General features: G+C 43.7%; 2 protein-coding genes and 1 long non-coding RNA gene across 5 annotated transcripts; all 3 read left to right on the forward strand.

Annotated features, from left to right (window-relative positions):
• The first annotated feature begins 16,362 nt into the window (after window positions 1–16,362).
• LOC135509967 (uncharacterized) lies at window positions 16,363–19,803 on the forward strand. Its single transcript, XR_010451032.1, has 3 exons — window positions 16,363–16,492; window positions 19,528–19,663; window positions 19,779–19,803. It is a non-coding gene; the product is annotated as an uncharacterized LOC135509967 (long non-coding RNA).
• An 11,761-nt stretch (window positions 19,804–31,564) lies between these two features.
• On the forward strand, window positions 31,565–86,835 carry ercc6 (excision repair cross-complementation group 6). Of its 3 annotated transcripts, none has more exons than XM_064932012.1 (24): window positions 31,565–31,600; window positions 32,562–32,779; window positions 37,715–37,943; window positions 38,124–38,244; window positions 38,472–38,586; window positions 42,874–43,043; window positions 43,119–43,226; window positions 43,375–43,817; window positions 52,529–52,660; window positions 53,222–53,380; window positions 60,474–60,609; window positions 64,181–64,354; window positions 65,563–65,739; window positions 66,888–67,004; window positions 72,530–72,625; window positions 73,867–74,085; window positions 74,226–74,336; window positions 74,740–74,859; window positions 75,050–75,144; window positions 81,405–81,550; window positions 81,659–82,354; window positions 82,711–82,879; window positions 82,996–83,074; window positions 85,289–86,835. In XM_064932012.1, the coding sequence occupies exons 2-24, from the start codon at window positions 32,572–32,574 to the stop codon at window positions 85,739–85,741; spliced, it is 4,473 nt and encodes a 1,490-aa protein (XP_064788084.1). In that variant the 5' UTR covers window positions 31,565–31,600; window positions 32,562–32,571; the 3' UTR covers window positions 85,742–86,835. The 3 variants fall into 3 exon arrangements, with proteins under 3 accessions (XP_064788084.1, XP_064788082.1, XP_064788083.1); XM_064932010.1 differs by lacking the exon at window positions 31,565–31,600 and adding an exon at window positions 31,619–31,925; XM_064932011.1 differs by lacking the exon at window positions 31,565–31,600 and adding an exon at window positions 31,619–31,897.
• Window positions 86,836–94,532: 7,697 nt separating this feature from the next.
• On the forward strand, window positions 94,533–99,408 carry drgx (dorsal root ganglia homeobox). The gene is made up of 6 exons (XM_064930785.1): window positions 94,533–94,590; window positions 95,565–95,668; window positions 96,129–96,230; window positions 98,076–98,251; window positions 98,745–98,857; window positions 99,005–99,408. Exons 1-6 carry the CDS (start codon window positions 94,533–94,535, stop codon window positions 99,406–99,408), a joined length of 957 nt encoding a protein of 318 aa, XP_064786857.1.
• The last annotated feature ends 44,771 nt before the right edge of the window (window positions 99,409–144,179 follow it).

A 144,179-nucleotide genomic window follows, 5' to 3' on the forward strand; every position in this document is an offset into this window, starting at 1 on the left:
AATAATTGTGCGAGCAAGCAACATAGAAAAACACGAGCTCTGGTAGACAGGACTTTTTCTTCTGGTCAATCGGGTAAGGTGTTGTCATTCTTGAATATGCTTTCATGTTTCACAGTGTTCCGGTCTGGCTAGTGGTTCTTACGTTGTGTAGCAGAGCGATAGGTCTAGCTATGTACTTGACATTTGGTGAAGACTAACATTAGTTTAGAAAATAAATGTTTACGCTGTGTATACTATATATGCTGTGTAGTTGGTTGGCTTTGCTAGTTAGCATGCTGGAATCTCAGCTCAAGTTGGCTAATGTTAGCTAGCTTGCTAATAATGTTTTGAGGAGAACAGGCTAGCTCCCTGTAGAATCGAGACGAGAGGGGATTGGGAAGTAGATTAGATGTGCAGTTGCCTCATCTGGCTGATGCAGTACCCATTTTATTGGCTTGCTATATGAGCTGTTTTTCCTGAAAATGTCTATCTGATATAGCTAGCTAGTTGTTGTTGTTCCGGTGTCCGGTAAATGTTACAGCCACAATATCATGATCATCTAGTCATGCATCTGCAGACCAGCAAAGTGGAGAAAAGCCTGTTTTGGTTGAGCTAGCCAGAACAACATCAACTAGCTAAATGTAATATCAGATAACCATTTTCAGGAAAAGAATGTAGAGTGCTAGCTATCTGTAGTAATTTTAATATTTGAAACCACCACATCTACATCATCTGAGCGATCTCACCTTATTGTCTCTGTAGCAGTCAGCTCTCTTCTTACCTGGTTAATGCATCAACCAGATGAAGCAACTGCACAACTAATCTTATTCCCCATCCACTCCTGTCTGATTTATACAGGGAACAATGTTCTTCTCAAAACATTATTAGCATGTTAGCTAACATTAGCCAACTTGAGCAGAGATCTCAGCTTGCTAACTAGCAAAGCAACCAACAAACCAAATATACATCGCAAGCAATTATTTTCTAAACAAATGTTAGTCTCAACCGAATGACAAGTACATAGCTAGACCTATTGTTCTGTTACATAACGTTAGAACCATTAGTCATAAATGTGACCAAATACTTATTTTCCACCATAATTTGCAAATAAATTAATTTTAAAAATCCTACAATATGATTTTCTGGATTTTTTTCCTTCTCATTTTGTCTGTCATAGTTGGAAGTGTACTTATGATGAAAATTACAGGCCTCTCATCTTTTTAAGTGGGAGAACTTGCACAATTGGTGGCTGACTAAATACTTTTTTGCCCCACTGTATATGCTATCTGACTAACTACCCAACTTTTATTGACTTGATTTTTCCCGTAATTCCTTGTTTAGCTAAGGGGTATAGTCATTGTGCATTCTCAATGGACATTCAGGTGCTTCGTAAATTCACTCTGGCTATCGGTCAGTAAATGTTGGGAAAAAAGTGTAATTAACCTTTTCATGCGTGAGTTCCAAATATCTCTAACGGTCGCTCCAGCATGAGTTTTTTTAATGCATGTGATGTTAGAACGTTCTCTCCATTCCAGAATGTGATTGTTACGCAACAGTACATTTAATCCGCGCTGCCCTCAAACCAAGGCACGCAGCCTGTTTTTATTTATAGGCTGTTTTCAACTTGTCAAATTATTTCCTAACAAGTTTGAATTGAGGTGTGTTCCGCCTCATCCATTCACATTAAAGCAGTCATTTTTACTTTTGCGGACCAATTAATTTTGTTGAGATTTCTGACCCAGACAAAATTCACCAAACACTTCCCAATTGTTTGTGCAGTTCATGTCTGCAGACATTTGTTCATCTCCCATCCTGCACACACGTGTTCACATTTTCCTTCTGTTGCCTGCATCGCAGTTGTAGTTGTTTTTTCGTTACCAACAATAACTTTGTGAAATGTGTGCGTTTCTATCAAAGTAAGTGCCTTATGTTATAAAAGTTTCTGCATGTCGTGTTATGTCTTGTCAACTGTAGCATAATATTTTAGTCTATATTCCTTATAACCGCAGACACACGAGGTTACATTACTCATTTCATAACCTTTATGGTGTTATACTCAATGCGTAGGTAGCTAGCTACATTCTTCTATTAGCTCTGGAAAACAATGCTAATTACATCAGAGAAGTATTAGCATGTGTTGTATTTTGAAGCTACCCTGGCCTTACGACTCCCAAGTGGCGCAGCTGTCTAAGGCACAGCGCCTTAATGCTAGAGGCTTCACTACAGACACCCAGGTTCAAATCCAGACTGCATTTCTATCAAAGTAAGTGCCTTATTACGTTATAATAGTTTTTGTATGTGATTTGCATGTGAACTTTATGTCCAATTACAAAAAATCCCTTGTTCAGTAATCATCTCACCTGCTAGTTGGTGGTGAACTATGTGGCCATTGAGTGAGGGCTGCGTTGATCAGATGGAAAACTTGGTCATTTTCTGAGTGCATTCCACAAAGCTGTTCATCATGTCCACCTTATCCACTGCCCCCATTTTGAGGTTATAGTCAAGCACGCAGTCTGGTTTGATTTTTCTCTCCCATCAGGTGGTCCACCTTCCCTGTGGCCGACATGGTTGCTGTATGGACAAAGGGGGAGGACATGGATGTCTCGTTTTTCATGCCACTTTACTGCCAGCTGTTGACATGTCTTATTTTGTATAACGGGTCATTTAGGATGGCAGTAGCATTGATGATGAAATGCTGTCACGTTCTGACCTTAGTTATTTTATTATGTCTTGTTTTAGTATGGTCAGGACGTGAGTTGGGTGGGTTGTCTATGTTCGTTTTTCTATGTTGTGTTTTACATTTGGCCTGGTATGGTTCTCAATCAGAGGCAGGTGTCGTTCGTTTTCTCTGATTGAGAATCATACTTAGGTAGCCTTTTTTCACCTGTGTTTCGTGGGTGATTATTTTCTGTTCTGTGTTTTGTATTTCACCGTTCAGGACTGTTTCATTTCGTTCTCGTTTGTTTTGTGTTCATATAATAAATACAATATGGACACTTACCACGCTGCGCATTGGTCCTCCGATCCTTCTTACTTCCTCAGATGAAGAGGACGAGAATCGTTACCGAATCACCCACCACCAAAGGACCAAGCAGCATGGTAACGGGCAGCAGCAGCAGCAGCAGTGATCTCAGGACTCCTGGACATGGGAGGAGATCCTGGACGGAAAGGACCCTGGGCACAGGCTGGGGAATATCGTCGCCACAAGGAAGAGCTGGAGGCAGCGAAAGCATAGCCCGGTGCGATACATAGCAGCGCCTCGCATCGGCCGGACTAGAGTGGGCATCGAGCCAGGTGCCATGAAGCCGGCTCAGCGCATCGCGTCTCCAGTGCATCTCCTCTGGCCGGGGTACATGGCACAAGCCTTACGCATGGTGTCCCCGGTTCGCCAGCACAGCCCAGTGCGGGCTATTCCACCTCGCCCCACTGGCCTGGCTACGGGGAGCATTCAACCAGGTAAGGTTGGGCAGGCTCGGTGCTCGAGAGCTCCCGTGCGCCTTCATTGTCCGGTCTATCTGGTGCCACCTCCACACCAGCCCTCCGGTGGCAGCCCCTCGCACCAGGCTGTCTTTCCGTCTCCTCCCCACAGGTGCTCCCGTCTGTCCTGAGCTGCCAGGGTCTCCCGTCCGTCCTGAGCTGCCAGGGTCTCCCGTCCGTCCTGAGCTGCCAGGGTCTCCCGTCCGTCCTGAGCTGCCAGGGTCTCCCGTCCGTCCTGAGCTGCCAGGGTCTCCCGTCCGTCCTGAGCTGCCAGGGTCTCCCGTCCGTCCTGAGCTGCCAGGGTCTCCCGTCCGTCCTGAGCTGCCAGGGTCTCCCGTCCGTCCTGAGCTGCCGGAATCTCCCGCCCGTCCTGAGCTGCCGGAATCTCCCGCCCGTCCGGCGCTGCCGGAATCTCCCGCCCGTCCGGCGCTGCCGGAATCTCCCGCCCGTCCGGTGCTGCGTTTGGTAAACAAATCCAAACTCATGAAGCGCGTTCACTAGGAGCAGAAGAAATGTCAAAAAGTTCTGTTACAGTCTGTAGAAACATGTCAAACAAAGTATAGAATCAATCTTTAGGATGTTTTTAACATAAATCGTCAATAATGTTCCAACCGGAGAATTCCTTTGTCTGTAGAATTGCAATGGAACAGAGCTTGCTCTCACGTGAACGAGCGTGGCCAGCTCGTGGCTCTCTGCCAGACCTCTGAATCATTCCCCTCTCATTCGGCCCCCCTTCACAGTAGAAGCATCAAACAAGATTCTAAAGACTGTTGACATCTAGTGGAAGCCTTAGGAAGTGCAACATGACCAATATCCCACTGTATCTTCAATAGGGAATGAGTTGAAAAACGACCAACCTCAGATGTACCACTTCCTGGTTGGATTTTATCTCAGGTTTTTGCCTGCCATATGAGTTCTGTTATACTCACAGACATCATTCAAACAGTTTTAGAAACTTCAGAGTGTTTTCTATCCAAATAATAATACGCATATATTAGCAACTGGGACTGAGTAGCAGGCAGTTTACTCTGGGCACCTTATTAATCCAAGCTACTCAATGCTGTCCCCAGCAATAACAAGTTAAAAAAATAAGTTACAAACAACACAAAAAACAAAACAAAATAGCACAATTGGTTATGGGCATGTAAAACGTCAGACATCCTCTTTGGCGCCATCTTATCATCGTATTATTATGTAGTATATACTCATTAAGTATGTAGTATACATATGTTAGTATGGGTATTCAACTACAGTTCAAGACAAATAGATGCACATGCTGCGTTAGCATTGCTACAAAATCTGAATGAAAATGACTCAGATGGTGGGGAAGAAAATCTGATTATTCTTCTGATTCCTAGCCTCAGCTTGAACCTACACCTCTGAGGCCTAAGGACAAAAAAGCCAGAACGGTGTGCACTGAGCAGGTCCTCTGTCTCGCCCTGATCGGTTTCACCTGTCCTTGTGCTTGTCTCCACCCCCCTCCAGGTGCCACTCATTTCCCCACTTATCCCCTGGGTATTTATACCTGTGTTTTCTGTCTGCCTGTGCCAGATCGTCTTGTTTGTTCAAGTACCTTGGCCCCACTACTCTGGATTATCGACCCCTGCCTGCCTTGACCTGTTGTTTGCGTGCCCCTGTTGTTGCAATGAACATTGTTACTGCAACACAGTTTGCGCTTGGGTCTTACCTGAAACCTGATAGTGTTAACCCCCCCCCTCCCCTGGAAATCAAATACCCATCCAACTGATTCGTTCTGGTGCTGGCCATGCTGTTGCCTATGTACATAAAGTCAATTAGCATACTGGGCACTTTAATAACTTTAACATGTTTATTGTTCTGAAGTCTTTCTGTAGTTAGAAACAGATAAGATTAGCATTCCTGCAACATTATTCTCTTGACATTTAATTTGATCTCTGAAAATTAAGCAAATGAATTACTCAATTTATATCTACTGTCAGGGGGTCTATGTATAGCTGGTGTATCGGAGTCAGGCGCAGGACAGCAGATATGAGTAAATAGACGTATTTTACTCAATATATAATAAATGCAATACAAAAACAGAGCCCACAATAACAGACCTTCCTACATAGAAACAATTACTCAAACAAATATGAGGGAACAGAGGGTTAAATAATTAACAAGTAATTGGGGAATTGAAACTGGGTGAGAAAGACAAAGAAAAAACAAATGGATAATGAAAAGTAAATTGGCGATGGCTAGAAGGCCGGCGACGTCAACCGCCGAACGCCGCCCAAACAAAGAGAGGGAACGACTTTGGCGGAAGTCGTGACATCTACACATACTGTATTCTCAATTTAGCTTAGCATATATAACAACTGCTGTACATACCTTTTTCTTAGTTATATATTGTCCATACTGTCTATACACACCACTTATTTATATTCCCGACTCTGACATTGCTCGTTCTGCTATTTCTTAATTTATTTTTTTCCTCTTCTTTTTTCCGTGGGGTTATTTGTGTATTAGTATGATACTGTTTGACATTGCTAGAGCTAGAAACAGAAGCAGAAACACAGGTAACACAATAGACTACACTATGCACAACCCACAGGCTCTTTTAAGAGCCATCCACATTGCAATAAGAGTATTATTCCATCTACTTAGCTATGTCAACTGCAGTTATTCAATTCCCAGTTTATCTCCCTTTGATTTTTACTTCTCAGGTAAGGGTGCTGTTTAGGTAAGGGTGTAATGTCTGTACAAAAACAAAACAGACTATTTTAATACTCCTCCCACCGGAGTCCATCCAGTAGCACTCAAAAAAAAGAGCTTGGAGCTCACCCACCCTCTTCATGGAAGTAATCAAGAAAGCCACCTTTCAGGGAGATACCAGCTCGCCATTGAGCGGGTCCTAGCTGAACGCGGGCCACAAACCCCCTTCATAAACCTGGAGACCAAGTGATGGCGCCCCACAGGCCTGTCCATCCACCCCACATGGCAGGCATGTGGGGTGGCCAAGCCCTCATCCAAGCGAGACTGCAGGTATTGGAGGACATACTGCACCTTGTATGACTCGGGTACAACCTCAATACCAGTGCAAGATCAGAACAACCGCTAGAGCAACTGGCATGCCACGTTTGTAGCCGGTGCCCTTGCACTCTGCATGGTATTCATTACGCCCTCCTGTCGTCCTAACATGGACCATTGGTGCCGTTCAGCAGCCAAGCCCACAGACTGAGGCGTGCGGTCTCGGATGCCACAGATTTTCCCCGGCCTGAGACAACAAGTCGGTTCTCAGGGGCAGTTGCCAAGGTGTCCCAGACAATAGGGACAGAAGGCTGAACCAGGGTCGAGGTAAAGCTCCAGCCCTGGCCAATCGTGAGCCAGAACATCCAAGCCCAGAGGCCCTGGTGGTTCCGACTTGGAGTACCACAGGGGGCAGTGTGCATTGTCCAGGGAGGCAAATAGGTCCACCTGCGCCCTCCCGAACCTGTCCCACTGGTGCGGCACCACCTGGGGATGTAGGCTCCAGTCCCAAGGTGGCGGGCCCTCCCTCGATAGCAGAGGGAGCCCAGAGAAAGAGCTCCCGTGTCATAAGATGGAGGTGGTGGGACCTCAGTCCACCCTGATGGTTGATGTAAGCCACCACTGTGGTGTTCTCACCAGGACATGTCTTCCCTTCTAATGTGGAAGGAAAGACCACAGAGCCAGCAGTACAGCTTGGAGCTCTAGTGAATTAATGTGTCTGCCGCTCCAAGGGGGTAGCCAACAGCCACTGGCCAATCTGCCCTTGGTCACTGCGCCACCTCAACAAAGCCTGGAGGCAATATGCAGTCACCCTCCGCAGCTGGCGGGTGTAACTCTGCAAAACAAACCGGGAAAAGCAGGCAGAAAAAAAAACAGCAAGCAGTTAATGGATTTTATTTTTTTTGTTTTTGTTTTACACCAACTGCAATATTGCCTCGCTGGTTTAATATCCAAGTAGTAAAAATAGCACCATATGATGGAGTAACTCGGTCAGGGAACTTCAAAGTTAATGTCTCAACATAGTGGAAAGCCCACCATGATACTCTTACTCTCTGCAGGGGAAAGAACAAGACAAAAACCCTGCAGGGTAATTAGCAGAGAACCCCCGCGAGGAGCAGAATGTTAAAGCAATTCACAACACACACATATAACAAGCCAGTGGTCAAGTTGTGTCAGGTAAATTACAGTTTGTGGCAGCAAGAGCCACCATACTAATGGATGCACACGAAGTTGTGGTGTAACTAATGAAACAAAAGTAGGACAAACCACCGGCAGAAGATACAGACCAATCACGCGCAGCAATTGGCACACTCAAGAGAAGGGGCTGGCCATATAGCCAGTGAGTATACTTCCACGCAAGATATTACACTTACCAGTGACTTACCAAACGAACTTCAGAACGTTTTTACCTCAAACCATACGGATGTCCGCCGAGAAATGAAAGAGAACGTGTTGTCGCGGCCATGGGGTGTATTTATAAGGGCGGACCCCAGCCGTGAAACAGGTGTACACGGGAGTAAATCTGTAAATCCTCACCTCGGATGTATCCCACTGCCGCGGAGTGATACTAATGTATTGAGTGATCCAAATAGTAAAACATAACACCATAGCTCTGTATGAAGGAAGTTGGATATTCAGTTTTTTTCAGAAAGTATTCAGAGGACTTGACTTTTTCCACATTTTGTTACGTTACAGCCTCATTCTAAAATTGATGAAATAAAACAAAATCCTCAGCAAATCTACACATAATACCCAATAATGACAAAGCGAAAAGTTTTTGGGAAATTTTTGCAAATGTATTAAAAATAATAAATATCTTAATGCACACACACACAGTCTCATGAGCAGAAATAGAGCCGTACTCCGGTGGTGTGTGTCTCGGTGCTATAAAACATCTTATTTCAAATAGGGATAATTCTCTGCTCTTATGAAAGTCTGGACCATTCTATAAACATAATGGCCCAGTCAGCAATGGCTCACTATTAAACTGGTGAGTGTGTGTTCCGTGTAGTTTTCCACTGCGGAACACATGGTTATGATTAAACCCAGATTAAACACACAAACAATAGAGCAGTACTATTAAATTGTGTTACTGGCAATTCTATTGGGCAGAGTAAATACCAAACATATCTACAACACCACACAGCTTCAACACACAAACCACCAGAGAAATGACTGGGACTGTTTCAAAGACTACAGATGACTCCCTTGAAAAGGCCACATTTATTAAGAAACAGAACTGGATGACTATAACAGCTATCTAATTTGACAGTCCAAATCATTGAGGAGATGACAGTTCATGTTATGAACTTGAGTGAAGACCCAAACGCGGTTTTAACAGAAAACAGAGTTCTTTAATAAAAAACAGGAATGGCATAAATCCTCTTCCAACGTAGTCAATGGAACAAAAGAACGTAGTATAATGCAGGTTGCACCTGCCATGCAGACTCCGACAGGACAGGACAAGGTGGAAGCAAACGAGACGACAGCTTGCTTCTGGCATCAAAAAACACAAACAAGAATCAGACACTGAAAGTAGCAGGAACAGAGAAAGAAATAGAGACCTAATCAGAGGGGGAAGAGAGAACAGGTGGGGAAAGAGAGAATGAGCTAGTTAGGGGAAATGTAGAACAGCTGAGGGATGAGAGACAGAGAAGGTAACCTAAAAAGACCAGCAGAGAGAGAGAATGAAGAGAAAGGACAGGAACAGACATAACAAGACATGACAGTACCCCCCACTCACCGAGCGCCTCCTGGCGCACTCGAGGAGGAAACCTGGCGGCAACGGAGGAAATCATCGATCAGCGAACGGTCCAGCACGTCCCGAGAGGGAACCCAACTCCTCTCCTCAGGACCGTACCCCTCCCAATCCACTAGGTACTGATGACCACGGCCCCGAGGGCGCATGTCCAAAATCTTACGAACCCTGTAGATGGGTGCGCCCTCGACAAGGATGGGGGGAGGGACGAGCGGGGCGCGAAGAACGGGCTTAACACAGGAGACATGGAAGACCGGGTGAACGCGACGAAGATAGCGCGGGAGAAGAAGTCGCACTGCGACAGGATTAATGACCTGGGAAATACGGAACGGACCAATGAACCGCGGGGCCAACTTGCGAGAAGCTGTCTTAAGGGGAAGGTTCTGAGTGGAGAGCCATACTCTCTGACCGCAACAATATCTAGGACTCTTGGTCCTACGCTTATTAGCGGCCCTCACAGTCTGCGCCCTATTACGGCAAAGTGCCGACCTGACCCCCTTCCAGGTGCGCTCGCAACGCTGGACAAAAGCCTGAGCGGAGGGGACGCAGGACTCGGCGAGCTGAGATGAGAACAGCGGAGGCTGGTACCCGAGGCTACACTGAAAAGGGGATAGACCGGTAGCAGACGAGGGAAGCGAGTTGTGGGCGTACTCTGCCCAGGGGAGCTGTTCTGACCAAGACGCAGGGTTACGAAAAGAAAGACTGCGTAAATGCGACCAACAGTCTGATTGGCCCGTTCGGCTTGACCGTTAGACTGGGGATGAAAGCCGGACGAGAGACTGACGGAAGCCCCAATCAAACGGCAAAACTCCCTCCAAAATTGAGACGTGAACTGCGGGCCTCTGTCGGAAACGACGTCAGACGGAAGGCCATGAATTCGGAAAACATTCTCGATAATGATCTGAGCCGTCTCCTTAGCAGAAGGAGCTTATCGAGAGGAATGAAATGAGCCGCCTTAGAGAATCTATCGACAACCGTAAGAATAACTGTCTTCCCCGCTGATGAAGGCAGTCCGGTGATAAAATCTAAAGCGATGTGAGACCACGGTCGAGAGGGAATGGGAAGCGGTCTGAGACGGCCGGCAGGAGGAGAGTTCCCAGATTTAGTCTGCGCGCAGACCGAACAAGCGGCGACAAATCGACGCGCGTCACGTTCCCGAGTGGGCCACCAGAAACGCTGGCGAATGGAATAGCGTACCCCGAACGCCGGGGTGGCCGGCTAACTTGGCAGAGTGGGCCCACTGAAGAACGGCCGGACGAGTAGGAACGGGAACGAACAGAAGGTTCCTAGGACAAGCTCGCGGCGACGGAGTGTGAGCGAGTGCTTGCTTTACCTGCCTCTCAATTCCCCAGACAGTCAACCCGACAACACGCCCCTCAGGGAGAATCCCATCGGGGTCGGTGAAGACCTCAGAAGAACTGAAGAGACGAGATAAAGCATCAGGTTTGGTGTTTTTTGAGCCCGGACGATAAGAAATAACAAACTCGAAACGAGCGAAAAACAGAGCCCAACGAGCCTGACGCGCATTAAGTCGTTTGGCTGAACGGATGTACTCAAGGTTCCTATGGTCAGTCCAAACGACAAAAGGAACAGTCGCCCCCTCCAACCACTGTCGCCATTCGCCTAGGGCTAAGCGGATGGCGAGCAGTTCGCGATTACCAACATCATAGTTACGTTCTGACGGCGATAAGCGATGAGAGAAAAACGCGCAAGGATGGACCTTGCCGTCAGAGAGAGAGCGCTGAGAAAGAATGGCTCCACGCCCACCTCTGACGCGTCAACCTCAACAACAAACTGTCTAGAGATGTCAGGTGTAACAAGAATAGGTGCGGATGTAAAACGATTCTTAAGAAGATCAAAAGCTCCCTGGGCGGAAACGGACCACTTAAAGCACGTCTTAACAGAAGTAAGGGCTGTGAGAGGAGCTGCCACCTGACCGAAATTACGGATGAAACGACGGTAGAAATTAGCGAAGCCCAGAAAGCGCTGCAGCTCGACGCGTGACTTAGGAACGGGCCAATCAATGACAGCCTGGACCTTAGCGGGATCCATCTTAATGCCCTCAGCGGAAATAACGGAACCGAGAAAAGGGACAGAGGCGGCATGAAAAGTGCACTTCTCAGCCTTCACATAAAGACAGTTCTCCAAAAGGCGCTGGAGGACGCGTCGCACGTGCTGAACATGAATCGAGAGAGACGGTGAAAAAAATCAGGATATCATCCATGTAAACGAAAACAAAAATGTTCAGCATGTCTCTCAGGACGTCGTTAACTAGTGCCTGAAAGACAGCTGGAGCGTTAACGAGGCCGAAAGGAAGAACCCGGTATTCAAAGTGCCCTAACGGAGTGTTAAACGCCGTCTTCCACTCGTCCCCCTCCCTGATGCGCACGAGATGGTAGGCGTTACGAAGGTCCAATTTGGTGAAAAACCTGGCTCCCTGCAGGATCTCGAAGGCTGAAGACATAAGAGGAAGCGGATAACGATTCTTAACTGTTATGTCATTCAGCCCTCGATAATCCACGCATGGGCGCAGGGACCCGTCCTTCTTCTGAACAAAAAAGAACCCCGCGCCGGCGGGGAGGAGGAGGAGACTATGGTACCGGCGTCGAGCGAAACCGACAAATAATCCTCGAGAGCCTTACGTTCGGGAGCCGACAGAGAGTATAATCTACCCCGGGGGAGTAGTTCCCGGAAGGAGATCAATACTACAGTCATACGACCGGTGTGGAGGGAGAGAAGTGGCCTTGGAACGACTGAACACCGTGCGCAGATCGTGATACTCCTCCGGCACCCCTGTCAAATCGCCAGGCTCCTCCTGTGAAGAAGAGACAGAGGAAACAGGAGGGATAGCAGACATTAAACAGGTTACATGACAAGAAACATTCCAGGATAGGATAGTATTACTAGACCAATTAATAGAAGGGTTATGGCGCACTAGCCAGGGATGACCCAAAACAACAGGTGTAAAAGGTGAACGAAAAATTAAAAAAGAAATGGTTTCGCTATGATTACCAGAGACAGTGAGGGTTAAAGGCAGCGTCTCACGCTGAATCTTGGGAGAGAACTACCATCTAAAGCGAACAAGGCCCTGGGCTCCCCTAACTGTCTGAGAGGAATGTCATGTTCCCGAGCCCAGGTCTCGTCCATAAAACAGCCCTCCGCCCCAGAGTCTATCAAGGCACTGCAGGAAGCAGATGAACCGGGCCAGCGGAGATGGACCGGAAAGGTAGTGCGTGATCCAGAAGGAGAGGCCTGAGTAGTTGCGCTCACCAGTAGCCCTCCTCTTACTGATGAGCTCTGGCTTTTACTGGACATGAGGTGACAAAATGACCAGCGGAGCCGCAGTAGAGACAGAGGCGATTGGTGATTCTGGGCTCCGGAGACTCGGAAACCCTGGAAGTGGGCGGTGGATCGAGGTGGAGTTGGTGAACCCGTCTTGTGAGGTCGGAGACTTGGACGGCCAGGGTCTCAACGGCATGTTGAGCAGCAGACAATTCCTCCTCGTGTCTGCCTAGCATCGCTCCCTGGATCTCGACGGCGGAGTGAAAAGGGTCCGGAGCCGCTGGGTCCATTCTTGGTCTGATTCTTCTGTTATGAACTTGAGTGAAGACCCAAACGGTTTTAACAGAAAACAGAGTTCTTTAATAAAAAACAGGAATGGCATAAATCCTCTTCCAACGTAGTCAATGGAACAAAGAACGTAGTATAATGCAGGTTGCACCTGCCATGCAGACTCCGACAGGACAGGACAAGGTGGAAGCAAACGAGACGACAGCTTGCTTCTGGCATCAAAAAACACAAACAAGAATCAGACACTGAAAGTAGCAGGAACAGAGAAAGAAATAGAGACCTAATCAGAGGGGAAGAGAGAACAGGTGGGGAAAAGAGAATGAGCTAGTTAGGGGAAATGTAGAACAGCTGAGGGATGAGAGACAGAGAAGGTAACCTAAAAAGACCAGCAGAGAGAGAGAATGAAGAGAAAGGACAGGAACAGACATAACAAGACATGACAGTTCATGCTTATGCACTATAGATCAAAGGTACCGGCCTCACATCGAGATCTCTTGTGTCACTGAGTGTGACTTGTGTGTCACTGAATAGTGATTGATGTTGATTGACAGAGAGAGCTCTGTTGGCAAGTGCCTCCATCTGTTTTGAAACATTAGAGGGGTCATATTAGTAGTTGGTAGCCCAAATCATTCAGAAGCTACAGACGTTTTTGTGAGAAGAATGATTTTTGGGATGTCTACTGTTTTGACAAAAAGCGCTGTAGCACTAGCACCTTCCACCACCGATGCGGAAGACCGACATCGGCGGATGAGGTGGATTGAGATGCTTAAACAGATGGATAGTGGTGGGGATAGTACTAATGTTACTGTCCCCACTATAACTGTCACACCCTGATTTCTTTCACCAGTCTTTGTGATTGTCTCCACCCACCTCCAGGTGTCACCCATTTTCCCCATTATTCCCAGGTTATATATTCCTGTGTTCTCTGTTTGTCTGTTGCCAGTTCATCTTGTCAAATCAACTCTGTGTTGTTCTAGTCCTCCCGGGTTCTAACCTTTCCCTGCCCTGACACTGAGCCTGCCTGCCTAACCATTCAGCCTACCCTGACCTCGAGCCTGCCTGCCACTCTGTACCTCCTGGTTTATGATCTTTTGCCTGTCCACGACCTGTCTCTTGCCTGCCCCTTGTTTTATAATAAATATCAGAGACTCAAACAATCTGCCTCCCGTATATGCATCGCCCTGTTTTGTTGCAATAACAACAAAATGCTTAAATACATGTCATCCTTTAAACATTTGATTGAAATACTGTAGAATTCCTTTCATCCCTATGAAGCAGGATTTCCCAAACCTCTCCTCAGACCCCCACTCCCAGACATTTCTCATTTTAGTTTTAACCCTAAACTGGCACACCTGATTCAATTAGTCAAAGGCTTAATGATTAGCTGACTAATTTAGTCAGATGTGGCAGTTTAGGATTAAAACAAAAATGAGGGGGGGTCAAGGAGAGGGTTGGGAAACCCTGGTATGGAGGACTGCTCCTACTGGGGAGTGCCAATATGGCTAACTGGGGGTTTCAAAGCCTCTCAGTGGCCAATACATAGCATTAGCAATCCAGGGTTTATATAAATCATTGGATCATCCCTGCTTCTGTGTCCATGGGGAATGATTCACGCATTCGCACGCCACTATCGGGTATGGTATGGTACACACGCACAGCACACACCCCTATCTGTATGGTATATAACTAATGGCTCTTCTAAGAGTTGTGCATCAAGGAGACAGGCAGAGGGCGCTACAACAAAAAGGCAAAACAACACCAGTTGTTTCTCTCCCTCTTCCTGACCCTCTCCCATCCTCTCTCATCCCCTTCTCCTCCCTCCTGTTACTGTAAACCTGCCACAGACAGCCTACGTTTCTCCTACAGGAACACACACACACTAAAACATGTTCCACAGGAGGACAGAACAATGCCGCTGTGTGACAAACAGGAGGTGAGTTAATCCAGGTCAGAGCTATAGAGAGCTACAGAAGGGGAAAGGTGAAACAAACAACAGGAATATGTAAGGATTCAAACAGGGCATTTTTGTGGTGGTAGATAACTACAGTAAAGTGTGTGTGTGTGTGTGTGTGTGTGTGTGTGTGTGTGTGTGTGTGTGTGTGTGTGTGTGTGTGTGTGTGTACACAGTTAGGTCCAAAATGATTTGCTCCCTTAAAAAAAGATGACCAAAAATGAATTAATACAAATACTGAGCTACAGTGTATATTGTATGCAAAAAAAGATTAAGGGAAATGATATTATTTTATACTAATACCATTGCTCAAAGACATTTTGTTTAACAAGTAATACATTTTTTCTCAAAATAATTTTGGTTCAACGCCTTTCAATACCTCACCTTGCGAGGACAATGGCACTGAGCCTTTTTCTAGCCGAGCGGTTAAGAGTGTTTGGCCAGTAACTGAAAGGTTGCTGGTTCCAATCCCAAAGCCGACTAGGTGATAAATCTGTCAATGTGCCCATGAGCAAGGCACTTAACCCTAATTGCTCCTATATACCACTCTGGATAATAGTGTTTGCTAAATTACTCAAATGTTAAATGTTTAGAGGGATCTTAAGCCATTCCTCTATACAAAATCTTTCCAGATTCTTCATCTGCGCTGGTGGACGGCCCTCTTCAATTCCAACCACAGGTTTTCAATGGGGTTCAAGTACAGAGACTGAGATGACCATTGTAAAATGTTGATTTCACGGTACGCATGTTTTCATTTATAAATAAGAGCCATACTATATTAGTGCAGTCGTGAACAGGCGTTACAACCCCACCAGGAAAACACCCTCCATTCACTTTTTATGGTTACACAAACTCCCTCATTTGCTGTATGATTTGGAGATGTTGGAACTGGGAAAATTTGATCACATTTTTGTAGAGGTGTGGGCAGAATCTTTTCATCTTTTTCAAACAGAAAATGCATCCCGCCGATAGCGAGTGTCAAACACTGGCAGCACATTCTGCAAGCACTATTCAAACCATTTCAAAGTAAATGTATAGAACAATTCTGTGGGAAATACGAGTTGTTGTTCAATAATTGTGTTTCTATCTCCTGCCTTGGTACAGGCTCTGATTAATGACATTCAGTATATTGAAAAAAGGCGCAATTTTTTCTCCCTGGCTGCAGACTACATTACTATTTGTTTCTGCTGGTACAGGAGTGATAAAGTCCAAGTGCACTCATTTTGTGGGAAATTTTTACAGCCTGGAATCAAACTAGGGTCTGCAGTGACACCTCTAGCACTAACATGCAGTGCCTTAGACTGCTGCGCCTTCCAGTAGCCCAAAAGGACAGCTCAAATATTTTTTTTCCTTCCACCTGACAGGGTTGTTAAATTACCAACTGAGTCGCCAGGGTTGGAATATAGCAGAGCTCTGGCTTTTACAAGTCAAACTTGTCAAAGAGGGTGCGTTTGACACTAGCGCTGCCAGCCAAAACTTAGAGCCCATAGACTGGTAATTCTTGACTGTAATGCTTCATCTGAAATAAAGTGGTGTAATCTCTCTGTTCTTGACAAAAAAAAGCTTTTTTGAAGGAAGGTGTCATCTAAGTACATTTGCATGTCTAAAGCAGAATGAGGCCATGCCATGGGCCCAAGGACTAGAGGTTGGGTTCCATAAGCTCGACGGGAGACTCAAGAATGAACTTTCATGTGATGCGTGTTAAGCGGAGTGGAACAGGGGAACCCAAGAGCAGACTCAGACGAGGAGACTGGGATGAAGCAACCAAGGTATTTATTGAAACACAGGGGGAGATGGAGTGCAAGGCAGGGGAAGCTCGGGCGGGTTGCTGGAAACCAGGTGCGGAGGCTGAGGCTGGAGTGAGAGGGGTTGAGACAGGGTAAGCAGGTCCGGAGGGGAATCCAAAGGAGTTGTAGAGTGGGGAATCCAGGACAGAGTAGCAGGATGACGAGATGTGGGAATGGAAACAGAGACTAGAGTCAGAGCAGGCAGAATGAGCAGAGATTACGATCTGGCAGTGTGGAAGTGGCAGGGCTGTGTATTAGTAGAGGTCTTGATTATGGAACAGGTTGCAGCTGGTGGGAATCTGCTCTGACTCCAGCACACCTGTCTCCGCCCACACACACACATAGAGGGAAAGAGCACTGGGAGCACAGGATGAGCAGTAGAGGGCATTGCAGGAGCAGATGTGACAGTGCGGGCCATCTCTTCCTGTTCTGGACAGAGACTGAATATTAATTTGTAGTATTTGTCAGGAAAGTGAGGATTTGTAGGCCCTGCCTCAAATACAGTATGTATGTTTATGTGCTGTCTGTCACCTGGGGCATGTAGGTGAATTGGTCAAAAATATAAAGGACAATGGTTTAAGGCCAAGTACTGTATGCCCTTCCTCCCTTTGAGGGGCCAAAATGTATCTCTACAGTAACCAGAGAACTGACTATTGGAATGTGTGAAAGAATAATACAACAGTATTCATGTTTGGTATATATCAGAAAAAAAATCACTGAGGAGAACTTTGATGCCATACATACAGTGCATTCGGAAAGTATTCAGACCACTTGACTTTTTTAAAATTTTACCTTAATCTAAAATAAATGTGTTTTGAATTCCTTGTCAATCTACACACAATATCCCATAATGACAAAGTAAGAACAGGTTTTTAAAAATGGATTACAAAATCATAATAAAATTAAAACAATTACATAAGTATTCAGACCCTTTACTCAGTACTGTGTTGAAGCACCTTTGGCAGCGATTAACGCCTTGAGATTATTGGGTATGACGCTACAAGCTTGACACACCTGTATTTGGGGAGTTTCTCCCATTCTTCTCTGCAGATCCTCTCAAGCTCTGTTAGATTGGATGTGGAGCATCGCTGCACAGCTATTCTCAGATCTCTCCAGAGATGTTCAATTTTGTTCAAGTCCGGGCTCTGGCTGGGCCAGTCAAGGACATTCAAATCAAACTTTACTTGTCACATCCTGAACGGTTGCATCACCACCTGGTATGGTAACTGCTCGGCATCTGACCATAAGGCGCTACAAAGGGTAGTGCGTATGGCCCAGTACATCATTGGGGCCAAGCTTCCTGCAATCCAGGACCTATCTACTAGGCGGTGTCAGAAGAAAGCCCCAAACATTGTCAAAGACTCCAGTCACCCAAGTCATAGACTGCCGTGCTGTAACAGAGAGAACAAGCGGTACCGGAGCGCCAATTCTAGGACCAAAAGGCTTCTTAACAGCTTCTAAATAATGTTTGATTTGATGTGACACCACCTCTCACAAAGACTTGGCGGTTGGAACCATAAATCTCCAATTTGGACTCCCTACCAGGCTTGTGTGCAGCTACTCCGCTATAGAAACCCATTTCCTGAAGCTCCCCACAAACAGTTTTTGTGTTGATGTTGCTTCCAAAGGCAGTTTGGAACTCGGTAGTGTTATGGTTTTCTTCCGTTGAAGGAGAGGAGGACCAAAATGCAGCGTGGTTAGAGTTCAACATGTTTAATAAAGACCATAAACGTGAACACTACAAAATACCGAAACAGTCCTATCTGGTGCATAGGCACAAAGACAGAAGACAAGAAACAACCACCCACAAAATACCCAAAGAACATGGCTACCTAAATATGGTTCCCAATCAGAGACAACGAGAAGCACCTGCCTCTAATTGAGAACCAATCTAGGCAACCATACATTTACATAAACACCTAGAAAGGAAAACAGCCCCATAAACATAAAAAACACCTAGACAAGACAAAACACATACATCACCCATGTCACACCCTGAAATACCCAAAATAATAAAGAAAACAAAGATAACTAAGACCAGGGCGTGACAGGTCGTGAGTGTTGCAACTGAGGCCAGAGGATTTTTATAAACTTCAGCACTCGGTGGTCCTGTTCTGTGAGCTTATGTGGCCTGCTACTGTGTGGCTGAGCCGTTGTTGCTACAAGACGTTTCCACTTCACAATAAAAGCACTTACAGTTGACCGGATCAGCTCTAGCAGGACAGAGATTTGAAGAACTGACTTGTTGGAAAGGTGGCATTCTACTACCAATGTTTGTCTATGGAGATTGTATGGCTCTGTGTTCGATTTTATACAGCTGTCAGCAACTTGTGTGGCTGAAATAGCTGAATCCACTAATTTCAACGGGTGTCCATATACACTTATACTATATATGCAAAAGTGTGTTTTCAAGTATAGACTTAAGACGAGACCTGGGTGCCTTCTGATGACCAGTAGGAGACAAGCAATGAGGATTGGGGACCAGAGGATGACTGTTCCATTTACATTACATTTAATGTTCCGAGGATAGCTCCGATGATAGCTTCGTTGATAGCTCTAATGATGGTTATGGAGTCTCCTGAACTGGATGTGTCGTCGTTTCCAGGGTAACTAAGTAATGTGTGAAGATGACATTGTTGGCCAGCATGTGTCTATCACCTACGATGATCATTTTTTGGCAGCTTTCTACTTTTCTTCAGCTTCCTACACACAAGTGCACATACAAAGACTATGTGACTGGTGTAGTGTGATGGCTTTCCACCATTCGAGCTCAAGATGAACTCATGGGGAACAGCAGTCATTTTGGAATGACTCAAGATGTTCCTACAGTCCAAATTTTCCCAACAGACTATATATTTGTCCTGTTTAGACTTTAGCCTAACATCTCAGTGGAATGCCTCTTGCAATGTGCTTGACTTGAATTGTGCAAATGGTTTCCATCATGACTACATTTGAGGTTTATTGAATATCTATTTCCTGTCCACTTTCTCCCCTGCTCTGTTATGTGGAACTCACAGCGCACCTTCAAGTACAGTATGCAGTCAGGTGACTTCATTTTGGCAACCAACATTCTGCTCTCTGGAAACAACTACGTTTTGGCAGGAGAAGAGGGCTGAAGTCAATGACCGCCATGTGTCATCCATATATGAAGTGGTACTATATTTTATGTCATCAACATAGTATTAGCTTTGTAATGTATTTTGTTCTCACATTACTTTTGGTGTTTCATTTTCTGATTACTAAACATCCTTTTTGTGTGTGTGTGTAGCTTATTCTAGCTGACGGCAGAACGGACTCCTCAGGTAAATTAGAAGAATATGTATATTGTGTTTCACTTTATATATGTGCCACTACTTTCCATAATAGTGCAAACACCCTATCCTAGTCTGTAATCCCCACATGCTTCAAGATGGCCACCATTGTCCCTGTACCTAAGAAAGCTAAGGTAATTGAACTAAATGACTATCGCCCCATAGCACTCACCTCTGTTATCATGAAGTGCTTTGAGAGACTAGTAAAGGATCATATCACCTCCACCTTACCTGCCACCCTAGACCCACTTCAATTTGCTTACCCCCCAATAGATCCACAGATGATGCAATCGCCATCACATTGCACACCGCCCTGTCCCATCTGGACAAGAGGCATACCTATGAAAGAATACTGTTCATTGACTACAGCTCAGCATTCAACACCATGATACCCTCCAAGCTCATCGTCAAGCTCGAGGACCTGGGTCTGAACCCCGCCCTGTACAACTGGGTCCTGGACTTCCTGATGGGTCGCCCCCAGGTGGTGAAGGTAGGAAACAACACCTCCTCTTCGCTGATCCTCAACACTGCCCACAAGGGTGCGTGCTCAGCCCCTTCCTGTACTCCCTGTTCACCTATGACTGCGTGGCCAAGCACGCCTTCAACTCAATCATCAAGTTTGCAGACATCACAATAGTAGTAGGCTTGATTACCAACAGCGATCAGGCAGTCTACAGGCAGGAGGTGAGGGCTCTGGGAGTGTGGTGCCAGGAAAATAACTTCTCACTCAACGTCAACAAAACTAAGGAGATAATCGTGGACTTCAGGAAACAGCAGAGGGAATAACCCCCTATCCACATCGATGGGACTACAGTTCATTGGCGTATACATCACTGACAAACTGAAATGTTCCACCCACACAGACAGTGTGGTGAAGAAGAAGCAGGAGAACCTCAGGAGGCTAAATAAATTTGGCTTAGCACCTAAAACCCTCACAAACTTTTACAGATGCACAATTGAGAGCATCCTGTTGGGCTGTATCATTGCCTGGTACGTCAACTGCACCGCCCACAACCGCAAAGCTCTCCAGAGGGTGGTGCGGTCTGCCCAATGCATTACCAGGGGCAAACTTCCCGCCCTCCTGGACGCTTACAGCACCCGGTGCCATAGTACGGCAAAAAAAAATAATCAAGGACATCAACCACCCAAGCCACTGCCTGTTCACCCCGCTATCATCCAGAAGGTGAGGTCAGTACAGGTGCATCAAAGCTTGGACCGAGAGACTGAAAAACAGATTCTATCTCAAGGCCATCAGACTGTTTAACACCCATCACTAGCACATCAGGGGCAGTTGCCTGTAGACATTGATTAGGAATCACTGGCCACTTTTAGAAATTGATCACTAGCTACTTTAATAATGTTCTGTATCTAGCATTACTCATTTCATATGTATAAACTACACTCCACACTATTCTACGGTATCTTAGTCACTTTTAAATTGTGTTTACATATTGCATCACCGATTTCATATGTATGCACTGTATTGTATTCTATATTACACCACTGACTGTTAAACAGGCATCTCCTGCACATCAGAGGCTGCTGCCTAAAGACATAGATTAGGAATCATTGGCCACTTTAAGGAAATTAAACACTAGCCACTAATATTGTCTCCATATCTTGCATTACTCATCTCATAGGTGTAAACTGTACTCTATACTATTCTACGGTATCTTAGTCACTTTGATTGTTTGTAAATATTGCATCACCCATCTCATATGTATATACTGTACTCTATGCTATGCCACTGTATCTTAGTCCAATGCCGCTCTGACATACATGTATATGTATATATTCATAATCTATTCCTTACTTAGATTTCCGTGTATTTTGGGTATATGTTGTGAAACTGTTAGATATTACTTGTTAGGTTATTACTGTACTGTCGGCGCTAGAAGCACAAGCATTTCGCTACACCCGCAATAACATCTGCTAAACACATGTATGTGACCAATAAAGTTTGATTTGAATTTGTTTATCTGTCAATACCTTTCATAGTTTATTGTGTACAGTTTTGCACGTATATCACCATGGAGAATTAGTCGTAGGATATCATCCACATTGTCACGGTGGATAAGCGGGAGACACAGAGGTGGAAAAGCAGGCTTTTATTAGGACAATTGATGAGCTCCTCTTGGAGGTCAAGTTGAAGGAGATCTACACTGACGCACATTATGCAGATTTCGTCACTAATGAGTAAGTGCATCTCTGTCTAGGTGTATGTAGGACCTATATTGACAAGTGACTGCACAACATTTTATCATTTTTACCTACATGTTCATAATTATCCAAGTGTGTTTTTGAGTTTGAACGTGATTATTCCAATCTGTATTGTCCTACTTCCATTACAAATCCAGAAAAGGACAGTACAGGGACTCTATATTCTTCATTCCCTTGACATGTGGCACGCAGCAAAAATCTGGGCAAGAAAGTAAATGCGGTAAGTGTAACTACAAATTACGTGCTCTACTGATAATAACAATTGTTGATATTGGTCCTTAAACACACAAGTGCATTTGAGATGTGTCATTTGTTTTTTACATATCCCAATTGCCAGAGAGCTTGCGTAGGCGATCCTGGAGCAATTGGGGGTTAAGTGCCTTGCTGGATAATACAACTTTTTCTAGGAAGTCCAGGATCCAGTTGCAGAGGGAGGTGTTTAGTCTCAAGGTCCTTAGTTTAGTGATGAGCTTTGTGGGCACTATGGTGTTGAACACTGAGCTGTAGTCAATGAACAGCATTCTCACATAGGTGTTCCTTTTGTCCAGGTGGGAAAGAGCAGTGTGGAGTGAGATTGAGATTGCGTTATCTGTGGATCTGTTGGGGCGGTATGCAAATTGGTGTGGGTCTAGGGTTTCCAGGATGATGGTGTTGATGTGAGCCATGACCAGCCTTTCAAGGCACTTCATGGCTACTGACGTGAGTGCGACGGGATGGTTGTCATTTAGGCAATTTACCTTCTCATTCTTGGGCACAGTGACTATGGTGGTCTGCTTGAAACGTGGGTATTACAGACTCAGTCAGGGAGATGTTGAAAATGTCAGTGAAGACACTTGCCAGTTGGTCCGCGCATGCTCTGTGTACATGCCCTGGTAATCCATCTCGCGGCCTTGTGAATGTTGACCTGTTAAAAGGTCTTGCTCACATCCGCTACGGAGAATGTGATCACACAATTGTCCGGAACAGCTGGTGCTCTCATGCATGCTTCAGTATTGCTTGCCTTGAAGTGAGCATGAAGGCATTTAGCTCATCTGGTAGGCTCGCGTCACTGGGAAGCTCGCAGCTATGTTTCCCTTTGTAGTCCGTAATAGTTTGCAAGACTTGCCACCTCCGACGAGCGTCAGAGCCAGTGCAGTAGGATTCAATCTTAGTCCTGTTTTGATGCTTTGCCTGTTTGAGGGCATAGCGGAATTTCTTATAAGTGTCCGGAATAGTTCCGCGCTTGGTGCGGATGTTGCCTGTAATCAATGGCTTCTGGTTGGGATATGTACGTACGGTCACTGTAGGGATGACGTCGTCAATGCACTTACTGATGAAGCCGGTGACTGAGGTTGTATACTACTTAATGCCATTGGATGAATCACGGAACATATTCTGGTCTGTGATAGCAAAACAGTCCTGTAGCGTAGCATCCGCGTCATCTGACCACTTCTGTATTGAGCGAGTCACTGGTACAGCCTGCTTTAGTTTTAACTTGTAAGCAGGAATGAATCAGGAGGATAGAATTATGGTCAGGTTTGCCAAATGGAGGACGAGGGAAAGCTTTGTATGAATCTCTGTGTGGAGTAAAGGTGGTCTAGAATTTTTGAATGAGCATTTTCTCGTTTGCTTATGGTCTTATAATGCTCGTTGAGTGCTGTCTTAGTGCCAGCATCGGTTCGTGGTGGTAAATTTACGGCTATGAATAATATAGATGAGAACGTTCTTGGTAGATATTGTGGTCTACAGCTTATCATGAGGTACTCTACCTCAGGCGAGCAATACCTTACTTCTTTAATATTAGTCTTGAGGTATTGCTCGCATTACAATCTCATCCAATAAAACTGATTGCTCTGTGGTCTCTGGAAGTGTCGCTGATTTTGGACACAACTACATTCGGAGATTGCACCAAAACAATTTAAATGAGATGACTGTTATGCTCTGATAGTAGACTCATCCTATTAGCACATCGGTCCTTTTCCTGTCATGTAAATTGCCTATGTTAATCATGAGGATTGTGGGCCAGTAGTCTTTTTAAGCACAAATTATATGCATACCAGGCACTTATTACCATTTCTTTAGTAATGCTGATTAATTAATTGAGGTGGTGTCTGGGTAGAAGTGCAGTCATGTGTAATGGATGGTCACTCTGACAGAGCTTCAGAGTTCCTCTGTGGCGATGAGAGAACCTTCCAGAAGGACAACCATTTCTGCCGCACTCCACCAATCAGGCTTTTATGGTAGAGTGGCCAAATGGAAGCCACTCCTCAGTAAAAGGCACATGACTGCCAGCTTTGAGTTTGCAAAAAGGCACCTAAAGGACTCACAGACCATGAAAAACAAGATTCTCTGGTCTGATGAAATCAAGATTGAACTCTTTGACCTGAATGCCAAACATCACGTCTGGAGGAATCCAGTCACCATCCCTACATTGAAGCATAGCGGTGGCAGCATAGTGCTGTAGGGATGATTTTCAGCGGCAGGGAATGGGAGACTAGTCAGGATCGAGGGAAAGATTAATGGTGCAAAGTACATAGAGATCCTTGATGAAAACCTGCTCCAGGGTGTTCAGGACCTCAGACTTGTTCACCTTCCAACAGGACAATGACCCTAAGCACACAGCCAAGACAACGCAGGAGTGGCTTCGGGACAAATCTCTGAATGTCCATAAGTGGCCAAGCCAGAGCCTGGACTTGAACCCAATCTAACGTCTCTGGAGTGACCTGAAAATAGCTTTGCAGCGATGCTCCCCATCCAACCTGAGAGAGCTTGAGAGGATCTGCAGAGAAGAATGGGAGAAACTCCCCAAATACAGGTGTGCCAAGCTTGTAGTGTCATACCCAAGAAGACTTGAGGCTGTAATGGCTGCCAAAGGTGCTTCAACAAAGTACTTAGTAAAGGTTCTGGATATTTCAGTTTTTTATTTGTAATAAATTAGCAAAGATTTCTAACAACCTGTTTTTGCTTTGTCATTATGGGGTATTGTGTGTAGATTGATGAGGGGAAAAAAACTATTTAATCCATTTTAGTATAAGGCTGTAACCTAACAAAGTGTGAAAAAAGTCAAAAGGTCTGAATACTTTCCGAGGGCACTGTATGTTCACTCACTGTTCAAATGTGGTGACATCACTGATCCCATCTGCTACCTGCGTTTATCCATTCTTTCCTGCCTCTTCAGATAATGAACACCCAGCTTACCCACTACCTGAGCCATAACCACATCCTCTCCAAGTTCCAGTCTGGTTTCTGAAAACGTCACAGCTGCATAACTGCCACAACCAAGGTTCTCAATTACATCTTCTCCTCCCTGGACAAAAAGCATACCTCTCATCAATAATCTCAGACATCAGCCTCTCTGACAGCCCCCTCTGCTGGTTATCCAACTGCTTCACAAACAAGTATGCTTAAATTGTTGTCTAAAAGAAAATACAATGTTAAATAATGTTAATAAAAACCTCTCTAGGTATTAATTTTATCTTACATAGGGTGTATTAAATACAATCAGAAGTCTCATCCCCAAACTGTGGCCTCTCTCTCTCTCCAAATAATCATTATTCATTGATGGCCTCTGTGAGTCCTTGGTTGCCGGAGTTGTTGTATGTTACGGGTGGGTGTTGTTATCGTGACCAGTGAGCTGAGATAAGGTGGAGCTTTACCTAACAAAGTGATGAATATGTAGCGAGGGCCAGCCGATTAGAGCATACAGGTCGCAGTGGTGGGTGGTGTATGGAGCTTTGGTGACAAAACGGATGGCACTGTGATAGACTGCATCCAGTTTGCTGAGTAGAGTGTTGGATGCTATTTTGTAAATGACCATGAGGTCAAAGGAATTGTCCATAGAGTTCCCGAGACAGGATTGTGTTGAGGCACTGATCTGGGGAAGGGTACCAACAAAAATTCTGCAGAATTGAAGGTCCCCAAGAACATGGCCTCCATCATTCTTAAATGGAAGAAGTTTGGAACCATCAAGACTCTTCCTAGAGCTGGCTGCCTTGCCAAACTGAACAATCGGGGGAGAAGGGCCTTGGTCAGGGAGGTGACCAAGAACTTGATGGTCACTCTGACAGACCTCCAGAGTTCCTCTTTGGAGATGCGAGAACCTTCCAGCACTCCACCAATCAGGCCTTTATAGTAGAGCAGCCAGAAGGAAGCCACTCCTCAGTAAAAGCAACATGACAGTCCGCTTGGAAAAAAGCACCGAAAGAACTCTCAGATCATGAGAGACAAGATTATCTGGTCTGATGAAACCAATATTGAACTCTTTGGCCTGAACGCCAAGCGTCACGTCTGGAGGAAACTTGGCACCATCCCTACGTTGAAGCATGGTGGTGGCAGCATCATGCTGTGGGGATTTTTTCAGCGGCAGGGACTGGGAGACTAGGGAAAGATGAACGGAGCAAAGTACAGGGAGATCCTTGATGAAAACCTGCCCCAGAGCACTCAGGACCTCAGACTGTGGTGAACAGGACAACAGGACATTGACCGTAAGCACACAGCCAAGACAACGCAAGAGTGGCTTCGGGACAAATCTCTGAATGTCCATGAGTGGCCAAGCCAGAGCCCAGAGCCAGAGCCCGGACTTGAACCTGACCGAACACCTCTGGAGAGACCTGAAAATAACTGTGCAGCAACGCTCAACATCCAACCTGACAGAGCTTTGGGGGATCTGCAGAGAAGCATGGGAGAAACTCCCCAAATACAAGTGTGCCAAGCTTGTAGCGTCATACCCAAGAAGTCTTGAGGCTGTAATCGCTGCCAAAGGTGCTTCAATGAAGTACTGAGTAAAGGGTCTGAATACTTATGTAAATGTAAAATTTGAGTTTTAATTTCTAATACATGTGCATAGATTTCTAGAAACCTGTTTTTTCTTTGTCATTAAGAGGTATTGTGGTATAGATTGATGAGGGGAAAAAACAATTTAATCCATTTTAAAATAAGGCTGTAACATAACAAAATGTGGGAAAAGTCAAGGCTCTACGGTTGTCACTAGTTACCACAACCACAAAGTAATAAACCCTGACGATTTCTAAAATGTCTCTTCCTCAGAGCGCGAGGCTTCCACCGAGGGTCAGGATAAAGATGAGTTTGTGACAGTAGGAGTACATTTATTTTATTTTAAAGTGGACCTTTGCCTTTTGGCTGATCCATCTGTGGTTTCAGGGTGGGTGAAAACCGAGATGGGTGCTGTGGAATCAGTGAAGGTAACCAGATGTGGTCTTGTGATAATTGTTTGTGTTTCTGCTGGTCAGACGGAGCAGGCACTCCGCGTTAAATGAATGGGGACAAGAGAGATGAATTGTTTTGCTCTCAAGGAAAGGGCGCCATTGAGAGGAGTGATTACTGGGGGAGGGATAAATATGAAAGATGACCAACTGAAGGGGAAGATTCCCGGTGTTTGTGATGCTGGTTGTTTGGTGCGACGGCAGACAGGGTGGCATGAGTGGTGTCTGTCATTTAGAGTTAGTTTTTTTGTCTTTGCCCGACAAAGCGATGTTAGGATATATAGGTTATCCCATATGAGCTTTGTGTTGAATACATTACGCTGTTGCAGGTGTCAAGCTTATGGGTATGTGGCAACAGTGTGTAGGAGGGAGGTTCCTAGGTGGGAGCAGTGTGCAGAAGAGCATGATACAAAGGAATGTGTAGTATTGGGGAAATTAGTGGTACAGTATGTGTTAATTGTAGGGGTGCCCATGGGGCTGGGGATCAGAAATGTCCAGCACCAGAGAGGCAGGATTGAGGTTTCCAGGGTTAGAATAGCGCAGAAGTTGTTGTATGCTGAAGCAGTGAAGAAAGTAGAGGAAGATGGATCAAGGGGGAGGGATCCTCAGAGGAGTGATGTGAGTAGTAGAGCTATACCAGCACAGAGGGATAGGCCAATAAGGGATATATGCTTCAGAAAGATTGGATTTTTAGCATTTATAGCAATGGCTATCAAACTGAACTGCAGGGATGGAACATAAGTCACAGAAAATTGAGGTGGTGGTGTGCAGAGAGGTATTTGGGTGTGCGAGACTTGACGTCAGGAGAGTTACAGGATGTGTTAAGTGGTGGTATCCTATCCTTTCAAACTGTTGTCCTGAGGTAACAGTAAATATATTTAAATAGTGGAGTATGGTGGTAGGTTTTAATTGAGTGTAGGGTTAATGGTAGGGTATTTGTTTTTTGTTTTTATTAATATTATTATTTTATTTGTTATTAGTCTTTTACTCTTATGTTCTAAACTCAACAAAACAAGAAACGTCCTCTCACTGTCAACTTCATTTATTTTCAGCAAACTTAACATGTGTAAATATTTGTATGAAAATAACAAGATTCAACAACTGAGACATAAACTGAACAAGTTCCACAGACATGTGACTAACAGAAATTGAATAATGTGTTCCTGAACAAAGGGGGATCAAAATCAAAAGTAACAGTCAGTATCTGGTGTGGCCACCAGCTGCATTAAGTACTGCAGTGCATCTCCTCCTCATGGACAGCACCAGATTTGCCAGTTCTTGCTGTGAGATGTTACCCCACTCTTCCACCAAGGCACCTGCAAGTTCCCGGACATTTCTGGGGGGAATGGCCCTAGCCCTCACCCTCAAATCCAATAGGTTCCAGACGTGCTCAATGGGATTGAGATCCGGGCTCTTCGCTGGCCATGGCAGAACACTGACATTCCTGTCTTGCAGGAAATCACACTCAGAACGAGCAGTATGGAGGGTGGCATTGTCATGCTGGAAGGTCATGTCAGGATGAGCCTGTAGGAAGGGTACCACATGAGGGAGGATGATGTCTTCCCTGTTACGCACAGCTTTGAGATTGCCCGCCAAGACATAAAGCTCAGTCCGATGATGTTGTGACACACTGCCCCAGACCATGACGGACTCTCCACCTCCAAATCGTTCCCGATCCAGAGTACAGGCCTCGGTGTAACGCTCATTCCTTTGACGATAAACGCAAATCCGACCATCACCCCTGGTGAGACAAAACCGAGTGAATGTGCCTTAGGCATGCGTCAGTGAAGAGCACTTTTTGCCAGGCCTGTCTGGTCCAGCGACCTTGGGTTTGTGCCCATAGGTGACGTTGTTGCCGGTGATGTCTGGTGAGGATCTGTCTTACAACAGGACTTCAAGCCCCCAGTCCAGCCTCTCTCAGCCTATTGCGGACAGTCTGTTCCTGGTGTAACTCGGGCAGTTGTTGTTGCCATCCTGTACCTGTCCTGCAGGTGTGATGTTCGGATGTACCAATCCTGTGCATGTGTTGCTACACGTGGTCTGCCACGGCTAGGACGATCAGCTGTCCGTCCTGTCTCCCTGTAGCGCTGTCTTAGGCATCTCACAGTACAGACATTGCAATGTAATGCCCTGGTCAAATCTGCAGTCCTCATGCCTCCTTGCAGCATGCCTAAGGCACATTCACACAGATAAGCAGGGAGCCTGGGCATCTTTCTTTTGGTGTTTTGGTGTTAAGCAGCACGTCAAGTAAATTTGACGAATGTTCTGAACAGACAACAGTAATATCAAAAACTGGAACAAAGAGGATAATTGTCTGAAATTGGAGTGGATGATGCGTGCTTAAATGATAATGAATCACTTCTTGTTGGGAAGCGGTTGTTGAGTAAGGATGCAGATGTGGGAATCCAGTTTGAGGTGTTGAAAATAAAGTTTTGTCTGTCAGAGTGACCAGGAGTGTTCTTATTTTGATTCATTGTATTTCTGACGAGCAGAGGCAGATTGCAGTTGGCCTCAAAAGAAATCCGGACAACAGAATATTGTATTTTGAACTTCGGAGTAGAGCACCCGTCAAAGGAGTCATCTCAGGAGTGAAGACAGATGTTTAGGTTGAATACCTGAAGAGAATTCCTGGTGTGGTTGGAGAAAAAGAAGAAGGTCTGTCGGTCCTGTTGTTTATTGATTAAGTGCAATTACCTAAGTATGTGAACCTTGGTTATGAAAGATTTGCCGTAAGAGCTTTCGTCCCCAAACTACCGCTGTGTAAAAATTGTAAAGGATTTGGCCGTGTATCAAGTGTGTGCAGACGAACAGAGGATACTGAAGAACGGCGTGTAGAAGAACGGCGGTGTGGCAGTTCTGGTGGGGATCCTGATCCTGGGTTCCTGGAGGGCCCTGTAAAGGCGAAGGAAATTGTGGTGGCAAAAGTCTGAGCGGTCAATCGAACTATAGCAAAAGTTTGCTGCCAGACAAAATATACCCTATGTGTTAAAAGTTTTTTTGGGTGGAATCCTTTGCAGATGTGAAGCGGAACTGAGGACGGGACGGAAGATGGAGGAAACAGAGGTTTTGTTTGCAACTGATAGTGAGTCAAGTGAAGCTAATAGTAAATAAAGTGAGAATGAGTGGGTTACATTGGCGATGAAAAATGAAATCAAGAGAAGTTAAGAAAGCTATGTTGGAAAATAGGAAACCACTAGACTCGTTTTTGGTCGGAGTCAGGGTTCTGGATCAATGCTACTTGGAAAATCTGTTTAACGTCTCCAGGAAAATCTGGAACGTGTTGGAGGAAGTGTGGATTTGGTGAGACGAACAAGAACGGGTCTTATTTTTTGTGTGAATGTTTTGGAACAGAAGAAGGGTGTTTTAAAGACTGAAAAAGACATTGGAGTGGAATGTTGCCTGCATGGATTTTTGTAGCAGAGTGCCTATCAAGGGGGTTATTTCTGGGGTGGCGCAACAAACAAAGGTAGAGGATGTAACTGAAGATATCGATGGAGTGGTTGGTGCACATCGATTGACCTGTATGGTGGATGGAGAAAGGAAGTTCACTTCATCCATCCTACTGTTCTTTGATGAAGAGTCTCTCCTTTCTCAAATCAAGTTAGGATTCATGAGATACCCTGTAAGAGCTTTTGTGCACAAGCCCCTTCAGTGTCATAAATGTAAAAGAGTTGGTCATATTTCAAGTGTGTGCAGAAGGGAAGAATATTGTATGCCAGTTGAAGGGAATTGCTGCAACTGTGGATGTGAGCAAGCGCCTGAATTCTTAGAGTGCCCATTTAGGGTGAAGGAGAATGAGCTGGTAAGGAGTGTCCAGCGTGTGTCCAATTTGGAGGCGGTGAGAAAATTGGAAGGTCTGAGTGGCAGGGAAGAAACAATAGTTGTAGAGCCACCACGACCAGTGAAGGTTTCTCATCAACCGAGGGACAGTGAAATGCTACCTGTTAAAAAGGTGGACTTTGTATTATTTATTGCAATGGTCATAAACTGTATAGCACAAGTGGAGAAGAAGTCTAAGACAATTGGAGTCACTGTGAATGCTGCTGAACGTTTTTTTGGGTCTTCATGATTTCACTGCTGAGGTGATGCAAGAAATCCTGTCGGTGAATGTAACATCATCACAGGCCCCTGAGCCTGTTTAGGGATGTATTTTGGAGTGGAATGTTATTGAAGAAGTGTGATGGGTTTTCTTAGTTGATGTGCTTTATTTTGTATGATGTCCTTTTCCCGAAATGTTTTTTTGTGTGTCTTATACAATACAGTGTCCAGCTGGTGGCGGTAGTGCACAATTACAATTGGATGACAACCGTCGTTAAACACCTATCGAAGAAGAAGAAACGCTGTTTCCACGCGGCATAGTAGGTGGTGGGATGTGTCATCGCCAATATACCATAGAAAATAAGTGTAGGTGGTGGTAATGCCACATTTATTGGATGTAAACCGCAGTTAACTTCATCGAAGAAGAAAAAAACAAATATTCTTAAAATTTTAAATTAAACCTATCTACAACGGTTAACCTTATGCCTAACCCCAAATTAAGACTAAAAAGCACATTTTTGTTTTCATACGTTTGTATAAAAAAAGTATACGATATAGCCCATTTTGACTTTGTGGCTGTGCTATCTAGTGGAAAGCATCACAATAGGAGTAGCCAGGTAGCTATGTTATGTAACTTGGCGATTTGTAAGTATCATAGCTAGGCTAAAGACATTAACATTACTTTTTGTATCTCGGTGTAATTGTAATGTAAGTGGTGAAATGGGCGAACTTTGAGACGTTATATCAGCCTCGTTTCATTGATCGAGACTAGACTATTTTCTGTCAACAATGCATTTGCTCTCGACAACGTTCCTTACACAACTGTCTAGCTAATTAGCTACTAGCTCGGGAATGTAACTAGTTAGTAAGGTTGCAACTTGTAGTTTCTAAATAAAACAAGAGTGAACTGCTAACGTTATTGATACTAGCTAGCAAACGTTACATAGCTAACTAACGTTAGTTAGCCAACTCTGCTAACGTTCAAATTATGAGTTTGTAATCTAGCTAACGTTAGCTATTGGACCTAATCTAGTAGAATAACTACAGCAGCAAAAGAGAGCTAAATTGATCATTTTCAAATCAAGTCATGACATATTCTATTTAGTTATCTAGCTGCTGGTAAGTGTGTAGTTTAGAGCTGAAATAGTCTCTGAACTGGATAGCCAGAGCTACAGATCAAAGAGCTATGTGTAATTTTGCGATCTGTTGACATCTCTTTCCCCGTGTGTATCTGTATTTGCACTGCAGTTGAATCAGATGGTTTTATCTTTCTGTCTCAAGATGCAACAGGATGCCAGTAGAAGATACCGAGAACCAGGTTCCTCTTATCCTCTCCAACCCGGCTAGTGCTGCTCTCACCCCGGGAGGAATGGAGGAGGATGGGGCCAACAGAGGAACTGCTGGATGCTCAATCTCCATCACTGGGACCAGCCAGGGGGACACTGAGCAGCCTGCAATGGCCTGCCCAGATAGCACTGGATCTGGGGAGGGCAGCAGTGGTAAGAAGATGGATAGTCTGGGTTCACAAACTCAAATCAAATGTTCCAGTGAAGCGCGTACTTACAAGCCCTTAACCAACAATGCCGTTTTAAGAAAAATAAGTGTTAAGTAAAAAAAAAAAAAAAAAAAAAGATAAGTGAAAAATAAATAAAGAACACAGTAAAATACCAAGCCCTTAACCAACAATGCCGTTTTTAAGAAAAATAAGTGTTAAGTAAAAAATAAAAAAAAAAAGATAAGTGAAAAATAAATAAAGAACAGCAGTAAAATACCAGTAGCGAGGCTATATACAAAACAGAGTCAAGTGAGGTAAAGGTAATATGTACATGTAGGTAAAGTGACTGCATAGATAATAACAGAGAGTAGTGAAGGTGTAAACTTGGCAGTAGAAAATCTTAACAGTATATTTGACCTCTCAGCTTCCCTATCAAATCTAAAAATCTCAAATAGAAAACCGAAGAAAATTAACAACAATGACAAATGGTTTGATGAAGAATGCAAAATTCTAAGAAAGAAATTGAGAAACCTGTCCAACCAAAAACATAGAGACCCGGAAAACCTGAGTCTACGCCTTCACTATGGTGACTAAAACAATACAGTACGGGAAGGAACAGCATGTCAGAAATCAGCTCAATGTAATTGAAGAATCCATAGACTCTAACCACTTCTGGGAAAATTGAGAAGAATTATCTATCCAAAATGGAGATATATGGGTAAACCACTTCTCCAATCTTTTTGGCTCTATAACAAAGAATAAAGAGACATGATCAAATACAGATCTTAGAATCAACTATTAAAGACTACCAGAACCCACTGGATTCTCCAATAACATTGAATGAGTTACAGGACAAAATAAAAACCCTCAAACCCAAAAAGGCCTGTGGTGTTGATGGTATCCTCAATGAAATGATCAAATATACAGACAACAAATTCCAATTGGCTATACTAAAACTCTTTAACATCATCCTTAGCTCTGGCATCTTCCCCAATATTTGGAACCAAGGACTGATCACCCCAATCCACAAAAATGGAGACAAATTTGACCCCAATAACTACCGTGGAATATGCGTCAACAGTAACCTTGGGAAAATCCTCTGCATTATCATTAACAGCAGACTCGTACACTTCCTCAATGAAAACAATGTACTGAGCAAATGTCAAATTGGCTTTACCAAATTACCGTACAACAGACCATGTATTCACCCTGCACACCTAATTGACAACCAAACAAACCAAAACAAAGGCAAAGTCTTCTCATGCTTTGTTGATTTCAAAAAAGCCTTCGACTCAATTTGGCATGAGGGTCTGCTATACAAACTGATGGAAAGTGGTGTTGGGGGTAAAACATACGACATCATAAAATCCATGTACACAAACAACAAGTGTGCGGTTAAAATTGGCAAAAAACACACACATTTCTTCACACAGGGTCGTGGGGTTAGACAGGGATGCAGCTTAAGCCCCACCCTCTTCAACATATATATCAACGAACTGGCGCGGGCACTAGAAAAGTCTGCAGCACCCGGCCTCACCCTACTAGAATCTGAAGTCAAATGTTTGCTGTTTGCTGATGATCTGGTGCTTCTGTCACCAACCAAGGAGGGCCTACAGCAGCACCTAGATCTTATGCACAGATTCTGTCAGACCTGGGCCCTGACAGTAAATCTCAGTAAGACCAAAATAATGGTGTTCCAAAAAAGGTCCAGTCACCAGGACCACAAATACAAATTCCATCTACATTCCACTGTTGCCCTAGAGCACACAAAAAACTATACATACCTTGGCCTAAACATCAGCTCCACAGGTAACTTCCACAAAGCTGTGAACGATCTGAGAGACAAGGCAAGAAGGGCATTCTATGCCATCAAAAGGAACATAAATTTCAACATACCAATTAGGATTTGGCTAAAAATACTTGAATCAGTCATAGAGCCCATTGCCCTTTATGGTTGTGAGGTCTGGGGTCCGCTCACCAACCAAGACTTCACAAAATGGGACAAACACCAAATTGAGACTCTGCACGCAGAATTCTGCAAAAATATCCTCAGTGTACAACGTAGAACACCAAATAATGCATGCAGAGCAGAATTAGGCCGATACCCACTAATTATCAAAATCCAGAAAAGAGCAGTTAAATTCTATAACCACCTAAAAGGAAGCGATTCCCAAACCTTCCACAACAAAGCCATCACCTACAGAGAGATGAACCTGGAGAAGAGTCCCTAAGCAAGCTGGTCCTGGGGCTCTGTTCACAAACACACCCTACAGAGCCCCATGACAGCAGCACAATTAGACCCAACCAAATCATGAGAAAACAAAAAGATAATTACTTGACACATTGGAAAGAATTAACAAAAAAACAGAGCAAACTAGAATGCTATTTGGCCCTACACAGAGAGTACACAGCGGCAGAATACCTGACCACTGTGACTGACCCAAAATTAAGGAAAGCTTTGACTATGTACAGACTCAGCGAGCATAGCCTTGCTATGAGAAAGGCCGCCGTAGGCAGACATGGCTCTCAAGGGAAGACAGGCTATGTGCTCACTGCCCACAAAATGAGGTGGAAACTGAGCTGCACTTCCTAACCTCCTGCCCAATGTATGACCATATTAGAGAGACATATTTCCCTCAGATTACACAGATCCACAAAGAATTCGAAAACAACAATTTTGAAAAACTCCCATATCTACTGGGTGAAATTCCACAGTGTGCCATCAGAGCAGCAAGATTTGTGACCTGTTGTTTGAAGAACACGCACCATTGTAAATACAACACATATCTATGCTTATTTATTTTATCTTGTGTCCTTTACCATTTGCACATTGTAAAAACACTGTATATATATATAATATGACATTTGTAATGTCTTTATTGTTTTGAAACTTCTGTATGTGTGATGTCTACTGTTAATTTTTATTGTTTATTTCACTTTATATATTATATACCTTACTTGCTTTGGCAATGTTAACATATGTTTCCCATGCCAATAAAGCCCCTTGAATTGAATTGAAATTGAGTAGTAGCAGCGTAAAAGGGGGGTACAAATAGTCTGGGTAGCCATTTGATCAGCTGTTAAGAGGCTTATGGCTTGATGGGATAAGCTGTTAAGAAGCCTTTTGGACCTAGACTTGGCGCTCCAGTACCGCTTGCCGTGTGGTAGCAGAGAGAACAGTCTATGACTAGGGTGGCTGGAGTCTTTGACAATTTTAGGGCCTTCCTCTGACACCTGTCCTGTATAGAGGTCCTGGATGGCAGGAAGCTTTTCCCCAGTGATGTACTGGGCTGTACGCACTACCCTCTAGTGCCTTGTGGTCGGAGGCAGAGCAGTTGGCATATCAGGCAGTGATGCAACCAGTCAGGATGCTCTTGATGGTGCAGCTATATAACTTTTTGAGGATCTGTGGACCAATGCCAAATCTTTTCAGTCTCCTGAGGGGAATAGGCATTATCGTGCCCTCTTCACGACTGTCTTGGTGTGTTTGGACCGTGTGTTTGGACCATGAGTTTGTTGGTGATGTGGACACCAATGAACTTGAAGCTCTCAACGTGCTCCACTATAACCCTGTCGACTAGAATGGGGGCGTACTTGATCTTCCTTTTCCTGTAGACCACAATCATCTCTTGTCTTGATCACATTGAGGGAGAGGTTGTTATCCTGGCACCACACGACCATGTCTCTGACCTCCTCCCTATATGCTGTCTCATCGGTGTCTGTGATCAGGCCTACCACTGTTGTGTCATCTGCAAACTTAATGATGGTGTTGGAGTCATACCTGGCCATGCAGTCATGAGTGAACAGAGAGTACACGAGGGGACTGAGCATGCACCCCTGAGGGGCCACTGTGCTGAGGATCAGTGTAGCAGATGTGTTGTAACCTACCCTTACCACCTGGGGCTGCCCATCAGGAAGTCCAGGATCCAGTTGCAGAGGGAGGTGTTTAAGTCCCAGGGTCCTTAGCTTAATGAGTTTTGAGGGCACTATGGTGTTGAATGTTGAGCTGCAGTCAACGAATAGCAATCTCACATAGGTGTTCCTTTTTTCCAGGTGGGAAAGTGCAGTGTGCAGTGCAATGGAGATTGCATCATCTGTGGATCTGTTGGGGTGGTATGCAAATTGAAGTTAGGTTAGTCTTCTTGGGTACATGGACTATGGTGGTCTGCTTGAAACATATTGGTATTACAGACTCCGTCAGGGTCGGTTTGAAAAGGTCAGTGAAGACACTTGCGAGTTGGTCAGCGCATGCTTGGAGTACACGTCCTGGTAATCTGTCTGGCCTTGTGAATGTTGACCTGTGTAAAGGTCTTACTCACGTCGGCTACGGAGAGCATGATCAAACAGTCTTCCGGAACAGCTGATGCTCTAATGCATGCTTCAGTGTTGCTTTTCTCGAAGCGAGCATAGAAGTAATTTAGCTCGTCTGGTAGGCTTGTGTCACTGGGCAGCTCGCCGCTGTGCTTCCCTTTGTAGTCTGTGAAACATAAGATATTACCATTTTTAATTGCCCGTTAGTAGGATATTTGTGATCGTAGCTCGTCTATTTTGTTATCCAAGTAAGTTGGCTAATAGGACTGATGGTAGAGACAGATTACATACTCGTCTGTCGGATCCTTATAAGGCACCCCGACCTACGTCCCCGATATCTGTCTCTTTCTCATGCGAATTATGGGGATTTGGGCCTTGTCGGGAGTCTGAAGTAAATCCTTCACGTCCGACTCGCTAGCACGAGGTGAGTAATCATTGTCCTGACATCTAGAAGCTATTTTCAGTTATTAGAGACGGTGGCAGAAACATGTACAAACAAGGGACAAGTTATAAAGTTATAAATAACAATTGGTTAGGAGAACGTGTGGAGACCTACGGTGCCATTCTATCATTACTCCTCTGTTGTTCTTAGTGACAGTGACTGTGTGTGTCTGTACTCTGTTCTTAGCCATTAAGAAGTCTGGAGCCCTGCTACACATTGACCGTCAGCTTATCCAGGCTGTGAGTGCCAGCTCCGGGGCTGCAGAGCTACAGGGTCTGGGTGTCGCCGTGTACGACCAGGATGTGTTGGAGCAGGGGGTCTTGCAGCAGGTGGACCAGGCCATACACGAAGCCAGCCAGGCTGCAGCCAAAGCCGAGGCAGAGAAGGAGTACCAGTCTGTACTAGACGATGTCAGGTATGGCCTTCGGCTAGGCTGGGTGACGGTTAATCTAGCTAAGTCTAAGGTTTAGAACTGGGTTGGTAGAGCAGTAGAGTACAGAAGAGGTGCTGGGGTATAATTGTAGTTGGAGCAGGTATCGGTCAGGCTGCACGTGTCAGTTCTGTACTAATGTATGTATGTGTGTGTGTGTTCCAGGTCATGTATGGCAGCTCTGAAGCATATTAATAAGATCATAGAGCAGCTGACTCCCTATGCTACTTCCAGTAAAGACATTAACAGGAAGATGGAGTCTGTCAGACGGCAGAAAGAGAACAAGGTGAGGAAAACTACTGTAAGGAATGCGGCTGTGCTATGCAAGCCGTGATCCACTGTTCTTCAATGGATTAGCTCTTGTTAAGTTTACTAGTGTCCGCTTGTTGCAGATCCTCTCGTGGACAGCACATTCTGTCTCCTGATTTGATGCTCCTCCTGTCCTTTTTAAATGATGATGGGGCTGGTTATGATGATGATGATGATATTGAAGATGAAGATGTCTCTCTGCAGGAGAAGCAATTGAAGAAGATCAGAGCAAAGCAGAGGAGACTACAGGCCATCCTGGGGGGAGAAGACACACTGAAGATAGAGGCTGAGCTACTGCTGGAGGACGATGTGGACGAAGGTGAGTTACTTCTCACTCGAGGGATCTTGATGGCCCTGTCCCATTCTTTGCACATTTGCTGTACTCTATGGTCTCTAAATTATTTTAAGAATGTGAAATGTTAGAATAATAGTAGAGAGAATGATTTATTTCAGCTTTTATTTATTTCATCACATTCCCAGTGAGTCAGGAGTTTACATGCACTCAATTAGTATTTGGTAGCATTGCCTTTAAATTGTTTATCTTGGGTCAAATGTTTCGGGTAGACTTCCACAAGCTTCCCACAATAAGTTGGGTGAATTTTGGCCCATTCATCCTGACAGAGCTGGTGTAACTGAGTCAGGTTTGTAAGGCCTCCTTTCTCTCACTCGCTTTTTTAGCTCTGCCTACACATTTTCTATAGGATTGAGGTTAGGGCTTTGTGATGCCCACTCCAGTACCTTGACTTTGTTGTCCTTAAGTCATTTTGCCACAACTTTGGAAGTATGCTTGAGGTCATTGTCCATTTGGAAGACCCATTTGTGGCCAAGCTTTAACTTCCTGACTGATATCTTGAGATGTTGCTTCAATATATCCACATAATTTTCCTCCCACATGATGCCATCTATTTTGAGAATTGCACCAGTCCCTTCTGCAGCAAAGCACCCCCACATCATGATGCTGCCACCCCCGTGCTTCACGGTTGGGATGGTGTCCTTCGGCTTGCAAGCCTCCCCCTTTTTCCTCGAAACATAACAATGGTCATTATGGTCAAACAGTTCTATTTTTGTTTCATCAGACCAGAGGACATTCCTCCAAAAAGTACAATCTTTGTCCCCATGTGCAGTTGCAAACCGTAGTCTGGCTTTTTTATTGCGGTTTTGGAGCAGTGGCTTCTTCCTTGCTGAGCGACCTTTCAGGTTGTGTCTATATATGACTCGTTTTACTGTGGATATAGATACTTTTGTACTTGTTTCCTCCAGCATCTTCACAAGGTCCTTTGCTGTTTGTTGTTCTGGGATTGATTTGCACTTTTCGCACCAAGTACATTCACCACTAGGAGACAGTCTCCTTCCTGGGCGGTATGACTGCTGCGTGGTCCCATGGTGTTTATACTTGCATCCTATTGTTTGTACAGATGAAGGTGGTACCTTCAGGAATTTGGAAATTGCTCCCAAGGATGAACCAGATTGGCTGCTTTCTTTTGATTATCCCATGATGTCGAGCAACGAGGCACTGAGTTGGAAGGGAAGGATGTATTTCAAGGTCTATCAGAAGCGTCTAAAGCTATGACACACTTTTCTGGATTTTTCCAAGCTGTTTAAAGGCACAGTCAATTTAGTGTATGTAAACTTCTGACTCACTAACAGACTTGCCAAAACTATAGTTTGTTAACAAGAAATGTGTGGAATGGTTGAAAACAAGTTTTAATGACTCCATCCTAAGTGTATGTAAACTTCCAACTTCAACTGTATGTGTATATATATTATTACCACAAGTTTGGACACCTACTCATTCATGGGTTTAGACATCAAAACTATGAAATAACACATATGGAATCATGTAACCAAAAAGTGTTCAATAAATCAAAACATATTTTATATTTGAGATTCTTCAAATTAGCAACCCTTTGCCTTGATGACACACTCTTGGCATTCTCTCAACCATTCTCTCAACAAGCTTCAGCTGGAATTCGTTTCCAACAGTCTTGAAGGAGTTCCCACATATGCTGAGCACTTGTTGGCTGCTTTTCCTTCACTCTGCGGTTCAACTCATCCCAAACCATGTCAATTGGGTTGAGGTCGGGTGATTGTGGAGGCCAGGTCATCTGATGCAGCACTCCATCACTCTCCTTGGTCAAATAGCCCTTACACTGCCTGGAGGTGTGTTGAGTCATTGTCCTGTTGAAAAACAAATGATAGTCCCACTAGGCGCAAACCAGATGGGATGGTGAATCACTGCAGAATGCTGTGGTACGCCATGCTGGTTAAGTGTACCTTGAATTCTAAATAAATCACACAGTGTCACCAGCAAAGCACCATCACACCACCTCCTCCATGCTTCACCGTTGGAACCACATGTGGAGGTCATCCATTCACCAACTCTGCGTCTCACAAAGACATGGCGGTTGGAACCAAAAATCGCAAATTTGGACTACAGATGAAAGGACAAATTTCCACCGGTCTAATGTCCATTGCTTGTGTTTCTTGGCCCAAGCAAGTGCCTTCTTCTTATTGGTGTCCTTTAGTAGTGGTTTCTTTGCAGCAATTTGACAATGAGTCGAGTGGCGCAGTGTTCTATTACACTGCTTCAGTGCAAGACGCGTCACTGCAGGACCTGGTTTGAATCCAGGCTGTGTCACATCCGGCCGTGATTGGGAGTCCCATAGGGCGGTGCACAATTGGTCCGGCATCGTTCGGCTTTCGCCGGGGTAGGCCGCCATTGTAAATACGAATTTGTTCTAAGCTGACTTGCCTAGTTAAATGAAATAAATAAATGTATGGCCTGATTCACGCAATCTCCTCTGAACAGTTGCTGTTGAGATGTTTGTTACTTGAACTCTGTGAAGCATTTTTTGGGGCTGCAATTTCTGAGGCTGGTAACTATTGAACTTAACTCTGGGTCTTCCTTTCCTGTGGCGGTCCTCATGAGAGCCAGTTTTATCATAGCGCTTGATGATGGTTTTTGCGACTGCATTTGAAGAAATTTTCTAAGTTATTGACATTTTCTGGATTTACTGACCTTCATGTCTTAAAGTAATGATGGACTGTCATTTCTCTTTGCTTATTTGAGTTGTTCTTGCCATAATGCCAAGAATGTGCAAAGCTGTCATCAATGCAAAGGGTGGCTACTTTAAAGAATCTCGTGTAAAATACATTTTGATTTGTTTACCACTTTTTGGTTACTACATGATTTCATGTGTTATTTCATTATTTCCCACAATTTAGAAAAAAAAATACAAATGAATGAAAAACCCTGAATAACTAGGTGTGTCCAAACGTTTGACTGCTACTCTATATATGGTGCATTTGGAAAGTTTTCAGACCGCTTCACTTTTCTCATATTTTATTATGTTATAGTCTTGTTCTAAAATGTATAAAATTAAGCAATAAAGTCGAAGGAATTGTCCGTTGAGGTTCCGAGACAGGATTTTGTCGAGGCACAGATCTGGGGAAGGGTACCAAAAATGTCAGCAGCATTTGAAGGTCCCCAAGAACACAGTGGCCACCATCATTCTTAAATGGAAGACGTTTGGAACCACCAAGACTCTTCCTAGTGCTGGCCGCCCGGCCAAACTGAGCAATTGGGGGAGAAGGGCCTTGGTCAGGGAGGTGACCAAGAACCCGTTGGTCACTCTGACAGAGCTCCAGAGTTCCTCTGTAGAGATGGGAGAACCTTCCAGAAGGACAACCATCTCTGCAACACTCCACCATTCAGGCCTTTATGGTTGAGTGGCCAGACGAAAGCCAGTTCTCAGTAAAAGGCACATTACAGCCCGCTTGGAGTTTGCCAAAAGACACCTAAGGACTCACAGCCATGAGAAACATGGGACTGGGAGACTAGTCAGGATCGAGGGACAGTTTAGCAGAGCAAAGTATAAGGAGATCCTTGATGAAAACCTGCTCCAGAGAGTTCAGGACCTCAGACTGGTGCAACGGTTCACCTTCCAACATGACAATGACTCTAAACACACAACCAAGACAAAGCAGGATGGCTGATAGTCCTTGAGTGGTCCAGCTAGAGTCTGGACTTGAACCCGATCAAACATCTCTGGAGAGACCTGAAAATCCCTGTGCAGTGACGCTCCCCAGCTTAAGAGGATCTGCAGAGAAGAATGGGAGAAAGACCAAAATACACAGTGCATTCAGAAAGTATTCAAACCCCTTGACTTTTTTCACATTTTGGTTCGTTACAGCTTTATTCTAAAATGGATTAAATTGCTATTTTCCCTCCCTGTGTAATGATCATGCTGTTTAATCAGCTTGTTGATATGTCACACCTTTTAGGTGGATGGATTATCTTGGCAATGGAGAAATGCTCACTAACAGGGATATAAACAAATTTGTGCACAACATTTGAGAGAAACAAGCTTTTTGTGCGTATGGAACATTTCTGGGATTTTTTTTATTTCAGGTCATGAAACATGGGACCATTTATATTTTTGTTCAGTGTATATATAATGGTGTGTATGGACAGTATATGAATAGAAAATGTGTGTACAGCAGTAGTTATAATAGGACGAGCCATGATTACAATACAGTATATACATATAATGTGGGTAAAACAGTATGTAAACATTAAAACATTTAACCTATTTTGTTTTAACAGAGCCCGGCCCATCTACTCTGGGCAGTATGCTGATGCCGGAACAGGAGACGGAGTGGGAGGAGCTAATCCGGACGGGTCACATGACACCGTTCGGAACAAGGGTCCCTCAGAAGGAGGATAAGAAGGAACCACGCAAGTTCATGCTGTCTGAAAACTCTGGCTTCGACGCTGTAGGTGGATAATTTTTTTTAATTGATTGGTTGATCGGTTGATAGGTTGATTGATTTGTTATTGTTATTGTTCAGTACTTGGCGGACCAAGCTAAGATGGCGGTGGACAGGAAGAGACCTGCACCCCTAAAGCAGAAGAAGAAGACTGCTGTGGGCAAGGAAGGGAAAAAGACCAATGAAGCGGTGGGTGATTGTGTGTGTGTGGAGATTTAGGTACCATTAATTCCTGAATCTGTGACTCTATGGCTACTTATGGTGAAAAGCATTATATCTTAATGCATTTCATGATTATTATTATGACTATGCTTATCATCATTCATACCATTACTAGGCTCTCCCCTCCTACTCTGTGGATAAGAAGCTCCAGAAGCGAATGCGTAAGCTGCAGAGGACCGCTCTGAAGGCCCACTCTAAGGCCCCGGCTAAGAGGGTCACGCCGATCCCCAAGCCCAGGACGAAGCTTCAAGCTGGGGGAGATGAGATGGACAGCGAGGGGTCTGAGTACCTCCCCAGTGATGAACTGATGGACCCCGAGAGAGAAGAGAGGGAGGACCGAGATGAGGGCTGGGGAGAGGAGGATGAGGTTGACTACTATGAGTTAAAGCCCTACAGGCAGAAGAGTGAAGAAAAGGGGGGGAAGAAGGGGAAAAGGAGAGAGCTTGACGAGGAGTATTACCCCGACAGCTCAGAGGAAGACAAGGGTTCAGGGAAAAAGGGAAAAGAGAAGATGAAGAAAGACGATGGAGATGTGGAGTTCTACAAACAGAGGATACGGTAAAAAAACATTCCTTCACAGAGCATATGATAAACACACACCTTCTATCTGTAAATTTACCTCATCAGCATCCAGGCTGCCAACACCAACTTTAGAACATTCCTATGAAAACGCATTCAAACATAGATGAGCAGGGCAGGGCAGTTTGTCCCATCTAAGTAACATAGGTAGTAGTGGAAAAACTGATGTTAAAGGTGTAGCCTAATCACTAGTAGGTTAGTCCTTACCTCTTAATTGCCCCCCCCCGTGGCATAGGTTAAATTAAATCAATTTAATTGAATTTCAAAGTAAATTCAAACTACAGGACTAACCTACCAGTGACTGGCTACACATTTAACATCAGTGTTATTGTAATGTAGGCCTAAGCATACCAAACATGCTCAATGAGTGACACTGGTGAGTATGCAGGCCATGGAAGAACTGGGACATTTTCACCTTCAGGAATTGTGTACAGATCCTTGTATCTCTGTGCATTCAAATTGCCAACGATAAAAAGCATTTGTGTTTGTGGTTCGTAGCTCATGCCTGCCCATACCATAACCCCACCACCACCATGGGGCACTCTGTTCACAACGTTGACATCCGCAAACCGCTCTCCCACATGATTCCATACACTTGGTCTGTGGTTGTGTGGCCAGTTGGACATACTGGCAAATTCTCTAAAACAACGTTGGGAGGTGGCGTATGGTAGAGAAATGAATATTACATTCTCTGGCAACAGCTCTGATGGACATTCCTGTAGTCAGTATGCCAATTTCACGCGCCCTCAACTTTAGTAATCTGTGGCGTTGTGTGACATACTGCACATTTTAGGGTGGCCTTTTATTGTCACTAGCACAAGGTGCACCTGTGTAATGACCATGCTGTTTAATCAGCTTCTTGATATGCCACCGCTGTCAGGTGGATGGATTATCTTGGCAAAGGAGAAATGCTCATCAACAAGGATGTAAACAAATTTGTTCTCAACATTTTTGAGAAATAAGCTTTCTGTGCGTATTGAACATTTTTGGGATGTTATTTCAGCTCATGAAACATGCGACCAACACTTTACATGTTACATTGATATTTTTGTTCAGTGTAGTTTCAAGATGTGGTTTGCAGTATTGCTTCTTCATCCCTTGTGATGTATTTCCTGTGATTCTGGTCATGTTTCCCACCCCCCACCCCCATTTCGAGAAATTAGCCATTGAAGTCACTTGCATTATTTACCATAATTTAGTGTTTAAGTACCAGGTTTTTCCCACTAGATGCCGCTTTTCCTGCTGCTGCCAGCACACCCTTTTATCAATGTTTCTGGTCTCTTGTGTTTATTAAATGGATCGCAACATTTTCTTTGTAACTTTGGGTAGAAAACCAAAAGCTTTTGCTCATGATGGAAAAATAAATTGTGTGGTCAAGCCAGTCCTCTATGAAAGCAATTCAGTTTGTCCTTTTCTTAGCAACCTAATGCTTCAACCCAACTCTCCTTAAATAGTCCAAATGGCAGTTCGTATGAAGGCTTTTTCTACAAGCCCAAAACTTTGATGGAGAAATGGGCTAGTGTCTCTAAACTGTTGTGAGAGTCCTAATAAAATAATACAATTATAAACCATTGCATGGCAGTTGTATGTTTTTCAATACAATTATTAGAAAACATTTCTATATGTAGTGTGATTTAGTGACATTTACCTTTACACCCAGCCAAACACAATTACCCTTGCAGAAAACTATACAGTGTATACAGTGTTTGGGACTTTAACTCTTTGAATACCATTATATATAACATTGAAACCATTAGAACTGCTGTTGGTCTAACTAATCCATACCCTTTTTTAAAGGGAATATACCACACACCTAGGGGGCGTTTTCCTGGACACAATTTAACCTAAGAGAAGTACAAACTGAATTGCTTTCATAGAGGACTGGGTTGAATTGTGAGGATGACAGCACTATTTATTTTCACCATGAGCAAAATATATAGTTTTTTTTAACTTAATGTTGCTAAGAAAATGTTATATCCACTTAATAAACACAGGAGACCAGCAAAATGGGTAAAATTATCAGGAACAGCAGCATCTAGTGGGAGAAACTTTGTACTTTCACACTAATTTCTGGTAAATAATGGAAGCACTGTTTTCCATTCATGCCGGCTGCGGCTAATCAACCGGTTACTTACTCGTTTTCAACCGGCTACTTTTTCCACTTATTATTAACTAGGCTACTTTTTTAAAATTTAAGTTTCAATTCGCTACTCAAGCCCTCTCCCGCTAGAATGAACAATATGCATCTTCTAGCGATGTATTGAAAGGATAGGCGCCTGTCGGTCACAAATCCAGCGATTACCGGTAAATGAAGTCTGCTGTCTGTTCAGCCTCCCGGTACAATTTGTGTGCGCTGTGGTTGATTGCCTGCAGTAAAATTTATTTACAGGGAGGAGGGAAAAAGCATGATGCTCGTGAATTTGCACGTCCCATGTAATGTCAGTGGTAACAATGAGTCGAAATCCACTTAGCCTTATTTGTATTATTGTTTTCTACAACATTTTTATTTTGCGTGTTACATGTAAGCCAGCCACGTAGTCTACTTGCCAGAAAGTGACGCTCAAGTCTGTGTTGTTTACTGAATCTCATCGGTGAGAGAGCCGCTCATTTGGCTCCCTAATTTGCATAGGCTACTGGTAGGCCTACCTTTTTGCGATTATCTTCAGATAAATTATGAACATATTCGGTGACGACAGTGAATCATCTCTGCACCAATACGTAGTGGAGAGACTCATTCTGGTCCATGATAATTAGGGCCCTTACTGAATCCAGGCATTAAAAAGGAATAAAACAAAAACATTTTTGTTTTATTGACCTTAGTTAGGGCTGGGCGGTATACCGGTATTGATGCACGGACAGGTTTGTGTTTTTTACTTTACCTCCTATACCGGTATTTGAATGTTTGGTTTGTTATATGTGATAGGCAGTGTGTAACGTCCATTTTTTTATATAGTTTACTTCGCTACTTGGGTCATCTCTATGCCGCTTTCCACTCAGACCTAGCCACGCCCCCTGTCACTCAAGGAGCGCATTTGATGTTCCTCAACCACGAGACTGGTGATGGGCATTCCGGCTCTGTTCAGTGAGCTGGCTCGTTCGGCTCAGCTCACCAAAAAGTGCCGGATCTTTTGGCTCCCAAACGGCTCTTGAAAAAATACAAAACATTTTTTTTTTTAAGTCAAACATTTTGCAATGATTTTAAAACAATTCTAATTATATTATTAAATTAAATCAAACTCTACCTTAACCACAATTTATTTAAAAATGCATTGGTTCGTTGTTAAAAATAATGCTATTAAACATTTGTATAATTTTTTTACTGTATATAAACAAAGTGCATATAAATCTAACCATTCAAAATGAATAGAATCTGAACAGCATAATAATAGAATATTGCACCATATCAAAGAAAAATAAATAAGGTGCAAAACTGCAGCATCCCACTTTAAACATTAAACTGGTCCCTCTTTCTCTCTCTCCTTTATTGCCATGTTATAACCAGCAGCACACAGCAATGCTGACCATATTTAGCTTTTGAGAGATTTGCATTCAGAAATGCAAGCTGCCTCACTTTCGAGGGGCTGATTCAGTTTCTTCTCTCAGTAATTATTTGTCCCGTTTTCGAGAAGGCCCTCTGAGGGAACGGATGTGGCCACTATGCAGAGTCACCCTGTCATGATTTTAGTAAGCCTTGGGCAGACAGAGGCCTAGTTCTTCCACCAGCTCAGAGGATCTGCAGTTCTTTGGAGTAGTGGCTCCTCCAAATAGTATCGCATCTGCTAAGGGATATCTGCAGTAGATAATTGGACTCTTTCCCGTACTGAAGCCTATGTGCTCTCGTACAGTTGTGGAATAATTGATTTCGATAGGGTTTCCTGCTTGGAATTGTGTACATTGGACTATTGCTATCATTTCTAAAAACCTCTGTCCTCCACGATCAAAAATGAAAGACTGCGTTGCTGTGGGTCGCGGAGTAGGCCTACTTGACTGAGTGGATACATCTCCACGTGTGGAGGTGCTGGCTCCACCACTATCACTAGCAGGCCCGCTAGTTTCTCGACGCTCCACTACAGCTAGCTTCACAGTTGGGTGCACAGTTCGCATCTGCCGGTGTAGGTTGTGCGTCGAACCGGCTTTATATGAGATCTTGTTTTGACAAATTCTACACTGTGTTCTAACATTGTCTACATTAATGAAATGCACCCAAATGCTACTTTGCTTCCAACTCATTTTCCAGCTGTTTTCACAGCTGTCCTTCCTCTCCTCAGCTGCTAAGTGTGTGACTGTGTATGAGTTGGCTCGGGCCTCCCTCACGCATCTTTGGTTCATTGGTTGACACTGCGTGTCTGATTGACAGGAACAACAGGTGAGGCTGTTAGTCTGAGCAGACAGAACAAGACAGTCAAAACGAATGTGTGTGCGCTTGAGCATTTAAGCCTATATTATTATTATTTATTTATTTATTTTTTATTTATTTTTTCGTTCTTTGAATTAGTTATTTCTATTCATTTAAATCTTTTGATTATTCATATCTTTATTTAAGTAAATTCGGCTCTTCTGATATACAAGCCGGCTCTTAGAGCCGACTCGTTCTCAAAAGACCCATCTCAAAAGACCCATCACTACACGAGACACTTGCATATGCTGCACTGACCACGCAGACTGAACGCAACACTGTTGATGACAACGATGCAGTTGTCACTTTCCTTCATAATATAAATCTACAAGCATTCTATAATTACACTGTTAGCTTGTTTCTTACATCTGCAAACAGCTTGTCTTTTCTTAGCAAGTTGTTCCTAAATCTTGTTAGCCGCTAATGCTAATCTCTAGTTAGCTAATACATGTACTGAGTAAGAACAAGCGTACTTAGCTATACTGCCTGATAATACCAATGATTGTGTAGACCTAAATCAGCATGTTTGTGCAACAGTGTCTTCTAAATTAAAGAGGTAAACGCAAAGAAAGAATATTTTAGCTACGTGAAGTTGCTAAGAGAGAACATTCAATGTAGCCAAAGATTATAGGGTTCCCTAAGAAACAGCTATCCTAACCTGTCACAATAACTCCTCCCTGGCATTTTCATTCATTGTAATTTCAAACAACACTGTATTAAAAGTGCCCACTATTATATTCTAACTATATAATTAGAATAGACATTCTATTCCCATGATTCCAAGTGTTTTGCTCTAAATTGCAAGACAAATTGCAACATTTGGTTAAAAATAAGGCCCAGATTACTTGCTCATATCGTGCAGCCCTATGTGGCAGTGTGGAAATTATCTCAAATGCAGGAATTGATGAAAATTATGACTTTTGTGGGTTGCAGTTGAATTGAACGCTATAAAACAATCAGAATGGAGAAAGACCCATTGATATCACTTAGAATGTATGTGTTGCCACCCTAGTCACGCACTACTCATAAAGCACATTTAGAACTTTTATTATAAAAATAAAAATAAACATAAAATACGTCATACTGTAAAAAAAATATATTTAAAAAATACGGTGATATAATATTTTGGCCATATCACCCAGCCCTAACCTTAGTAGGGAATCAGCTAAATGTATTAAATGAATTATCCCAAGTTTATCATAAAACATGAACAGAATGCATCAGTGATCTGTATTTCCTGCAACTTTCTGAAGAGGCAATGAGAGTGCCCCCATGTGTGTGTGTCTCAACAACTTTGTGGAGCTTTTAGTGTTGATGCTAATGAAAACATTATTCTGGTCAAAAAAATCTCAATGTGAACTACAAAGTAGCCTTTGCTTATCTGGCACAATTTAATGATTATTTTTGTTAATCCAGTGGGTATTTGGTTTGAAAACTTTACCATCACATGTGCGCTACAAAAACACATCTAAAAAAATGTTTCTTGTTAGGTGCACACTTCAATTAAAAGGTTTCTACACCCAAAAATCGAAATTGGAATTAGGCAAAAAATATAACTGATTTTATAGGGCCCTACTTAATGATAATTTTACATAATTTTACCTTAAAGATGCAGTCAAATGTGATTGGCCTGTGTTTGATATACATTTCGTCACTATGAAGGTGGAATAGTATTGTGAAAATTATGATAGCCCTTTTAGTGTAAGCTCTGTTTGAAAAGACTGCCTGAATTTTCAGCATGTTTTGGTGGGATGGACTTTTGGCCTGCCCAGTAAATGAGTTAATAGACCACTAAGAAATAATTCTAAACATCTCTGCCAACCTCTCTGCCAATAACAGCTAGATTTCAGTTTCCCCTCCCTGACTCTCGACAGTCCTAGCGAAATTCTTGCTTGAGAAATTGCTCTTTGCTAAGATTTTTTTATTTAACCTTTTATTTAACCATGCAAGTCAGCGAAGAACAAATTCTTATTTACAACGACGGCCTATCCCGGCCAAACCCTTGCCCGGACGACGCTGGGCCAATTGTGTGCCGCCCTATGGGACTCCCCATCACAGCCGGATTGTGGTACAGCCTGATATCGAACCAGGGTCTGTAGTGACGCCTCTAGCACTGAGATACAGTGCGTTAGAACGCTGCGCCACTTGGGAGCCCAGTCAGAAGCTAATTTTTTTCAACCATTTTAATTGAGAACAATCACAGTAAGGTACTTAATTGTTACCCATGAAATTATTTCATATTGAGATAAAAACAGCTGCATTTGGACCTTTTTTAAGATGTGTGTGTGTATAGCCCTTTTATTTTAAAATTGTACCTTGAATTTATTTTTTACTTCATTATTCTGTTTTAATAAAATCCATAATTTGAACAAACATTGGCATTTCATATCTTTAATAAGACTTTAATCTCAAGAGAAGACCGGTTAAAGGTGTAATATTCTCTTAATTAGAAAATAGTCCTGGTCATATAGACCTAGACGATATTCAAAATGACTAACGATTTGTATTTATTATGGATCCCCATTAGCTGCTGCCAAGGCAGCTTCCTGGGGTCCAGCAAAATTAAGGCAGTTTATACAATAGATTGAATTCATACATTCTCAGTAATTTAATTTGTAAAACCATGTCTTACACAATACCACAAATGTTTCCAATCTGGGAGATAAACTCGATAAAGTATTCAATAACTTTGCGGTGTATTTCAGATGGAATCAAAGCATTAGTATGTACCAGAGGCTGCTAAAAACATAGCTCCTTCCACAATTTTGTTTAAACCGAGTACTTACACACTGATGCAAGCGGCTTCATTGGCTCATTTCTCTAAACGGGAACAGCACCAAATTCACAGAGAATACGTTATAAAAGATGAAGAAGCAATACTCCAAGCAGCAGCGTGTCAAAGCTGATGGTATACTGGTTGATGGAGTGGGATTGGCGTAGGCTGTGGGTGGTTCGTAGGTGGCTCTTGACAATTTATTAGATTCCCCATGTCTTACTCATTGTTAAGAAGAATTATGGTCCAAATCAGATTCATTGACTATATGAATCCTATCAATTTAAATTGACAATTTGGGTGCAATCAAATAGCTTAATTTCTCAGATCAAATTATATTTCAACAAAATAATGTTTCAGGAATGCTTATCTTATCCGTTTCTAACTACAGAAACGATTTCAGTACAATCTAAATTGGTGGGTTTCGAAATCCTCTTTCTTGTGCTTTTTGAGGTGGAATGACTCAGGGGGCTGAGAGAGCGGTTAAGAAGAGCGAGAGGGACGGGAAGGGAGTGAAAAAGGACAAGAGAGGGACAGGGGGAGAGAAAGAAGGAAAGGAGAGAGAGGAAGGGAAGTGTGTAGAGAGAAAAGTGTAATAAACTGAGCCGATGCCTTGACTTAATTAGTGTGGCTGGTCTCAGCAGGCCAGCAAAGAGCAGCAGTCTCCCAGCCTTAGTGACAGGACCAGGACCAAATGAAGATGGATTCCGGTCCTCTCCCTCTCACACCTTTCCTAGGGAACCCACTCCACTAATTGTCTGTATCAATCTTCATTTGCTGTGTGACGACTCTGCCACTAACTGCCCTCTCGCTCTATGCAGCTAGTCTATTATAAATACACGTGTCCTGGCTGGTCTGTGGTAATCCTGTAGCCTCCGGCACACGTCTATGCCGGCATAGGTTTGAATCCGGCCTACTGCACTTTGACACAGCCTCTATCTTTCCTCACTATCACCTTTTCTCTCTATCTGTTCAAGAATGTCAGAAAAGACCATGTAAATATATATATATAAATTCAACTGCCTTAGATTGCCCTCCTTAAAACGGCTTAAGAATTCCCTATGCTAACTGATAGTGATTACACCAATTACTCACACATCCCTTTGGGTTTTAAAGAGCAAGGTTCGGGCCGCAAATGTTTAGTGGTCTTGTTTCAGCATGGGACATCTCTGCTGCTCAGATGCACATAAGGGTCTGGGCCCATATTCATAAAGTGTCTCATAGTAGGTGTGCTGATCTACGATCAGTGTAATGAAATTAGAGGTGGGACATGATCCTCGATCGGCAGTCCGACTCTGAGACACTTTGTGTTGTGGGCCTAAGTGTTGTAGGGGGAGAGATCCAGATGGGACTGTTGGGCCTTGGGGCGATTGCTGAGGGAGATTTTGCTGAGTCAATACAAGAGTGTGTAGAAGGGGGTGGCGGGGCTATAGTGACTTATGTGACGGTAGCACCTGCTCCCCTGTAGGAGGAGGAAAGGGAGAGGATGACAGTAGTGATGACTGTTTTCTCTTTTTACAGGCGGTGGAGGCGGCTGCGGCTGAGAGAGAGGGAGGAGAAGAGAGAGAGAGGAGAGGAGGAGAGTGACCAGAGTGATGCTGAGTTTGATGAAGGATTCAAAGTGCCTGGATTCCTCTGGAATAAACTCTTCAAGTAAGTAACAAACAAAGTAACAGCTTTTCCCAATTGTCACTGTATTTTGTAATGTTTATGACTAATGTTTATGTTGATACCTGTTGAATATGAACTCTGATAGTGGAAATGATCATATACATAAAGTATGTTTATAATAAGTTGTGTGTGTGGACCAGTTTATTTAAAAAAAAACACATTCAGTTTTAGATTGGTTTTATCATCACCACAGAACATCATTGTAAGTATAAGTGAAGCGTATTGAACTCAAAGCAGGCAGATTGTTTTGGACTGTATTCACTTGAGTAACTTGAGTCTGAGTTGAGTAAAAAAGTACTCAAGTAGAAAGTGAGCAAAGTGGCTCACAGCTGATCAGTTTCTACACTTCCGTTCTCTTTATCTGGAATCGTTACTGACAATGACCTAACGGTTAATTTACCACCACACACACTATGCTCTTTGTGTTTGGGCGGGGGTGAATTTTTGACAGACGGAGATGTTTGTGTGTGTGTGTATATTAACAGCTGTGTGCGCACGTATGTGTGTCTTTTGTCTCTTTCTGTGTGTGTGTGTGTGTTCCAGGTACCAGCAGACAGGTGTGAGGTGGCTGTGGGAGCTACACTGCCAGCAGGCAGGGGGAATCCTGGGGGATGAGATGGGTCTGGGTAAAACCATCCAAGTCATCGCATTCCTGGCTGGCCTCAGCTACAGCAAACTACGCACACGAGGGTCCAACTACAGGTACACGGGCATGCACACACGTACACCTGACCTGGGTTAAATTATTATTTGAAGTCTTTCAAATACTTTAAGCATTTGCTCTAGCCTGCCGAGTGGGCCAGGAGGGTGGGGTCTGCATTATTTGAGCTTTTATATTAGTTCCATTGCAACAGGCAAGCTCAATCAGGCACAGATCAAGTATTTGTATCCTAGAGATGGATTGAGATCACTCCTTGGAAATAACACATTTTTGCATGGACATTGCCATTGAGAACTTTTTAAAGTAGTCTTCTGGGTGGAACTTCCTATGGGTTAATGAAGGATCACACAATTCCATCCAGCTCGTCAGCAGGGATCAGCCAAAGAACATTACCGCAGGTGGTTTAAATCGCCAACCTTGGCTTTATACCTGTTCAAACAACAGACTCCAGGTGGCAGTATGCACCCTTTCACTTTGTTTACCAATTCGGTAGTAGTAGTAGTAGTAGTAGAAGAAGAAAATGAACTACTTTATAATGGGGATGGCTTCAATTGTGCTGCTCATGCCCACAGATGCCATAATGGGACAGTTACAAAGATTTGTCGTCTAACTAAGTCTATGATTTGGACCCAGGTCTGACGCTCGCACGAACACACACAAACTCTAGCCGTTATGGTGTGTTCAGACTGGGAGTCTGTAGTAATGAATATTTCATTAGGGTGATTTGTGCTGGAGAGTTTTAGTCTGAATTATTAAACATGTTTCAATTATTAGACTCCTCTCATTCTCTACTGCAGACACCAAAGGAAACATGGACATGACGTGTGTGTGTGTGTGTGTGTGTGTGTGTGTGTGTGTGTGTGTGTGTGTGTGTGTGTGTGTGTGTGTGTGTGTGTGTGTGTGTGTGTGTGTGATTCTTTGTGGACGTGGTCACAGGGGCAGAGGGGGCCAATTAAACGTGAACCACATTAAAGCATGTTGAAGGCGGGGCCCACTGGTTCCACACACACACTCCAGAGGGATTGAACCTCTCTGATGGTCAATACTCTGTCTGCTGTCAACGTCCACAAATTGATTGTTTGCAAACTCAATTATGCCTCTATCAATGGTTTCCACCAAGCAGAGGTTCATGGCAGTTAGGGCTGTGACGATAATTTAATAACCGTGTAAAACCGTTTCAATGGTTTTGACGGTTATTTTGTTATAACGTTCTTTATCCATAACCGTCGAAATAGGCCTACATTCATTTTTCGGATTTAAAAAAAATTATCGTATTAACTATTGTCGTGGGCCTCCCGGGTGGCGCAGTGGTTAAGGGCACTGTACTGCAGCGCCAGCTGTGCCACCAGAGACTCTGGGTTCGCGCCCAGGCTCTGTCGTAACCGGCCGCGACCGCGAGGTCCGTGGGGCGACGCACAATTGGCATAGCGTCGTCCGGGTTAGGGAGGGTTTGGCCAGTAGGGATATCCTTGTCTCATCGCGCACCAGCGACTCCTGTGGCGGACCGGGCTGGCTTCCGGGTTGGATGCGCGTTGTGTTAAGAAGCAGTGCGGCTTGGTTGGGTTTGTGTATCGTCTCTCCCGAGCCCGTACGGGAGTTGTAGCGATGAGACAAGATAGTAGCTACTAGCAATTGGATACCACGAAAAAGGGGGTAAAATTTTAAATAATATATAATAATAATTAGAAAAATCTATTGTCATGTAGCTAAACTTTGCCTAATAGTGGGGGTGTTTACTAATGACTATAATCAATTGTTTTGCTAACTTAGTCTATCCATTAAACATTCTACATCCCCCTCTTTTTAACTGTCCTTTTGATGCTCAAGCAGCTTTAGAACACTATAGGCTATGACACTTCAATAAAAAGTGTTTTGATTTGTCGACTTTCTTTAATACAATGCACGTTTTCATTGCTTGCTAGTAAATAAATATATACATCTTTTTTTTTAAGCAGTCGACAAGGTTGTTCTGGCTCTGAGGCCTGTAATGTTAGGTCAATGTGCCAATCTTTATATCTGCCCGGTCTTGGCCAATATACCGCCCTATGCGAGTAGCTGGGCTTCTGTCATTTTTTTTCTTCACGTCACACAGTAAGTCAACGAAGTCATTTTTTAAATTATTATTATTTTTACATCCATTCACACTGAACGAAAATATAAACGTGACATGCGAAGTGTTAGTCCCGTGTTTCATGAGCTAAAATAAAAGATCCCAGAAATTTTTCATACGCACAAAAAGCTTATTTCAATCAAATCTGGGGCACAAATTTGTTTATCCCTGTTAGTGAGCATTTCTCTTTTGCCAAGATAATCCATCCACCTGACAGGTGTGGCATATCAAGAAGCTGATTCAACAGTATAATCATTACACAGGTGCACCCTGTTCTGGAGAAATATGCAGTTTTGTTACTCAACATAATGCCACAGATGTCCAACAGAGCTGTTGCCAGATCATTTAATGTTAATTTCTCTACCATAAGCCGCCTCCGTTGTTTTAGAGAATTTGGCAGTACGTCCAACCGGCCTCACAACCGCAGACCAAGTATAACCATGCCAGCCCAGGACCTCCACATCTGGCTTCTTCACCTGCTCGATCATCTGAGACCAGCCACCCTGATGAAACTGTGTGTTTGCACAGCCGAATAATTTTTGCCCAAACTGTCAAAAACCATCTCAGAGAAGCTCATCTGCGTGCTCGTCATTTTGACCTGACTGCCGTTCGACTTCATAACTGAATTCAATTGGCAAATTCTCACTTTCGATGGCCACTGGCATGCTGGAGAAGTGTGCTCTTCACAAATGATTCCCGGTTTCAACTGTACAGACCATTCATCTGCTGCCATCACCTCATGTTTCAGCATGTTCATGCACGGGCCCATGTTGCAAGGATCTGTACACAATTACTGGAAGCTGAAAATGTCCCAGTTCTTCCATGGCCTGCATACTCGCCAGGCATGTCACCAGTTGAGCATGTTTGGGATGCTCTGGATTGATGTGTACGACAGCGTGTTCTAGGTCCCACCAATATCCAGCAACTTTGCACAGCCATTAAATAAGAGTGTGACAACATTCCACAGACCACAATCAACAGCCTGATCAACTCTATGCAAAGGAGATGTGTCGCGCTGCAGATACTGACTGGTTTTCTGATCCACATCCCTATGACTAACATGTGCATATGTTGGTATCTATGACCAACATATGCATATCTATATTCCCAATCATGTGAAATCCATAGATTTGGGCGTAATTATTTTTATTTCAATTGACTGATTTGCCTATGAACTGTAATTCAGTTTAAAAAAAAGTTTAAATAGTTGAATGTTGGGTTTTATATTTTTACTTAGTGTATATTCCTCACAGTATTTGAAAAATCTTTCCAACACTCTCCCCCTCGATAATCGGCATCGCTGATAAATAGGCAATGGGCATGTTGCATGTATTTCTTTCTATTTTAATCGTTGTCAGTTACATCTTCATACTCTAGCTTGTGGCATGAACGCATGTGGCATTGATTGACAGGTGCTTTTATGGGGGGGTTTCTTTAAGAATCAAACGCTCCTGTCATGATTTAATCTTGGCTTTTTCAGTAGCTTAGGCTACTTTGTCTCATTACTGCGTCCTCTCTTTGAAGAACATATTTCTATGCCACTGCCATCGAATGGCTGCAACAGCAGGGTTTGTGACATAATGTGAATATTTTGGGAAAAGTAGAAAACCCATCGGATTTCATTTAAATGGTTTTGTCTGTCAAAATAGGATCTGTGTTGCTTTAAAAGAAAAAAATTTGAACAGGAAAGTCACCTGATAGGCATACAGTACCGGTAGACACACACTACCGGGTCAAAAGTTTTGGAACACCTACTCATTCAAGTTTTTGTTTTTTTTTTTTTTTTTTTTACTCATGACAGCTTTGCACACTCTTGGCATTCTCTTAACCATCTTCATGAGGTAGTCACCTGGAATGCATTTCAATTAACATGTGTGCTTTAAAAGTAAATTTGTGTCATTTCTTTCCACAATGTGGTTGGCAGGTAGCATAGTGGTTAGAGCATTGGGACAGTAACCGAAAGGTTACTAGATGGAATCCCCGAGCTGACGAGGTAAAAATGTGTCGTTCTGCCCCTGAACAAGGCATTTAACCCACTGTTCCTAGGCCGTCATTGTCAATAAGAATTTGTTCTTAACTGTCTTGCCATGTTAAATAAAGATTAAATCAAATAAAATGTGTTTGAGCCAGTTAGTTGTGTTGTGACAAGGTACAGGAGGTATACAGAAGATAGCCGTATTTGGTAAAATGCCAAGTCCATATTATGGCAAGAACAGCTCAAATAAGCAAAGAGAAAATACAGTCTACCATTACTATAAGACACAAAAACCATGTGTAGCTCTGTGATGAAACAGGCTCTCATGACGACCGCCACAGGAATGGAAGATCCAGAGTTACCTCTGCTGCAGAGGATAAGTTTATGAGTTACCAGTCTCAGAAATTGCAGCCCAAATAAATGCTTCAGAGTTCAAGTAACAGACACAGCTCAACATCAACTGTTCAGAGGAGACAAAGAAACCACTACTAAAGGACACCAAGAAGAAGACGAGATTTGCTTTGGCCAAGAAACACAAGCAAAGGGCATTAGACCGGTAGAAATTTGGCCTTTGGTCTGGAGTGCAAATTTGAGATTTTTGGTTCCAACCGCCGTGTCTTTGTGAGTGAACGGGTGTGAGTGAACGGATGATCTGCATTTGAGTTTTTCCCACCATGAAGCATGGAGAAGGTGGTGTTATGGTGTGGCGGGTGCTTTGCTGGTGACACTGTCTGTGAATTATTTAGAAATCAAGGCACACTTAACCAGCATGTTTACAACAGCATTCTGCAGTGATACGCCATCCCATCTGGTTTGGGCTTAGTGGGACTATCATTTGTTTTTCAACAGGACAATGACCCAACACACCTCCAGGCTGTGTAAGGGCTATTTGACCAAGAAGGAGGGTGATGGAGTGCTGCATCAGATGACCTGGCCTCCACAATTCCCCGACATCAACCAAATTGAGATGAGTTGGACCGCAGAGTGACGTAAAAGCAGCCAACAAGTGCTCAGCATATGTGAGAACTCCTTCAAGACTCTTGGAAAAGCATTCCAGCTGAAGCTGGTTGAGAGAATGCCAAGAGTGTGCAAAGCTGTCAAGGCAAAGGATGGCTATTTGAAGAATCTCAAATATAAAATCAATTTTGATTTGTTTACCACTTTTTTGGGGGTGGGGGGGTTACTACATTATTGGATGTGTTATTTGATAGTTTTGGTGTCTTCACTAATATTCTACAATGTAGAAAATAATCAAATAAAGAAAAACCCTTGAATGAGTAGGTGTTTCAAAACTTTTGACCAGTAGTATACAGTTGACTTCGGAAGTTTACATACACTTAGGTTGGAGTCATTAAACCTTGTTTTTCAACCACTCCACAAATTTCTTGTTAACAAGCTATAGTTTTGGCAAGTCGGTTGGGAAATCTACTTTGTGCATGACACAACATTTTTCCAGCAATTGTTTACAGACAGATTATTTCATTATTTCCAGTGGGTCAGAAGTTTACATACACTAAGTTGACTGTGCCTTTAAACAGCTTGGAAAATTCCAGAAAATGTCATGGCTTTCGAAGCTTCTGATAGGCTAATGGACATAATTTGAGTCAATTGGAGGTGAACCTGTAGATGTATTTCAAGGCCTACCTTCAAACTCAGTGCCTCTTTGCTTGACGTCATGGGAAAATCAAAAGATATCAGCCAAGACCTCCACAAGCCTGGTTCATCCTTGGGAGCAATTTCCAAACGCCTGAAGGTACCACGTTCATCTGTACAAACAATAGCACACAAGTATAAACACCATTTTAAAAAAAAGCCAGACTACGGTTTGCAACTGCACATGGGGACAAAGATCGTACTTTTTGGAGAAATGTCCTCTGGTCTGATAAAACAAAAATAGAACGTTTTGGCCATAATGACCATCGTTAAGTTTGGAGGAAAAATGGGGAAGCTTGCAAGCTGAAGAACACCATCCCAACCGTGAATCACGGGGATGGCAGCATCATGTTGTGGGAGTGCTTTGGAGCAGGAAGGACTGGTGCACTTCACAAAATAGATGGCATCATGAGGAAGGAAAATGATGTGGATATATTGAAGCAACATCTCAAGACATCAGTCGGAAAGTTAAAGCTTGGTCGCAAATGGTTCTTCCAAATGGACAATGACTCCAAGCATTCTTCCAAAGTTGTGGCACAATGCAATGGCTTAAGGACAACAAAGTCAAAGTATTGGAGTGGCCATCACAAAGCCCTGACTTCAAACCTATAGAAAATTTGTGGGCAGAACTGAAAAAGCGTGTGCGTGCAAGAAGGCCTACAAACCTGACTCAGTTACACCAGGTCTGTCAGGAGGAATGGGCCAAAATTCACCCAACTTATTGTGGGAAGCTTGTGGAAGGCTACCTGAAACGTTTGACCCAAGTTAATCAATTTAAAGGCAATGCTACCAAATACTAATTGAGTGTATGTAAACTTCTGAACCACTGGGAATGTAATGAAAGAAATACAAGCTGAAATGAATCATTCTCTCTCCTTTTTATTCTGACATTTCCCATTCTTAAAATAAAGTGGTGATCCTAACTGACCTAAAACGGAATTATTACTTGGATTAAATGTCAGGAATTGTGAATCTGAGTTTAAATGTATTTAGCTAAGGTGTATGTAAACTTCTGACTTCAACTGTATATCTTTCTTTTGACTCTGTTTAATGTTGTCAATATGCAACAGATCCTCCATCCTGGCATTTCCATATTTGTAATAACCTGAATAATAAGAATAAAATGCCATGATAATAGGGAAGTGTTAATTGCTTGTTTCAAATGGGTTTTTTTAAGCTGCATGTCCATGTAACAAGTGTACGAACCTGAACGGTTATGGCCAACTACCGTAACCTCATTTTCCAAGTCTGTCACAGCCCTAATTTGGCTATTTATGTCGGTATAAACACGGTGTGAATGAACCATAACATGCCAGCAGCCTGACTGAAACACAAACCCTGAACTTTACCTGATCCTGTGTGTGTGTGTGTGTGTGTGTGTGTGTGTGTGTTCCAGGTACCAAGGACTAGGTCCTACAGTGATAGTGTGTCCAGCTACAGTCATGCACCAGTGGGTCAGTGAGTTTCACACCTGGTGGCCCCCATTCAGAGTGGCTGTCCTACATGACACGGGATCCTTCACCCAAACAAAGGTAGGGGGTGTGTATTCAGGTGTTTTTCTTGTGCTGTATCTTTTCTCCTGTCAGCATTTTGTGGAGGATTCCGCTCTGAGGGAGATGTAAATTAATTAGTGGTACACTGGTAGATATTAATTACTTTACACTGTAGATCGCACCCAGCAAGTTGTGTGGGTGTGACACAGTGATTAATGGGTGATGCAGGCTGGGCTGGGGGGGGGGGGGGGATACCTACTGTAGTCAGTTGTACAACTGAATGCATTCAACTGAAATGTGTCTTCCACATTTAACCCAACCCCTCTGGGGGCGCAAGTTTTTTTATTTATTTTTTTAGTGTTTTTTTTAAAAGGGGTTTCCTTTGGGGGTGCACCAAAGAACGGTTTATGCAGAGTTGGCTCATCATGCCTCCCCCTTCTTTAATAGTGAAGAGCTACAAACTCCACATGCACCTTTAATTAACCAGTCTCTATGGTACTGAGAAGTAATGCGTCACCATCAGCTGGCGGTGTGAGGCCTGGAGTTCAGTGAAGGTGACATGTTCTCAATGACAGAAATGTAATGAGTAGAGCTGACACAATTCCCTCTTCCTGAAAGACAAGCATATCTGTTCTACACAATACATACATTTCTATTTTTATTCTCTGTAATACCAATTTACCCCACCGAATACATTCTTTTTAAAGGGCAAATAAAAGTCACAGAATTAAGTAACCTTTTATATCTTCCTAACATGCTGACCACACTGCTCGCTTTGCAAAATAAATGGACACATGTTATTCAATCACTGCACCTACAATGCTCCCGCGAGACAGCGAGCGAAAATAGGTGGTTCTATTTGTGACACTCAAATCCAGCCTCTCAAATCTCCTCATTTGTTTTTAGGAGCCCACGTGGGTGATTGAAAGATGAACTGATGTCCACACTCCAGTCGGTTGTAGTAATGCTGTAAAGTTGGTTGCCAACCGCCATATCAAGTCCAACAAAGAAAAAGAAGCCTGTAGGATTGAGGAGCAATGATAAGAAACAAATTCGGTTTACCGTTTTATCTGAATTAATTGTCGGAGTAGAGTACCTTGTGTATTTCAGGTAAAATAACCCAATGTTTATATCCCAGCACAAATTAGCTATCAACAGCAAGCTAGATTGTCATAAATGTGTAATGCAAATTTGACCTGTCCACAAATTATTATAATTGGTTCAGAGTTTGAAATATCAAAACAATCTGCGTGTCCTAATCGCTTCTGGTGTGGCTGAACAAAGTCAACGTGTGCATGCAGACAGGCGCGTCTGGTTTGGCCAGCACGTAAATCTGAGGGTGGTTTTAACCTTCCAGACTTGGAATTGTATTAACACACCACCCAGGGCTTTTGCTTGCAACATGTACACTCAATAAAAAAAAGAAATGTCCCTTTTTTTAGGACCCTGTCTTTCAAAGATAATTCGTGAAATTCCACATAACTTCACAGATCTTCATTGTAAAGGGTTTAAACACTGTTTCCCATGCTTCAATGGTTCAATGAACCATAAACAATTAATGAACATGCACCTGTGGAACAGTCGTTAAGACACTAGACAATTAAGGTCACAGTTATGAAAAATTAGGACACTAAAAAGGCCTTTCTACTGACTGAAAAACACCAAAGGAAAGATGCCCAGGGTCCCTGCTCATCTGCATGAACGTGCCTTAGGCATGCTGCAAGGAGGCATGAGTACTGCAGATGTGGCCAGGGCAATAAATTGCCATGTCTGTACTGTGAGACGCCTAAGACAGCACGACAGGGAGGACAGCTGATCGTCCTCGCAGTGGCAGACCACATGTAACAACACCTGCACAGGGTCGGTACATCCGAACATCACACCTGCGGGACAGGTACAGGATGGCAACAACAACTGCCAGTGTTACACCAGGAACGCACAATCACTCCATCAGTGCTCAGACTGTCCGCAATAGGCTGAGAGAGGCTGGACTGAGGGCCTGTTGTAATGCAGGTCTTCACCAGACATCAGGCAACAACGTCGCTGAACCAGACTGGACTGGCAAAAAATGCTCTTCACTGACGAGTCGTGGTTTTGTCTCACCAGGGGTGATGGTCAGATTCGCGTTTATCGTTGAAGGAATGCGCTTTACACCGAGGCCTGTACTCTGGAGCTGGATCGATTTGGAGGTGGATGGTCCGTCATGATCTGGGTCGGTGTGTCACAGCGTCATCGGACTGAGCTTGTTGTCATTACAGGCAATCTCAACGCTGTGCGTTACAAGGAAGACATCCTCCTCCCCCATGTGGTACCCTTCCTGCAGGCTCATCCTGACATGACCCTCCAGCATGACAATGCCACCAGCCATACTGCTCGTTCTCGGCGTGAATTCCTGCAAGACAGGAATGTCAGTGTTCTGCCATGGCCAGCGAAGAGCCCGGATCCCATCGAGCACATCTGGGACCTGTTGGATTGGAGGGTGAGGGCTAAGGCCATTTTTATTTATTAGTTTATTTAAGTGCACTAAAGAGGAATCTGGGTACATGTAGAGGATGCTCATCCCCAGAATCGTTTTACGTGTTTATTTTCAAAGGATAAAGCTAAGCACATTAACAACTTCATAGTTAAGAACACTATAACAATATGGAAGAAACTGAAACGTGTTCTACAAGCACCAATATCACTCCCTAAAAACACCCCCATGGAACAACCTTGTATAGCTTTTCAGAATTCACAGATAAATTGGTCTACATGGAAAATTAAAAGGCATAGAAACCTTTTAATGACTTGATAATAGGAAATATATGTATTTCCATGACAGAATTAAAAAGCAATTTTGGACTGACCAATGTAAATATTTTCAAAAGTTTAATTCAAGAAATGTAAATGTTATCTTTTCAACATTGAAGGCAAAAACGTGAATGTCGATTTAAAGCACCACCCCCGCACCTCTCTGATTCAGAGGGGTTGGGTTAAATGCGGAAGACACATTTCAGTTGAATACATTGTTGGACAACTGACTAGGTATCCCCCTTTCCAGTCTTGTGGGATCCCTATTTGAGTCAGAATAGGATATTCATGTGATGGGTAAGATATACCAAACCTTATAGAGAGCCTATACTACTGACAATCTCCTAGGAAAAAATACTACTGGAACCAAGACTTCAAAAGAACTGACATTGGCACAAGATGGGAATGTTGGAACATAACACAATTACAGTTAATGAAAATGTATGCTTAATAAACTCAAATTTACACGTGACAATATTCTCATTCTACAGCACAACTAACAATGACTCAATAACCCATACCTTCTGGGAATGCTATAAAGTCCGAAAGTTAGTGAATGTCAGAAGTATTACATTGTAAATTTACTTTTAATCTGTCTGCATATTTCAAGACATGGCATATGAGGGTGCAGGGAGATACCTGATGGGTTGGATGATACTTTTCTGTACTTATCTGGAAATCAACCAATCCACCATCGTTAACTCAATGGAAAGGTGAAATGGTTTATTATCTAAATGTTGAAAGTGCGTGGGCACTCCGTGTGGCGGAGAGTCATTTGGGCGCTTGAGAGTGATGCGGGGGCTGATTTTTCTCGCTCTAGGAGAAGTTGATATCAGAGATGGCAGCATGTCATGGTGTCTTGATAACGTCGTATTCAGCCGTGAGGATCATGCAGGAGACCCTGCAGAGATACGACGGCTGGCACTACGTTATACTGGACGAGGGACACAAGATCCGCAACCCTCACGCTGGAGTTACCACCGCCTGCAAACAGGTACCCTCACACAGCTCAATAAACCGTTGGTCAGCAACCCTGGTCCTGGATAGCTACAGTATAAGTATGTGGTATAGTGTTTTGTTCCATCCAAGCTGCTAATCAAGATTTTTTTCTTCCCTTTTACCCACTTGCTCTCTCCTCTCACCCTCTTTTTCTCTCTCACACACACTCCTCTCTCTCTCTACCTCTCTCCTCTCTCACCCTCTTTTTCTCTCTCTCACACACACACTCCTCTTTCTCTCTACCTCTCTCCTCTCTCACCCTCTTTTTCTCTCACTCACACACACTCCTCTCTCTCTCTACCTCTCTCCTCTCTCTCTCTACTTCTCTCCTCATCTCACCCTCTTTTTCTCTCTCACACTCACCCCTCTCTCTACCTCTCTCCTCAACTCACCCTCTTTTTCTCTCTCACACACACTCCTCTCTCTCTCTACCTTTCTCCTCTCTCACCCTCTTTTTCTCTCATACACACCCCTCTCTCTCTACCTCTCTCACCCTCTTTTTCTCTCACTCACACACACCCCTCTCTCTCTACCTCTCTCCTCTCTCACCCTCTTTTTCTCTCACTCACACACACCCCTCTCTCTACCTCTCTCACCTTCTTTTTCTCTCACTCACACACACCCCTCTCTCTCTCTCTACCTCCTCTCTTACCCTCTTTTTCTCTCACTCACACACACCCCTCTCTCTCTACCTCTCTCACCCTCTTTTTCTCTCACACACACACTCCTTTCTCTCTCTACCTCTCTCCTCTCTCAACCACTTTTTCTCTCACTCACACACACCCCTCTCTCTCTCTACCTCCTCTCTTACCCTCTTTTTCTCTCACTCACACACACCCCTCTCTCTACCTCTCTCACCCTCTTTCTCTCACTCACACACACCCCTCTCTCTCTCTCTCTCCTCTCTTACCCTCTTTTTCTCTCATTCACACACACCCCTCTCTCTCTACCTCTCTCACCCTCTTTTTCTCTCACACACTCCTCTCTCTCTCTCTACCTCCTCTCTCAACCACTTTTTCTCTCTCTCACACACTCTACTCTTTCTCTCTACCTCTCTCCTCTCTCACCCTCTTTTTCTCTCACACACACACCCCTCTCTCTCTACCTCCTCTCTCACCCTCTTTTTCTCTCTCACACACACCCCTCTCTCTCTCTACCTCTCTCCTCATCTCTCGCTCTTTCACGCCCTTTCTCCGTCTCTAGTTTCGTACTCCTCATAGGTTCATTCTATCTGGCAGTCCTATGCAGAACAATCTGAAGGAGCTGTGGAGTCTATTTGACTTTGTCTTCCCTGGCAAACTGGGCACGCTGCCTATTTTTATGGAACAGTTCTCTGTACCGATCACCATGGGGGGCTACAGCAACGCTTCACCTGTACAGGTAACACACGGACACACAATTTGGCGTCAAAGACGCTCTCGTCATTTTTGGAAGAAGGGAGTTGATCTTACTATTGTTACAAAAGGTCATTTCTCAGGATTTGACATCAGGATTTGATTCACATGGAGGGGATGGAAGAGAGGTAGGGGATGGATAGAGGGAAAGGGAGGGAGGTAGAGGGTGGACAAAGGGGGGGGGGTGAGAAGGGATGGACAGAGAAAGAGGCGGTGAGCTGCTAAACGATGATTCTCAGTCATTAGTGTCCAGTCATTAATAACTCACCGACTGGATTTAATTATTTAACTGGCTCTAGAGGTAACACACACACATTGACTGGATTTAATTATTTAGCTGCTTTTAGATGGCCATCCGTGTTTCCGCTGTCGATAATAAAAAACCTTTACTAATTATTGAAGTTATTAAATGATGAGCGGGCAAAGCACTCTTTCTCTCTATAGCTCTACCCCTTTCCCTTTCTCGCTCCTCTCTTTCTCTCTCACCCCCCATCTGTGTCCATCTTCCGTCTCCCCACCCTCAACTCGCTCACCCTCGCTCTTTCTTTCCATAGTCCTCTCTCTCTCTCTCTCTCCCTTTCTTCCTCCCTCTCCTTTCTAGCTGTGTTATATAGTGCCCTGCAGCTATATCACTTTTTGCCCCCTGCTGGCTGTCCCTCTCACCCCCCTCAGTGAGGTGGATGACTGATGAATGAATGGTCAACAAACGGTTTAAAGGGTTAAATCGTGACCCTGGGCTGAAACCGTTTACTGGATCACACACTATAGGCAGCTGATGAAAGGGAGAGAGTTCCCCCTCTAGAGACCACCATAAGCACTCTGATCAATGTTTAATGGCCCAATCTGCTGAGAGGGGAGGAGTGGATAGAGGGAGGTGGGGGGGCTAAACGACAAACATGCCCCAGGACAAATGTACCATTATAGGTGTCGTGGTCAAGTGTTTGTTCATCTGACCCTTCAGAAGGCGCGTGTGTGTGTCATGTATGTTTACCCAAGGGGCTGTTGAACCATTGTGTTGGTGTCTTTGCTGTCATTTGTTGTAACTGTTTGTTGTGCATCTTGGTTGTTATAGGTCCAGACTGTGTAAAATTGTGCGCGTGTCTTGAATCGTTGTGTCTTTTTGTGTTTTTCTAGGTCCAGACAGCGTATAAGTGTGCGTGTGTTCTGAGGGATACCATTAACCCTTACCTACTCAGACGGATGAAGGCTGACGTGAAGGCCAACCTCTCTTTACCTGACAAGAATGAACAGGTGCGCGTCTCTTTCTGTCCCTCATGTAGCGGATACCAGAAGAGGCTGTAGTCTTTTTGCAATTATTTTTACAGTTCACTGTTTTACGTTCTTGAGGAACTGGGAAATAAGAATACTAGCATAAAGAACAAGGCAGTATCACACTGCAAACCTGTTCCTGCACAATGCTAAGCAAACCTCAACGAACCACAGGTATGTAGAATGTGCCCATTAATGAGTTGTGCCGCGTCTAGATCAGCCCTGTCCGCCCGCCGTAACTGAACCCATAGTCAGCTCTGTTTTCGCGGTGACTGTCCGTGTTCCTGTGCACCATTTTAATAGCAAGGCTCAAGCCACGCCCACCTGAGAATACACTATTCTTAACCATTATTTGGCTGTGTTTGAGAAGTGGATAATACATTGGACAACTGACTGTCACTTGACCGATTGCTTTCAAAATAGAAACTGACCATATTCATACCTGCGCTAAACCACCTTTTCTGCTGGACTTTCCACTATCGGGGGGAGGATGGCGGTACCATCAGATATTGTAGACGTAGAACAACATGGGTTTTGACCCACGTGTTTTTCAAAGTTGATGGGCAACTATTGAAGAGAGAATAGAAAACGGTCTCTTTCCAGTAAGTGTTCCCCTTTGCCGATTTAGAAAATTGTTGATGTTTCTTTAGATGATAATGACAACAAAGCGCAATATATGGATTAATAACGTTGGCATGTGTGGTTACAAATAACAACATTTTTATATTTGACATTCAATTGAATACCTGAATTCCCAACAAAATTTTGAGATTTTATTTTTCTCATTATACAATTGTCTACGTGCAATAATAGTCCATATTTGATGGGTTTTTACAAATTGAGTTGTCTTACTTCGTTATGTAGCTGTTACATTTATCAGAATGTGTTTTTTACCTTCTCATTTTTTATGACCGTTGCTAGTTTTAATGGGTACATCTTGGGGTTTACCAGAGGTTTTCTACAGTTGAAGTCGGAAGCTTACATACACTTAGGTTGGAGTCATTAAAATTAAACCACTCCACATTTTCTTGTTAACCTCTTGGAACTCCCCATCCCGGATCCGGGATCGTGACTAAAGCCTCAGGCTCATTAGCGTAACGCAACGTTAACGATTTCTGAAAATCGCAAATAAAATGAAAATAATGCGTCTGCTCTCAAGCGTAGCCTTTTCTTAACAACACTGTCATCTCAGATTTTCAAAATATGCTTTTGAACCATAGAAATTGACTAATTTGTGTAAGAGTATGCAAAGCTAGCATAGCATTTTGAGTAGCATTTAGCACGCAACATTTTCACAAAAACCAGATAACCAAATAAATAAAATCATTTACCTTTGAAGAGCTTCTGATGTTTTCAATGAGGAGACTCTCAGTTACATACCAAATGCGCAGTTTTTCCTGAAAGCGTCTGTGTGTAGGAGAAATCGTTCCGTTTTCTACATTGCGTCTGGCTACCGAAACGAACCGAAAATTCAGTCACCTACAACGTAAAACTTTTTCCGAATTAACTACATAATATCGACCGAAACATGGCAAACGTTGTTTGGAATCAATCCTCAAGGTGTTTTTTCACATATCTCTTCATTGATATGCAGTTCGTGGAAGCTTGCTTTCCTGTCTGTATCCCATGGAAAAATACTGGCAGCTGCCTTTTGCGCACCAATTTCGGCGCAGGACACCGGGCGGACACCTGGTAAATGTGGTCTCTTATGGTCAATCTTCCAATGATCTGCCTACAAATACGTCACAATGCTGCAGACACCTTGGGGAAACGACAGAAAGGGCAGGCTCATTCCTCTCGCATTCACAGCCATATAAGGAGACAATGGAAAACAGAGCCTCAAAAATCCTGCTCATTTCCTGGATGCCGTCTCATCTTGGTTTTGCCTGAAGCTCACGTTCTAGGGCACGCACAGAAAATATCTTGGTAGTTCTGGACACGTCAGAGTGTTTTCTTTCGAAAGCTATCAATTATATGCATAGTCGAGCATCTTTTTGTGACAAAATATCTTGTTTAAAACGGAACGTTTTTCATCCAAAAATGAAATAGCGCCCCCAGAGCATCAACAGGTTAACAAACCTATAGTTTTGGCAAGTTGGTTAGGACATCTACTTTGTGCATGGCACAAGTCATTTTTCCAACAATTGTTTACAGATTATTTCACTTATTTCACTTATAATTCACCGTATCACAATTCTAGGTGGTCAGAAGTTTACTTACACTAAGTTGACTGTGCCTTTATACAGCTTGGAAAATTCCAGAAAATTATGTCATGGCTTTAGAAGCTTCTGATAGGCTAATTGACATCATTTGAGTCAATTGGAGGTGTACCTGTGGATGTATTTCAAGGCCTACCTTCAAACCCAGTGCGTCTTTGCTTGACATCATGGGAAAATCAAAAGAAATCAGCCAAGTCTGGTTCATCCTTGGGAGCAATTTCCAAATGCCTGAAGGTACCACGTTCATCTGTACAAACAATAGTACGCATGTATAAACACCATGGAACCACTCAGCTGTCATACCGCTCAGGAAGGAGACGCGTTCTGTCTCCTAGAGATGAATGTACTTTGGTGCGAAAAGTGCAAATCAATCCCAGAACAACCGCAAAGGACCTTGTTAAGATGCTGGAGGAAACGGGTACAAAAGTGTCTATATCCACAGTAAAACGAGTCCTATATCGACATAACCTGAATGGCCGCTCAGCAAGGAAGAAGCCACTGCTCCAAAACCGCCATAAAAAAGCCAGACTACGGTTTGCAACTGCACATAGGGACAAAGATTGTACTTTTTGGAGAAATGTCCTCTGGTCTGATGAAACTAAAATTAACTGCTTGGCCATAATGACCATCATAATGTTTGGAGGAAAAATGGGGAGGCTTGCAAGCCGAAGAACACCATCCCAATCGTGAAGCGTAGGGTTGCATTGCTGCAGGAGGTACTGGTGCACTTCACGAAATAGGTAGGAAAATGAGGTAGGAAAATTGTCAGGAGGTTAAAGCTTGGTTGCAAATGGGTCTTCCAAATGGACAATGACCACAGGCATACTTCCAACGTTTTGGCAAAATGGCTTAAGGACAACAAAGTCAAGGTATTGGAGTGGCCATCACAAAGCCCTGACCTCAATCCTATAGAATATTTGTGTGCAGAACTGATTAGGCGTGTGTGAGCAAGGAGGCCTACAAACCTGACTCCGTTACACCAGCTCTGTCAGGAGGAATGGGCAAAATTCACCCAACTTATTGTGGGAAGCTTGTGGAAGGCTACCCTAAATGTTTGACCGAAGTTAAACAATTTAAAAGCAATGCTACCAAATACTGATGTGTATGTAAACTTCTGACCCACTGGGAATGTGATGAAAGAAATACAAGCTGAAATAATTATCTCTACTATTATTCTGACATTTCCCATTCATAAAATAAAGTGATCCTAACTGACATAAGACAGGGACATTTTACTAGGATTTAATGTCAGGAATTATGAAAAACCAAGTTTTTAAATGTATTTGGCTAAGGTGTATGTTACCTTCTGACTTGTATTCGTGTGTCTATTTTAGTCAGGGCTTCTCCCAATGAATTACAACACCACCCGCCCTCCCTCAGCCCTTTTCTCTATCCTGACTGGCTCCCCGTGAATAGTGCTGGCTGTGCTGCAGCACCTGTGCGCACACTGTTCATTAGTGTAATCACTTGTTTCTCCGTTGACTGGAGGAGCAGGTCTTCATTAGGGTGGCTAGCTAATATCTGGTTGGATCTCACAAACCTACACCAGTGTTTCCATTGGTCGGATTTTGGCAGATTTTTTAAATTATTATAATAAAAAATGTTTTAACTGATAAATAAAACTGCCGCTGGCCAATTTGTTACCCCGCTCTTCCACCAAGGCACCTGCAAGTTCCCGGACATTTCTGGGGGGGGATGGCCCTAGCCCTCACCCTCCGATCGAACAGGTCCCAGACGTGCTCAATTGAATAAAGATCCGGGCTCTTCGCTGGCCATGGCAGAACACTGACATTCCTGTCTTGCCGGAAATTACGCACAGAACGAGTAGTATGGCTGGAGGCTCATGTCAGGATGAGCCTGCAGGAAGGGAGGAGGATGTCTTCCCTGTAACTCACAGCGTTGAGATCGCCTGCAATGACAAGCTCAGTGCAATGATGCTGACACACACTGCCCAAGACCATGACGGACCCTCCACCTCCAAATTGATCCCGCTCCAGAGTACAGGCCTCGGTGTAACGCTCATTCCTTTGACAATAATTGCGAATCCGACTATCACCCCCGGTGAGACAAAACAGCGACTCGTTAGCGAAGAGCACTTTTTGACAGTCCTTTCTAGTCCAGCGACGGTGGGTTTGTTCCCATGGGCAACATTGTTGCCGGTGATGTCTGGTGAGGATCTGCCTTACAACAGGCTTACAGGCCCTCAGTCCAGCCTCTCCCAGCCTATTGCAGACAGTCTGCGCGCTGATGGAGGGATTGTGCGTTCCTGGTGTAACTTGGGCAGTTGTTGTTGCCATCCTGTACCTGTCCCGCAGGTGTGATTTTCAGATGTACCGATCCTGTGCAGGTGTTGTTACACGTGGTCTGTCACTGCGAGGACGATCAACTGTCCGTCCTGTCTCCCTGTAGCGCTGTCTTAGGCGTCTCACAGTACAAACATTGCAATTTATTGCACTGGCCACATCTGGAGTCCTCATGAGGAAAAGCTGAGGAAAAGTACATTGTGGCAGTTATTCCAACATCTTCTAAGTGCGCATCGGAATTCGGTAAGAAGTGCACACCGTTGCATGTTCTGTTAAGATGACTAACCATGGGCTTCCTGAGTGGTGCAGTGGTGTAAGGCACTGCATCACAGTATTGCTGCGTCACTACAGCCTGGGATTCGATCTCGCAACTGGCCGTGAGCGGGAGTCCCATAGGGCGGCACACAATTGGCCCAGCGTCATCTGGGTTATGGGAGGGTTTGGGCGGTGAGTGCCTGCAAGCTGATTACGGTCGTCAGTTGAACGGTGTTTCCTCCGACACGTTGGTGCAGCTGGCTTCCGGGTTAAGCGGGCGGGTGTTAAGAAGCGTAGCTTGGCAAGTCATGTTTCAAGAGGACGCATGACTCGACCTTCGCCTCCAGATCCCGTTGGGGAGTTGCAGCGACGATACAAGATCACAATTGGATATCACAAAATTGGGGAGATAAAGCGGGTAAAAAAAAAAAGATGAATACCCATCATCTAAATGTGATTTCTGTCATTCTGAGCACCGTGGGTGGACGCCCTAATCAGGTAACGCACCCAATGCATGTGGGTCTGGTAAATTTCTCAAATGTCCATTAAATTCAAATGCTGCCGGTCAGATTTCCCCACACACACACACACAAACACACACACTATTCTGTTCAGTTCATTAATTGTCTCCCTCGGGACAGAGCCTCTAGGCTGAAACCTCTTTGTTTGATTTCCGCTCACACACTTGTTTCATCAAGGGGTTTTAAAGTGAAGGCTTGTGTTTCTCCAGGTTTTGTTTTGCAGGCTAACAGAGGCGCAGCGTGAGGTGTATCAGGGCTATCTGGACTCCAAAGAGGTCTACCAAATACTGAATGGAGATATGCAGGTGAGTCTCTCTCTCTCTCCCGCTCCATTTCCTCTCATCTACCTCTTAGCTGGCTCTCCTCCTCCTCTTTCTGCACTGAGGCTCTTTTGTTATTGATCAGAGAATTGTATCTATCAACATTTATTGATTGATTGACCTTTTGGCTTTGAACAGTCAAGTCAATTGTCTGTCTATACAAATTATTGTGCTGTAACCACAGGCTGATTTTATTTTAATTTTAAGGCCCATGTATGTATATTGTTTCGTACGACCATCCTGATCTTGCGAGCTTACATTCTCTTTCACTGTGAAAACGAAAACAAAAGTGCAGTGGTCAGGATGGTGGATCAGGGCTAATATATCTCAAGTTATGATCTGGATTGGAAATGCACGTTCTGGCATCCCACTGAAAGACGAGTACCTAGTTCAGGTTAAGCCGGTTATTCTTCCAGGAAAAAGATGGGCCTTATTCATTATTTAACACAAACACTGGAGTACTATCCGAGATGGTCTATAATGTTGAGATATGCCATTCTATGGGTTTTGCTCGACATGATGCATGCATAAAGCTTTCTATAGGGACCTGTATGTTATCTCAGTGTGTCATTCACATTAGGATATGTAAGGTCAGTGGTATGATAACTGATGCCTGGTCAGAGGAATGCTCTACAGTGGTTTTTGAGTGTATCTCTGACCCGAGGAAAGGCTTTTACACCAACCGTTCTTCATCACTGCTCTATATTTCCTTGTGCGCACGCACACACACTCTCAGTGGTCAGTCCTCTCCTTGATGTGGTCTCTGAATCCATTAACCCACATTACTAATGCAGCACTTGGCTAGTGCACTGCAAACACACAACGCACTCTTTGCCTTCTGCAGGGAATTAGTTATGTCGGATCATTCATTAGGACCCTTATGGAAATAATTAGTCTGAAAATGTGTTTGTTTAAAGGGACCAACATCAATATGATCATGGAAATATAATCAAATGTAATGTTGTTGACTGGAAAGCATATTATTTTCTAGCTTGCTTCTTTTTGTAGATCCTAACAAGGTAGATGCAAAACATCGATCAATGCTGTGTTTACCAAATGTTTTTGCGCTATGATCAACCTTAAGTTTTGTGAGCTATCTTGTGACACATCGACTGACAAATGAAACAGTTCTACCACAAAGTTGGGGAACACTATCCTCCTAGTTCACTGCGACTGTTTCATTTATTAATGCATTTATATATTGTGTTTTTATACTTCATTTCCAGGTGTTCTCGGGCCTGATAGCACTGCGTAAGATGTGTAACCACCCGGACCTGTTCTCTGGGGGTCCCAAGATCCTGAAGGGTATACCAGAGGACCAACTGACTGAAGAGGAACACTTTGGCTTCTGGAAACGTTCCGGCAAACTGATGGTGGTGGAATCACTGCTCCGACTTTGGTTTAAACAGCAACACAGAGTCCTGCTGTTCACACAGTCCAGACAGGTGTGTGGGTGGGGGTGGGGACGACAACGACAGAGACAATGACTGGGTGGGTCTCAAGTTCCATAGAATATTAATCTGACAATCCTGTTTGGCCTAATCCACAACTCTTTCTTCCTCTCTCTCGCGCCGTCTCTTTCTAGATGTTGGGGATATTGGAGGTTTTTGTGAGGGAGAATGGCTACACCTATGTGAAAATGGATGGTACCACGACCATCGCCTCTAGACAGCCTCTCATCGCTCGATACAACGAAGTAAGGGTCTACAATTCTACCCTTTTCACACTTTCTTGCAGACCTGAACCAAACTGTGCTGGCTCAGATATTTCCTTCTCACATTGTCTTTTTCAGCATGCTTCCAGCAACTATGGTTGACACGTAGTCAGGCCTGTTCAATATAGCTTAGGTTTGGATCGTCTCGATTCGGCTCAGTAGTGTGAAAAGACCTTTCAGTAAAAAATCTTAACGCTGGGGGTTAGATTGCTAGTGTGGAAACGGCATATTGTCTAGCCTGCTGCCCAGTGTCTTTGGATATCTTCGCATATGGTCCCATAATCAGACGTGTCCTGAAGAGTGATTTTAAAAAGTAGTATAAGAAATTGTTCTGTATATGCTTTGACCACCATTATATCCTAATTTGTCCTCTCCTCCTCTCCAGGACAAGTCTATCTTTGTGTTCTTGTTGACCACCAGAGTGGGGGGGCTGGGAGTCAACCTGACCGGAGCCAACCGAGTCATCATCTATGACCCCGACTGGAACCCTAGCACTGACACACAGGTACACACACCGCTCACCATAGGGTCGACAGACTCCATGGTACACAGACATATCTGTGACCAGTCAGTCGTTGCCTAACCATGAATCTCCTGCTATTGTCTTGTCCCCGAGGCTCAATGGGCGTATGTGGAGGATCTCACACACTCTTATCACACTCTCACCCCCATGTCCCTGTGTTGTTGTCCTCTAGGCTCGAGAGCGAGCTTGGAGGATCGGTCAGAAAAAGGAGGTGACTGTCTATAGACTACTGACCGCCGGGACCATTGAGGAGAAGATCTACCACAGGTAGGAAGGGAAGGAGGGACACTTATCACTAGCCATTCACCGAGGTATAGCCCTCACTTCCTGAGGGGTTAAAATACAGACTTTGCATATATCTGAGCACGCTGCATTTTGCCAAAGGCATCAAGAAGGGTAACATTTACTTTCTCAGGCCCCGTTATGATATAATATGCCATTTTAGCAGATGCTTTCATCCAAAGCGATTTACAGTATTGCGTGCATACAATTTCGTATATGGACTACCCAAAGAAACCGCGACGCTGACGTTGCAAGCGCTCTAGTTTCAAGTTTTATTTGTTACATGCACAAGTACAGTGGCATGCTTAACTTGAAACCCCTTCTCAACAGTGCAGTATTCAATATCAAAATAGGAGAACTATAAAAACAAAAATAAGAAATACATTTTAGGTGCAGGTAAACTGCATTAATTGAGGTAGATGTGTACATGTAGGCAGGGATTAGGAGAAAGTGACTGGTAGCAGGATGGATAAATAACAATAGTAAACAATACAGCAGCAGGGTAAGTGGTGGGTGTGTGCGTGGTGGTGAGTGTCAGTGTATGCATGTGCGGGTTGAGACCTATGAGCGTGTGCACTGTCAGTGCATACAGTCCACGGTGGGGGTAGAGGCTCTCGCTCTCTCTTGGAGCCTGTTGGTCCGAGACCTGATACTCTGGTACTGCCTGGACGGAGAACTGTCTATGGCAGGGCTGGCTGGAGTCTGGCAATTTTTTTGGGCCTTGTTCAAATCAAATCAAATTTTATTTGTCACATACACATGGTTAGCAGATGTTAATGCGAGTGTAGCGAAATGCTTGTGCTTCTAGTTCCGACAATGCAGTAATAACCAACAAGTAATCTAACTAACAATTCATAAACTACTGTCTTATACACAGTGTAAGGGGATAAAGAATATTTACATAAGGATATATGAATGAGTGATGGTACAGAGCAGCATAGGCAAGATACAGTAGATGGTATCGAGTACAGTATATACATATGAGATGAGTATGTAAACAAAGTGGCATAGTTAAAGTTAGTTAGTGATACATGTATTACATAAGGATGCAGTCGATGATATAGAGTACAGTATATACGTATGCATATGAGATGAATAATGTAGGGTAAGTAACATTATATAAGGTAGCATTGTTTAAAGTGGCTAGTGATATATTTACATCATTTCCCATCAATTCCCATTATTAAAGTGGCTGGAGTTGAGTCAGTGTCAGTGTGTTGGCAGCAGCCACTCAATGTTAGTGGTGGCTGTTTAACAGTCTGATGGCCTTGAGATAGAAGCTGTTTTTCAGTCTCTCGGTCCCAGCTTTGATGGACCTGTACTGACCTCGCCTTCTGGATGATAGCGGGGTGAACAGGCAGTGGCTCGGGTGGTTGATGTCCTTGATGATCTTTATGGCCTTCCTGTAACATCGGGTGGTGTAGGTGTCCTGGAGGGCAGGTAGTTTGCCCCGGTGATGCGTTGTGCAGACCTCACTACCCTCTGGAGAGCCTTACGGTTGAGGGCGGAGCAGTTGCCGTACCAGGCGGTGATAGAGCCCGCCAGGATGCTCTCGATTGTGCATCTGTAGAAGTTTGTGAGTGCTTTTGGTGACAAGCCGAATTTCTTCAGCCTCCTGAGGTTGAAGAGGCACTGCTGCGCCTTCTTCACGATGCTGTCTGTGTGAGTGGACCAATTCAGTTTGTCTGTGATGTGTATGCCGAGGAACTTAAAACTTGCTACTCTCTCCACTACTGTTCCATCGATGTGGATAGGGGGGTGTTCCCTCTGCTGTTTCCTGAAGTCCACAATAATCTCCTTAGTTTTGTTGACGTTGAGTGTGAGGTTATTTTCCTGACACCACACTCCGAGTGCCCTCACCTCCTCCCTGTAGGCCGTCTCGTCGTTGTTGGTAATCAAGCCTACCACTGTTGTGTCGTCCGCAAACTTGATGATTGAGTTGGAGGCGTGCGTGGCCACGCAGTCATGGGTGAACAGGGAGTACAGGAGAGGGCTCAGAACGCACCCTTGTGGGACCCCAGTGTTGAGGATCAGCGGGGAGGAGATGTTGTTACCTACCCTCACCACCTGGGGGCGGCCCGTCAGGAAGTCCAGTACCCAGTTGCACAGGGCGGGGTCGAGACCCAGGGTCTCGAGCTTGATGACGAGCTTGGAGGGTACTATGGTGTTGAATGCTGAGCTGTAGTTGATGAACAGCATTCTCACATAGGTATTCCTCTTGTCCAGATGGGTTAGGGCAGTGTGCAGTGTGGTTGAGATTGCATCGTCTGTGGACCTATTTGGGTGGTAAGCAAATTGGAGTGGGTCTAGGGTGTCAGGTAGGGTGGAGGTGATATGGTCCTTGACTAGTCTCTCAAAGCACTTCATGATGTTGGAAGTGAGTGCTACAGGGCGGTAGTCGTTTAGCTCAGTTACCTTAGCTTTCTTGGGAACAGGAACAATGGTGGCCCTCTTGAAGCATGTGGGAACAGCAGACTGGTATAGGGATTGATTGAATATGTCCGTAAACACACCAGCCAACTGGTCTGCGCATGCTCTGAGGGCGCGGCTGGGGATGCCGTCTGGGCCTGCAGCCTTGCGAGGGTTAACACGTTTAAATGTTTTACTCACCTCGGCTGCAGTGAAGGAGAGACCGCATGTTTCCGTTGCAGGCCGTGTCAGTGGCACTGTATTGTCCTCAAAGCGGGCAAAAAAGTTATTTAGTCTGCCTGGGAGCAAGACATCCTGGTCCGTGACTGGGCTGGATTTCTTCCTGAAGTCCGTGATTGACTGTAGACCCTGCCACATGCCTCTTGTGTCTGAGCCGTTGAATTGAGATTCTACTTTGTCTCTGTACTGACGCTTAGCTTGTTTGATAGCCTTACGGAGGGAATAGCTGCACTGTTTGTAGTCAGTCATGTTACCAGACACCTTGCCCTGATTAAAAGCAGTGGTTCGCGCTTTCAGTTTCACGCGAATGCTGCCATCAATCCACGGTTTCTGGTTAGGGAATGTTTTAATCGTTGCTATGGGAACGACATCTTCAACGCACGTTCTAATGAACTCGCACACCGAATCAGCGTATTCGTCAATGTTGTTATCTGACGCAATACGAAACATGTCCCAGTCCACGTGACGGAAGCAGTCTTGGAGTGTGGAGTCAGCTTGGTCGGACCAGCGTTGGACAGACCTCAGCGTGGGAGCTTCTTGTTTTAGTTTTTGTCTGTAGGCAGGTATCAGCAAAATGGAGTCGTGGTCAGCTTTTCCGAAAGGGGGCGGGGCAGGGCCTTATATGCGTCGCGGAAGTTAGAGTAACAGTGATCCAAGGTTTTTCCACCCCTGGTTGCGCAATCGATATGCTGATAAAATTTAGGGAGTCTTGTTTTCAGATTAGCCTTGTTAAAATCCCCAGCAACAATGAATGCAGCCTCCGGATAAATGGTTTCCAGTTTGCAAAGAGTTAAATAAAGTTCGTTCAGAGCCATCGATGTGTCTGCTTGGGGGGGATATATAGGGCTGTGATTATAATCGAAGAGAATTCTCTTGGTAGATAATGCGGTCTACATTTGATTGAGGAATTCTAAATCAGGTGAACAGAAGGATTTGAGTTCCTGTATGTTTCTTTCATCGCACCATGCCTCGTTAGCCATAAGGCATACGCCCCCACCCCTCTTCTTACCAGAAAGGTGTTTGTTTCTGTCGGCGCGATGCGTGGAGAAACCCGTTGGCTGTACCGCTTCGGATAGCATCTCTCCAGTGAGCCATGTTTCCGTTACAGTCTCTGATGTCCCTCTGGAATGCTACCCTTGCTCGGATTTCATCAACCTTGTTGTCAAGAGACTGGACATTGGCAAGAAGAATGCTAGGAAGTGGGGCACGATGTGCCCGTCTGCGTAGTCTGACCAGAAGACCGCCTCGTTTCCCTCTTTTTCGGAGTTGTTTTTTTGGGTCGCTGCATGCGATCCATTCCGTTGTCCTGTTTGTAAGGCAGAACGCAGGATCCGCGTCGCGTAAAACATATTCTTGGTCGTACTGATGGTGAGTTGACGCTGATCTTATATACAGTAGTTCTTCCCGACTGTATGTAATGAAACCTAAGATGACCTGGGGTACTAATGTAAGAAATAACACGTAAAAAAACAAACTGCATAGTTTCCTAGGAACGCGAAGCGAGGCGGCCATCTCTGTCGGCGTGTGTATGTCCTGAATGGCTGGGAGCTCGCCCACCGTGATGTGCTGGGCCGTCCGCACCACCCTCTGTAAGGCCTTGCGGACAAGGGTGGAGCAGTTGCCACACCAGGCAGTGATGCAGCCGGTCAAGACGGTATCCAGTTGCAGAGGGAGGTGTTCAGTCCCAGGGTCCCAAACTTGGTGACAATCTTGGAGGCGGCTATGGTGTTGAATGCTAAGCCATAGTCGATAAACAGCATTCTCACATAGGATTTTCCCCTTCATGTCTAAGTGGGAAGGGCAGTGTGGAGTGCAATTGAGATGGCGTCGTCTGTGGATCTGTTGAGGCGGTATGCAAACTGGAGTGGCTCCAGGGTGTCTGGGGTGATGGTGTGGATGTGTCATGGCCAGCCTTTTCTAAGCATTTCATGATTACAGATGTGAGTGCGACAGGGCGGTAGTCATTGTGGCAGGTTACTTTAAATTTCTTGGGAACAGGAACGATGGATGGTCATTTTGAGGCATGTGGAGATTTACAGACTGGAACAGGGGGAGGTTGAAAATGTCCGTTACGACACCTGCCAGCTGGTCTGCTCCTGCCCTGAGGATGCACCCTGGTATTCTGCCTTGTTCAGTGGCCTTATGAGTGTTGACGCGTTTAAAGGTCTTACTCACGTCAGCCTCGGAGAGCGAGTAATCCGGAACAGCGGGAGCCCTTATGCAAGGCTTGCGGTATTGTCAATGAAGAGTACATAAACGGCTTGAAGATCATCTGGTAGAGTGGCATCGTTGGGTAGCTCACGGTTGGCTGGTTTGTCCTTTATAATCCGTAATGCATTTTCGTCCTTGCCCAATGCATTGAGCATTGGAGACAGTGCAATAGGATTCCACCTTATTCCTGTATCGTCTTTTTTGCATGTTTGGTGGTTCTACGGAGGTTGTAGCTGGACTTCCTCATGTGACCGTGGCTACTTCCTTAGCCTCACGGTTAGCTACATTGGCTGCAATAGCCCTATGTGTAGTGTGACTCTGTCCTTTAGTTGAACATGTGTCTCAGTGTTAACCCAGGGCCTTTGGTTGGGAAAACATCTGACCTTTACTGTAGGGACAACGTCATCGGTGCACTTTCTGATGAAGCCGGTGGCGGGGTGGTGAAAGTTGGCGATGTTGGCGAAGTCCCGAAACACATTTCTTGTCCTGTAAAACGTAGCCTCTGCTTCATTGGACCACTTCTCCACTGAGTGTGTCACAGGCACATCTTGCGAAGGGAGGCCAAGGGAGTGACTTGTAAGTGTACTTGTTGGTCGTATAACAGTAGTTTTAGAGCCCCTAGAAGCATAGAACACTTGCTGGGAAATGTTAGGCAGAAAGAACCATGTCTGAGTTTCATGCATCTAGTGGAAAACGTAAATGTAACAATTTATGTTAAATGGAGAGTTGAAGTTAAAGAGAAGCGAGGGACAGAAAAGTCATGTTTGGGAAAGATTTGGTGAAGTGGTTAAAAAATATATATTGATAGCAGTGCCAGCTATGTTATGTGTGTCGTTGTGAGAGCACTATACAAATTCCACAGTCACAAGACAGGTTGTCAAATAGGCCTATGGCACGTCAAGGGGAACTGTAGCGTACTATTCAGACTGGTTAAATGGACACTGAAATCTATAACCTCTCGCATATTAACTCCTGCAGAATTTAGCATTTCTTGCAGTAAAATTATACACCAAATGTTGGCAAAATTTTGACTCCCAAATAGCCTACCAAAAAGTTGGAAATTATAAGCAGTAACCTGTCTCAAAATCATCCCGCCATCGGACTGTAGCCTACAGCGCATTTTCTATATTATTGGGTTAGGGTCGGGCTTCAGATTTTCACTTTGTCACATATAGTCGGCGATTGCGGATAGGTTTTTTAGCAATTGTGTGTGCGGGTGAACAAACAGCTGACCGGCCACAGGGCTACAATTACTTCTGGACCTTTTACTGTGTCCACATTTCAAGTAGCTCTTCACCTGTAATAAACTGAACTATTGAGATTCTCCTCCCAACACCACCAGGAGAGACTGTGTTAATATTCACCTCTGGTGTTTTTCCCTTCAGGCAAATCTTCAAACACTTCCTGACCAACCGCATTCTGAAGGACCCCAAACAGCGACGCTTCTTCAAGTCCAACGACATCTACGAGCTGTTTACCTTATCTAACCCTGACGGGACGCAGGGCACTGAGACCAGCGCTATATTTGCAGGTACACACACACACACACACACACACACACGTGGTTCCGCCTGTCTTTTCCTATTGGTTTTGTGTTTGTTTGTATTTCCACTCATTTTTATTTCCACTCATTGTGTAGGCACGGGTTCTGATGTCCAAGCTCCTAAGAAGCCAGTCAGACCAAGGTCTAACCATAGACACTCTGTAACCAATCACAATGTTAGCTCCACTGGAGGTGGAGCCATCCCTTCCCCATCTCCCCGGCCTGGAGACAGGACCACCCCCCTTCGCAGTAACATCTCTCTCAATAAGAACAACAGGCTGACGGACAGCCAGGAAGCCAACCAGGGCGAGGCAGATATTCCTATTGGACAGTCCCAGACAGAATGTGACACACAGCATTCTAGGGAAGAGGGAAGCAATGCTCATATACTCACAGACCCCGACAGAGACCAAAACTCCATTCTGACCCACAAACACAGAGACTCACCCGTGACCAGCCCAAACCCACACAAACATTCACACACTAACTCCGTCAGTCCCAGCACACAGAAACAACGAGACAAATACAGTCCACACAAACACAGAGAGTCTCAAGGACCCAGCCCCAGTCCCTACAAACACCGGGAGAAGAGGAAGCACTGTGACTCAACAGTAGAAGGACCTAAAAACAAACACGGGAATCAGAAACAGGCCAAGGTCGAGGGTCATCGCATCTCCTACCTGGTGAAGAAGAGGAGCTACAAAGGACAAGAGGAGCGCGAGGAGCAGCCGGAAAAACAGGACCAGAGACAGAGCGACGACTATGTACTGGCCAAACTCTTCAAGAAGTCGGGTATGTTTTTATGTTAATACATGTTTATAAGTAATGAAATATATTTTTGTTGGTAGTTATGTCGCTTTAATGCTTATTCAGGAAAGGAAAGTGTTATCGTACTTTTCTTTCCGCGTTTCAAGAAATCGGGTACCTCTGCACATGAGGCATTATTTGCCAGGTGAAGTATTGTTGGACTGAAGGTGAAGCTCTTCGTTAAACCGTAGAAGATGAACTAGCATGAACCAAACAGTGTTTTTGTGTGTGCGTTTTTTTTGTTTTTGTTTGTGGTGTTTAAACCACAATTTGTGTTAATGATTTTGTCCTACAATCACAAAGTAATCTTTAACCTTCTTCTCTCGGTCTCTCCTCTCTAGGTATCCACAGTGTGATGCAGCATGACTCCATCATGGAGGCGTCTAACCCAGACTTTGTCCTGGTGGAAGCTGAAGCTAACAGAGTAGCAAAAGACGCTTTGAAAGCTCTGAAGGTCTCCAGACAACACTGTAGACTGCCCTACAACCAACCTGCCCCAGCTCCAGCCAGGTACACACACACACACAGCCTAGCACGCACAGGCTATCACTGTAGACTTCCACATTGAGTGGAGGAGTATGGGTATTGTAGTTTGAATATGTGTGTGGGTGGTTGTGTGTCTACAGGAAGAGGTTTGGTCAGAAGAAGAATCCTTTGCTGTCTGCTCCTCCTGCTACAGTTGTCCCAGCTCAGGACAAATGCAAGGTAACTACACACCTCAACACCACTGAGGTAGACAACATATTTGTATTAGGGCACACAAAATAAAATGTTTTTTACAGGGTGTCTGCTGGTCCTTAATTTTTTTTTTTTAAATAAATTTAGCTAAATGAAAGGCCTTTAAAATGTCTTAATGTCAGTTTTAAATGGTCTTAAAAAATTCAACCGGAGACGACTGTGTCTCCGCAATGTTGTGCTGCTGCTTATTGTTGCCACCACAGCAAAATAAACAGTATAGTGCATTGTCTTCATATTTCCTCTAATGAAAGTGTCTGCCCATGTTCCTGTTTCGCCAGGACCTGCTGCAGTGATAATGAGCGAGCCACTTTTTACTTCCTTTCTTATTTTGGAGGAAAAAAAGTGTTCTGATTCTAGCTATAACAAAAACACAGTAATACTGTGTAATATTCAGGGCATAAAATTAACACCCGCCACCTGACAAATGCAGGTAGATTTTGGCATTGGTGGGTAAGAATGTCTAATTCACCAGCCACGTTGGCGTGTGGTAACTCTCCGGGCACTACAGTGTGAGTGTTTAATTTTTTTTTAAGTGTGTGTTGTGATTTTATAGCAAAATAAATGCTGCAGTAGCTGTTTTCAAAGTATTTCTGCCATTTTGTTTCATATCTACTAATACACAAAGAAATCTGAATCCTAAGGTTATAGCTATCCCACCTTGCAACAGCAACTCTGCCTGTCTGGTGGGCTGTGAGCACTGAAAGATTTGTTTTTAGAATTATTGGGCACAGGCATAAAAGTTGGTCTAATGTACTCTGAAGTCTACTAAAGTGAGACTTTGTCCTCGTGTTTCTTGGCAATTTACATTGTTTTGTTCACAAGCTAGGTTGCTTTTCAATGTTTGAGTTTGCTCTCGCTGCTAGCAAAAATAGACATTGTTGGCCTCAACTAGTGAAGTTCTCACGGGAACATGTGGTGACTCCAGCAGCCCTGTTACCAAGGTTACCTTAAAGGGGCAGCTAAAGTGTTTTGTCAGATTTTTTTGTTTTGTTAAAATACTCAGGTCACAGAATATATTAAAACAAGCAATATACCACATTATTTCTTACTAATAATAAATGTATTGTTTTAGAAACATTACTAAGCATGCTCATCATTTTTTTGTGTATCTTTGTGTAATTGTGCCAAAAAACAAATCAAAGTTGTTGCTAGATTTTTTTTATCTACCAACCACAGTGGCTGGTATAGAAAAAAGTTTGTTTAAGGCCCTGGTAATACTCTTCACAGTTGAAGAGAGGATGTTCTCAGCTTTGTGCAGGTATATTGTTTTTTTATTTCTCAGCTGTCTATTTTACAACCGAGATATGGATCTGCGATACGGAGCACGCAAAATTAGCATTGTCTATTGCGAGCTCATCGGCCTCTGCGAGCGCATTGGCCTCACTGGGTATTAGGCTATGACAGCGACGTTTTTTTGGGGGGGGGGGGATTAATCATTACTTTACTGTTAGATTAAAACATGGTTACTTCCAGTGAAAATTATACTTCGAGGTAGTGATCTAGCTAATATGTTTTTTATTTTCCATTTACCCAGGTGAATTAACACCAAATATATTAATCTGTGATATTAGTGCACGTAAAGATGTAGGACAATTAATCTCTATTGAACAAAAAATAGACACCTATTTTAACTGTAAAATATGACAATGGACTAATTGTCAACCTAAAATGCATTACAATCACAGGATTAGGTTGCAGTGCACATCAAAATATCTGCCTAGATATATCTGCCTAATATCTGCCTAAAATACCTGCCTAGATAAAAAAAGTGTTATTTGAATGCCATCTCAGTAGTCTATTGCACATCTTTATTAAAGCACTGTGAATGCCATCAGAAGATGGTTAGCCTACACATTTTTTTCTATTAGTGACGGTGTGAAGAAATATGGGAATATTAGCAGTTTTGTAGCACACGTAGACCTCAATTGGTATTAAATTGGCATTGAACAGGTCTTTTTAAAAAGTCTTAAATTCAACTTGATGGAACCTGCAGATGGAAATGGAAATTTGTGTTTCTTATTGGACACATCCAGGTAGTCCCTCGTTTCGGTCTGTTGACCTCTGTTAGGTGCCTAATGAACATAACCCTGCTGAAACATATAGTCAGATATTCTCTGTTCTCCATGTTCTTCATTATTCTGTTCTCTGTTGTAACCCGGTGTGTCTGCTTTATCTGTGTAGGACGCTGCCATCATCAAGAAAACCATCGCTAGGAAACCAATCCCGGGGGGTCACTTCAGTGGAGAAGGGGTAGAGGTGGGAGGCTCTTCCTCTACTACGGCCCCCCTCTCTTCCTCCACTCTACTGGCCCGCATGAAAGCTAGGAACCACCTCAGCCTGCCCCAGAGAGAAGGGGATGAAGGAGAAGAGGAAGATGGGGGTGCCCGTATCCCCTCAGGCCCTCCTGCCCCCCCTACGGAACACGATGAACTCCTGGTGGAGCTGAGAAACTTTGTGGCATTCCAGGGAGCTGTGGATGGACAGGCCAGCACCAAGGAGGTCCTGGACCACTTCACCCCCAGACTGACCCACACCCAGACCCCTGTCTTCAGAGAACTACTCCGAAACATCTGTAACTTCCACAGGGCAAAGGGGCAGGAGGGGACGTGGAGACTTAAACCTGACTACAGATAATGGGAGTAAGGAGAAGGGGAGAGGAGACTCACATCTGACTACTTGTAGTGAGGGTGAGGCAGAGGAGGAGAAGTCTGGGTTGATGGAGAAAAAACATTTTTGACTGATGTCGAGGAGATAGGAAAGAGAGGGAGAAGGGGACCTGAGTTACTGTAGTAGTTGGGTTGGGGGGGTGCTATTAATGAAATTGTCATATTTATTTGTTTATACCTGGGATCTACTTGAATTCAGACATTTTACATGTAGCTGACATAGTAGCTAGAAATTGAATACTGTTATTGTGGCAGCAGGAAATTATGCAGCTGTTTTTAATTCAAAATAAGAGTCCCCCTACAAAGACACGTTAAACTTGGGGAATATGCAGTACAACGGTTTTTCACAGCATTGCAACCACCTTTTAAGAATATGTCTTGATCATTTGACGTACTTTTATTTTTGACCCCATAGAGACGATTTTCACGTCTTAATCTGCCAATGCCGCACTTCCGCATCTGCGGTGAAAGGTGGCAGAGCTAGAGCTGTGTTTGTCAGACCATGAGACATTCCAGAATATCAGTGTTCTCACGAAAATGTCTGTAGCGTCTGAACGGCCTACAAACTGTTACCCCTATATGGAAAGATGAAACTCTCACGAACACAATGTTGTGCTCTACGACCCCCACAAGCATCTTGGGACTAGTTTGAAGTCGGTACAGATGATCTGCCAACTTCGGTCTGAAGCGTCTGAACAGTTTGGGCTACATGCTAATATTTCTCACGAACACGTACACTACCGTTCAAAAATTTGGGGTCACTTAGAAATGTCCTTGTTTTTGAAAGAAAAGCACAAAAAAAATTGTACATTAAAATAATACAGGAACACAATGTAATTACTATTGTTGCTGGAAACGGCTGATTTATTTTATGGAATATCTACATAGGCCCATTATCAGAAACCATCACTCCTGTGTTCCAATGGCCCGTTGTGTTAGCTAATCCAAATTTGACATTTTAAACGGCTAATTGATCATTAGAAAACCTTTTTGCAATTATGTTAGCCAGGTTGAAAACTGTTGTTCTGATTTAAAGAAGCAATAAAACTGGCCTCCTTTAGACTAGTTGAGTATCTGGAACATCAGCATTTGTGGGTTTGATTACAGGCCAGAAACAAAGACCTTTCTTCTGAAACTCATCAGTCTCTTCTTGTTCTGAGAAATGAAGGCTATTCCATGGGAGAAATTGCCAAGAAACTGAAGATCTCGTACAACGCTGTGTACTACTCCCTTCACAGAACAGCGCAAACTGGCTCTAACCAGAATAGAACGAGTGGGAGGCCCCGGTGCACAACTGCTAGAGGACAAGTACATTAGTGTCTAGTTTGAACAACCGATGCCTCACAAGTCCTCAACTGGAAGCTTAATTAAATATTACCCGCTAAACACCAGTCTCAACGTCAACAGTGAAGAGGTGACTTTGCTGAGAACGCCAACTGCCCGCATGCATATTGTGCCAACTGTAAAGTTTTCTGAAGGAGGAATAATGGTTTGGGGCTGTTTTTCATGGTTCAGGCTAGGCCCCTTAGTTCCAGTGAAGGGAAATCGTAAAGGTACAGCATGCAATGACATAGAAGATTCTGTGCTTTTTACTTTGTGGCAACAGTTTGGGGAAAGCCCATTCCTGTTTCAGCATGACAATAGAATAAAAATTTATAGTCCATCCAGGATGGACATTTTTCTTTGGTATCACCTTCATTAAAATAATCACATACATTCTCACATCATACACATTTAAACCAGTCAGTCCATCATGTTGCATACACTAACAACATGGAAGACATTAATTAATTCACTCGCAAACGACCACTGTCCCAACTGCACTCGATAGATAAGTACATGACCGATACAATTGACTTTGCATTTAGTAGTTCAACAGCACAAGGAATGAATGAATGTTTGAACACATTCTTCTTGGCTGCCCCTGTGCACAAAGCGAAGTCCATACAGAAAGGGTTTGTCGAGATCAGTGTGGAAGAACATGACTGGCCTGCACTGCCCTGACCTCAACCCCATCGAACACCTTTTGGATGAATTGGAACGACGACCACGAGCCAGGCCTAATCACCCAACATCAGTGCACGACCTCACTAATGCTCTTGTGTCTGAATGGAAGCAAGTCCCCGCAGCAATGTTCCAACATCTAGCGGAAAGCCTTTCCAGAAGAGTGGAGGCTGTTGTAGCAGCAAAGGTGGGATCAACTCCATATTAATGACCATGATTTTGGAATGAGATGTTTGACCAGCATACTTTTGGCCATGTAGTGTATTTATACCAGTATTTTTTAGAAAGTTTACACCAACACTGGTATGTTGAAAGCTATACGTAAAGAAATACACTTTTAGTAAAATACAAGTATATGTAATTGGATTTACTCGTCTACAAAACTTTAAATTGGTCTATTGAGCTGAGCAATGAGTTTAATACAGAGTGCTGGTGAGTCCTTACTCCACCTACTCCATTCACTGCAATGCAATACACAGCATATGAGTTACATATTGGCTTATAGAGAAGAAATATAATGCCACCGTAAAAGTGGGGTAGGGATTACTCTATGGTCTGTAGAATCTAAATAGGGTTTTATTTCTTGGGGGGACTGAGTCTACATACCCAGCCAGCACTTTTACTCCACCCATTCCAACAGTCCCAACGCAATACACTGTTGGCCTATAAATTACATATTGGCTTAGAGGGGTAAAAAAGACTGTGCATTGTGTCCTATGGAATGGGTGTAGTAAAAGGCCAGCAACACTCCGTATTATTCAATGCCCATGAAATTTTACCATACAGATTCAACAGACCCTACTTTTTTCACTGTAAGACCAATATTGTAACTCATATGCTGTGAATTGCATTGCAGTGAATGGAGTGGGTGGAGTAAGGACTCACCAGCGCTCTGTATTAAACCCGTTGCTCAGCTCAATTGGCACAAATAATGTTTTTTTTCACTGTAAGACCAATATTGTCAACATACCAGTCTGAACATTGTATTTTTCAAGTAGCCTTAAAATAATGTAAACATTTAACAAATATTCCATAAATTCTTTCTTGCATTTGAAGCACAATAAAAATCGACATTGATTAAAATGTCATATCTTTTGAATGAGTATCCATCCACCTTGCAATGTTAAGAAATGCGTGCTTTTATTTAGGTTTCTTCATTACCATAGGAAAGTGATGTCATGCTTAGTGCTGTTTGAAGGATAGTAGTCAGAGATTGACTAAGGAAAAATACAATATTCATGGAGTGTACAAAACATTTGGAACACCTTCCTAATATTGAGTTGCACATCTTTTTTTCCCTCAGAACAGCCTCAATTTGTCGGGACATGGACTCTACAAGGTGTCGAAAGCATTCCACAGGGATGCAATCCCATCCTTGTGGCATGGGGCTTTATCGTGCTGAAAAAAATCAATTTGAAAATGGATACACCTGATTCACCTGATGTTGCTCCACTTTTACCAATGGGCCCATTGTGTGCAATGTTGACAGTGGAATAATGGATGCATGTACTCATTGTTTTCTCCATACCCTAGTCCTCCCATCAGCATTAAATGGCAGGAACCCGATTCATCAAACCATGCAATGTTTTCCAATTCTCCAGTATCCAGTGTTTTTGTTCCTGAGCCCACTGCAGCCGCAACTCTATAAGGTCGTCGGCTGTTCTACCCAATTTCTGTCAATGTACGACGAGTTGTGCATTATTTTATTGGTCTTTGAGATCCAATGTTGTACTGGACTGTCAGTTGACTAACTGTTTCCCGCCCGTCTGTTGCTCTGCACAATTCGTGTCAACCTTCCTTTGTCCTCTTTCATCTGTGACCCATTTTAGACCACTGGCCTGCCATTGGCTGGATGTCCTTTGGGTGGTGGACCATTCTTGATACACACAGGAAACTGTTGAGCATAAACAACCCAACAGCGTTGCTGGTGCTCCCGGCACCTACTGACATACCGCGTTCAAAAGCACTTCAATATTTTGTCTTGCCCATTCACCCTCTGAATGGCACACACACAATCCATGTCACAATTGTCTTGAGGCTTAAACATTTTTTTTAACCTGTCTCCTCCCATTCATCTACATTGATTTGAAGTGGATTTAACAGGTGACATCAATAAGGGAGCAGGTGTCCCAAATGTTTTGTACACTCAGTGTATATTAGTAATACAATGGATATTTGTGGTATTATACATTGCTATGTTGTCGGATTTTGAAATATTCCAAAATTAATATTTGTGCTGCTCTTGGAAGAATGAATATTGAAACAAAGGTTGATGCGTTCATTCATACATTTCCTTGGGAGTATCAAAGGGGGCGGTCAATTGAAATGCTCTCCTATACTATCTTCTCTTGTATTGACCCAAGATCTAACGACTTGATTTTTCCTGTTTTTTTAAGGCTGTTGAACAACTTGATTTTCTAAAACCAATGGGAGATTGTGGTGAAATATTAGGACATTGTAATAACTTACATCGTAATCAAACCTGATATACCTCAATACCACAAGCAGCTGCTGAGGGGAGGACGGCTCATAATAATGGTCGGAATGGAGTGAGTGGAATGGTGTCAACCACATGGAAACCATGTTTTTGATGTGCTTGATACCATTCCGTTGATTCAGTTCCAGCCATTAGTATGAGCCCGCCCTCCCCAATTAAGGTGCCACTGGCCGCCTGTGCTATATACCCAGCGTGGTCTCATAGGCTAGACGTAACATAGGAAACGTAAATCCGGGACAAGCAAATTAGTGTGATTAGTTTTGTTTGGTATGGTTACATAAAACAGAAGGTTAATTAAGGCCAAAACTAAAGTTGGGTGAGCGTGTAACACAAAAAAATAGCAGCCCAAAGGTTGCTCTGTTCTAATATTATGGGACAACTTTAGCATTTTAGCTAATTAGCAACTTTAATACATCCTACGAATTGTAATTCATAACATACCATATGAAATGGATGATGGACATCCACAAATTAATACATACCAATACGAAACATAACATATCATACCAATTGCAGTGTCCCGGATTTACATTTACTCTGTTTTGTCTACACCCGAGTCCAGGTTGCTGTATCTGTCAGTTGTGTAGATAGAAATGTGTAGATGCCAGCTTTTATAGACACAAAACATGACTGCATTTCAAAATGAAGGAATAAATCATCCATGAAATCTAGTGAATAGTGTATTTATTTGTTTCTAAGTCTATAGAGATCCCTATTGTTTTCTAATTCCAACCACATCCTTATACTCTGTTGAAAATATTTATTCATAATGTATCTTTCAAAATAGCTTTTCTTTTCAAATCAATTCATCCCCCTTTCTACGACACTCATGAGCAGTAGCAGCTCACAGGGGCTTTCTTAAATCACACCTGCCTTTTACAACCGCTGAGCAATGACTTTACCCAACCACTATTAACCTATATTAGTTATTATGAACAGTGCATTTGACTATCAACGGTAGAAACACTACACACAGCTTTTTTTTCAGTGTCGGCATACATGGGAGAAATATATTGATTTGTCCAAAATGGAATCAGATTGACCGCTTTAGTTCTTTTGAGCTCCAATAATTAAAAGCATGCACTATTATACTTTACTTTAGGATTTTCTTTTGGAGCATAGCTTTTCCTGTGTACCAAATGAAGCTCGGCAAATACCTATGGCCCAATTCCGAAAACAATAAGTAGACTTGCACAACTATGCCGAACAAAAACATAAGTGCAACATATAAAGTGTTGGTCCCATGTTTCATGAACTGAAATAAAAGACCCCAGAAGTTTTTCATACGCACAAATAGCTTATTTCTCTCAAATTTGGTGCTCAAATTTGATTACATCCCTGTTACTGAGCATTTCTCCTTTGCCAAGATAATCCATCCCTCTGACAGGTTTGGCATTTTAAGACGCTGATTAAACAGCGTGATCATTACACAGGTGTACCTTGTGCTGATTACAATAAAAGGTCACTCTAAACTGCAGATCACAACATTTGTTACACAACACAATGCAACAGATGTCAAGTTTTGCGGGAGCATGCAATTGGCATGCTGACTGCAGGAATGTCCACCAGAGCTGTTGCCAGAGAATTTAATGTTAATTTCTCTACCATAAGCCGCTTCAATGTCATTTTAGAGAATTTGGTAGTACTGGACTCACACCCGCAGACCACGGGTAACGTGTAACCAGAAAGCGAAGCATAAGCTGCGGACAACGAACACAGTTGCATTTTATCAATGTCAATTTGAATACAAAGTGGTACTGTGGTGAGATCCTGAGTCCCATTGAAGTGCCATTAATCAACAATCAACAAGGTGATCAACCCTATGCGAAGGTGTGTTGCGCTGCATGAGGCTAATGGTGTTCACACCAGATACTGACTGATTTCCCTATATGAACTGACTCAGTATAATGTTTGAAATTGTTGCGTTTCTATTTTTGAGAGTGAGAGTTATGCTAATAACCATTCTGATTGAAATATGTTCTATTCATGACCATAGAATTCATATGAAGTTAGTCAATTATTTTCTGATAGTCTACTTTTTTGCTCCTGGGTTCTAGAACAAGTTAACAACGTGGAATAGTCTTCCAGTCTTTGCCCTAATGCTAGTTAGCATTGGCTCCCAGAACTACCACTAGTTTCCTTCAGATGTCCAGATTTTCAATGTCCGGAGATATTAAAATGATATCCAGGAGTTCATCTGAGTCTGGGCATGTAAAACAAAGGCTTTTAAACGCAGGGAAACACAGTATCCTTGGCTTGCGCACATCACATTGAACGTGGTTCTAGCATTCTTCAGCCGCCAATCATCTAGCACGCTGTGTTTTAGGGACCACCTGCTTGCTGTAGGCCTTGACATCTGACTGTCGACATTTTTTCCACGCGATTCTACATGTAAAATCGTTTGGCACTCAGTTCGCAAATGATGTTCAGAGGGGCTAAATAGCGTACTCTTTGCCAGATAACGCTATTGTTGTGTTTGAGCCCTACTGTAAGTGAGTGACTGGGAGAAAGCTGCAGTTTACACTGACATACTTCACATGATAAAGAGGGTCGTTACTGACACACACACACACACACAGATTAAATATCTCTATACTATTAGAAAAAACAATTCTAAGAGTAATACACTTGATTTCAATTTTCTCCTTCCCTTTAGTCGAAAGTCGTAATAACAACTTTATTTTCAGCAGTGCATAAATTAATTACATGCATTTAATAACCAAAATATCATTATTATTCCCCCTTTTAATATAATAAATGCTGCACACAGGGGATGCACTTAATAGCGCATGGGCCGTAACTGCCCATTACCCGACTGTAACGATATTACAGACCCAATTACCTGCCATTAGACCGGCTTCTCCACCTTATGTGCGTTGATCCAATCCCACCCTCCTCTTTCAAATTTCAGGTGCAGTTTGGAGCCTCATTTCGTCTCTCCATGGAGACTCCAGCGTCTGTGCTGTGATGTCCCAGATGCGCTTTAAAACTAATTGAAATGGTCCCGTGGTATATCGTTTATCCGTGGAAGCGATATAAATCGTGGGACCCCTTGCTGTGAAGAAAATCAAAATTCTGGCCATTGTGAATGTTATGATATGCGCAGCCCGTTGTAAAGTGGACCCGGTAACCCACCTAAGGAGCAATTAACGGCCTGGCAGTCAATCTCAAACCCAACAGAAGTCATCTTAGATTTTTAATATAGAAGCAACCAAATAAAGTGTGTGTGTGTGTGTGTGTGTGTTTTTATGGTCAGGGAATAACCACTGACACAACAGCGGAATAATCTGCAGGGGAAACTATTTGAATTCTCAGATACCTGGGAGAGTTGATGTTTCTCTCACACACACGGAGAGAGAGAGAGTGAGGGAGGGAAAGAGGTCCCACTCACAGTGAGAAGACAAAGCCGCGGTAATCCGATTAGAACCAATTAAGCGTGAGATTCTAAAGGCAGCAAGAGCTGAAAGCCTCAACTCGCCGAAGACATCTGGACACTCCCAGAGAGAGAGAAAGGCAGAGTATATACTCTCAGATAGAGATGGTGTGGGGGAAAGAGGGGAGTGAGTAAGAGAGGTTGTAGAGAGAGATAGTGACTGTTAAAGTGGATTTGCCGGTCCCTCAGACATACAGGAAACTCTTCGCGTCCTCAGCATCCTCTCCTCCTCGCGCCCTGGACCAGCACAAGACAAATACACAGCAGGTATGACAGACAGATGGAATATTCTATCATAGACAGGCTACATGTTTCATACAATTTACTATCATTTATTACATTTTTTTGCAAGAGACATCTAAGCATTATTTCTGATGTGTCTCTTTATAACATTTGGTGAGGGCTGTCCTGTCCCATCCTTATGGACAATTTTGATGAGGATTAATCTCCGCTAATAACTTTGGTGTGAGCACATTGCATGCTATTTCATGTTTTATTCCAGTGTTTTATAGCCTAGTAATTTGGTTTGTTACGCAAACTACTTATTGTTCGTTAATTTCGGGGGAAGAGTATGGAGTTTTGCGGAGTTTTTTTTTCTTCTATTTTGTCATTAATATGAACATTGTAATAATTACACTGATTAGGCTTACAATGGTTGTATTTTGGCCCGGTCCACTGTCAAATATTGATGCAGACCGCTTGGACACATCTTGACTCGTTATTCTCTGATTTGCGACTGAAATTATTTGATTTCTTTTCAGATTTCTCAGTGACATCGGGCTTTCGTACACAGCTCCATATATAAACAAAGCCCATAAAACCATCATGTTTTACTTTCATTGTCCCCCTCAGCTGGATGGAGAATGCTGTCGGACTAATACGTGTAAGTAGACCATAGCCTAATACTGCAACTTTTGGGACCGCTTCTCCATAGATGGGCTGGAATGTGTTGACAGTTTTGATTTGGGAATAATAAATGTAGGCTACATCCTATAACTTCTATTTCCTTGCAATTGAGTTCAAATATTTGCAGCTTGACGCTACCTCGGGAATTTGCTGTAAGAAGAGTGGTTTAAGGGTTATGACTCATGAAAACTGTAAACATCTGAATAACATTTGTATCCACCTTTTTAATTGTGGTAAATAAAGTATGTGTGTATTTATGTGTTAGCATCATTTCGTGTAAAATACTATACAACTGTTAACTTGATATAGCTGTGATAATATATATATATATATATCACAGCTATATCAAGTTAACAGTTGTATAGTATTTATATATATATATAAATATATTACTGCATGTTCCATAAATGTTTTAAGTGTGTGTCGCGAGTTTTTGCTTGCCTTTTAAGATTATACTTGTTTTTGAAAAAGCATGTTTTAATAGCGTACTTTTGTTTGTTTTATGAACCCACCCTAGTTTAAAGTGTGTGTGTGTGTGTGTGTGTGTGTGTGTGTGTGTGTGTGTGTGTGTGTGTGTGTGTGTGTGTGTGTGTGTGTGTGTGTGTGTGTGTGTGTGTGTGTGTGTGTGTGTGTTAGCCCCGGGGCTGAGGCGGGTGTGTTGTCCCGTCTGCGGCCACAGATGTTGGGTGTCATGCCTCTCAGACCGGGACATCAATGTTTCATGGCTCTAATAAGAGGAATATACAAGCAGATTATAGTCCGTTTCAATGGGCCATCCTATTTACTGACATCCGAAAAAATGAACTCCTGCTTGATCCCTTCGTTTCGATGTGTTTGTTGCAAAGTGTTTCTATGTCAGGTTTAGACTGAAAACAAACACAAATGTAATCAATTTATTTCTCTAAACAAGTGTTTTTATTGAAACATTTCTTCGATGACTTATGTTTTCAGTGAACACCAACGGGTTTGCCAACCATGCCTCAGCAGGCGATTTTGATGACGGCTTTCTGCGGAGAAAACAACGTAGAAATAGGACAACATTTACTCTACAACAGGTAGCAATCAATTATAAAACTCTGGACTGCATAAAAATATCACTCTGTACATTGGTTATAACGAATTTAATCTTATGTGAGCAAAACCATGCATTAGGCTAGCTAGTTTACACAAATGTAGGCCACATATTTCCATAATATTGTTGATTATTATTAACGATTATTATAATGATGCTTCTCATTATTTCCGCCGTAATAATAAAATGTAGCCTATCACTTCCGTATTACTTACACTTATTCTTGTTAATAGCATTTTGTTGCCTAGTTACGCTATTCACAGGCCAATAGATAGGCCCATCGCTTCTGAAAGTAGGCTAGGGCACTTATCAAAACAGGCATCTTTTGTATATTTCGTTCGAAAATCAACACACCCACATAAATATACCATTGTGTGTAGTGTCGTGAATAATAAACTCACATCACTTTAAAACTCTTAATCTCACATTTCTCTCGTTCTCAGTTGGAAGCTTTGGAAGCTGTCTTCGCGCAGACTCACTACCCGGATGTTTTCACGCGCGAGGAACTGGCCATGAAGATCAACCTGACGGAGGCGCGTGTCCAGGTGAACACGCACGCTCACGCACACACCGGAATGAGGCAGTGGGCTCTGAGAGCACGTTTGACCAGAGAGAGTAGGGTAAATTAAGGCACTCTGTCATTCTCCCGATGCTCTTTAATAACATCAACATAATGGTGAATATTAGATCAGGTTGATTAATCGGTCATTCATAATTAACCAGTGATAATGTTCTTCACTAATTTGTCCGCGTCTCAAAACAAAGTTACATTAAAAAAACACATCATACATGTGCGTCCATTTCCGCAGCTCAGAAGAATAAAATAAAATAAAAAGGGATGCTTTTAAAGAGGGCAGTAGATACAAATGTTAAGACAGCATTAAATACGCGCTCACACACACCCACCCCTTTACATTGTTATTATTATTTTGGGGGCAATTTATAACTGCCCTGGCCTCCACAAATGTATGGTTATAAACTTGGCCAGTTGTAATTCAATTCGGTGTGTCCTGTATGTAATTTCCTGCATTCCAGATTTGCTTTTGGGTTTTGTTGTGAGCGCAGATCTAATTGTAGGAAATATAATAGTTAGGCTTTGCTTCCCCTGGGTCATCTTACTATTGCTTAAAGCCGACAGCGCGCGGGATAATGGAATCCCGAGCTGTAAATTAGGGATTGTAAACAAATTATTCCGGTCTAATCCGATTACAGCATTCCTATTATTAAATCTGAACATGAATCGGCTGCAGCATGCAGGGATATTAAACTTACATTATTATTAGAAAATAAATGTCCTTTCTGTTGTAGTGTTGTTGGCCCGTCTTTATTGTATCGTGTCAATGGGTTTCCCCCTCCTTAAAGCAGGTGCCAAATGGAGATTAATGTAGCAATTACCAGCCATTCAGAGAGACGGGATCACGACTCTTTAGCTGTAAGGTGCAGGGGTGAGATAGCCTGCCTCACAATCACAACAAGCCGCGGTATTGTTGTCCTGACACTAAACTAAACTGTTGTCCTTTTTTCGTACATTGACTGAATGGGATTCGTTTTTTTGGTTGTTGACGTCCTTGTACCTAGGCTTTTGCACAATGGTGACTGTTCTGTCCCGCACAGTTGCTCCACCCCATTCCATTCACACACATCATGATTAATGCGTGTGGGAGTGCAGTCTTAATCGAATCTGATGTTGTCAAACAATCACTAAATAGGGGAATAAACGACTTCATCACAGCTCTCTCTCTAAAGCGCCCTGACTGTCAGTGGGAAGTCATTAAAATATGAGAATGAAAAATTGCTCAATTAAATGTTGTTATAGGCAATGACCTTCTTTCAATTAGGATATAGAAGTTGGCAGTATGTGGCGGGCTGGAGACTATGGGTGGGTGAAGTTTGGGAGAAGTCGCAGTGCAAAGTCACTCAGGCAGAGAGCTTCGGTCTGACACACACACACACACACACACACACACACACACACACACACACACACACACACACACACACACACACACACACACACACACACACACACACACACACACACACACACACACACACACACACACACACACACACACACACACACACAGCGACATCTTTATCTTTATATTATCATGATCCAAAAATGACATATCCTTTTGATGGATTTGATGACAAGACACAATAGACCCTGTCCATATTTCGGTAATGAGACATGGTTCTGGTTTTCTGACCAACTGAATCTTACCTTCTGCTCCTGTGTGCATAACTACAAAGATGCTGGCCTGGGTTTGTAACATGTCAATATACATCACAAAAGCAGGTATTCATTGGACGACTTTAGATTGTACACGGGAGAGAGATTGCATGGCGCAACAGTGAGTTTTTTTTACTTCCTCTCCTCTCCTGTTTAGGTGTGGTTCCAGAATCGCAGGGCCAAGTGGAGAAAGACAGAGAGAGGGAGTACAGACCCTGACGGAGGGAAGGAGCAGATGAACGAGGGAGGCACTCCTCCGTCCAGGAGTCTGAACTCCCAGTCTCCTGTGGATCAGAGCAGGAAACAGAAGGAACCTTTGGAGATGCAGCAGAGGTAAGAGAACAGGGACAAGGACATAGGTGCATGAAGACAGGGTTGGCTGTATAGTCTAGCATAGAGTTTGTGGGGAGGCTTCCCCTCCAGAGTTAGGCCTCTTCTTTTCCCATTGGCCAGTGATGTTGAAGCAGTCCATTGTCATGTGATGCTGAATGTCTCCAATTTGGGATCCTGATTTAGCAACAGTCCACTGTGCTTAAATCCCTCTCTCCCAGTGGCCAGTAACAATACAGCCGCTGTCCACTGTTATGTGGTGCTGAAAAGCAGGGTGCTGAGTGTACAGCTGTCTGTGCTGAAGTCTCAGACCAGCCCCTATTTGCTTGTTGTTTACTTCGGACCTTCCAAATGTGATTAAGTCACCACAAATGCTAACCCACTCCTCTTCCCCTCCCTATTCCTCTTCACTTTCCTTCAGTTGCAGGATAACCATAATCTCTTATCTCCTCTCTGAGTCATTTTAAACTAACCTCCCTCCTCTCTCTCCCTCTAGTATAAACCGAGCGGTGGGTCCTGGTGGTCCGTTCTTCCCCTCCTGTCTACCAGGAACCCTCCTAAACTCAGCCACCTATGCCCAGGCTCTGTCACATGTTGCCACAATGAAGGGTAAGTTAGCACAGCTAACAGTTAACATGACTAACACACTTGATGGTTAGAGGAGGAAGGTAGTGATGATGGACATACTCTACTGTAAAACAATATCCTGACCCTGTGTGTGTGTGTGTGTGTGTGTGTGTGTGTGTGTCTTACCAGGAGGTGGTCTGTGCTCATGCTGTGTTCCTGACCCCATGGGCCTGTCCTTCTTGCCCCCCTATGGTTGTCAGGGCAACCGTACGGCCAGTGTGGCGGCCCTGAGGATGAAGGCCCGGGAGCACTCCGAGGCCGTGCTACAGTCAGCCAACCTGCTGGGGGCCGGCCACGGGCATGGGACTGGAGTAGGAGGCATGTCGGTGCTTGGGGTGTCTGGTGCTGGGTTGACGAGGCCCGGGATGGGCCCTGCCCTAGGAGTAGTATCTGGATCAGTGTTGGGAGTCTCTGGAGCCGTGGGGAGAGGCTCCAGAGACGAGGCTCCCAGCCCAGGCTCCAAGACCCCGACTCAGGGTACCGGGTCTGACAAACACCCCCTCTGCCCCAAGGAACCACTGGAGAAAAAGTGAGTGTGTCTGTGTCGCCGCCCAGAGGAGACAGACGTGCAGACAGTGTGGATCTACAAACGGAAGGACTGGGACTTAAAACTCCTGTGGTGTGAATGTGCCTCCTGTTACAACTACTATCCCTCTACCTACTCCTCCTAAAGCACAACTATGGACCTAGTCCTTATTACTACTGGAGCAGGGAGAGGAGTGGCTACCCAGATATCATACTCTATGGATTCAACTATCAAGATATTGTATGACTGTGATTTATTTATTGTGGGTGAATTTTGCTGAATATCGTGGGGCCGTTGCGGTCCCCTTATAAGCACACGTACTGTACGTAGCTCATGGACTCTACATGGACACTGAATAAACTGTGTGTGATGGAGACTACCACCCTGGCTAATAATGTGAATCTGAGGCATTTCCCCTTCTCTCTCATCTTGGCTACGCGCTCTCCCCTGTGTATTAGGGTATTGTGTTACAGAAAGTCACCAGACATGTTCCTCTTTTTTTAAAACACATGTAAAAACACAATGTGAAATATTGACACTTCTATAGTTTTCACTGGAGTCATGGTCATCCGTGTTCAGGTTTTTAAGCCAGCGGCCAGAGAGAACGCTAACAACTGATTTATTTATGTCTCGTTTAACTGACAGTGGCAGTGTACATGAATCAACGTATTTGCTTTCCACATCGATGTTAAAGTGCCACAGTTGAAGCTAATGTTTCTCTGTGGTCCCTTGGCTACGCTAACAGGGTAGGCTAACAGATATGATGACACAACAGTGGTGTTGATATCAGGGCTTTTGCTAATAGCAGTCTGTTAGCACGTCTGTGGCATTACTTGCGTTAGCCGACCCTGGATCACTTTAGTCCTGTTGTGACATGTTCTCTAAAACAATTAAAGATGTAGTCTCTCCTGTTGCGTACCGCCACGGCCATCTGCTCCTATCCATTATTCATCAGTTTCCCTTAAAGCTGGAGAAACTAGAGAACACCACTCATAACCTCCTCTCTCTCTCTCTCTCTCTCTCTCTCGCTCTCGCTCTCTCGCTCGAGACGCATTGCCAGGTTACAATAGCCCATTAAACATGATACATGCTATTTATTAACACTAAAATGTATATTTACAAAACAATGGGCCTTTAAACCCAGAGGCTCCTTCAGGGTTCATCAGTGATAGTTGATTTATTAATTTAGCCTTTAAAAAAAATATTAAACCTCTCTTCTGTGTTGTCTTTCACCAGATCGGCTAATAAGACATAAACCAATCAGATTGAGAAAACTTAATCGCAGGAAGAGAGAGTACACAGAGACCAGGATTTAGGCTGATTCAATTTGAGTCCTTGAGGATTTTCAGGAAATTACTTTTGATAATCAATAACACAATTAAGTCAACTACACACACATTAGCATGAATAATTGATGGTGAATTATGTATTACCACAAAGTACTGGGTTAATAATTAATGATGAGGGAGACACCCCGGTGACATGGAGGAGGGAGATAATGTCAGAAGTCCTGGCTCGAGCACTCACACTCCTTTATTCTCTCTATTCCTCTATATTTCTCTCCCTCTATTTCTCTTGTTCTCTATCTATTTGTCTCTATATTTCTCCCTGTATCTTCTTTTTGTTTCTCTCTCTTTATTCATCTGTCCTCCTCTCTCTTCTCTATCGCTCTCGACTTTTGCAATGAAATGTTCTGCATGCTGTGCATAGTTCATATATATGAATAAAGTGAAGACTTAATTGGATCTTTGAGTCATCGAGTTATACTGTTATAAAGTGAAGACTTCGTTGAAGCTTTGAGTTAGTGTGTTTATGTCAGCAAGACCACTCATGATCTGTAGAGGCTGCTGCTTCTTCTTCTTCTTCTATCTTTATGGGTTATTTTGTTCTATCACTCTTTAAACAAGACAAGCAAAATCTTCCACAAAACAAATAGCCGTGCATGTAGTTTGAGTTTGCATGATTATACTCTAAAATTGGATTAAATTGCGATGCTTCTATCTAAAACGCTTGACCATAATTTAGTGATTTGAGTTTTCCAAACCACTCATGTAACATTGAAATCTTGGCCAGGTATAGTGAGGAAAGGCAAGTTCAACAAATTGTTTGTATTTTTGATTTACGCCAGTATTGTTTTCTTTTTCAGAATATAAATAAATATATATATATACAGTACCAGTCAAAAGTTTGGACACACATACTCATTCAAGGGTTTTTCTTTATTTTTACAATTTTCTACATTATATATTAATAGTGAAGACATCAAAACTATAAAATAACACATAGGGAATCATGTAGTAAACAAAAAAAAGTATTAAACAAATCCTTCTTTAAATAATGTAGATTCTTAAAAGTAGTCACCCTTTGCCTTGACAACGGCTTTGTACACTCTTGGCATTCTCTCAACCAGCTTCACCTGGAATGCTTTTCCAACAGTCTTGAAGGAGTTCCCACATATGCTGAGTACTTGTTGGCTGCTTTTCCTTCACTCTGCGGTTCAACTCTTCCCAAACCATCTCAATTGGGTTGAGGTCGGGTGATTGTGGAGGCCAGGTCATCTGATGCAGCACTCCATCACTCTCCTTGGTCAAATAGCCCTTACACTGCCTGGAGGTGTGTTGAGTCATTGTCCTGTTGAAAAACAAATGATAGTCCCACTAAGTGCAAACCAGATGGGATGGCATATCACTACAGAATGCTGTGGTAGCCATTCTGGTTAAGTGTGCCTTGAATTCTAAATAAATCACAGACAGTGTCACCAGCAAAGCACCCCCACACCATCACACCACCTCCTCCATGCTTCATGGTGGGAACCACACATGCAGAGATAATCCGTTCACCTACTCTGCATCTCACAAAGACACGGCGGTTAGAACCAAAGATCTCAAATTTGGACTCATCAGACCAAAGGACAAATTTTACCGGTCTAATGTCCATTGCTCATGTTTCTTGGTCCAACCAAGTCTCTTCTTTTTATTGGTGTCCTTTAGTTGTGGTTTCTTTGCAGCAATTTGACGATGAAGAACTGATTCACGCAGTCTCTGAACAGTTGATGTTTTGATGAGTCTGTTACTTGAACTCTGAAACATTTATTTGGGCTGCAATTTCTGAGGCTGGTAACTGTAATGAACTCATCCTCTACAGCAGAGGTAACTCTGGGTCTTCCTTTCCTGTGGCATTCCTCATGAGAGCCAGTTTAATCATAGCGCTTGATGGTTTTTGCGACTGCACTTGAAGAAACTTTCAAAGTTGTTGAATATTCCGTATTGACTGACCTTCATGTCTTAAAGTAAAGGTTATTTCATCTGTTCTTGCCATAATATGGACTTGGTCTTTTACCAAATAGGGCTATATTCTGTATACCACCCCTACCTTGTCACAACACAAGTGATTGGCTCAAATTCATTAAGAAGGAAAGAAATTCCACAAATTAACTTTTAATTAACAAATTAACCTGTTAATTGAAATCATTCCAGGTGACAACCTCATGAAGCTGGTTCAGAGAATACCAAGAGTGTGCAAAGCTGTCATCAAGGCAAAGGGTGGCTGCTTGAAGAATCTCAAATATAAAATATATTTTGTTTAGCACTTTTTTGGTTACTACATGATTCCATTTGTGTTATTTCATAGTTTTGTGGTCTTTACTATTATTCTACAATGTAGAGAATTGTTAAAATAAAGAAAACCCCTGCAATGAGTAGGTGTGTCCAAACTTTTGACTGGTACTGTATAATATATACAAAAATATATATATTTAAAAGTATGTGAACACCCCTTAAAATTAGTGGATTTGGCTATTTCAGCCACACCTGTTTCTGACAGGTGTATAAAATCAAACACACAGCCATGCAATCGCCATAGACAAACATTGGCAGTAGAATGGCCTTACTGAAGAGTTCAGTGATTTTCAAAGTGGCACCGTCATAGGTTCGTCAAATTTCTGCCCTGCTCGAGCTGATCCTGGTCAACTGTAAGTGCTGTTATTTTGATGTGGAATTGTTTAGGAGCAACAACGGCTCACAGAATGGGACCATCAAGTGCTGAAGCGCGTAACGCATAAAAATGGTCTGTCTTCAGTTGCAACACACATTACCAAGTTCACATAATTTTGGTCATGTAGTGTGTGTGTGTGTGTGTGTGTGTGTGTGTGTACAGTGCATTCGGAAAGTATTCAGACCGCTTGACTTAACACATTTTGTTACGTTACAGCCTTATTCTGAAATGAATTCCCATCAATCTACACACAATGCCCCATAATGACAAAGCAAAAAAAGGTTTTTAGACATTCTTGCATGTATTAAAACTAAACAGAAAAACCTTATTGACCTACGTATTCGACCCTTTGCTATGAGACTCGAAAATGAGCTCAGGTGCATCCTGTTTCCATTGATCATCCTTGAGACTTGATTAGAGTCCAGCTGTGGTAAATTTAGTTGATTGTACATGATTTGGAAAGGCACACACCTGTCTATATAATGCCCCACAATTGACCATGCCTGTCAGAGCAAAAACCAAGTCCTGAGGTCAAAGGAATTGTCCGTAAAGCTCTGAGATTATTTTTTCGAGGCACAGATCTGGGGAAGGGTACCAAAAAATGTCTGCAGCATTGAAGGTCCCCAAGAACACAGTGGCCTCCATCATTCTTAAATGGAAGAAGTTTGGACCCACCAAGACTCTTCCTAGAGCTGACCACCTGGCAAAACTGAGCAATCAGGGGAGAAGGGCCTTAGTCAGGGAAGTGACCAAAAACCCACTCCAAAAACCCACTCTGGTCACTCTGACAGAGCTCCAGAGATGGGAGAACTCTCCAGAAGGACAACCATCTCTGAATCACTCCACCAATCAGGCCTTTATGGTAGAGTGGCCAGGCGGAAGCAACTCCTCAGTAAAAGCAACATGACAGCCCGCTTGAAATTTGCCAAAAGGCACCCAAAGGACTCTCAGACCATGAGAAACAAGATTCTCTGGTCTGATGAAACCAAGATTAAACTATTTTGCCTGCATGCCAAGTGTTACGTCTGGAGGAAACCTGGCACCATCCCTACGGTGAAGCATGGTGGTGTCAGCATCATGCCGTGGGGATGTTTTTCAGCGACAGGGAATGGGAGACTAGTCAGGATCGAGGGAAATATGTATGCTCCAGAGCACTCATGACCTCAAACTGGGCCGATGGTTCACCTTACAACAGGACAATGACCCTAAGCACACCCAAGACAACACAGGGATGGCTTCGGGACAAGTCTCTGAATGTCCTTGAGTGGCCCAGCCAGAGCCCGGACTTGAACCCGATCGAACGTCTCTGGAGAGACCTGAAAATACCTGTGCAGCTACTCTCCCCATCAAACCATGCGGAGCTTGAGAGGATCTGCGGAGAATAAAGGGAGAAACTCCCCAAATACTATCATGACACAAGGCGAGACCCAGATGCAGATGGTTGGAGTCTTACAATATTTATTAATCCAATAGGGTAAGGCAAGAGAATGGTCGTGGACAGGCAAAAGGGTTAAAACCATTTCAGAGTCCAAAAGTTACCAGAGGGCAGGCAGAATCAAGGTCAGTGCAGGCAGGATGATCAGGCAGGCGGGAAAGTAGTCCAGAGTCAGGCAGGGGTCAAAACCGGGAACACTATCAAGAAGAGTATGGGAAAAGGAGTACAGGGAAAAACACACTGGTTGACTTGACTGACATACAAGATAAACTGGCACAGAGACACAGTAAACACAGGGATAAATACACTGGGGAAAATAAGTGACACCTGGAGGGGTGGAGACAATCACAGGAACAGGTGAAACAGATCAGGGCGTGACAAATACAGGTGTGCCAAGTTTGTGTGCAACGCCCTATTATGGACCGAGCTCTTCCCATTTTTAGCAACTATTGAGTCTATATGTTTTGACCATGAAAGCTTGCGATCTAGGGTTACAACCAGCAGTCTCCTCAACTTGCTCAATAGCCACATTATTCAATAATAGATCTAAATGAGGTTTAGCATTGAGCGAGTGATTTGCCCCCAAAATGATGCTTTTTGTTATTTTGATATTTACCGCCAGCCTATTGCTAGTGTCATGGAAATTATCAAAGTTAAATGAACAGATCTTTACTATCACGGCTGGAGAGGTTACAACAAACGTAATACTCAAAGTACAAGTCTGTTATAAGCTCTGAACGGATTCTCTCCATTCAGCACTCTTTATATTCTTGCAAAAACTAGGCATCTCTGCTCTCAGGGTGCAATAGGCTGATCATGATCTTTTATACATTGTTACTTTGGTCCAACGCCTAGAAACTCTGTGATCCATTCTTTCTGTTCTTCTATCAGTCCCTTCTCTGAGAGCAAAGTCCTAACACAAGAACGAGAAACAATACGCTACATGTAGTCACACATTTACAGAGACAGAGAGGACACTAAACATTTCCACTACACTCCCTCCTTTTATCACCTTATGTGATAACATGTATTTTAATTCTTAACATACATTAAGTCTCTCATCAGGAGTGTGTTTAGTAAATACTGATTCTTACAGACGAGCCATAACAAAAGGCAAAAATCCATCTTCATATTTTATTATTTTTCCATTACACTTTTTACATTGTAAGGATGCTGTTTTTTAACAACTCATCTTTAAACCTTCAGGTCCTTAATCAAACATGGATACTAACTCATGCTTGCATATTATCATCCATTATAAAGGGAAAGGGGAGTTCCTGGAGAGACAAGTTATCAGTATCACATTCTTTAGTAGCATTGAAAAGGATAGTTGCTGAGACTCGAGTTGCCATGGAAGTACAAATGGCCTTACAACAAGAAAGCAAAACGATCAAACACATTAACCAAATGATTCCAGCTATCACCCACCGAGCTATCTAGGAGCCCCAAGCTCCATTCAGCCAACCAGTAAACACCCACTCTGATTTCCCGGAATGAGGCTTTGTAACAGTGCGAATGTAGTTCGCAAGATCAGTCACATTTGATGACACTTCTGGGATAAAAGTGCAGCATTCATCACCAAACAGAGAGAACAGAGAGAACAAGTACCCCCTTGACCAGCCAATAAGTAGTCGGCTGTCTCCCTGTTTTGCAGGGCCACCTTGCGGAGAGGTTTCACCTCCTCATTCAGTAGCATTTCTAATTTTCGTAGCTTTAAAAGCCAAATCTTTAATTTGATCTAAACACATGCAACTCCATATTGAGGCAGTAAAACACCAGTGAATCAGGAGAAGAAGGTCTGAACCTGATTGACATCGGCAAGGGATCACTTATTGAAATGAGGGTTCGGCTGACCTTAGTCCCTGAACAGAACCTTCAATTCTGTTTTAGTGTTTCCATGGACTCTCATGGCCGGCACCACAAACCCAACAGTACACGCCCCTCCCCAAATAAGTGGTAAACTGTAATAAGCAAATCGGCCACACAACCAATAGGTACTATTTGGGTCTCCTTTCAGTGCGGTAGACTTATTGTAAACAGAAATTGTATAACTCACATTTCCTGGTGCTCCTGTAACAGAATCATGTACTACAAGAGATCAGTTGTTGCTACCATTAACCAACATAGAGCAGTCACAGAACATCCTAACACAATAACGAGAAACAATATGCTACATGTAGTCACGCATTTTCAGAGACAGAGAGGACACAAAACATCTCCACCACACTAGTTACCTGTTCTAAAATTGACTGGAGCTCTGTGTTAAGTGTCTAAGTGATTTGTTTTACTGTTGCAGCTGACGTCTATACTGTTGAGTTGTCGGCGTACATAGACACACAGGCTTTATTCAAGGTCAGTGGAAGGTAATTTGTAAAAACAGAAAAACAATAATGGCCCTAGCCGGCTGCCTTGCGGTACAACACACTCAACTGAATTTACACGAGAGAGGCTTCCATTAACGAAAACCCTCTGTGTTTTATTAGATAGGTAACTCTCAATCCATATTAAGGCAGAGGATGCAAATCCATAACGCCTATGTTTTTTCCAGAAATAGGTTATAATCAATGATATCAAAAGCTGCACTGAAGTCTAAACAAAACAGTTCCAACAGTCTTCCTATTATCAATTTCTTTCAGCCAAGTCATCTGTGTCAGTGCCGAGCATGTTGAGTGCTCGGCCTATTGCACCCTGAGAGCAGAGATGCCTCGTAGTATTACGAGTGCTGAAGGGAGAGCATCCCTTCAGAGCTTCTGACAGACTTGTACTTTGAGTATTACGTTTGTTGTAACCTCTCCGGCCGTGATAGTAAAGATCCGTTAATTTAACTTTGACTTTGAGTCCTTAGGTGGTCATTTCCATGACAATTTGGTATCACAAACTGGATAATTGATTCTACCTGTGGAGCTCGGCAGTGAGGGTCTGTGAGGGACCACCGGTGACACATTCCATATGCAGGCGTGCAAGGGAAATTCCCGTCTGACCAAAGACGACGAGGACGCACTCAGACCAGATACTCACTGTGGGCTGCCCTGGAGAAAACACATCATCTGCGAAACCTGGAAAGACTGACAAGTGAATTTCAGTAAGTCAACTTAAAAAAACTGGTTTGAGAAGCTTAGAATAGGATCCAGAATCCCAAAAGGGGACTAGGTGGGGGTAGAGAGACCCCATCGTCAACGTTGTCTGTAGGTTTTCAGGGATTACTTACATAGTTCTGGGAACTATATGGCGGTTCTGGGAACACCATTTTAGGATTTAGAGAATAGTAAGTGATTGAGTGGAATGATTTTTGTATGATCGACCCATATCACGGAAAAAGGGAAATTAGTTCCCAGAATGATTGCCTTATGACTAGAGTAATGCAAATTGATAATGTATAATTAAAAGTAATCGTGGGGAAAAGTACAAGTAGATATGAAGACCCAGACTTGTCAACAAAGGGACCCAGTAAAGTGATGGCAAAGACATTTGGTAAAGGGGTACTGTGTCAGACAGAAGATCGGACAGCATGGAATGACCCCACGAAAGATGCTGTGAAGTTTGAAGAAGAGGTGAGAGCAATCATTGCCATGGATAACCAGACCACCCGTGAAATTGAGGAAATACGGTGTTTGAAGTTCAAGTGGAACCAGTGTAAGGGAGGCCGGAACAGTGATGCAGTCAGAGCCAACCGTGCTGACCAACTTACTTCTGTGTTTGATCATGTAAAGACAACATATCCAAAGGACACAGACGGGCAGAAAAAATACATTCCACCATGATGAAGGCCGATGAGAGCTTTGAGGACTATCAGGAAGGAATGGAGAAGAGCTTCCTCCAGCATCCTGGTCTGACCCCTGACCAAGAACCATATGTCAGCCTGCTGTGCCATGCCAAGGAAGACCACTGCATGCATTGGGTGGGAGACAAAGAAACTCGCTGATGTCAAACCTCACAACACCCATGCAGAAAGACAGATCAAGTCGAAGACATCCAAGACTGGTGCTAAACGACAAGGAGGATGAGGATAACGTGGAGGTCAAGGACGAGGTCGAGGAGGAGGTAGAGGAAGGGTAAGAGGCAGAGGGTGAGGAGCACAAGGCACCTCTGTAGGGAGAGACTGGAGCTGCTACAACTGTGGCGGGGGTAGAGAGACCCTGTTGGCAATGTTGTCTGTAGGTATTCAGGTAGTATTCATATTAGGTATTCAGGTAGAACTTACATAGTTCTGGGAACTACATGCACGTTCTGGGAACACCATTTTAGGATTTAGAGAATAGTAAGTGATTGATTGGAATGATTTTTGTATGACTGACTAATTTACTGATAAAGGGACATTTTTTCCCAGAATGATTGTGTTACTCCAGACCTAATCTCAATTGAGATGTTGCGGCAGGACTTGAAAAGAGCATTTCATGCTTGAAAATGTCACTGAGTTAAAGCAGTTCTGCATGCAAGAATGGGCCAAAATTCATCTACAGTGATGTGAGAGAACAACTACAGGAAGCAGTTAGTTAGTTAGTTGTGGCCCAACCAATTATTGAGTTTAAGGGGCAATGACTTTTTCACACAGGGGAATTGGGTGTTGCAAAACTTTGTTAATTAAATGAATAGAATAAGTATACATTTTTCTTGTTATTTGTAAACTCAGGATGTCTTTATCTAATATTAAGTTTTGGTTGAAGATCGGATAACATTCAATATTAAAAATATAGAAAATCAGAAAAGGGGCAAATACACACTGTTTTGTGTGTGTGTGTGTGTGTGTGTGTGTGTGTGTGTGTGTGTGTGTGTGTGTGTGTGTGTGTGTGTGTGTGTGTGTGTGTGTGTGTGTGTGAATATATATATATATATATATATATATATTATTCAATCAAGCCGAATCAAGGATTACTTGATTAATCATCTCCTAATATAGTAATATGTAAATGTATGAGTTCCAAAAATCCAATGACATGGCAGCTAATGATAATATTGTGTATAGTTATTATAACAATACTTATATAGTGTATACGTATTATAACAATACTTATTATAAGAAATGTACACTGCTTCCTAAAATGGAACATTTATTATATATGCGGCTGACATTGACATACGGTCTAAAACTCACACAAAAGATTCAGACAACACATTTAAATCTCTCCAAATTGAATACAGTAGATTTGGAATTTAATCATTAACAAAAACAAAAGATTCGGGGGTTATAATGGTTCCGATCATTTAAGTTTTGTATGGCACCCATAATTCACTGCTTTAATATCCCATAAACAAGTCAAGTTGCTATTGACATCCCCACTGTGCATGTGGCATCTGTGATAATTCTCTGTCACCTAAAATAAGTCCTGCAGCAGTTTTGTGGAGCATTGTTGTATTAAATTAACTGGAGGGCAGCCAGAAACAGAAAGAGTGAATATGGAGGACAGGCATTTTAACTCTCTTCTACACAGCCATGTTAATGGACTTCTATTGTTGCAGTAATGGAAACATAATACTGTGCTGCAGAAAGAGAGAGATGTCCTGGACTCTTCACACTGAGAGACAAGCAGCAGGATGAAGTTTACCCTGGAAACTGATCTGAGGTCATGTTTTCCCTCCCTAATGCTAACGAACAGGGGTGGGGGGGGCGCATTAAAGCTGATCCTAGATCTGTGTTTATAGGGCTATGCTAACTTCTATACAACGGCAGAGAGAGACAGTGCAGACAGTATTCAGAGAAGAGACTGAACCTCCACCGTCATCATCCCTGCTTTTAATTCCTGCATTAGAAATTATCGATAAGCCAATCAATTAGATCTGTTAGACTCATCTCTGATGGAGGTTATACCAGCATAGCATATTTTAACTCAGCAGAGTAATGCATTTGTTCATCAGACGTCTGCCAGCTGTAACCACAGGCTGCTGACAGCGACACAACCACAGGGAGGCACCTGACTCAGCATGGAGAGGACCAGGACCAGCTCTCTGCTCTGGACCAGACTCCTGTCTCATATCAGACCCAGAGGTGGCTCATTATATTATACTAGGCAAGTTAGTTAATAACAAATTCTTATTTACAATGACAGCTTACCTCAGCGAAACGCGGACAAAACTGGGCCAATTGTGCACCGCCCTGTGGAACTCGCAATCACGGCCAGATGTGATGCAGCCTGGATTTGAACCAGGTACTGTAATGATGCCTCTTCCACTGAGATGCAGTGCCTTAGACCGCTGCACCACTCAGGAGCCCCAAAGCCATCAACATGACCGTCTTGGCCAGGTCTCCTAAACTCAATGGGACGTTATGTAACCTAAATAAAGGTTAAATTAGAAACATTCTTTCAAATTTTTCTCCCTTGAAAAATAGATTTATTTGATACACAAAATAAAAAAAATAGATCTCATAGATCGGGGTTGCCTAGTGGTTAGAGCGTTGGGCCAGTAACCGAAAAGTTGCTGGATTAAATCCCCGAGCTGACAAGGTAAACATCTGTCGTTCTGCCCCTGAACAAGGCAATTAACCCACTGTTCCCCCTGTTCCCCTGCCACTGTAAATAAGAATTTGTTCTTAACTGACTTGCCTAGATAAATAAATAAATGAAAATATATGTATTTTTTTCAAGTTTTGGCTTTAGATCAAAGTCAGAACATAGGGTGCATCTCAGTATGAGGGCATTTCATCAGTGATATGTCTCCCTAGGTTTAGGGATACATACAGTTGAAGTAGGAAGTTTACATACACTTAGGTTCGAGTCACTAAAACTCCTTTTTCAACCACTCCACACATTTCTTGTTAACAAACTATAGTTTTGGCAAGTGGGTTAGGACATCTACTTTGTGCATGACACAAGACATTTTTCCAGCAATTGTTTACAGACAGAATATTTCACTTCTAATTCACTGTATCACAATTCCAGTGGGTCAGAAGTTTACATACACTAAGTTGACTGTGCCTTTCAACAGCTTGGGAAATTCCAGAAAATGATGTCATGGCTTTAGAAGCTTCTGATAGGCTAGACATCCACAAGTCTGGTTCATCATTGGGAGCAATTTCCAAATGCCTGAAGGTACCACGTTCATCTGTACAAATAATTGTACACAAGTATAAACACCATGGGACCACGCAGCCGTGATACCGCTCAGGAAGGAGACGTGTTCTGTCTCCTAGAGATGAACTTACTTTGGTGCAAAAAGTGCAAATCAATCCCAGAACAACAGCAAAGGACCTTGTGAAGATGCTGGAGGAAACAGGTACAAAAGTATCTGTATCCACATTAAAACGAGTCATATAGCGACATAACCTGAAAGGCCGCTCAGCAAGGAAGAAACCACTGCTCCAAAACCACCATACAAAAAGCCAGACTACAGTTTGCAACTGCACATGGGAACAAAGATTGTACTTTTTGGAGAAATGTCCTCTGGTCTGATGAAACAAAAATAGAACTGTCTGGCCGTTATTACCATTGTTATGTTTGGAGGAGAAATGGGTATGCTTGCAAGCTGAAGACACCATCCCAACCGTGAAGCACGGGGGTGGCAGCATCATGTTGTGCTTTGCTGCAGGAGGGACTGGTGTGCACTTCACAAAATAGATGACATCATGAGAGAGGAAAATTATGTTGATATAATTGAAGCAGCATCTCAAGACATCAGTCAGGAAGTTAAAGCTTGGTCTCAAATGGGTCTTCCAAATGGACTTTGACCCCAAGCATACTTCCTTAGTTGTGGCAAAATGGCTTAAGGACAACAAAGTCAAAGTATTGGAGTGGCCATCACAAAGCTCTGACCTCAATCCTATAGAAAATTTGTGGGCAGAACTGAAAAAGCACGTGCGTGCAAGGCCTACAAACCGACTCAGTTACACCAAGCTCTGTCTGGAGGAATGGGCCAAAATTCACCCAGCTTATTGTGGGAAGCTTGTGGAAGGCTACCCGAAACGTTTGACCCAAGTTAAACAATTTAGGCAATGCTACCAAATACTAATTGAGTGTATGTAAACTTCTGACCCACTGGGTCTCTACTATTATTCTGCCATTTCACATTCTTAAAATAAAGTGGTGATCCTATCTGACCTAAGACAGGGACGTTTTACTCAGATTAAATGTCAGAAATTGTGAAAAACTGAGTTTTAAGTATATTTGGCTAAGGTGTATGTAAACTTCCAACTTCAACTGTACATAAATAAACATAAATGCACCATAAGAAATGACTGGAGCCTTTTGCAGGCTATGTGGGAGGACAGTGTCCTGAAAAGGCTACAAAAAGTGTGATTATTAAGGCTCTGGACACCAAATCTACTATTATACTGAAGGAGAAGAGGAATGGAGAAGATCGCGGTTATGTACTTATCACGTCCACTAGGTGGTATCTTAGTCAGTTACTGAGTTCATTATCAGAGAACTAATTTAGTCAACAACAAAAACAAAAAACAACAAATAACACATCATTTGTTTATTTGCTTCTTTACAAAGTGCTTCTGAAAGATATCCAAAATACTGACAAAGAAAGTTAATAAAAAGTGATAAATTGTGCTTTCGTTAATAAGCCACACTATATTATTCACAGCAAGGGAGAAACCCTGTACACATTTCTCACGTCAGAAATGTGGATCTATTTATTGAAATCAAATCTGCTAAACGTTCGTATTGAAATCAGTGTTCACATCTACACAATGTGGCTGTATATTTGCATAAATACAAGTGTTGTGTTCAGTTTTGCATAGACCTTTCATTTTAGGTGACATACAGTATAATGGTTAAATTCCCCATATGCCACTATTCTGACATATTCTAATGAGACCTTGTTGCAGAACCGCCACCACATTGTTTGACAATATTTCATGCACACCAACCAAACTGAAGTCTACATAATAATCCAATCCATTTGATGTTTACCCCGGTAACAGATGTAGCTAATGAGAACTTCAGTTCCTACAACCTGTTCAACTGCATCCCCAGAAGTACTATCAACCTCGAAAACGGTTAAATACTGTAGATATCTATTGTGTTGTATTCTTATTCACTATTCACTGATATTAGTAAACGTTCTAGGTGACCATGACATATCGATCAAATGCACCACAAGAATATCCTCGACAGCATATCACATTCAAAATATGGAATGGTAAACATTTCTGTGAAACAGTTAATAATAAATAGCCTTTAATCTAATTCATAATTCCACCACAAAACGACAAAAAGATCAACATCAGCAATGTAACAGCAAGCTTTACAAAATGTCTCAGAAGAGGGATAATTTTCGAAAGAAAACAAAACAAAATAGTCAATATCAGCAGACAAAGATCTTAAATAAGTCACATATAAAGCCACATCGCTTCACTCGCAACACACACACACACATACTGCAGCTACTGTCTATCATCTATCCGGTTGCCTAGTTTATTGTATTTATTTTTATGGCCAGACAATTATTTTATTTTATTTTATTTAGTATCCAATCTTTAACTCTGCATTGTTGGAAAAGGACCCGTAAGTAAGCATTTCACTGTTACACCTGTTGTCTACGAAGCATGTGGATTTTTTTCATTTGATTTGTTCTTATAACTATGTATTGGGCTTCTGTGAAATCTGTATTTGTGCATGTAAATGCAATCAAACGCTTTAAAACACAGCTGTTTATTCAATTACATGAAATGCTATTCAGCCTTTATAAGTCTCTTTGATGCTTGAACCGCTGCTCTAGAGAGACCAGGGCTGTGTTCATTATCAGGGCACGTAACGGAAAAAGTCAATTTCAGTCCATTTCCTTCTGTTTGGTGCCTAATGAACACGACCCTAACAGGACTTGTGAAACAAAAGCTGTCAATCAGTGTCACCAGTCACCAGAATCCATAGCAAAGTCCTCCAGCTCGCTCATGGTGATGATATCACGGTGGGGGGCGGAGTTAGTATCACCACCGTACACTGCGCCTTTGTCCAGCTGGTTGTGTGTGTCGTACGCAGCGTGTGTGTCATGGACAGTGTGTGTGTCATGAGCTGTGTCCATGTAAGGTGTCTGCTCTTGGCTGTAGCTCTGTCCATATGTCTCTCTCTCAATTATCTCCTCCTCTCCTTCGTAACACTGGCTGCTCCAGCCCTCTCCCTGCCTCTCTCCCTCCTCTGCCCAACCCTGACTCTCCTCTGTGGGCTGTGGGTCCTGGGTGGGAGACACCAAGGCAGACATTCCAGAGAGAGACCTGTGAGTGGGCAGGGATGATACGGGCATGGGCTGGTATCTCTGGGGGTATCCCTGGTAGAGCACATAGGGCCGGCTGGCTGGAGGAGCCTGGGGCTGGGTGTATGGGGGATATGTTTGGGGTTGGGGCTGGGTGTATGAGTCTTCGGGAAGGGACTGGGGATAACGCTGTGGCTGGGGCTGAGACAGAGAGCCTCCCTGGCCTGGCTGACGGACATTCAGTTGGACGTACTTCCTCGTCTCTGGGTCAAAGAAGGTCTTGGTCTTCACCTGGACAGGCATGTCCACCACAAAGTACTGACCAGACCCCGGGTCCTGTAGAACCTTCTTCTGGGTTAAACCTTGGGTGAAGTGCTGGGGGAGGTTGATGGAGGATGTGGAAGGGTAGTAGGGGTCGACGTGGTACTGAGGGACATTCAAGTGGGAGGTGAGGGGGAGGCCAGGGGTGAGACAAGGTGTCTGGGGGGAGCATGGTGGTGGTGGGTGGGGGAGGAGGGCACACTGGCCACTTGCGTTGTGACTCGGGGGTGGGAGACAGGGGGTGAGGCATGGGGTGAGGCGAGGGGAAGGGAGGCAGGGGCTTTGGCGTGGGGGGAGGCATGGAAGGATGGGTGATGAGCGGATCCTACATCAGTTGGAGAACAGGGGACACTGGAGATGTGAGTTGGGGCAAGGGGCAGGGAGATAGGGGCAGCGAAATGGGGGGAGGCACGAGCATGACGGTTGGAGGATCGAAGCTCTGAGGGTGAGGAGGGGACACTAGCGACCGCATGGACCGGTTTCTCCACTAGGTCAGCAGTGCTGTCTGTCTCAGTCTTCGACTCTTTCTTTATCCTGCGGGTTGTGAGCCTCTTGGCTCTCCGTAGAGCTTTCTCACTCTTAGGAGGAACCGTCGGGGGCTTCCCCAGTGGCCGTCCTACGTCGCTGATAAAACTACAGGCTGAATCTGGCCTGCCATAGCCCCCCCTGCTGGCGAATTCAGAGTCAGACAGGTCGGCTACACTGGTGGCATAACTCTCAACATCCCCGGACATGTTGCTGATCATCGAGCGAGAGTCATCGTCGTCCAGAGCCACATTCCTCCTGGATAGGAGCCTGGAGTAAGGGTATGTGTAGGTGGTCTCCGAGGGGGCGGTGAACTCTTTCTGAGTCTCTCGGATGCGGGGGAGTCGGTGTGACGAGATAGCGGAGTCGTGATACACAGGAGTCCCGGCGCTCTCTCTCAGCCTTTCATGTATGCTCTCTCCTGTCCTCTCAAGCTCCTCTTCTCCCATCTCTGATCCACTCCAGAGGGCTGATCCCACCCTGAACTCTTCTCCAAAGCTCTTGTGGAAGAGTGGTTTGACTGACTTGGTGAGTGAGGAGCCTCTAAAGGTGTTGTCTTTGACTCTGAACATGGTGGGCTTGCCCCCAAGGGCAGGGGAGGAGGTGTTGGAGCGGGTGGAAGGGGGGCAGGGGAGGTAGGGAGGTGAGGTCTACCATAGGACTCCCAGTCCTCAAGGTCCCCCCTGCGTGGGGAGGGCTGGGGGGAAAAGAGGGGTATGTCCCTGGGTCTGGTTTGACCCTCAGGGCTGCTGATGGAGTAATACTGGAGAGCATCCATCTTCTCCTTCTCTCTCTGTCTCACCCTCTGCTTCTCCTCTGTCTTCTCCTCCTCTCTCTGTCGCTGTGGGTCTCTCCTCTCCTTCTCTTTCCTTTCTTTCTCTTTCTGTCTCGCCATCTTTTCCTCATCTCTTTGTCGCCGTTGCTCTCTCCTCTCCTCTTTCCTCGCCTCCTCTTTCCTCTCCTCCTCTTTCTGTTTCACCATCCACTCCTCCTCTTTCTTTTCCTCCTCTCTCCGTTGCTGCTCCTCTCTCCTTTCCTCCTCTTTCTGTCTCGCCATCATCTCCTCTTCTCTCTGTCTCGCCTTCCTCTCCTCTTTCTTCTCCTCTCTCTGTCGCTGTTGATTTGTAATATCCTCCTCTATCTGTCTCGCCCTCATCTCCCCCTCGTTCATCCCGTCAATCTGTCGTTGTTTCCCTATCCTCTCCTCTTTCTTCTCCTCCTCTTTCCTCTCCTCCTCTTTCTGTCTCGCCATCCTCTCCTCTTTCCTCTCCTCCTCTTTCTGTCTCGCCATCCTCTCCTCTTTCCTCTCCTCCTCTTTCTGTCTCACCATCCTCTCCTCTTTCCTCTTCTCCTCTTTCTGTCTCGCCATCCTCTCCTCTTTCCTCTCCTCCTCTTTCCTCTCCTCCTCTTTCTGTCTCACCATCCTCTCCCCTTCTCTCTGTCTTGCCCTCTCCTCCTTTTTTCTCTGTTGCTCTCTCCTCTCTTCCTCTTTCAGATCCTCCTCTTTCTGTCTTGCTATCCTCTCCTCTTCTCTCTGTCTATCCCTCCTCATCTCCTCTTTCCTCTCCACTTCTATCTGTCTTATCCTCCTCTCCTCCTCTTTCTTCTCCTCTTTCTGTCGCTGTTGTTCTATTCTGTCCTTCTCCTCCTCTTTCTGTCTCACCACCCTCTCCTCCTCTTTCTTCTCCTCTTTCTGTCGCTGTTGTTCTATTCTGTTCTTCTCCTCCTCTTTCTGTCTCACCACCTCCTCCTCATCTCTCTGTCGCTGTTGCTCTCTCCTCTCCTCCTCTTTTTTCTCCTCCTCTCTCTGCCGCTGTTGCTCTCTCCTCTCCTTCTCATTATTCTCCTCCTCTCTCTGTCGCTGTTGCTCTCTCCTCTCCTTCTCCTCCTCTTTCTGTCTCGCCATTCTCTCTTCTTCTCTCTGTCTCACCATCCTCTCCTCCTCTTTCTTCTCCTCCTCTCTCTGTCGCTGTTGCTCTCTCCTCTCCTTCTCATTCTTCTCCTCCTCTTTCTGTCTCGCCATTCTCTCTTCTTCTCTCTGTCTTGCCCTCCTCTCCTCCTCTTTCTTCTCCTCCTCTCTCTGTCGCTGTTGCTCTCTCCTCTCCTTCTCATTCTTCTCCTCCTCTTTCTGTCTCGCCATTCTCTCTTCTTCTCTCTGTCTTGCCCTCCTCTCCTCCTCTTTCTTCTCCTCCTCTCTCTGTCGCTGTTGCTCTCTCCTCTCCTTCTCCTCCTCTTTCTGTCTCGCCATTCTCTCTTCTTCTCTCTGTCTTGCCCTCCTCTCCTCCTCTTTCTTCTCCTCCTCTCTCTGTCGCTGTTGCTCTCTCCTCTCCTTCTCATTCTTCTCCTCCTCTTTCTGTCTCGCCATTCTCTCTTCTTCTCTCTGTCTTGCCCTCCTCTCCTCCTCTTTCTTCTCCTCCTCTCTCTGTCGCTGTTGCTCTCTCCTCTCCTTCTCCTCCTCTTTCTGTCTCGCCATTCTCTCTTCTTCTCTCTGTCTTGCCCTCCTCTCCTCCTCTTTCTTCTCCTCCTCTCTCTGTCGCTGTTGCTCTCTCCTCTCCTTCTCCTCCTCTTTCTGTCTCGCCATTCTCTCTTCTTCTCTCTGTCTTGCCCTCCTCTCATCCTCTTTCTTCTCCTCCTCTCTCTGTCGCTGTTGCTCTCTCCTCTCCTTCTCATTCTTCTCCTCCTCTTTCTGTCTCGCCATTCTCTCTTCTTCTCTCTGTCTTGCCCTCCTCTCCTCCTCTTTCTTCTCCTCCTCTCTCTGTCGCTGTTGCTCTCTCCTCTCCTTCTCATCCTCTTTCTGTCTCGCCATTCTCTCTTCTTCTCTCCATCTTGCCCTCCTCTCCTCCTCTTTCTTCTTCTCCTCTCTCTGTCGCTGTTGCTCCCTCCTCTCCTTCTCATTCTTCTCTTCCTCTTTCTGTCTCGCCATTCTCTCTTCTTCTCTCTGTCTTGCCCTCCTCTCCTCCTCTTTCTTCTCCTCCTCTCTCTGTCGCTGTTGCTCTCTCCTCTCCTTCTCATTCTTCTCCTCCTCTTTCTGTCTCGCCATTCTCTCTTCTTCTCTCTGGTTTGCCCTCCTCTCCTCCTCTTTCTTCTCCTCCTCTCTCTGTCGCTGTTGCTCTCTCCTCTCCTCCTCTTTCCTCTTCTCCTCTTTCTGTCTCGCCCTCTCCTCGTCCTCTTTATTTTCCTCCTCTCTGTGACACTGTTGCTCTCTCCTCTCCTTCTCTTTCTTCTCTTCCTCTCTCTGTCTCGCCATCTTCTCCTCTTCTCTCTGTCTCTTCCTCCTCTCCTCTGCCTTCTTCTCCTCTCTCCGTCGCTGTTGCTCTCTTCTCTCTTCCTCTTTTCTCTCGTCTTCTTTCTGTCTCGCAATCACCATCCTCTCCTCATCTCTCCATCTTACCTTCCTTTCCTCCTCTTTCCTCTCCTCTTTGTTTCTCACCATCCTCTCATCCTCTCTCTGTCTTGTCTTCCTCTCCTCCTCTTTCCTCTGCTCCTCTCTCTGTCTCTCTCTCCTCTCCTCTCTCTTCTCCATGCTATATATGTCTCCCAGAGAGGCCTGTGTTGCATGTGTTTTCTCCATATATTGCGTTGCCTCTGTAGGGGAGAATGGGTCTTTTCCAGGCATGTCAACGTGGGTGGGTTGGGTTGGTTGTTGTGAGAAAGAGGGGTTTCTGGTCTTAACGTCAACCTGTGAAGGTATGGCGCGAGCTGGCAGAGGAGGATTCTGGGTTTGATAGAGCCTTTGGTTCCAATCAATCCCAGATTTGTACCCAAGTTGGTACCCTGAAGTGGTTGCATGTTCTGGCTGTGGCACAGTGTCGTGTTTAAGAGAGTGTGTCTCTGTGAATCCCTCAGTAGTTTTTGCCTCATTGAATGAGATTGGCTGTTTTTCATTTTCCCTCAGTCTGAACATCCCTTTCTTTCTCTGTTCCGGCTCCATGGAAGACAACACTCCTATCTTAGCCTCCGTGTGTAGTTTGGAGGGAATCTCTGGTCCTTTCACAGATACTTCTTCTTTCCTCGACACCCCTCTGGTCACTGGGTGGTCTTGTTGTTCAACTGTAAAGACTGGACATCTACTGCGGTGAGTCTGTATCATGGGGAAATATCCATCCTTTCTGCTTGGACTGTCCACGTTAGGAGGGGAATCTTCTTCTGCAGAGATCACCTTTAGTCTGGCGTAGTCTGCAATGGCAGTAGGGACAGTAGGCAGCGCCTTCTGTCTTGGTTTCACCTCTGATTTATGCAACACTTTTTCACTTGGAAGTGCTGGGTTATGCTCTCTCTCTCTTGCTGTTGTCTCCACGTTGTCGTTCTCACTCACACCTGACACAACACGGATGGCTATACTATCAATGTGAACATTGTTGTCACCAGTGGGTTTGTCTGCTCCTGAAGAAACCTGTTCGGTAACTGAGTGACTTTCAGTAGTTTTGTGGTTGTCAATCTCACTTATTAATGACACAACATGGACTGTAATACTTCCTATGTGTAAATTCTCCACTTGGCCATCTTGAACACTGATGTCTTTGTCACCTTGAATGACACTGCTCTTTTCCATTTCCACTGCTGCAAGGTCGGCCTTGCCGATGCTTTCATTAGGAGGATGGTTGTTGTTTGCGTAGTCGTTAGAGTTTCTTGTGGTGATGCTATGTTTAAAGAGGAGAGGTTGAGTTTCAGCCAACTGTTTATTTTTAGCCGATTTGACCTCTGCTGAGCATCCATCTTTAACTGCAGAGGTGTCATGGAGTAGAGTTTCCCTCTGAGACTGATCTCTCCCATATGATTTAGGAATCTCTCGTGAGTGATTCTCGTTCCTCACAGATTTGTCAGTTTTCTCTGGATCTTTCCTTGTGGTTTCAGGTGCACTTCTAGCCTGCTTACTCCCACTCATAACACATTCTGTTTTAGGTTCACCTTTCCCTTCTGGCAACTGTGTTTGCTGTTTAACTCTGGTCTTTTCTGTAATTACAGGTTCAGCAAATGTAGTGTCTTCCCTTTTGCTTGTTACAATTGATTTAACTGCATTTTCCGAAACTCTTTCATCTGCAATGGGAGCCATGGCTGAAGGAGTCTCTTGTTTCAAATGGCCTGAATTGTTGCTGGGAAGTTGACCTGAGCTGAGTTCATTTCTATTGGAAATAATTGCCTCTTTTTCCATGTTTATCTTATCTTTCACCGGGGTGGGATGATGTGGAGTAAAAACGTTGTCTTCATTCACTGAGGGTTCTCTTATGGTCACCATTATCCCCATGATCTGCAAACTGTCACCGGAAATGGCCTCACTTGCACTTTCCTCCCTCTTTGACTGATGCACTTCCTTTTCAATTACATCACTGACCTTTGACCCGTTTATGGCCTGTTCCAGTGATGCTCTTGACTGTTGACCATCACTGACAGCCGATGCTTCAGTTTTAGCTGGCTCTTTATGTTCTGATTGAGGTGCTTCCTTCCTGACGCTGAGTTGGCTGTTTGTTTGTTTTTCAACCCTGGATGGATCATTTTTAACGCTCTTCACTTCCTGTCCGTTCTGTCCTCTCTCTCTCTGTTCCTGGTGCTTGGTGGGGTTTCTTGATAAGAGTCTGTCTCGTTTACCAAAACCTTTCTCTTTGATGGCTGAGATCTCCTTTTCAGCGTGGGCCTTCAGTTTTGACGTCAGTATCTCTTGCTTGGTCTGGCCTTTCTCTTTTAGTGACAGAGCTCTGAATGAGGACGGATGGACGTCTTTCATCATGGTTACTGTGTGGTCAGCAGGCTTCGTCTTCCTCTCAATCTGACTGGCCAGTTTGAATTGCTTGGATGACTCGCTGTACACCCATTGACCCTCATTCCCCTGCTCATGTTTATTAGTGGCAGGTGCATTATTCTGAGTCTTTTTACTGTCATCTGTTGCAGCTACATCCTTAGAGGGCTGTTTGTTTTCCTTAGCTGAAACTGCTTGACTGAACCCGTATTTCTCTCTCAATCTGTTGTAGTCATCTACCCCCCTGTCTACCCTTTCATACCTGCTGGTGGGAGAGACATCTTTCTGTTGGAGTGTTTTGTTCTCTGCCTTTGCAGATATGTTGAGATTGGTGAGTTTGTCTTCTGCTGCTGAAACGGCTTCATTGACAGTGTGCTTTCTCTCTCTCAGTCGCTCTCTCTTCACCTGTTCATAGTCTCTGGTAGTGAGGATATCATTTATACCGTATCTGTCCTTACTGGCTGACCATGAACTGTACTGAGCAGGTTCATCATTCTTTGCTTTTGCCAGCTCTGCTTTAGCTAACTCTTTAGCAGTTTTGCTTTTGCTTGTTCCGTTTTAGCTAACTCTGCTTTAGCCAACTCTGCTTTAGCCAACTCTGCTTTAGCCAACTCTGCTTTAACCAAATCTGCTTTAACCAACTCTGCTTTAGCCAACTCTGCTTTAGCCAACTCTGCTTTAACCAACTCTGCTTTAGCCAACTCTGCTTTAACCAACTCTGCTTTAATCAACTCTGCTTTAGCTTGTTTTGTTTTAGCTAATTCTGCTTTAGCTAACTCTGCTTTAGCCAACTCTGCTTTAGCTAACTCTGCTTTAGCTAACTGTGCTTCAGCCAACTCTGCTTTAGCTTGTTCCCCTTGAGTTTTGGATAACTCTTCTTTATCTTTCTCTGCTTTAGCCAACTCTGTTTTTGCTAGCTCTGATTTCACTTTCTCTGCTTTAGACTGTTCTGCTTGAGCGTTAGCTAACTTTGCTTTAGCTAGTTTAGCTTTAGCAAGATCTGCTTTTGCTTGTTCTGTTTGAGCTTTTGCTAACTCTACTTTAGCTAGTTCAGCTTTAGCTTGCTCTGCTTTGTTTTGTTCTGCTTTAGGTAACTCAACTTTAGCTTTGTCTGCTCTAACACTCACTGATTTAGCTTGTTCTGCTTTAGCCAACTCTGCTTTAGCTATCTCTGGTTTCACTTGTTCTGCTTTAGCCTGCTCTGCTTTAGCTAACTCAGTTAAATCTTTCTCTGCTTTTTCTAGTTCTGCTCTAGCTTGCTCTGCTTTAGCAAGTTTAGCTTGAGCTAACTCCGATTTAGCTTGTTCTGCTTTAGCTAATTCTGCGGTAGCTAACTCTGCTTCAGCTATATCTGCTTGAACTTGTTCTGCTTTATCTTGCTCTAATTTAGCTTGTTCCGCTTTAGCTAGCTCTGCTTTAGCTAACTCTGCTTCAGCTATACCTGCTTGAACATGCTTTGCTTTATCTAGCTCTGCTTTCACTTTCTCTGTTTTAGCCTGTTTTGATTGAGCTAACACGGCTTTATCTTGCTCTATTTGAGCTTGTTCTGCTTTAGCTAGCCCTGTTGTGTGCATCTTATTGGGGTCATTTGTTGTACTTTTGGGATATTGGTGACTGTTAATTGCACTAAATTCTCCATTTGTCTGTTGCAGTATTGTAGCAGTCCTGTCGGTATACTGGTTGTGATCTTTTGCACATTGTGCTGTTGTAGCTGCATTGTCTCTGTATTGTCTGTTCTCATTTTTGTATGATGAATTCCACTGTATATCCTGGTCATATTGTTGTTTATCTGCATATCCTTCGTGTCTGGGTAGTTTGTTGTCTTCCACCCATGGGGCATGTGGTTTTCTCTGAACAGGTTGCTCTCTTTCTGTCAGGGTGTTATGGACTGTATATGTTCTTTCACCTTCCGAATACAGACTCTGTTTTCTGTGGTCTTGTCCTGTACCCCTGTACAAGTGATCATTTTGGTTCTGATACTTCTCTTTGGTGGTGAGAGATTCCTCATTGACTCGATACTGATCTACAATTCCATACTTGTCCATGAAAGTCCCAGAATAGTATTGCTCTTTTACAGTGTCTCTGATGATCTGCTGACTAAGAGGGCAGACTGTGTTTTGAGCTAATCTGTTTGACAGTTCCTCCTGATTGGCCAGTATGTGGTCAGGAACTGGAAGCATGTCCTTATATGGAAGGATATTTTGACCTGTTAAGACTTCACCAGCTGGATGCAGCCTTCCATCAGACGCATTCTGCTCCCCCTGTTCTCTCTTTTCTTGTTGTCCATATATATTCCACTCATTTCCATATTTCTGGTTTGGGTCCTGCTTCATTGTAGCTGCTCTTTGTGAGGGTAGAGACTGTTTGTCTTTCTCTATTAGCGCAGCGATCTCCCCTTTCCATGGAGGCACGTCTGTTGTAACTCTGTCATTCACACCCAAACTATATTTGTTCTCTCTTACGTGCTCACATCCACCTGCCTTTGTGTATCTCTCTACTGTAGTCTGGTTTGTATTGGGCTCAACACTTTGTTTGGATACTAGTGTGTCTCTGTTTACAGTGTTGGTTTGGTTTGGAGGGATTCCATCTATCCTGTAAGTGTCTGGGACTGCTGGGGGTGGGTTAGCGGTAAAATTGGGGCTAGGGTAAGGTTTGGGCTTAGTGCTAGGGAGGTGTGAGCTCACTGTGGGAAGGGTGTTGTCTAGACCTGGTTTCGTGGGGCTGACTTGCTCATACATATCATTTTGTAGGAGCGCAGTCCTACTCATTTCATCGGATTTAATAAATTGTGATATCCCACCTTGGCCGTTCTGACTGGTAGTGAGCGGATCTCTGTTTCTGCAGTTTCCATTGTACTCCTGACGGTAAACCATCTCCTCCTGAGTCTGAGACGACTTCACGGACTGATAGGCCACTGGTTTACTAGTGTCTGTGTAATCCAAGTGTTGGCCAGAGTGTGCAGTGGTTGGCTGCAATGAGGGGCTATACTGTGGGTCGGTATGGGGGTGAAATGAAGTGTCTATTGCATTGGGCTCCTCCTGTACTACCACCTGGGGAACAGAGATGTCTAAGATAGCTGGCATATCTATCACTGTGTCTCTGGGCTCATAGCCGTCCAGGTTAGATTTACTCCTGCCAGTCACCTCCAGGCCTTTGAACTTGGTGGGACTGTATGTGCTTTTCACCCTCTTCCTATTGTCTTTCAGGTTGAAGAGGAGACCGGAGGCTCTGGACTTGTAGCTGGACATCCTCACCTCTGGTGTAGCCCCCCTTCTCTCCCTCTCTCTCTCGCCCCAGACGGTGGGCTGTTCGAGAGCGAGGGGGGGTGAGAGGGCGTACTGTAGCACCTCTGAGGTGGTGTCAGTGTCTTGCAGATTGTGGATGACAGGTGTTAACTGCTGGGTGAAGTTAAAGGGAGTGGTGCTGGTGTTGCTAGCGACTACACCCGGCTCCACTGCTACTGTGGCGGGGGGTTGCTCGATGGCGACGGAGGGTGAGAGGGCGTACTGCAGAGCTTCTGAGGTGTCCTGATGGTTATGGATGACAGGCGTCAGCAGCTGGGTGATGTTAAAGGGCGTTGTGCTGGTGTTGCTAGCGACTACACCCTGCTCCACTGCTACTGTGCTAACCTTGTTGTGAAAGGAAATGACACTGTTCTTGTTGCCTTTCACTGCACTACTTTGCTTGGCGCTGTTTAGGACTGTTGTAACACTCTGCTCTGCAGTCAATTTGGTAAACCGCTCAGTGTGCTGGAACTCAGTGATGGCGCTGACAGCATCTTGGCCACGCCGGGACCTCTCACTGGTAGGAGAGACCGTCGAGGGACGGAGTGAGGGATATCTGTTTGACCCCACACTCTGGGTGCGTTTCCATGGTGGGTGGTGACCGACCAGCTCAGACTCAGAGCGTCTTTCCAGGGCTGAGGCCTTCTGCAGCACTGTGGAGCCTCCCTCCAGGGGCTTACGTTGGGGTCCGTACACTGTCTCCTTGATCCCAGGGTGGGTGTAGAACTGCTGTTCGAATGTCAGCTCCTTGTACATGGGTGAGTCGTACCATTTAGGGAAGTCTGCAGGGGACATGAACCCGGAGACACCCCCCTGCTGGAAGGGGAACCTGTTATGGTCTCTCCACAGGGGCTGGAAGGGGCTGAACTCACTATGGAGAAAGAAGTTAGAGGTTGAGTTGAGCTGTGCAAACATGCTTTGTTTACTACAGTGTTTTCTGTGGGAGGATCTCATAAAGGAGGATGTTTTGTCCATCTGAGACACAGCAGAAGATACCTCAGAGGGGTACAGGCTGTTCCTACTGGGGGGTAAGGGGCCTGTCTGCTGGGAGAAGGTGCCGGCCGCGGGGAAGGGGCCAGTGTTAAAGTTATGGGGGTATGCCGTAGAGAACTCAGACAGCTCTCTCTGGATGCTCATCAGAGCTGACTTGTCCCAGGAGGACTCATTGTTCCAGTCCCTGAGTTTCCCTTCAATCCACCCGTCCCCACCTCCATAACCCTCCGAGCTAAAGGCTTTGATGAGAGAGGAGACTCGGGAGCGACTACGACGCTGCTGCCAGCTGGTGTCGGACCCTCCATAACTCAGGAAGGATAGTCTCTCCTCCCTCAGAGTCTTCTCCTGCTGAGACAAGTCTATGAAGGACTGCTGGAATGTGGTAGACACCCTTCCCTCTGTTCTCCCCTCCCCTTGCCCCTCCCACCCTGAATAACCCTGGTTCTCTAAACCATACTGTCCTGTCCACATCCTCCCCTCCCCTTCCCAACCCGCCTCACCCCCTCCCTGGCCATATTGCTGGAGACTGAGGCTGAAGCTCTCGTGGGCGGCTCTCTTGAGAGCATCCCTTTCCCTGTCCTCCTTCTCCGGGGCAGCTATAATATCTTGGCTGAAGGCCTGGTGTCTCTCCCTCTGAGCTGACGGTGAGGAGCCCAGGTCAGAGTCATTGTAAATGGCTTCTTCCCCAATGCAGAGGCTCCTGAAGGCTCGGTCAGTCAGGCTGCTGACCTCACGGTCTGTGTCATCCAGGATCGAGCCTCCACTGGATGTGTCGCTCAAGCCGCCGCTGCTGTGCTTCCTGTGGCCGCTGCCCCTCCGGCTGAAGTGGCGCTTCTCCACCGTCGTCATGGGTAAAGCTCAATCACACACCTCACACACACACTCACATTCACTCAGACACAGCTCATGTCTACTGCTCAGTCACACACCCAGACAGCAGTGTTTAGCTGGGGCTGGGTTAGGAAACCTCAGAGGGGCCCAATCAGTCTCTTTGGTGGGCCTTAGCCCCAGAGGCGTGGTTGTATTCCAGGTGGGCCCCTAAGGCGTATTGCATTTCTGCAGCAGAAGGAGCCATGACATCCTGTGTGTCCTGCAGGAGGAGAATAGACGAGAGAACAGAGTTAAAAGTGGAAAAGGCTTAAAAGTCTTCTTTAACCTAAATCTATTGAAGGAATGTTTGACTGTGTCTTCATGACCATCAGACATTTTCTTTGTTGCCCTAAAAGGGAACATACAAGTATGTTGTCCCATATAACTTCATATCAAGCTACTATTAAGTGCAAGGGGATACTGGTGGTCGTTTAGCATTTGAACAAGAGCTATATTTATTTAAAGCAATTTTCTGTTAATTAAGCAGCGATGGAAAAGGAGATTCATGGTTTCTTTTTAGTATTTATTTCATTCAGGTGTAGATAGATAGACAAGTGTTTCGGCCTAAGCCTTCATCAGTGTCATGAAAGCCATATGAAAATAAAGCTCTTTGGCCACACACACCAGCGGTGGGTTTTGCGTTGAAAAGAAAGAAGCATGTGCAGAAACTAACCCCCGTAACTACTGTAAAATATGGTGGTGAATCTATTTTGCTTCCACTGGTGCTGGGTCCCTTGTTAAGGTCAACGCCATTATGATTTTTCCCAGTACCATGATATTTTAACCAAAAACCTGGTTGCCTTTGCCAGGAGGCTGAAACTTGGCCTCAGGTGGATCTTCCAGCAAGACATTAACCCCAAGCACACATCAAAATCCACAAAGAAATGAATTGACCATGGCCATCTCAGTCTCCGGACTTGAACCCCATTGAAAACCTGTGGTTTGAATTGAAGAGGGCAGTCCATCAGCGCAAATGAAGGACATAAAGGATCTGGAAAGTTTCTGCATGGTGTTCTCCAATCTCATAAAACATTTTAGAAAAAGGCTCAGTGACCTTATCCTTGCAACCCTATCTTTTTGCGAAAAACAATTTGTAATTTCTGTGACAAATTGTATTAGTATAAAATAATATATTTCCCCCAGTTTTTTAGGATACAATATGCACTACATGACCAAAAGAGTGTGGACACCACCAAAATCATGGTCATTAATATGGAGTTGATCCCACCTTTGCTTCTATAACAGCCTCCACTCTTCTGGGGAGGCTTTCCACTAGATGTTGGAACATTGCTGCGGGGACTTCCATTCATCCACAAGAGCATTAGTGAGGTCAGGCACTAATGTTGGGCGATTAGGCCTAGATCACAGTCTACGTTCCAATTCATCCCAAATGTGTTCGATGAGGTTGAGGTCAGGGCACTGTGCAGGCCAGTCAAGTTCCTCCGCACGGAGCTCGACAAAGCATTTCTGTATGGGCCTCACTTAGTGCATGGGGGCATTGTCATGCTAAAACAGGAAACGGCCTTCCCCAAGTTGGAAGCACAGAATCGTCTAGAATGTCATTGTACGCTATATGCATAAAGATTTCCCTACACTGACACTAAGGGGCCTAGCCCTAACCATGAAAAACAGCTCCAGATCATTATTCCTCCTCGACCAAACTGTACAGTTAGCACTAAGTTTTGGGGTAGGTAGCGTTCTCCTGACATCCGACAAACCCAGATTCATCTGTCGGACTGCCAGATGGTGAATCGTGGTTCATCACTCCAGAGAATGTGTTTCCACTGCTCCAGAATGGCGGCGAGCTTTACACCACTCCAGATGATGCTTGGCATTTCTCATGGTGATCTTAGGCTTGTCTGCAGCTGCTCGGCCATGGAAACCCATTTTATTAAGTTTCCAACAAACAGTTACTGTGCTGACGTTGCTTTCAAAGGCAATTTGAAACTCGTTAGTGAGTGTTGCAACCGAGGATAGTCCCGTTCTGTGAGCTTGTGTGGCCTACCACTTTCTGGTCGAGCTGTTGTTGCTCCTAGACGTTTCCACTTCACAATAACAGCACTTACAGTTGACCGGGGCAGCTCTAGCAGTGCAGAAATTTGACTAACTGACTTGTTGGAAAGGTGACATCCTATGACGATGCCACGTTGAAAGTCACTGAGCTCATCAGTAAGGTCATTCTACTGGCAATGTTTGTGTATGGAGATTGCATGGTGTGTGCTCGAGTTTATACAACTGTCAGCAACGGGTGTGACTGAAATAGCCGAATGCAATAATTTGAAGGGGTGTCCACATACTCTTGTATACATAGTGTAGCTCAGTATTTGTATATATTTTATACCATATTTTTTGCTCATCTTTATCAGGGTGCCAATCATTATGGACCTAACTGTATACACTATCTAATATAAAGTTTGTGCATCCGGCTTCTTGAACTTGACCAAGTCATCATTAGCCATTTCATGTGAGATTTTACTCAATGTTTGTCGAGTCGTTCATAAGAACAAGATCAGCAGTTCAATGGCTTAAATCTAAAACTGAACAGTGATGTTGCATGGAGTGGTAGGGTGAAAATAATTATAGATTGCTTTCATTAGACTAAATCTTTTCTTGATACTAAAGACTTTGGTGCCAAGTGTCCCTAATAGGTATGTTATTACGTGTTAGTTACACAGATCAAAATGTAAACAGATAATTACATAAACTGCAAGAAAGCTATAAAACCTGTAAGTAACAATTGTGTACCTATACACTGTAAATACACTATGCCTGCCTATGTAACTACCATGTAAATACCAGAGGAGGCTGGTCCTGGGAGGAAGAGGAAGAGTAGGATGGTCTTTCTCACAAATTAATTGCTGCTTGTTCAAGGATTATACAACATTGTACCTGAGGCGGCCAAACGTCAGTTCTCAAAACTGAAAATAAGACATTAAATGGGACATAATGCTCTATACGATGAAACAATCACCTGATCATTTAATGTGGCAAATCAGTTGAAGTCCTTTCCTTTTCCTTACCCACTACAGTATTTCCCATCAATGAATGACATCTCCTGTGTCTCTAAAGAATAACTGAGATCTGTAAATGGTTAAAGTTGCCAACAGCGCTACAGTATTGTGCACATTCCCTTGGGAATTTAAAGGAATGTTCCATTCAAATTTTTGGGGGCGATGTTTTGTTTGCTTATTGAATTACTTAATAGACATATTTTGTTGAGTTAGAATGGCATATAAGCGTACCATTCACCCTGAATGGTACGAGGAGTGTAATACAGGGCGATCATCATGGGTGATTCATTTTACTGCAGCTGCCAGGCAGTCTTTACCCTGCCCAGAATATCTACTGATGGGCCATTAATACCTCCTGACCTGACTGGGAGGATCACACAGCACTCATTACATACCAGACACACTACAGTAACCAGATGCAGACCACACTACAGCAATACCGGTCAGATACAAGACAGACCCGGGATTTTGATTGCACTGACCTGGGATTCACAGAAAAGCTGCATTCAGTATCGCAGAATATCCATCATACATCCATCATACAAGCCCAGACTTAAAATGCACTATACAAAAGTATGTGGACAACCCTTCAAATTAGTGGATTTGGCTATTTCAGTCACACCCGTTGATGACAGGTGTATAAATTGAGCACACAGCCATGCAATCTCCATAGCTGGGCCCCTTCATTCCAGTGAAGGGAAATGTTAATGCTACAGCATACAATGACATTCTAAATGATTCTGTGAATTCAACTTTGTGGCAACAGTTTGGGGAATGCCCCCGTGCACAAAGCGAGGTCCATACAGAAATGGTTTGTAGAGATCGGTGTGGAAGAACTTAACTGGCCTGCACAGAACCCTGACCTCAACTCCATCGCACACCTTTGGGATGAATTGGAATTCTGATTGCGAGCCAGGTCTAATCACCCAACATCAGTGCTTGACCTTACTAATGCTTTTGTGGATGAACGAAAGCAAGTCCCTGCAGCAATGTTCCAACATCTAGTGGAAAGCATTCCCAGAAGAGTGGAGGTTGTTTTAGTAGCAAAGAGGGGACCAACTCCATATTAATGCCCATGATTTTGGAATGAGATGTTAGACGAGCAGGTGTCCACATACTTTTGGTCATGTAGTTTACCTCATTAAACTTACAGATTGTCTCTAGTCCTAGCTCCACGGTCTTTGATGCCCATAATCTTATCTCTCCTGTCATAGGGTGATTTTGTATCATCTGTGCATGCGGCAGGTTTATTTTTAACCAATGAAGGTCCTCTAAAACCTGATACCACTGGGCCTCCAATTAAAACGGCTGGTGGTCAGTTACAGTTACACCTTACGGCTACTGAACCTAGCACGATATAACAGAAACCATTAGTGTACTTTTGGTCATGTAGTGTACCTATTCCAGTCCCATGTTCACAGGTTTCAATTGCAGTCAGTCCAATGCAGTGAAAGACTGTGCATCAACAGCTATTTTCAGTGAATGTGTCAACCATACAGTACCCAGGGGAGATAAGCGCACATGCGTTCCTTCATACAGTATCTATCTACCCCTGTTCGTGACCACAAAAAAAACACAAAGCAGTGGGTGGAAAGAAACCCGCGTACTCTCTTACCTTCTGCTGCTGTATTCCATATTCGTGTAGTGATCTTTTAGTAAATCCTCAAACACAAGTCTGTCCTGAGGAGAGCCTTGGCATGCTGCACCAAGCTAGCAGCTGCAGAAAGACAGGCCCTTTGTTGCCCAGAGCCCTCTCAGACAGCACACTGACCGCTCTGTGCCTCTCTACTCAACATGCTGCTCCAGCCCAGTCCTCCATCCATACAGTACTCTCTCAGGCCTCGGAGCGCTGGTCAGAGGCTTGGTTAGATGAAGGGTCTGAAGACCAGGCGGAGAAAGACGAGCAGTCCAGGAGAAAGCTAGTGTGGTAGGCTGGGGACGGTTACCAGGGCCTTCAACTAGTGCACATAACCAGCGATCTGACAGACGGTCGGTGTCGAGTGTCAGACAGATGAAACAAACAGGCCCCTCAAACTATTTATAAATCGGCTAATGCTAATGGATAGTTGCTAACAGCACCTCGGAAGACTATAAAACATAGAGGGAAAAACATGGGTCTAAAGTTAGAAGAGAACCCTTTTCCTCCAGTTCTGTTGTTGTGGTAAGGGGGGTAGGAGGAGGGGGTGCTTGGGCACATGTGCCCCCTTGGGAAATAAAAATAGCCTGTTGAGCTCACTTCTGAGCTCACCCTTTTCATATGGCTACAGAGAGAAGAGCTACAGCGCATCAACAAATAGTTTCTGAGCCTCCCACAGATAAGGACAAAGATTTCAACTGCGATAATTATTCTAGATTACTCTGGGTTATTCTAGAAGTTGTTCATTGTGTTTTTGACCATAGATTGGACCATTATCTACCAACTTCAGACCATGTGCGCTGTAATTTCTCCTGTACAATTTTCAGCAATCAGCCAGCCTCTCTGTTTGTATTCCAGGTATTCTGCTTATAGTCTTCAGTTCTGAGTGTGTATTACAGCTCAAGGGAACATGCACCGCTAAAACAATGCCCTGCACGGTTTCTGGATCTTTTTTTCCTGGCAAGATCCGCACTAGCTGAAATCCACATGGTTGTTGTTTTGGCGGTGTAAGAGTTGGAACTGCTTTAGAGCTGTCAAATCTACAAGCGGCTCCTTGCACGGACACTGCCAACGGATGCAACGAAACCACACCAACTTTATGTCTGACAAATCCCACGCTGCCGCGTTTGAAGTTCATGCAGTTCAAAACACTCAAATTGCAAGTTCAAACACTCAAATGCATGATGTTCTGTTGTCCACACCTCGATTATACTGATAGCCTATCCCTATCCAAATTAACATAAAATACCACAGTTACACCTCTAGACCCATAAAGATTGTGCCGATGAACATGGCTGATGTTTTATTTTCTCCCGAATAATTGTGCAATATTGTAATTTTTTTCAGTGTTTTTTGTAACTTATTTTTTTTTTTACTAATTGTGTACATAATGTTGCTGCTACCATCTCTTATGACCGAAAATAACATCTGGACATCAGAAAAGCGATTATTCACCGCGGACTGGAAGACACTTTTTCCTTTAATGTGTCTGACGAGAAGGATATCCTGCTTTCACTGGAACAGGTGCAGATCCATGCCGTTGCTTGAAGAAAAGACGCCGGAAAAGGGAAGCAGATCGGGGATCCTTCTGAGAAGCGAGTAAACTCCCAATGCCTTCCATTCTCCTTGCTAACGTGCAATAGTTAGAACATGTAATTGATGACCTACTATTAAGATGATCTTACCAACGGGACATTAAAAACTGTAACATTTTATGTTTCACCGAGTCGTGGCTGAAAGAAGAAATGGACAATGTAGACCTGGTGGGATTTTCCATGCACCAGCAGAACAGAGACACTACCGCTGGTAAGACGAGGGGTGGGGGTGTGTGTCTTTTTGCCAATAGCAGCTGGTGCGCGATGTCTAATATTAAAGAAGTCTCAAGGTATTTCTCGCCTGAGGTAGAGTACCTTATGATAAGCTGTCGACCACACTATCTACCAAGAGAGTTCTCATCTGTATTATTCGTAGCTGTTTATTTACCACCACAAAGCAAAGCTGGCACTACGACTGCTCTCAACCAACTCTATAAGACCATAAGCAAAGAAGAAAATGCTCACCCAGAAGTGGCGCTCCTAGTGGCCGGGGACTTTAATGCAGGAAAACTTAAATCAGTTTTACCAAATTTTTACCAGCATGTTACATGTGCAACCAGTGAGAAAACAAATCCTAGACCACCTGTACTACACACACAGAGATGCATACAAGACTCTCTTCTCCGCCCTCCATTTGGCAAATCTGACCACAATTCTGTCCTCCTGTTTCCTGCTTACAAGCAAAAACTAAAGCAGGAAGTAGCAGTGACTCGCACAATACGGAAGTGGTCAGATGACACGGATGCCACACAACAGGATTGTTTTGATAAGACAGACTGGAAAATGTTCCGGGATTCATCCAATGGCATTGAGGAATGCACCACCTCAGTCATCGGCTTCATCAATAAGTGCGTCGATGACATCGTCCCCACAGTGACTGTACGTACATATTCCAACCAGAAGCCATGGATTACAGAAGTCATCTGCATCGAGCTAAAGGCTAGAGCTGCTGCTTTCAAGGAGAGGGACACTAATCCGGAAACTTATAAGAAATCGCTCTATGCCATCAGATGAACCATCAAACAAGCAACGCGTCAATACAGGATTAAGATTGAATCCTACTATACCGGCTCTGAATCTCATTGGATGTGGCATGGCTTGAAAACTATTACGGACTACAAAGAGAAACCCAGACGCGAGCTGCCCAGTGACGCGAGCCTACCAGACAAGTTAAAAGTTAAATGCCTTTAATGCTCGTTTCGAGGCAAGCAACACTAAAGATCCACAGATGACGCAATCTCAATTGCACTCCACACTGCCCTTTCACACCTAGACAAAAGCAACACCTATGTGAGAATGCTGTTCATCGACTACAGTTCAGCATTCAACACCATAGTGCCCATGAAGCTCATCACTAAGCTAAGGACTCTGGGACTAAACACCTCCCTCTGCAACTGGATCCTGGACTTCCTGACGCGCCACCCCCAGGTGGTAAGAGTAGGCAACAACATGTCTACCACGCTGAGCATTAACACTGGGGCCCCTCAGGGGTGTGTACTTAGTCCCCTCCTGTATTCCCTGTTCACCCACGACTGCGTGGCCAAACACGACGACAACACCATCATTAAGTTTGCTGAAGACACAACAGTGGTCGACCTGATCACCGACAACGATGAGACGGCCTATAGAGAGGAGGTCAGAGACCTGGCAGTGTGGTGCCAGGACAACACCCTCTCCCTCAATGTGAGCAAGACAAAGGAGCTGATCGTGGACTACAGGAAAAGGCGGGCCGAACATCGGCAGGGCTGTTGTGGAGTGGACCGAGAGTTTCAAGTTCCTTAGTGTTCACATCCTCAAACAAACTATCATGGTCCAAACATACCAAGACAGTCATGAAGAGGGCACGACAAAACCTTTTCCCCTTCAGGAGATTGAAAAGATTTGCCATGGGCCCTCAGATCCTCAAAAGGTTCTACAGCTGCAGCATCGAGAGCATCCTGACCGGTTGCATCACCACCTGGTATGGTAACTGCTTGGCATCTGACCGTAAGGCACTATAGAGGGTAGTGCGAACGGCCCAGTACATCATCAGTACATCCTGCCATCCAGGACCTATATAATAGGCAGTGTGAGAGGAAAGCCCATAAAATTGTCAGAGACACCCAGGTTATAGACTGTTTTCTCTGCTACCGCATGGCAAGCGATACCGGAGCATCAAGTCTAGGACCTAAAGGCTCCTCAACAGCTTCTACCCCCAAACCATTACACTGCTGACCCCCCCCCCCACCCCCTTGTACACTGCTGCTACTCGCTGTTTCTTTGTTACCTATGCATGGTCACTTCGCCCCCACCTACATTTACAGATTACCTCTCCTAGCCTGTACCCCTGCATACTGACTCGGTCCCCCTGTATACAGCCTCATTATTGCTATTCTTATTGTGTTACTTTTTATTTTAGCCTACTTGGTAAATATTTTATTCTTCTTGAACTGTACTGTTTGTTAAGGGCTTGTAAGTAATCATTTCACGGTAAAGTCCACATTTGTTGTATTCAGCGCATGTAGCAAATAAAGTTTGATTTGATTTTGAACACCGCCAAAACATCCTCTATGTAGGCAAACATGGTTAAATGGTCGATCTGATTAAATCAAGGCCTTACAACAGTTGTTGCATTCAGGAGAATTCAGAGAGAGATAGATTATTTCATACTGCTCCTTCCTCTCCCTGGTGGCAGCATCTGGCTGTTCCCATTCAAAGCTGTGAGGAAGAACTGAATGAACTATACTGAACAAAAATATAAACACAACATGCAACAATTTCAAATATTTACTGAGTTACAGTTCATATAAGACAAGAAATAAATTCCTTATGTCCTAATCTACAGATTTCACATGACTGGAAATACAGATATGGATCTGTTGGTCACAGATACCTTAAAAAAAGGTAGGGGCGTGGATCAGAAAACCATTCCGTATCTGATGTGACCATCATTTGCCTCATGCAGCACGACACATCTCCTTTGCGGAGAGTTGATCAGGCTGTTGATTGAGGCCTGTGGAATGTTGTCCCACTCCTCTTCAATGGCTGTGAAAAGTTGCTGGATATTGGCCTGGAACACAATGTCGTACACGTCGATCCAGAGCATCTCAAACATGCTCAATTGGTGAGATGTCTGTGAATATGCAGGACATGGAAGAACTGGGACATTTTCAGCTTCCGTTTGACAAAACTGCACATTGTAGTGTGGCCTTTTATTGTCCCCAGCACAAGGTGCACCTGTGTAATGATCATGCTGTTTAATCAGATTCTTGATATGCCACACCTGTCAGGTGTATGGATTATCTTAGCAAAGGATACATTCTCACTAACAGGGATGTAAAAAGAATTGTGAACACCATTTGAAAGAGTTAAACTTTTTGTGCGTACGGAACATTTGAAACATGGGACCAAGACTTTACATGTTGTGTATATATTTATGTTCAGTGTAAATTAATTTGAATTATTTTATAGCTTTTATCCCTGCAGACTCTCACCTCTGAGGTAAAAGCCAGAAGACCAAGGAGAAGGGGGAGAGCAGAGGTGTGGGAGGTGTCATACTGCCTAACACCCTTATGACCAAAACCCCTTTCCCCCATTTCCCATCCCTACTACTGCAACGTTAAGAGGAGTCCTCTCCACTACAATCCCTCTCCCCCTTCTCACGTCGTCCTTACCGCCCCACTGCCTTCCCCTGCAGTCCACATCTATAATAGGAAATAGGCCCTCACCCAGGGCTGGCCTGTCTGGGTGATGGACAAACACACATGGGCTAGGCTTTAATGGGAAACACACACACGCACACGCACACACACACACACACACACACACACACACACACACACACACACACACACACACACACACACACACACACACACACACACACACACACACACACACACACACACACACACACACACACACACACACACACACTGTTACTATGCCTCAGGAAAGGCAAAGAGGTCCTCCCACTCAATCCCCCCTCACTGTTACTATGCCTCAGGAAAGGCAGAGGTCCTCCCTCTCAACCCCCCTCCCTCTTCCCCACCTCTCACCCATTTCCCCTTCTCCTTCATCCCCTCCCTCCATACCAACCTGGTCTCAGAGCATTGCATATTATTTCGAGACACTCCATTTAGTATGATATGTTACGTTTCGTCTTGGTATGTAAATCACATAACGAAACTAAACAAAAAGAAGAAGAAACTATACTACGGAACAAATATAAATTATTTAAAGAACGATAGTAAAAAGGTCTGGAATACTTTAAATGAAATTCAAGGCAAAAAAGCTAACTCGGCTCCATCCTTCATTGAGGCAGATGGCTTGTTCATAACAAAACCCTTTGATATTGCTAACCACTTTAATAACTTTTTTGTTGACAAGATTAGCAAACTTATGCATGACATACAAACAACAAATACTGAGCCTTCATATTCATGCCACAATGGACTAAACAATGAAACACAAGCTCTGTAGTTAAGTTCCACAAAGTGGGAAGGTTGCTGAGGTTGATAGTGAAATCTACTGGGTGAAATTCCAGTGTGCCATCACAGCAGCAAGATGTGTTACCTGTTGCCACGAGAAAAGGGTTAAACACCATAGTAAATACAATAGTAAATAGTAAATACAACCCATATTTATGCTTATTTATTTTATCTTGTGTCCTTTAACCATTTGTACATTGTTAAAACACGGTATATATATAATATGACATTTGTAATGTCTTTATTGTTTTGAAACTTCTGTATGTGTAATGTTTACTGTTAATTTTTATTGTTTATTTCACTTTATATATTCACTTTTTATATTATCTACCTCACTTGCTTTGGCAATGTTAACACGTTTCCCATGCCAATAAAGCCCTTGAATTGAATTGAATTGAAATACATTGTGACTCCTGTTTGCCACAACTTCCATTTAAGCTTAGAAGACAGTGTGTGCCCTCAGACATGAAGGTAGGCAAAGGTCATTCCACTACCCAAGAATAGCAGATCACTCTTCAATGATTCAAACAGCCGACCAATCATCCTGTTACAAGTATTTAGCAAACTTCCGGAAAGAAATGTGTTTGATCAAATACAAAGTTACTTTACAGAAAACAAATTAACAACATACTTTAAGCATGCTTATAGGGAAGGGCACTCAACATGCTCAGCACTGACAGAAATGCCTGATGATTGGCTGAAAGAAATTGACAGTAAGAATATTGTGAGAGCTGTTTTGTTAGAGTTCAGTGCAGCTTTTGATGTCATTGATCATAACCTATTGCTGAAAAAACGTAGCTGTTATGGATTTGCATCCTCTACCATATTATGGATTGAGAGTGACCTATCTAATAGAACACAGAGGGTTTTGGAAGCCTCTCTCATGCAAATTCAGTTGAGTGTGGTGTACCGCAGGGCAGCTGACTAGCTCCATTATTGTTTTCTGCTTTTACTAATGACTGTGTCTATGTACGCTGACGACTCAACAGTATACACGTAGGCTACAACAGTAAAATAAATAACTGACACCATTAACATAGAGCTCCAGTCATTTTTAGAATGGGCAACTAGCAATAGGCTGGTGCTAAATATCTCAAAAATGGAAGCATAATTTTTGGGACAAAACACTCACTCAACGCTAAACCTCATTTAGATCTATTATTGAATAATGTGGCGAATGAGCAAGTTGAGGAGACTAAACTGCTGTGTGTAGCCCTAGTTAGCAAGCTGTCATGGTCAAAACATATAGACTCAATGGTTAGTAAAATGGGAAGAGGTTTAACCATGATAGGGCATTGCTCTTCCTTCTTGACATCTCGATCGACCGGACAGGTCCTACATGCCCTAGTGTTTTGCACCTGGACCACTCCCCAGTTGTGCGGTCATATGCGGCAAAGAGGGACATAGGTAAATTGCAGGTCATCCAGAACAAAGCAGCAGGTAGCCTAGTGGCTAGAGCATTGGGCCAGTAAACAAAAGGTTCCCAGATCAAATCTCAGAGCTGACAATCTGTCTTTCTGACCCTAAACCAGGCAATTAACCCACTGTTCCTATGCCATCATTGTAAGTAAGATTTTGTTCTTAACTTAGAAGACTTGCCTAGTTAAAAAAAAGGTTAAAAAAAAAACAAAAATTAGATGTACACGGAGTGCAAGTGTCAGTAACATGCATGTCAATCTCTCCTGGCTCACTATTGGTCTTTGTGTGAGGTATTGATGTGTTGAAGGTACTGAAATGTCTGTTCAAGCAGTTGGCACACAGTTCGGACAATCATCAAAAAACGCAAGACTTGCAACCAGAGGTGTCTTCACAGTCCCCATGTCCAGAACAGAGCCTGGTAAACACACAGTATTCATTAAATAGAGCCATGACTACATGGAACTCTCTGGCACCACAGGTAAGTCAAGCTAGCAATAAAAACAGATAAAATAGCACCTTACTGCACAACTGGGATTGTGAAGAGACAGAGACATTCTATTTATCTTGTATTGTAATTTGCACTGTATTATGTATTAGATCTAGATATTGTGTGTATGTAATGATATGTAGGCAATGTGTGACGTTTTAAATGTATGTACACCACCAGTCAAAAGGTTTAGAACACCTACTCATTCAAGGGTTTTTCTTTATTAAAAAAAAACTATTTTCTACATTGTAGAAATGCCAAGAGTGTGCAAAGCTGTCATCAAGGGGGTGGCTATTTGAAGTATAAATATAGAATGTATTTTGATTTAGTTTTGATGTCTTCACTATTATTCTACAATGTCGAAAATAGTCAAATAAATTCGTACTATACTATATGTTACACATTTGCTAAAGGTACAATATGTTATGAATTTGCAAAATGTATGATATGTTACAAATTCTAGCTAGATGGCTAATATTATCTAGCTAGCTAATGTTAGTTAGGCTAGTGGGTAGGGTTAAAGTTAGGGTTCAATTTAGGAGTTAGGTTAAAGGATTAAGTTTAGGGTTAGGGGAAAGGTTAGCTAAAGGGGTTAAGGTTAGGGTTAAGTTTAGCTGAAAGAGTTATGGAAAGGGTTAGCTAAAATGGTTACGGTTAGGGGAAGGGTTAGCTAACATGCTAAGCAGTTGCAAAATAGCTAAAAAGTAGTAATTAGTTGAAAAGTTGCTAAAATGCTAAAGTTGTTCGTGATGACATTCGAACTTGCAGCCTTTGGGTTGCTAGACGTTTGCGTTATATGCCCAACAATCCACTCCAACAAACCACCCTAATTTCATTTTTGCATTAAAACCTCTTAAGGATCCACCCCTTTTTTCAATTTTTGCCTAAAATGACATACCCAAATCGAACTGCCTGTAACTATTCTTGGTCAAATTTGAAAGGAAACACTTTGAAGTTTATGGAAATGTGAAAGGAATGTAGGAGAATATAACACAATAGATCTGGTTAAAGATAATACAAAGAAAAAAAACAACCGTTTTTTTGTATTTTCTTTTTGTACCATCATCTTTGAAATGCAAGAGAAAGGCCATAATGTACTATTCCAGCCCAGCTGCAATATGTATTTTTGCCACTAGATGGCAGCAGGGCTGTCCAGTGCAACTGATCCCATGAACCATTGCATTTCTGTTCAAAATGTTGCTTCAAGACTGCTCAAATGCTGCCTCGTTTGTTTATTAATAACTTTTTGATGTTCAAAACTGTGCACTCTCCTCAAAAAATAGCATGGTATTCTTTCACTGTAATAGCTACTATAAATTGGTAAATTCAGTTAGATTAACACGAATTTAAGCTTTCTGCCAATATAAGATATGTCTATGTCCTGGGACATTTTCTTGTTACTTACAACCTCATGCTAATCACAGTAGCCTACATTAGCTCAACCGTCCCGTGGATGGGGCACTGATCCCGACCATCTGTCTTATATTACCATACCAAATGTAACATATCATACTAACCTGAGTCTTTCGGATTTACATTTACTATGTTAAGTCTCGTCTATGAGACCTGGCTGTCCAGTTTAGTAAAAATGTGTGCCGTAATCAAAACATTTCAAAATACTATGCTGATCCATTATAAGAAGGCGGCATCTTATGCACAATTGGGTTGTTCCCCGCCATCGTTCATATTGGAATAAACCCATTCCCTTGTCTGAATGATCAGCTGTTGTCAAACACACCTGTCTGAAAAGACGATTTTCTTCCTCAATAGTGTACAGAGAATTCATTCTAGACGAGTACGACATCCTGGCATTTAAAGCATACTACATTTTTGAAATTTAACATACTATAAAACATTCTATTTTCACACACCTATAAAGCCTACTACTTAGAACACAAGTATGGGTATTTGGACACGGCCACTAGACTTTAGGACACCTATATATCCTCTTCTGACTGTGGGTGGAATCTGGTTGATCACTTTAATCTGCAGCATACTCTTATACAACCTACAACCATTATCTAATGCTGTGTCTAGAAAAAATACATTATTTCCTTCTTCAAAGGGTAGAATCATTAATGAATAATATGTAAATACAGTACATGATTAAAAGGTCCTGGATTTGGTACCCGTAGCACCCCATGCTAATCATTGAGGGTGATCAAGAGCTTAAACCTTCTTACATCTTCTAAAGAAAAATATATGGACTGAGACCCTCGCTAGTCCCTGTCTCCCTCCCTCATTTTCCCCTCCCCCTCTCTGCCCCATGTCTTAGAGGCAGGATTGGGACTGTCTTTATCACACAGATAATTACCACAGTTCATTAGGGAGGTTTAAGTAATCACATTCTATGCTGCTACTCTCTCTCTTTCTTCCATTAAATCAACAACATCACTCTCTTTCTCTTTCCCTCTCTTTATTTATTGTTAGTGTGTGTGTGTGTGTGTGCATGTCTTTCCAGTTGCTATATAACCACCCAAACGAGTTAAATGAATGTCAACTGCCCCCAGAGGACTGGAAGCTTCAACTGCTTTGAAAACGCCTTTCCTTTGATTTCCCCTGATCCACAACCTCACAACACACACACCTCACCCTACCGTCATCCCTCTACGTTTATGTCCGTGGGCCCTTCATAATATTGAACGGTCCCACCTAATATTATTGGAAAGATATACTACTTGCTGTGTGTACAACGTGTGTGTCAGTGTCAATAAAACAAAGGAGCTGATCGAGGACTTCAGGAGACAGCAGAGAGAGCACGCCCCATCCTCTTCGGCAGGCGGCAGTGGAGAGGATGAAAAGCTTCAAGTTCCTCTGCGTGCACATCACTGACAACCTGAAATGGTCCATTCACACAAACAGTGTTGTGAAGGAGGCGCAACAGCACCTCTTCAACCTCAGGAGGCTGAAGAAATTCTGCTTGGCCTCTAAGACCCGCACGCACTTCTACAGATGCAGCATTGAGGGCATCTTGTCAGGATCTGGACAGGGAAAACAAAACAACATTAATGCTGACACGGGGAACCAACTGAGGATCAGACAGATATAAAGGAGGTAATCAACAGTCCAGCTGAGGCCTGGGAGCCTGACGAGCCGGCTGAGGTGTGGAAGCCTGAAGAGCCGGCTGAGGCATGATGTGGTGTGGGAGTGTGCCGAGCCAACCGAGGCAAGGAAACCTCTCAAGCCAGCTTAGACGTGGAAGCCCGATGAGCCAGCTGAGGCACTCCCGTTCCTTCGGACCCGACGTCACCAACTAAAACAAAAAACAAAACAATCTACCTGATGCATTGGTGTCAGCATTCTGTGAGGACAGACGCTGGGAGATGAGAAGCAAGTACAAGGAGTGAATATTTAATAAATAACGGACATAAAACAAACATGGACAGCGTCTGGACAGGGAAAACAAAATGACATGAATTAATGCTGACAAGGGGATGGGCAATAAACAACGTGAAGGAGTCCAGGTGAGGCCAATGAAGCATTGATGCACATAATGATGGTGATAGGTGTGCTGAAATGATGGGCAGCCTGGCACCCTCAAGCGGCAGAGAGGGTGAGCGGAAGCAGGCATGACAGTATGTTTGTGAGACTTATGGATGGTTGAATGAAGCTAGCTCCTAGCCACGTAGTGGCTGGAAGCCTTATTGTTTTTGTTAGATTGTTTTTGCATGGGAACAATATCTCAAGCCCAGATTGTCAAAAAGTTATACAATGGCCATACAAGTAATTATAGGACCAAACCATGAACTGAATCGCTCATCGTATCAGACACAGATGCAGACAATGTTGAAGTAATACAAGTTTATTGCTAGAACAGGGGGCAGGCAAAACGAAAGGTCAAGGGCAGGCAGGTCAGTAGTCCAGATCAGAGTCCAAAAGGTACAGAACGGCAGGCATGATGGCGGTGTTGCCATCAGATGGGGGGGAGACCTATGACAAAGTCCATTGATACAGTTGATGTCGGAAGTTTACATACACTTAGGTTGGATTCATAAAACTCGTTTTACATCCGCTCCACAAATTTCTTGTTAACAAAACTAGATTGGCTATAGTCTATAGTTTTTTCGCAATTCGGTTGGAACATCTACTTTGTGCATGACACAAGTCATTTTCCCAACAATTGTTTACAGACAGATTATTTCACTTACAATTCACTGTATCACAATTCCAGGGGGCCAGAAGTTTACATACACTTAGTAGATTGTGCTTTTAAACAGCTTGGAAAATTCCAGAAAATTATGTCATGGCTTTAGAAGCTTCTGATAGGCTAATTTACATAATTTAAGTTAATTGGAGGTGTACCTGTGGATTTATTTCAAGGCCTACCTTCAAACTCAGTGCATCTTTGCTTGACATCATGGGGAAATCAAAAGAAATCAGCCAAGACCTCAGAAAAAAAAATGCCTGAAGGTACCACGTTCATATGTACAAACAATAGTATGCAAGTATAAACACCATGGGACCACGCAGCTGTCATACCGCTCAGGAAGGAGATGCGTTCTGCAACATCTCAAGACATCTGTCAGGAAGTTAAAGCTTGGTCGCAAATGGGTCTTCCAAATGGACAATGACCCCAAGCATACTCCAAAGTTGTGGCAAAATGGCTTAAGGACAACAAAGTCAAAGTATTGGAGTTGCCATCACAAAGCCCTGACCTCAATCCTATAGAAAATTTGTGGGCAGAACTGAAAGATTGCGAGCAAGGAGGCCTACAAACCTGACTCAGTTACACCAGCTCTGTCAGGAGGAATAACCCAAAATTCATCCAATTTATTGTGGGAAGCTTGTGGAGGGCACCCGAAAGGTTTGACCCCAGCTAAACAATTTAAAGGCAATGCTACCAAATACTAATTGAGTGTAAACTTCTGACCCACT

This window comes from Oncorhynchus masou, chromosome 23, assembly GCF_036934945.1.
Source record: "Oncorhynchus masou masou isolate Uvic2021 chromosome 23, UVic_Omas_1.1, whole genome shotgun sequence".
In the NCBI taxonomy this organism is placed as follows: domain Eukaryota; kingdom Metazoa; phylum Chordata; class Actinopteri; order Salmoniformes; family Salmonidae; genus Oncorhynchus; species Oncorhynchus masou.

What these genes read in the sequence shown, in the direction of transcription:
- ercc6 (XM_064932012.1), top strand. Translation starts at nt 32,572, where the DNA reads ATGCCAGTAGAAGATACCGAGAACCAGGTTCCTCTTATCCTCTCCAAC. An exon ending in TTACCACCGCCTGCAAACAG is followed by an intron (nt 64,355 to 65,562) that starts GTACCCTCACAC and finishes CTCCGTCTCTAG; the next exon opens with TTTCGTACTCCTCATAGGTT. An exon ending in TCATCGCTCGATACAACGAA is followed by an intron (nt 74,337 to 74,739) that starts GTAAGGGTCTAC and finishes CCTCCTCTCCAG; the next exon opens with GACAAGTCTATCTTTGTGTT.
- drgx (XM_064930785.1), top strand. Translation starts at nt 94,533, where the DNA reads ATGTTTTACTTTCATTGTCCCCCTCAGCTGGATGGAGAATGCTGTCGG. An exon ending in ATGCTGTCGGACTAATACGT is followed by an intron (nt 94,591 to 95,564) that starts GTAAGTAGACCA and finishes TTATGTTTTCAG; the next exon opens with TGAACACCAACGGGTTTGCC. An exon ending in CAACATTTACTCTACAACAG is followed by an intron (nt 95,669 to 96,128) that starts GTAGCAATCAAT and finishes TCTCGTTCTCAG; the next exon opens with TTGGAAGCTTTGGAAGCTGT.